At 54.8% G+C, this 126,105-nt stretch overlaps 28 protein-coding genes across 28 annotated transcripts; 12 read left to right on the top strand and 16 right to left on the bottom strand.

The window, feature by feature from the left end:
* Positions 1-8,547: 8,547 nt before the first annotated feature.
* Positions 8,548-10,537, top strand: EsH8_III_001236 (glutamyl-tRNA(Gln) amidotransferase subunit HER2; the record flags this gene model as incomplete). The annotated part of the gene is made up of 3 exons (XM_083262961.1): positions 8,548-8,573; positions 8,636-8,700; positions 9,132-10,537. 3 exons carry the CDS (start codon positions 8,548-8,550, stop codon positions 10,535-10,537), a joined length of 1,497 nt encoding a protein of 498 aa, XP_083123448.1.
* Positions 10,538-10,767: 230 nt separating this feature from the next.
* Positions 10,768-11,547, bottom strand: EsH8_III_001235 (PRP38 family-domain-containing protein; the record flags this gene model as incomplete). The annotated part of the gene is made up of 1 exon (XM_083262960.1): positions 10,768-11,547. The coding sequence occupies one exon, from the start codon at positions 11,545-11,547 to the stop codon at positions 10,768-10,770; it is 780 nt and encodes a 259-aa protein (XP_083123447.1).
* A 457-nt stretch (positions 11,548-12,004) lies between these two features.
* EsH8_III_001234 (uncharacterized protein) lies at positions 12,005-12,785 on the top strand (the record flags this gene model as incomplete). Its single annotated transcript, XM_083262959.1, has 2 exons — positions 12,005-12,056; positions 12,187-12,785. 2 exons carry the CDS (start codon positions 12,005-12,007, stop codon positions 12,783-12,785), a joined length of 651 nt encoding a protein of 216 aa, XP_083123446.1.
* Positions 12,786-13,219: 434 nt separating this feature from the next.
* On the bottom strand, positions 13,220-14,131 carry EsH8_III_001233 (negative cofactor 2 transcription regulator complex subunit NCB2; the record flags this gene model as incomplete). The annotated part of the gene is made up of 4 exons (XM_083262958.1): positions 13,220-13,327; positions 13,390-13,649; positions 13,751-13,777; positions 14,110-14,131. The coding sequence occupies 4 exons, from the start codon at positions 14,129-14,131 to the stop codon at positions 13,220-13,222; spliced, it is 417 nt and encodes a 138-aa protein (XP_083123445.1).
* Positions 14,132-15,349: 1,218 nt separating this feature from the next.
* Positions 15,350-16,290, bottom strand: EsH8_III_001232 (uncharacterized protein; the record flags this gene model as incomplete). The annotated part of the gene is made up of 4 exons (XM_083262957.1): positions 15,350-15,389; positions 15,444-15,814; positions 15,871-16,032; positions 16,102-16,290. 4 exons carry the CDS (start codon positions 16,288-16,290, stop codon positions 15,350-15,352), a joined length of 762 nt encoding a protein of 253 aa, XP_083123444.1.
* A 447-nt stretch (positions 16,291-16,737) lies between these two features.
* On the top strand, positions 16,738-18,056 carry EsH8_III_001231 (FAD dependent oxidoreductase; the record flags this gene model as incomplete). The annotated part of the gene is made up of 2 exons (XM_083262956.1): positions 16,738-17,207; positions 17,285-18,056. 2 exons carry the CDS (start codon positions 16,738-16,740, stop codon positions 18,054-18,056), a joined length of 1,242 nt encoding a protein of 413 aa, XP_083123443.1.
* Positions 18,057-23,066: 5,010 nt separating this feature from the next.
* EsH8_III_001230 (uncharacterized protein) lies at positions 23,067-23,834 on the bottom strand (the record flags this gene model as incomplete). The annotated part of the gene is made up of 1 exon (XM_083262955.1): positions 23,067-23,834. The coding sequence occupies one exon, from the start codon at positions 23,832-23,834 to the stop codon at positions 23,067-23,069; it is 768 nt and encodes a 255-aa protein (XP_083123442.1).
* Positions 23,835-30,498: 6,664 nt separating this feature from the next.
* On the bottom strand, positions 30,499-30,935 carry EsH8_III_001229 (cytochrome c oxidase assembly protein COX16-domain-containing protein; the record flags this gene model as incomplete). The annotated part of the gene is made up of 2 exons (XM_083262954.1): positions 30,499-30,582; positions 30,669-30,935. The coding sequence occupies 2 exons, from the start codon at positions 30,933-30,935 to the stop codon at positions 30,499-30,501; spliced, it is 351 nt and encodes a 116-aa protein (XP_083123441.1).
* A 2,081-nt stretch (positions 30,936-33,016) lies between these two features.
* EsH8_III_001228 (uncharacterized protein) lies at positions 33,017-33,363 on the top strand (the record flags this gene model as incomplete). Its single annotated transcript, XM_083262953.1, has 3 exons — positions 33,017-33,043; positions 33,102-33,161; positions 33,220-33,363. The coding sequence occupies 3 exons, from the start codon at positions 33,017-33,019 to the stop codon at positions 33,361-33,363; spliced, it is 231 nt and encodes a 76-aa protein (XP_083123440.1).
* A 1,920-nt stretch (positions 33,364-35,283) lies between these two features.
* Positions 35,284-38,342, bottom strand: EsH8_III_001227 (2OG-Fe(II) oxygenase; the record flags this gene model as incomplete). The annotated part of the gene is made up of 4 exons (XM_083262952.1): positions 35,284-36,244; positions 36,384-36,611; positions 36,710-37,095; positions 37,158-38,342. 4 exons carry the CDS (start codon positions 38,340-38,342, stop codon positions 35,284-35,286), a joined length of 2,760 nt encoding a protein of 919 aa, XP_083123439.1.
* A 1,756-nt stretch (positions 38,343-40,098) lies between these two features.
* EsH8_III_001226 (uncharacterized protein) lies at positions 40,099-41,577 on the bottom strand (the record flags this gene model as incomplete). Its single annotated transcript, XM_083262951.1, has 1 exon — positions 40,099-41,577. One exon carries the CDS (start codon positions 41,575-41,577, stop codon positions 40,099-40,101), a length of 1,479 nt encoding a protein of 492 aa, XP_083123438.1.
* Positions 41,578-44,092: 2,515 nt separating this feature from the next.
* Positions 44,093-45,982, top strand: EsH8_III_001225 (Metallo-dependent phosphatase-like protein; the record flags this gene model as incomplete). Its single annotated transcript, XM_083262950.1, has 1 exon — positions 44,093-45,982. The coding sequence occupies one exon, from the start codon at positions 44,093-44,095 to the stop codon at positions 45,980-45,982; it is 1,890 nt and encodes a 629-aa protein (XP_083123437.1).
* A 3,172-nt stretch (positions 45,983-49,154) lies between these two features.
* Positions 49,155-51,028, top strand: EsH8_III_001224 (uncharacterized protein; the record flags this gene model as incomplete). Its single annotated transcript, XM_083262949.1, has 2 exons — positions 49,155-49,198; positions 49,252-51,028. 2 exons carry the CDS (start codon positions 49,155-49,157, stop codon positions 51,026-51,028), a joined length of 1,821 nt encoding a protein of 606 aa, XP_083123436.1.
* Positions 51,029-53,294: 2,266 nt separating this feature from the next.
* On the top strand, positions 53,295-54,104 carry EsH8_III_001223 (uncharacterized protein; the record flags this gene model as incomplete). Its single annotated transcript, XM_083262948.1, has 2 exons — positions 53,295-53,355; positions 53,461-54,104. The coding sequence occupies 2 exons, from the start codon at positions 53,295-53,297 to the stop codon at positions 54,102-54,104; spliced, it is 705 nt and encodes a 234-aa protein (XP_083123435.1).
* Positions 54,105-56,434: 2,330 nt separating this feature from the next.
* EsH8_III_001222 (SDR family NAD(P)-dependent oxidoreductase) lies at positions 56,435-57,226 on the top strand (the record flags this gene model as incomplete). The annotated part of the gene is made up of 1 exon (XM_083262947.1): positions 56,435-57,226. The coding sequence occupies one exon, from the start codon at positions 56,435-56,437 to the stop codon at positions 57,224-57,226; it is 792 nt and encodes a 263-aa protein (XP_083123434.1).
* A 1,420-nt stretch (positions 57,227-58,646) lies between these two features.
* Positions 58,647-61,504, bottom strand: EsH8_III_001221 (uncharacterized protein; the record flags this gene model as incomplete). Its single annotated transcript, XM_083262946.1, has 2 exons — positions 58,647-61,286; positions 61,388-61,504. The coding sequence occupies 2 exons, from the start codon at positions 61,502-61,504 to the stop codon at positions 58,647-58,649; spliced, it is 2,757 nt and encodes a 918-aa protein (XP_083123433.1).
* Positions 61,505-63,120: 1,616 nt separating this feature from the next.
* Positions 63,121-67,307, bottom strand: EsH8_III_001220 (uncharacterized protein; the record flags this gene model as incomplete). Its single annotated transcript, XM_083262945.1, has 5 exons — positions 63,121-65,031; positions 65,086-65,852; positions 65,903-66,121; positions 66,172-66,243; positions 66,308-67,307. The coding sequence occupies 5 exons, from the start codon at positions 67,305-67,307 to the stop codon at positions 63,121-63,123; spliced, it is 3,969 nt and encodes a 1,322-aa protein (XP_083123432.1).
* Positions 67,308-75,078: 7,771 nt separating this feature from the next.
* EsH8_III_001219 (uncharacterized protein) lies at positions 75,079-76,107 on the top strand (the record flags this gene model as incomplete). The annotated part of the gene is made up of 2 exons (XM_083262944.1): positions 75,079-75,427; positions 75,569-76,107. 2 exons carry the CDS (start codon positions 75,079-75,081, stop codon positions 76,105-76,107), a joined length of 888 nt encoding a protein of 295 aa, XP_083123431.1.
* Positions 76,108-79,251: 3,144 nt separating this feature from the next.
* On the bottom strand, positions 79,252-80,932 carry EsH8_III_001218 (uncharacterized protein; the record flags this gene model as incomplete). The annotated part of the gene is made up of 4 exons (XM_083262943.1): positions 79,252-79,904; positions 80,130-80,363; positions 80,427-80,600; positions 80,722-80,932. The coding sequence occupies 4 exons, from the start codon at positions 80,930-80,932 to the stop codon at positions 79,252-79,254; spliced, it is 1,272 nt and encodes a 423-aa protein (XP_083123430.1).
* An 11,829-nt stretch (positions 80,933-92,761) lies between these two features.
* Positions 92,762-94,233, bottom strand: EsH8_III_001217 (major facilitator superfamily domain-containing protein; the record flags this gene model as incomplete). The annotated part of the gene is made up of 2 exons (XM_083262942.1): positions 92,762-94,057; positions 94,132-94,233. The coding sequence occupies 2 exons, from the start codon at positions 94,231-94,233 to the stop codon at positions 92,762-92,764; spliced, it is 1,398 nt and encodes a 465-aa protein (XP_083123429.1).
* Positions 94,234-95,369: 1,136 nt separating this feature from the next.
* Positions 95,370-97,332, bottom strand: EsH8_III_001216 (cytochrome P450; the record flags this gene model as incomplete). Its single annotated transcript, XM_083262941.1, has 7 exons — positions 95,370-95,423; positions 95,491-96,320; positions 96,374-96,514; positions 96,568-96,609; positions 96,662-96,865; positions 96,917-96,929; positions 96,982-97,332. 7 exons carry the CDS (start codon positions 97,330-97,332, stop codon positions 95,370-95,372), a joined length of 1,635 nt encoding a protein of 544 aa, XP_083123428.1.
* Positions 97,333-100,275: 2,943 nt separating this feature from the next.
* Positions 100,276-101,077, top strand: EsH8_III_001215 (uncharacterized protein; the record flags this gene model as incomplete). The annotated part of the gene is made up of 2 exons (XM_083262940.1): positions 100,276-100,558; positions 100,644-101,077. The coding sequence occupies 2 exons, from the start codon at positions 100,276-100,278 to the stop codon at positions 101,075-101,077; spliced, it is 717 nt and encodes a 238-aa protein (XP_083123427.1).
* A 943-nt stretch (positions 101,078-102,020) lies between these two features.
* Positions 102,021-102,233, bottom strand: EsH8_III_001214 (uncharacterized protein; the record flags this gene model as incomplete). The annotated part of the gene is made up of 1 exon (XM_083262939.1): positions 102,021-102,233. One exon carries the CDS (start codon positions 102,231-102,233, stop codon positions 102,021-102,023), a length of 213 nt encoding a protein of 70 aa, XP_083123426.1.
* A 1,975-nt stretch (positions 102,234-104,208) lies between these two features.
* Positions 104,209-104,817, bottom strand: EsH8_III_001213 (uncharacterized protein; the record flags this gene model as incomplete). The annotated part of the gene is made up of 1 exon (XM_083262938.1): positions 104,209-104,817. The coding sequence occupies one exon, from the start codon at positions 104,815-104,817 to the stop codon at positions 104,209-104,211; it is 609 nt and encodes a 202-aa protein (XP_083123425.1).
* A 692-nt stretch (positions 104,818-105,509) lies between these two features.
* EsH8_III_001212 (OPT oligopeptide transporter protein-domain-containing protein) lies at positions 105,510-108,213 on the bottom strand (the record flags this gene model as incomplete). Its single annotated transcript, XM_083262937.1, has 4 exons — positions 105,510-106,462; positions 106,517-107,414; positions 107,558-107,851; positions 107,962-108,213. 4 exons carry the CDS (start codon positions 108,211-108,213, stop codon positions 105,510-105,512), a joined length of 2,397 nt encoding a protein of 798 aa, XP_083123424.1.
* A 2,907-nt stretch (positions 108,214-111,120) lies between these two features.
* On the top strand, positions 111,121-113,025 carry EsH8_III_001211 (uncharacterized protein; the record flags this gene model as incomplete). Its single annotated transcript, XM_083262936.1, has 4 exons — positions 111,121-111,138; positions 111,216-111,454; positions 111,510-112,112; positions 112,161-113,025. 4 exons carry the CDS (start codon positions 111,121-111,123, stop codon positions 113,023-113,025), a joined length of 1,725 nt encoding a protein of 574 aa, XP_083123423.1.
* A 773-nt stretch (positions 113,026-113,798) lies between these two features.
* EsH8_III_001210 (ribonuclease P protein subunit RPR2) lies at positions 113,799-114,314 on the bottom strand (the record flags this gene model as incomplete). Its single annotated transcript, XM_083262935.1, has 1 exon — positions 113,799-114,314. One exon carries the CDS (start codon positions 114,312-114,314, stop codon positions 113,799-113,801), a length of 516 nt encoding a protein of 171 aa, XP_083123422.1.
* A 591-nt stretch (positions 114,315-114,905) lies between these two features.
* EsH8_III_001209 (ATP-dependent RNA helicase SUB2) lies at positions 114,906-116,853 on the top strand (the record flags this gene model as incomplete). Its single annotated transcript, XM_083262934.1, has 4 exons — positions 114,906-115,131; positions 115,673-116,083; positions 116,133-116,751; positions 116,805-116,853. 4 exons carry the CDS (start codon positions 114,906-114,908, stop codon positions 116,851-116,853), a joined length of 1,305 nt encoding a protein of 434 aa, XP_083123421.1.
* Between the last annotated feature and the right edge of the window lie 9,252 nt (positions 116,854-126,105).

Genomic DNA, 126,105 nt, shown 5'->3' with positions numbered 1-126,105 from the left:
TCGCTTCACCGAGTGGTCTTTTGGCATCCAGGTAGTCTAGACCGGAGGCGATGACGATGTTCTGCGTCTTGGTGATGCGGCAGTGAAGACAGGGAAACGTTGACACCGACGGGGCAGCTCTCAACCGACAAGGTCAATTTGACATCTACCCCTTGATAGCATTGTTGATTACGGATACATGGGTTTTTATGGTTGCCATGATTGATAATCTTTGGAGATCTTAGAAACAGTTGACAGGATTGCAGGATATTTACAGAGCGACCGGGTGTTCTCTACGAAAGTCATATTTGAAGCTCTCTTCATAGACATCTGTGGCGTTTTTAGGCTGAGCTGTTGTAAGCATCTGTTTATCAATGTGATGGAAAAGCAGATGGACTAGCATGTTGAAGTTCGCCTCACAGGCTGTCCTAGTGGTGTACAAAGCCGGGAATTACCACAGTGTTTTAAATTCACCGGTCACTAATCATCAGGTCACTGAGACAACTCCCATGCGATCGCCCTGTTAGCAGGCAGGTGAAAAGTCGAGAAAAAAAGTACCTTGCATGGCGGCTGCAGGGGCCACGGGCTGCGGGAGGCTAGATGGCGGGCTCCGGAAATAGCCTGCCTATAATCGTGCAGAAGTCTGGAAATTGCGATTACTGAATCTTTCACAGGCCAGGCGCGGGCTAGTTGATGGTGAAGCCAGGTAGGTGTTGGTGATGACCCTACTCCGTACATAGTCACAGACGAAGTTGCCAAGGCCATTAATGCCAGATCAGGGCGGAGACTGCTTCTTAAAGGAAACCCATCGATATGGCATGTCGTTGCGTGACGTCTGCTATAGCCCCGCTGGTTTGACTTTTCAAGTTGCTCTTGGTCAATTTAACCAGCTCAAAATTGGCCAATGGCATTGCGCATGACTCGGCCAGTGCCCACTCTGGGTTCCCTATTTACTAGCTCGTCGCAAAACATTGTCCGCCCGCTCCGGCACTTCGCTGCCCTTTTAACCCCAAGATCCTCTCCCTCAATGACAGGAAAATGGTCCCGAGTCCGAAACGAGACGGATACATCCATCCCTGCTCAATCGCGCGCGGAGCTGCCTCCACGCGCCATCTATACAAGATGAGTGCAGTGGCTTCGTCCTGTCACCGAAGGTTTAAACATTGGGGCTGAAGACTCAGCACAATATCGGAATGTGGCGATCGCCACTCCCGCTGGTTTGATGAATATCCTCTCCGATTATCTTCCAAGCAACATAGGCGAGGTGCAATTTTGATAGCCCTGCAGTAGTCTGTTTCTTTTCGACGCCAAATGTTTTCATTCGCTATATATTTTTCTCGACGGGTTGGTTCTCGCTGCCTTCGAGCAACAGGTCACATCTCATTCCGCGGGGGCCGTTTCCGCGGGCCGGCCCCCAGGAACATAAGAGGGGCAGTAGGAGCCTTTCAGGAAATCAGATGTCGCCGATGTTGTGCGGCCGGCCTTACGGAGGTGCGCTTGCAAGGGTCAATGCCTCAATAGACGGGGCGGCGCTGCGAGCTGTCAGGGGCTGAACAAGGGTTGGCTGCTTGTTTGTTGGAGCTACAAATTCCTCGCAGGGTTCAGAGCGCTCGTCTCCGCCAGCGCAGGCGTTCGACCGTAAGTTCCAGAATCCAGACATTGGAGTCATTCCTCACAACTGGGTCATTGTTTACACCAGCGAATTTACCCTTTTGAGAACCGTCACCGCTGGGTTGGCGCGTTATCGTGGCTGACACGCCTAAGCGTGACCTCTGTCTGAGATCTCGAAAGGCCTCTATCGATGATATTGCTTCTTGGAGTCGCTTGCCAGAGAGGGCTTACGGCAGACGCCAGCTGAGACATGATTTTCAATCTCATCACCGCGATAAACAAAAATACGATCCAACCGTCAGTCAATTCGCCCCTTTATGCTCGTCTTGCTTCTGTCCTCAGTAGCGTCATGCTCACTACCTTGGCGCATACACGAACTCACGTCAGAGTAAGTGGGGCCTGGTTACTGCGTGGACTGGGGAAAACCTGCTCTGTGCGCAAGTGGTCGCGCGCGTCTCCATGTTGGAGGCGGAGGGATTTCTCCCACGGACAAAAGTCGTGGTGGATCAGTCCGACTTAATTTCTCTCTCGGCGCACATGTTGTCTCTAGCGTCAGTGATCATTAACTTCTGCAGTGGGCAGCGTAAAAAGTCCAGGAACCTTGTTCGATCGCGCTATCGAAACTTACGGAAACTGCACTCAACTTTCCATCACTTCAAAAAGAGATCGATCAGCTTCGAAGACTAAAGTCTGTTGTGAGATATCAGTTCCAAAACATTATACTACGCAGTAGAGCCTTGTGAGGAGAGAAGGGCATTTCTGTTTCTCAATGTCGCATGCGTATAACGATCGAGCAGCATAATGAACATATATTTTCGATGTTCTCTATACTTTTAAACTAACTAGTCGCTTGACTTAATAAATTTGGAAGACTCTTAACTTTAACTTTAGTACGTCGTATTGGACCCATGCTCTTTTTCAGAGTCTTTCTAATGGCCAAATACGGATGTGCCGTTCGTACTTCTGATTGATGAGGGACTGGAAACCTTCCTATTGCAGTTGCTTCGTCCATAAAAGAACAGCCCATCTCTTAATAGCCCTGTCGCTGCTGTCGATCCTAGATTCTCATTTCTTGGCCGGCATGTGCCTCTCTCGAGTGAATATTGCCGAGATCGATGGTTTGCACTAACTTGGTTTACTTTCAGGAGTATGTCGGCCACGAATCCCGGGTGCACAAGCTCCATTTTTCTCGTTTTCTTTTTCTTTTTTTGTATCAAACGCAAATGCGTTGTCGTATTGTTTTTCGTTGATGTGCTAGAACTACTGCTGCACTAACTGCGTGCGAAGCTTCTTGGGGCCTGCGGCGCCTTGGAAACTTCGCTGCTACTTTTCTCGCTAGAGATCAGGTAATCAGGCGCCCGCCACACAACCATTGCTGACGTCGCAAGCCTTGTGCTATCCGGGATCCGCGGATCGACTAGCGGCCGCTCGACTTCCCACAACTCGCCTCTTGCCGAGCGTGAATACATCACATCCCTTGACACAATCGTTTCTGCCTCATTCGGATGGGTGTTGTACCGGCGCTCTTGTCATTCATTTGCCCGTGATAGGCTGCATGTTCTGATCCCGCGGGGCTGCTCCGACAGCCGCCACACTTGCCAAATGCCATGTGGGCAGCTTGACCGGCGACGTGTTGGGCATCGTTGCACGCCTTGCAAAAGGTCGCATGCCAAGGTTAGTCTTTCTCGGAAGTATCGGTCCTATAAGTAGTGGGTTTATGCTGATTCCGTTAGTGCAACGGCGACCGGCCGTGTTCGAACTGCGTCGCCCGTGGTTTGGAGTGCGCATCGTCTGGGACGTCCGCAGGCTCAAGTTTCCAGTTTGTACACCATGCGCCCTCGATTCCAAGGGCGTTGGTACAGGATTCTTGGCGGTACATTAGCACATACTTCCAGTCCATTGGGTCTCTGACACAAGCATCTGTACTGCGAAGCGCCGCCGTGACGGCGATGTCCCATGAAGATGAGAACGTCAGCCGCACGTTGTCTATACTGGGCGGATTATACGCTTCCCAGAACCCCCACGTGCTCCGTATCAGCGCCAAAGAGAGGCGAGGCATTCTAAACACATGGGTGAGGCAGAAGGCTATAATTTCAATGGAGCTAAAGAAGCCCGCTACCTCTAGCACTTCAAGTTTTAGCCCCATCTTGCTGAGTGCTCTACTACTCGCCGTAATTGAGGTATGCTCTGCTGTCCAGTTCTTTCTTCTCAATATAGCCTTGAGACAACGAGCTGACGGAAAGTAGTTAATCTTGGATCTCGAAGAAGGTGCTTTTCACAAGTGGCTCCCGAGAATATCGAGTTACATAACCACACACATGAAAATGAGAAATGCCACCCTTTTCACGCCACTTGAGAGGGCCCTACTTCGGTTCTTTGACTTTCTCAACATCCTCGCAGCTATTGCCCTCAAAGAAATACCTTTGGAGCCCCAAATATCGTCTGAATATTCATCCGTGTACCCAGCACCGTCCGAACCACTTTCAGATGACAACAAAGTGGATGAGATGCTGTCTATTTTGCTACAGTGGGCGAAGCTACAGCACAGGTGGGATTTTTTCCCTGCAAGTGTCTCAAATCCTGACTAATAGCATTAGAATGATTGCTTGGATTCTCAGCACGGAAGGACGGGACTTATCCTCGCAACCCGAGGGCAGTGATATATCACGAGAAGCCATTAACATAAAGGTCCAGGGTCTCGACATTATCTGCGAGGCATCCACACTGCAAGCCCGCATCATTTCGAATCTCGTCCAGCTATCCCAGGAACCCGGGAATCAGGTGTCTACCTGTATAACCCCATACTATCACTGGGCTCTCACTGGGCTGTCCCACCGTCTTAGATATGACGCGTGGAAGCTACTGATGTGTGAACTACCCATTATGCCTGCCAGTGTGCGTCATCAACAGGCACTGGTCGCCCTCGGTTGTGTAGAGACACTGGTGGGCCAGTCTGGGTTAGATGTTGCTCTATATCTCCCCTTTGCCGAATTTGTGGGACATGAAATGGAAACTGTAACAGAGCAGACTCGTATGTTGGCATTCCTTGACGTTGTCAAAGGGCGAGGGTTTGAGGTGGCTGTCGAGTATAGGAAACATTTGCTAGAGGCTTGGCAACCTAGGCAGGAGGACTGGTCTGGGGTACTATTCTGCGACCAGGTGAAATCCAAAGGAACACGTCCAGATCTAAACCTTGATATTTAATTAAATTCTTTTGGTTAAATATGTCTAGCCATACCCGTACACTGAATGATTTCAATTCACACTTCAAAGTTGCTGTTGGATTACTCAACCAGAATACATGGAGCCGGCCAGCAACAGCAGCCGGCCGCGGCAACGGCGGCAGCAGCGGAACCCGGAGATCCAACCTCCGGGCTGCCAACAGCGATATCTTCACTACTGCTGCTGCTGCCAACCTACCTACTTTCTCTTCTATACACAGATATACAACAACCAGAATACAGTACCAGTTTGGCCTCTCATTGCTTACGTTCGATTACCTCCCGTACGGATAACCTGTGATTCCAACAGTTGCTTTGAGATCCAGTGCTCATCATTGACCGCAATCTGTTATTTTGGCTATCTTCATGTTTACAGTTTGGTTTTGTACGCACGTAATACATATTGATTCAAACTAACTACAATTCAGAAAAGGTCTGTGGGGTGTATAGGCCAGCCCCAGCTCGTGTTGGTTGTGCGTCAACTCGCCTTTTTGAAAAGAAACAACGCAGTTGGTTTGGCACAGGGAACTATTGTTTCTCAATCCCAAGCCTCAAAGGTCTCAAGAGTATACTTTCCGACTCTCCGGAGGAATCAATTGGCGGTGCGAGGGTATTCGATAAACTTGAATTCATGCAATTTAACAAGAGGTTACGGATCCAGGACACAAACTTGTGGTGAAGAGGTTGATATGGCTTCGACCAAATCTCTTTTTCAAAAGCATGGTTATTTCTTCACTACAGAACACAATTGAGTAGCGTAGTAGTGCACTTGAGCCCTTGAGTGACAATGTGAGTTGGTCACCTCGACCATCTCGTCTTGGCGCCTGAGATCTTGGTCGTCGTATATATCCTGAACGTTGGTCATACTGATTGCGCATCAAATAACATCGATGATCTCAAAAAGAAAAAGAATAAAAGAAGAAGAAAAAAGGCTTCAACGCTCTCCAGTGATCCTCTTCTCCATAGATACCCGTATTGTATGAATGAACAAGCCGTTTGTTCAGGGTCACTACTTTGGATGACCAAACTCATCAATTCGTACGACAAAAGATTCTTAAACGCTCTCTTGGCCATGAACATCGATCGGAATAGATTGACTGCCCCACGTGTCTACGCGTGACGTAGTAGTTGAATGTTCAAAGCAAAGTACTAGCTTGCGTAGCGATGCTAGCATGAATATGTGCCAGAAGATGCTCTCTAAACTTGACCATAGTAGGTAGGGGTTAGCGCTTGCTGAGTCGTAAAACCCTGGTCAGATACCCAATGTACCATCTGCCTCAATGGTCACCCAGTTGACCAAATTATCAATGGTAGGGAAAATGGATATAAATATTCGGCCTTCTAATAATCAGCAATGCCATGAAATTTCTTGTATCGGCTTTCTAATAAAAAAAATAGTACGAAAGGCGTCGTCTTCCACCCTTTGACGTAAATAGCCGATGGCCTATGCATGCATCATCCGAGTCGCATCGCGAGGCTTTGGCCGTTTTAAGGTGTTCAATAATACACTAATTAGTTGTGACCAGTTGCTGAACGAGCCTAAGCCCCGCCAAAGTCCTTGCGGATTCCTTGAATTCTTTGTCGCCATCCTACAGTGGCAGATAAACAAAGTGATTGGCCCTCCTCGTACCAGCTTGTTATTGCCAACCCATCTGCGCAACGGCTTGAACCCGAGTTTACGGGCTATTCGGAGGATCCACCCGGCAGCAGTCCCACTCCGTGCTAGCGTCGCGATATTTTTTCCAAATGGGGAAAGCTTGGTCAGAATCTTGAACGTCAGACAGAGACCACAATTGCCGCCTCTCGGATTTCCGGGTGGCCATGCGGTCGCGGCGATCTACCACCGGGCTCTATGAAGTTTCCATTCAGTTTTTGTCTGCTCAGCCTTGAAGGGGAAGACCCTTGCTCAATTAGCCGGGCGGCCGTAGCCTTGATAAAGAGCGTAGCCACGTAGCTCTCCCATGTCATTTTCGGTGACGGAACTTCTGTTCGCGGCTCCGCGGGCCATTGAAATCCCACATCTGGGTGTACGCAGTCGGTCAGATTGCGGTTAGATAAGATAGCTCAGAGCGACTAGCGAGTGGGCCGCGTTGGAATGTGTCTAAGCCACCATCTGGCGCGATGCGGGTTGGCTGAATTTGTGCCCGGTCAATCCGGTGCGTCGGAAACCTATTTACCGATTCCTGCGGACCCGGGAGTTCGGCCTCGAACAAGTCACAACCATTGTGTCATTTTTTGGGTCCTTTTGAGCAGTAGGATGCTATAAGACATCTCTCCCGCCGACTTTTCAATATGCAAAAGCGATCACTAACTGTAAACCACACGAGTCTTGTTTCTGCGGAATTGTACTTTTGCTTTATTCTCACCGGCGCCAATTGAATGGTCTAAAATTGACTACCCTTCAGAATGTCTTTGCCCGACGGTCTCGTTGCATTTGGGCCTGACGCCAACTGCACACTCGAATTATGTCCGTTGGAATGGAGTATTCTCCGCTATCAACCTTCCATCCCTGCCAGCGGCACCTTCATCGCCTTGTTCTCCCTAGCACTGGTAATACACGCGATCCAGGGCATTCGAGCGAGGACATGGGGCTTCATGGGAAGTATGATGAGTGGTTGTGTATTGGAAATCGTCGGTTATGTGGGAAGGTTGATAATACACGATAATCCTTTCGACTTCCAAGGCTTCATGATGCAAATCAGTCAGTACTTTTTTCCTTTCTTTTCGGAGGCTCTCCAAGACACCCGGCCACAATTCCTTCGCCAAAGCAAGTTGACAAGAACTAACTCGTCTCGATAGTTTGCATCACGATCGCCCCAGTCTTCTTCTCCGCCGCCATATATGTCCTCCTCTCTCAGACGTGAGCATTTTCTGAGTATGATTTACAGAGACATACAGAGGCTAATCAACGCTACTATTCAGAATCAACTTACTTGACCGGTCAATATCACGTTTCTCGCCACGCCTCTACTACTGGGCCTTTATTCCACTCGATATCATCTCTCTCGTTTTACAAGCTGCGGGTGGTGCCATGTCGTCAGTTAGCAGCACCAAAGCGGACGTGGACCAAGGCGTAGACATTTCGCTCGGTGGCTTGGTGTTGCAGGTTGTGTCACTGTTGGCCTTCTGCGTGCTGTTTGCAGACTTCATCATCTCGTACGTTCGTTTGAAAGATCGTCCGGCGATGACCACAAGGCTCAAGGTATTTTTGATCTCCCTGAGCCTTGGTACGTTCTTCATCCTTCTTCGGTGCGTTTACCGTATCGTGGAGCTACACGAGGGTTACTTCAGCCACTGGTTTCGTGACGAAACGTTGTACATCGTCTTGGAGTCTGTGTAGGTCAAATCCATCTTCATTTCGCAGGATGAATACTAATTCTTATAGGGCTGTATGCTTGGCCATATTTTGTCTCACCGTTGGGCATCCCGGACGGGTGTTCAACAAGAGGGAGAGTGCGGAAACGTTTCGTAACCAAATCTCCAGCGAGGGAGGTATCCGGATGGAGAATGTGACCACGGAGGAAACTAATAAAGTTTGATCGCGTCGAGATTTGGAATGACAGCAGACCCTTTACATATACGTCACCTTGACTAAATAATCATAGAGCAGCAATTCTTAATTATATACCCACCTTGTACACATAGAATAACAAACTTATCATGACGTCGTATTCCAGAGAGTGGACCTCCTCACATCGGCTGAAGTGCCACCAAGCCGCTTCATTCTCACAAGTAGATGTTTAGCACCGTGCAGATTATGCAGTTAGTCAATCATAAGTGAGCACATATGCGCCATGCCCCACCAAGATCTAACAGTGCTACAGTACTGTAGGCGCGAATGGAAGTACCAGTAAAGTTCAGGTAGTAAAACCCGAAAACTTCCTTGGAGGTTTGACATCGCCGTTTAATGAAAGTAGGTCCGAAGCCAAGAAGCATCAATAAGTTGAAATGGCTCACTAAAGATGCTTGGCAGCGTAGTCCAAGTCCAAGTGAGAACAGGACGGTCACCTCGACGGTGGTGGGGCATATAATATTAGTCAGCTAGGCTTGTCGGTGAAGGATCCTAATATTCACCGAGCTTGGAGCTTCCCCAAAAAGTCCTTGAGCTGCAAGCACCACCGTCACTGGCTGGTAACGGCGGCCCCATGTCCTCCCATGTCAAACTCTCGCGCCTACACCTGCGGGTGCCGAGTTCAAAAGGAATTGCGCAGCTAGCTCGACAACAAAGGCGCGCGCATCATGAATTCAATCACTTCGTTCGGACAGGTACAAGAGCAGAGCTGCCCTCCAACTGCGCCAAAAGCTAACGGCCTCGCATAGATGTTGCCGAGGCGGCACCAATCCCACCTTCAACTGTTTCCGAAACGACAACAACATTCAAGCTAGCGGTCAAGGATAATATCGCGACTCGAGGCCTACCGACAACATGCTCCTCCGCCATCCTCTCCACGCACAAGAGCCCGTTCGAGGCCACGATCGTGCGACAGCTCCGAGAACGAGGGGCTCACATCATCGGGAAGACCAACATGGACGAATTTGGCATGGGCTCGCACTCTTTGAACTCGATACACGGACCGGTGCTCAACCCACTGGCTTCGACCCCTACCTCTGCTGGCGGAAGCTCTGGTGGCAGTGCGGTTGCAGTTCAGACTGGCGAGGCGGATGTCGCGCTGGGAACCGACACGGGCGGGTCGATCCGTCTCCCTGCGGCTTACTGCGGCGTTGTGGGCTATAAGCCCTCGTACGGAATGCTTTCGAGATTCGGGGTTGTGCCGTATGCTAACTCTCTGGATACCGTTGGGTTGCTCACGAGGGATGTGGGTGTCATTGAGAACCTGATGTTCAGCACCGGATTGAGCGCAGAGCACGACCCGCAGGACCCGACGTCCCTTTCAAAGAGCTTCAGGAAACGTGTACAGGATCAGAGAGAAGAGCGCCGTTCCCGTCTCAGAATCGGCATCCCCATCGAATACAACATCGAGGAGTTAGATCCCAAGATCAGGAACGCCTGGTCTGATGCTGCAGACCTCCTGCAGAAGTCAGGTATTGAAGTTGTGCCCGTCTCGCTGCCGTCAACCAAGCACGCCCTCTCGGCATACTATGTCATCGCACCGGCCGAGGCAGCCTCTAATCTCGCCAAGTACGACGGTGTCCGTTACGGCACGCGAGGCGACGAGAGCGACGGCGCGGGCGAGGTCCTCTACTCCAAAACCCGCGGACACGGCTTCGGTGACGAGGTTAAACGCCGCATCCTCCTGGGTTCCTATAGCTTGAGCTCGGAGGCGATGGACAACTACTTCCTGCAGGCGCAGCGAGTGCGCAAGCTCGTCCAGCGGGACTTTGACCGGGTTTTCAGGTCGGAGAACCATCTGTATGACCCTCAGCAGTTCGACCTGAGCGATATGAAGGACGAGGTTGAACTTCAGGACAAGCTTGGCCCTTCCCAGGTGGACTTTCTGCTGTGCCCTACGGCCCCGACGTTCCCGCCGCGGATCGAGGACATCAAGCGCCAGACGCCGGTACAGGTATACATGAATGACGTGTTTACGGTGCCGGCTAGTCTCGCTGGCTTGCCAGCTATCAGCATCCCGGCAAAGATACAGTCACACGATGCTGATGCCGACGAGAGTCGGAAGGTGGCTGGCCTTCAGCTGATCGGCCAGTACTGGGACGACAAACGTCTGCTTGGCGTGGCTAAGGATCTCCTCCGTCAGCTATCTGCCTAATGTAAATCCACTTGCAGTCCGCGAGCAAGCGTCGTCTTGCTTGGAACACAGTTGTAACACTTCACGTAGCCGGTTTCAAGACGGACTACTTGTAACCTGTAAAATAGGATAATATACCCATGACGTTCACAAGGATAAATCGTGAACTGCACTCAAATGGTGCTTCAATTTGTGCCTCCGCCTTCTTCAGAGCAAGAGGTTGGGTATCATCTTCCACTAACGCCGTCGGCTCAGGGAGACCGGTCTCTGCTTCTCGACCTTGACCTTGATTTTGACCTCCTCTCCACATCCATCGGCTCGCCGTTGTCGCTCCTCTCTTCCACAATCTCCCCTTCCGACCCCTCCGCACCCTCCTCTCTTGCGTTGGCTTCTTTCTCTTCCTCTTCGTCCAGCAACTCGTCAATGTCGCCCAGCGGACTAATCCTCTCCTCCAGCTCGCCCAGATCCACCAGGTCCACCCTCTTCGGCAGCTCCCTGAAACTCGTCGCGCAAACTCTCGTCTTGGTCAAGAGGTCGTCCACAAAGTCGTCCATGTACGTCAAGCTTGCCCCCTGTCGCCCCTTCCTCCTCAGCTTCCTCCTATCCTCCAAAAACGGCTCGAGGCGGATGTACACGTCCTTGGCCTTCCTCGTCATGCGGATGTAGAAGCACGCCAGCGCGCGCAGGTACTTGAACTTCTCGCCGCCGAACCTCAGGTACGTGTCGAGCACCTCGTCCGAGGGCGCGAGCTGCAGGAGCTTGAACGCCAGGCACAGAAACGGCGTGGGCTTCTGCGTAACGCCGTAGGTGCCGCCGATGAAGCTGACGTGCTCGACGACGCGGTCGACGATGTCGGCCTCGTTGACGGCGAAGCACTGCTCCTTGTAGAAATACGAGTCGATGATGCGCTCGCGGACGGCCTTTTCCATGATCGTCGCCGGGTTCTCGCCGTTCGGGGCCAGGGACGCCGAGGAGCCGCGCTCGTCGAGGAAGCGCCGCTCGTCGGCGTAGATTCTGTCGGGTTTGCTCATCGTCGCGACGTTTGCTCGGGTGCGAGGGGATAGGTTGGTTGGAAGGTTCAATGGAGACAATGGATGGTCGTTGTCTCGGTGTACAAAAAGCTTCGGTGGGGATGCGGCTCGCTTCTCGAGATCCGCGCCTCGCAATCAATTGCTTTTCGGGTAGTGGGGTGGTAGTGATGCGACAGGAGCTGCCTTTAGACGAAAGGTGTGACGCAGGGGAAAAGTTGGAGGTGCGGCAGCTGGCGTTCCTTATCGATAGTCGCCGCGCCAACAAAGTAAACAGCCCACTTCCAAGTTCACACCTCAGCCGCGTCAGATCTGGCGGCTGCGACATTGAATAAGGGGGAAAGCGATAGTATCGACGGACTCGAATCAAGCAAATTCATTCAAAACCATCTACAGGACCTATTGCGATTTTTTCAAGCCCAATTTCTGCCCGAAAAATCCGCCAGATTCCACAACTGCCATGGTGCTCCTCACCTCGTCTCAAGTCTCGATCCTTCTGTCCTCGGCCATCGGTAACACCCGCCCCCGTTCCCGCATTCCACTCCGTGACCCTGGACGAACAAACGGCTAACCTCAGATGCGTCCCGCGCGACTGCGAGCGCGTTTTCGTGTCTCGTCCTGCGCAGACGCAAACAATCGTAGTGGCCTCTTGTACCGCAGCCCTCTTCCTCAGCGGATATGTGATCCAGCAACGCACGCTCGGCCAGCTACGCGAGGCTATCAAGCCCGACTCACGACCGTCCCCCAAGGCTTCGTACTACGTCCCCGACCATCTCAAAAATATTGCGGGCGACGGTAAGAATGTGCCGTTGTACGGCGGTAACGGGGCAGACAAGCAGGAGCAGATCATCATCGAGGTGAACCCCACGGTGCCCGAGCAGGAGCAGAAGCAGCAACAACCACAACAGCAGAAGCAGCAGCAACAGCAACAAAAACAACAAAAACAGAAGAACAAGGCCGGAGAAAAGGGTGCAGGATGGACCTCCGGCATGTGGCAAAAGATGACATCTCAATCCGAGAAGGAGGAAAAGGGAGGTGTCAGCAGGGAGGAGTTGGAGAAGATGGACGAGAGGGATAGGAACATCCATGGCTGGAAGGTCAAGGACCAGAAGAACCCTGACCCGGACGCGTCTAATCAGAAACCCATCAGTCGTGCCGAGAGGCGGAGGCTGATCAAGGAGGAGCTGAAGCGTCTGTCGGAAGGGGAGCAGCCCGTGTACTACCAGCGACGACTCTGGTAAGGATATTTCGGGCGCTTGGGTATGGATCGGGAGCAGGGCTTACGAGATCCCTGACTATATACGTGGGATCTATGGCGTTTTTTACTTGAAAAGACTGACGACGAAGGATGTTTACGATATCAATATGGTTGTTCATCATATATGTACTTGTGTAGATAGGCGGCCCCGGGCCGGAGCAAACGGATGGCTGTGAAACGCTGGACTAAACCCACACGAGATTTTTATTGATGTGCAAGACCGTTCGGCGCGCATATTCCGAAGATGGATGTCGTAAAGACCCTGCTATCAAACCGCCCCCACGGCCCGCAAGCCGGAATCATGCATTCGTCAGCGTGGTGAAATTCGTAAAGTTTCCGTCCCAGTGTGCCTCAAACGCCGCTTCCATGCCGAATCAAAGAAACAAACAAGCAAACTCCTTCGCCGAGTATCCCAATCTAAGCGTGGCGGTTCGCGGCATCCTCGAATGCCTCTCTCTGCATCCTCTCCAGCTCCTCGAGGGGGATTTGGCTGTTGGCGAACTTGTTTGCCTTCTTCTCGCGTCCCTGCATCACGCGTTAGCTGCCTTTGTCCAATGAGCAGAATGATTATCGGAACTCGTCTGTACCTTCTGCACTTCCTTGTGCTCCGCCGCCGCTTCGAGCACGGCGGGTACGTAGTCTGCAAAGCCCAGCTGCTCAAGAGCCTTGGTGATGTGATCGCAGGCGATGGTCTTCTTGGCCTCCTTTTCCGAGATCTCGTTGGCTTCGGATGAGATGAGGGTGATGAACTCGACACAGCACTCAATAAGCAAGTCACGGGCCTCCTTGGAGAATGCGACGCCAGCAGAGGGTGGCAGAATCTCGGTTACGATCTTCTGGACGGTGGCTGCATGAAGGATTAGCATTCGCTCGTTCCGAGATAGGATGAGCGATGAGTGGTTGAGAAAGACCTTCATCTGCAACATCATCAGGGGGAAGAACACATACCCTTGGGCAATGACAGGTCATCGTTGCCTGTGATATCAAGTCAGCAACCGAGCGTAGAATTGAGCTGCGAGAGTAAAGGAACTACCCAGACGGTCCTGGGATTTCCAGTGCGTGCCCATGTTGTTGACCATGGTGGCTGCAATATTTGCATAATCAAACGGTACATGGCGCAGGCACAGGTGCAGCGCAGAGCGCCTTATACATGATGGCTCACATGAGATTTTGGGGTGAAGCCTGGAAACCATGCACAGGTGGTGATGTGCACCAGTGGTGAATGCCTAGCAGGCAGACACTGGGAATAGCGCGGAGGTCACCTGGTGGAAAGCAAGGTGACTGAAAAAAAGGTAGAGTTTACTTACCAGCAAGATCGTGATCCGACATGACTGTGATTTGAGATGAGAGGGCAGGTTCTACAGTAGATGAGATGAAAGTCGGCCTCAATCAGGCTGAAACTTGAGACGCTTGCTGGGTCGCTCGACGGAGTCTATATCTGTTCTATCGGGTCGGTAACGAGTCGTGGTTTGGCCGGGAGGCGGCTGGTTTAAAGACTTATACGGAGACGGCTGGCGGTGAAAAACGCGATAGCGGAGTGGGCATATGAAGCATCGCGGACTGTGGCTCGCTCTGGTTCGCGCTGGTGTTTGGTGGGGTCTTTTTATGCTGTTTTGGATGCGGGACATGAACTGCATTTGAACCCCCGCGGCCAGCAGAAGCCACAGGCGCAGCCCGCTCAGTCATTCGGCCCGCCACAGCGGGGCGCAAGCCGCAGCCGGCGAAAGTTGTTTCCGTTGTTCCGCACCGCACGGACCAGCGTCCCCAATCACTCCAAAAACTTTTCGTGCCATAAAAGAGAAAATATTCGACGATGCTCCTACTTCCTTCTTTCAATATCACCAAGCAGCAGAGTCGAAAACGCAATGCGCTCTTACTTCAGAGCAGCGGGCGGCTCTACTCTTGGTCTTGATTGACTATGGTATGTTATTTCCTCTACTCACCCCTCACTTCACTCCGAAATGATGAGCCTTGTTGTCGCCCCAAACTTACGAGGAATAACTCCCCTCAAAGTGGTGAATGACCGTCCAAGCCAAACGGACTTCTCTGATCAAACACCATGAACTATTGTTTTCTCTTCTGCTCAATTGGCCTGACCAATGCTAACGAGAACTCAAGACAGGATGTATGCGCTTGCCAGCAAATCACACTCCAGGTCTGGACACCTAGGAGTCCCCGACGGTGTCCATTACCTTCCTTTCAGGAAAGAGACGTTTCGAGACTGAGCATATCTGCCTCGCCGCACATATGTTTGTCGGATGGGATACTCAAACCCGAGGTCGATTGCTCTGGCTCGACGGCTTCATTTGCTTACGATCCACGCCCACAGATCTTTTGTTCAAGGTAGGTCGCATCGCGCAAATTTTCTTACCTCACCTTAAATGGTTGCCAGTGATGATGAAACATATTCCATGCTAATCCTGAATAAACTATGTGGAATCAAATATGAGCTTTTCATCTTTCATCTGAGGCATCGTCCATTTAATGTTTTCTATTTGCAGCTTTTAGCTATAGCATTTTGCTAACATTGGACATCACAGTGAACATCTACGCGTCTTGATACGCCGCAAGCTCTGCGGCTTGCCACCTGAAATGTGTTAGCTTCGTTCCTTCGTCGAGGAGGTGTGGCGTCGCAACATACTTGATGAACTTCCCAGACAGGTCGTGTTGTGGCTTGACCACAAACCTGGCCATGACATTACCGGGCTGCTCCGGCTTGAAGAGCTCTCCCTTGTCAAAGGCTGAGACGAAAGAGGCGTGGTCCTTGTCGGCCATGTGGCCGCTGCCGGTGTCGCGGATGACCTTTTGCATGTCTGTGTCGACACGGCCGGGGCTGAAGGCGATACTCGTGATCTCGGGCTCCTCGACTGCCAAGTGTGCAGAGAGGTGGTTCACGGCGGCCTTGGAGGTGCCGTAGGCTCCCCAAGCGGCGTAGGCTCCAGTGGCGGCTCCGGAGGAGACCCAGAGGACGCAGCCCTTGGACTTGCGCAGCTCGACTAGCGATGCTTGCACCTTTATTTGCGTAGTTGGTCAGAATTGACCTGAATAAAATCAGAGTTTTCACTCACCAAAGCGAGCCCACTAAACACATTGATGTCGTATGCCTTCCTCCATTCCTCGACTGATGAGTCTGCCAGGCGGGTGACGGGCTCGAGAACGCCGTGGTTGATCACAACTCCATCAATCCTGCCAAAGGCCTTGATGGCAACTTCGGCGATGTTAGGGATAGCCTGAGGTTGAGATTGGGTCAGTCAACCAAGTGCCCCCTTGCAGGGAGGAGACGCCATGATGAGCCTCACCTTAAGGTCAGCCAAGTCGCCCGCAACATACTCGACCTGTCCAGGGTGAGCAGCCTTCAAGGCCTCCAACTGGTCCTTGGACCTGGCCGCCAAGACAACCTTGTGGGAGTCCTTGAGCAGGTACTGCGCGATGGTCAGGCCGATGCCTCGGGTGGCGCCGGTGACGATGATCACCTTGGAAGAGGCCATTGTGGGATGGTGTGTATGCACGGCTCTGTTGTTTGTGAGACAAGGTTGACTGTGTGCGAGTTTGTTTCCGAAACTAATATCCGGTGGGACAGAAGATGTGCAACGCGAAGAAAAAAAGACTTTGCAGAGATGGAGCCCAGCGGGAGGCTTGCGCCATCATCCCAATGCAGTGGACTGGCGTGCTGTGTGCGCTGTGGAGCGGGGGGCCAGGTGCAGCAAAAGTCCTTATCTTATCAATTTGGCGGGGTTCGTTCAGCTAGGTATTTCTCCAATAGCTCTCCCCTTCAACCCCCCATCCCATAACGTCATCGTTCAAGATTATGCTCCCCTCATTGATTGCGTCTGCGAAGATAGATTCACTCACTGATGGACGTTTTTACATTTTTGATGTCTGACATTTTGAAATTCTGAAATTTTCAAAAATCTTTGAATCTTTGACATTCGAAAATGAGCGTAACGATAATCATCGGGTCTGGAATCATAGGCCTGTCAACGGCGTACTACCTCGCGGACCACCAGCCCGGCTCGACGATCCACCTCGTCGAGCCCTCGCCGGAGCTGTTCGCCTCGGCCTCGGGCCACGCGGGGGGCTTCCTCGCGCGGGACTGGTTCCCGCCCGAATCCGCCGCGCTCGGGGCCCTGAGCTTCGACGAGCACCGGAGGCTCGCCGAGGAGAACAGCGGCAGGGAGGGCTGGGGGTGGTCGGCGAGCACGGCGTTCAGCCACGCAGCGGCGCCCGTGAAGAGGCCCGCCGCGCGAGATGCCGACTGGTTGGGGGACGACGGCAGCCGGGCCGAAGCCGCTGTCGAAGCCGCCGCCGTCGCCGCCGCCGTGCCGGCCGACGGCCCGCCGTGGCTGCGCAGAGAGCGCGGCGACGACGTGCAGGTGATGGGAGACCCGGGGTCCACTGCCCAAGTGTGCGTGTCCGCGTGAACACCAAAATATGTCCTGCCGCGAAAAGCCTGACACGGGGTTTCCCCTTCCACCCCCCCAGTGACCCCCTCCGTCTCTGCCGCTTCCTCCTGGGGCAGTGCAAATCGGCCGGCGTCCGCCTCCACCACCCGGCCACCATCCTCTCCGTCGCCACGGACCTCCGCGGCGACCTCTCGTCGGTCCGCATCGGCGACGCCGCCTCGTCCACCGAGACCGACGTGCCGTGCGCCCGCGTCCTCGTCGCCGCGGGCGCCTGGTCGCCCCGCGTCTTCTCCGGGCTCTTCCCCGGCGCCCCGCTCGAGGTGCCCGTCGCCAGCCTGGCGGGCCACTCGCTCGTCGTCAGGCCCCCGGGCGCGGCCGCGGCGCGCGCGGGCGGCTGCCACGCGGTCTTCAGCACCGACGGCGCCGGGTTCTCGCCGGAGCTGTTCTCGCGCGTCGGCGGGCACGTGTACATCGCCGGCGTCAACTCCGCCGCCGCACCCCTCCCGCCCCTGCCCGGCCAGGCGCCCGTCTCCGCCGACGCCATCTCCAGTCTCAGGGACACGGCGGAGCGCCTCGTCGACGGCGGCGACGGCGAGGCGCGGCTGGAGGTCGTCCGGCAGGGGCTGTGCTTCCGGCCCGTCACGGCGTCGGGCGCGCCCATCCTGGCCCGGATCCCGGACGGGCTGCTCGGCGGGGTCTCGACGCGCGCCGGCGCCGAGGGCGGGGTGTTCCTCGCGGCCGGGCATGGGCCTTGGGGCATCAGCCTGAGCCTCGGGACCGGCAAGGTGATGGCGGAGCTGATGCAGGGGCGGATCCTGAGCGCCGACATATCTGGGCTTGGCCTACCGTGAGGTCCCGTCGAGCCAGCCCGCTCGGTAGCCTCAGCTAGTGTAGACTTCTCCCAAAACCCTGAACCGTTCCATGACCACCATGTCCCTGTCTGCCTGTCTGTCCGTCTGTCGTCCTTACCTGCCGTCCAGCACGATTCGACGAAACCGTCTCCCCTGCCCCCTTAAGAGATTTCACATCCCCTCCCTACCGGATCCCATGGGCACGCCGATATCACGATCAGCACCACATCCACATCGCCCACTGCGGCATCCCGAGCCAGAACTCGTGCCGGCCGGGTGCTGTGGCAGGTACCTCCGCTCTCTGCCATCGCGACGGTGCCCAGCACCGGACCAGCTCAAAGCGAGAGCTTTGCGAAGTAAGATAAAACGAAGAAGTGCATATAAAAAAAATTGAAATAAAAGCCATCACTCGTATTCAGCCTCTCTCGTGCCGGGGTGACCCCGACCGCGTTCCCATAGTTCACTTTTTTGGCGCGCGTTGAAACGTTCACATTGGAAGCCCAGAAATAGCCGCCTGGAGCTCCGTGCCCCTACACCCGACACGGGCTAGCAAAAGGGTGACAGGATCAGGGGAGTGGAATGGTAGGGAGGATACGAAAGAAGAAGGAAGACAAAAGAGGGCGGGGCGGGACAGAGATGAGAAAAAAAAAAGAGGGAACAAAAGAAATTTTCTGCTTCTCTGCACCTTAATGGGTCAGCAGTGCGAAGAAACAGCGTAGTTTAATTACTGGAGAACCCGTGATGCGCGCTCGCTCTCGCGCGCAGAACCCAGAGTCCTGGACGACGGCGGTGGGGGCGTGAGGGCTGGTCAGCCTCAGGACGGAGCAGCCTCACCGAAACTCCGGGTCTCTGGTCCCTTCCGGCCGGAGTGCGTTGCCGTGTCTCTCCACCGCCGTCTCCGTATATATCCCACCTTTTCCTCATCGCCCCTTGTCCCTGGACCACGCCGGCCAAGGGTTGGTCTCCTCCACCCCCCCGGGATCGTTGACTGGTTAATCAGACGAAAAAAAGAAAAAAATGGAAGAAAAAAAAGACATGCGTCGGTGAAACCGATAGTTTGGACTCGGCTTACACCACACCCGTCGCCCACCCCATCGTTAGCGGTTTCCCAATCCGTATCCCCTGTCCGGTTTCCCTTCCCGGGGGGGTCAGGTCAGCCCGGGTCTCTCATTCTTCACGGGGAAGAACCGAGAACAAGAGCCAGAAGCTCCTTGCAGCGCCTGCCGCGAGCAGCACCCGTTCGTCGAAGCCGTTTCGTTGCTTCTTTCCTCTCTGCAGGTCGCATCAATCACCCGCGGGACCTCCAATTTGCCACACGTCAAGCAAGGGGACGGGGAGGAGCGGGACGCATGTCTGGCAACTCAGCCTCGCAATGTCTCATCCCCTGCATTCGTGTCTCTGCGGTCCCGGAACCCAATCTTGTGCTTGCCCTTTTTTTTTTTTTTTTGATGATGTGGACGTTGCCGCCGCCGCCGCCAATTCGAGGTTCCCACGGCACCGTCGTCCATGGAGACGGCGACGCTGGCTTTCCTTCCATTTCTTCTTTTTATTCTTCTTTTTTATTTTTATTTTATTTTATGTGTACTCCTCGCCCCGCGCCTCTACCTCAGACTTTGGGGGCGGCCCGGCAGTCGTTTGCCGTTTCAACGCGCATCGGGCGGCCGTTGGTTGATGGGTGCGTAGCGTAGCGCGTTGCAAAGCCCGACGACCAAGCACAGGCCCCCGGTTCCTGGGCGAGAGAAGCTGCCGCGACTCATGAACAACCCGCGACGCTGTCATCCATTCATCACTTTGTCGTCGTCCGATGTGTGACCAGTGGGGGGAAGGGGGGGCAGTTTAAGATAGGGCCCCGGCGCGCTGGAATGAGATGAAGTCATCCGCAATTGGACGGCAGGCGAGCTTGGTGGTGTTCCAAGGCTCTGGGTGACCCTAAAACGAGCATCACTACCCACACCGGACCCATTCGCGGCTCGGTTCCTTGCATGCGTGCCAGAGCCCACCATGGGCACTTCACTCGAAAGTGAAGCTGCGAAGCTGTGGTGCGCCCCATCCATCCTGAGAGGAAGACGAAGAAGAAAATGGAAAGGAAAATTCAGGCCGCGTCCTCTCATCCCCCCTCCCCTGTCCATCATCTAATTACCCCTTGCAGCATCTCTACAGCGAAGTGTGCACCGGCGGCTCGGGTCCGTCCCAGGCAGCGTCAGCAACTTGCCGACGCTGACGTTGACGCGCTGCGCCGTCCACTAGTCCGCTGCCCCCCTCCCGGGCCACGACAACTTCCGAAACTGAATGTCCCAAAGATTAGCCCCTCTTGGTTTTCCTCTTTTCGGAAGCCGCCGCCGCAAGTGTGCCTCTGCGGGCACGCGGCTTACGGTCACGATGAACAGGATGAGGAGCTTTGACCCTTTTCCCAATAAGCCTCCGCCCCCCCCTGTTCCTCGAAACTTTCTTTCCTCTCGACCTAGCAACCTTGGCTCCCTGCGAGCTCTTTAAGTTGATTGACGTCGTATTCCCCTCGAGCTCCCCAAAGATAGTTCGTGCCGGCGTTCTTCTCTACACGAACTGCCACGCTACATGGCAGGAAGAAGCACAGCCTTCCCAGCGCATCCGCAGCGTCGCACCCGGCTCGGGGGGGAAGGGGCCCACGCCCGCGTAGTGTGTGATTTGCGTGAACCGGAAGATTTAACACGAAAAAAAAGAGGTCATGCGCGTGTGCGCGTGCCCACGTGGGCAACATCAGGCATGCAGCAGCCTCCACCCTCCGCGGACAAGCAAGGCCGGCCCACTTTACGGCGTTGGAAGAGCAACTGCCTCTGGCCTGCACTACCGGTCGTAAACCAGCGAGCTGGTGCGTGTGATTCCGTGGAATACGTCCGCCAATGGATCCGGGCGTCGCGGAACGGTGAGCGCCGAGCGAGCCCTCTCTCCCCTCCTGTTGAGCTGAAAATGCGCGGTGGGTGGGTTGGAGAGGGTTGGAGGGGCGGTGGGAAACGTCCAGTCCAATTGGGCCCGGCGGCCCAGCTTTTCTTCGAAGAAGAGCGCCGGGCTTGGCCGGCAACCTTTTTTTTTCTTCCTTTTTTTCTCTTTAATGAAATTTCTTCTTTTTGCCCGCCCGCCCGCACTACCCTCCCTTGCCCCTTGCACATGACCGCTTCTCTCGGGACAGCACGCGCGTGTGTGTGGTAGAGATAGGGTGTTCGTCTCGGCTCATGTCCGTCTTCCGACGGGGCCGATTGGGGGAGGGCTGGAGAGATTCGGGCCTACCTGGGTGACCCTCTGTCCAGCTAGCGCTAGCTCGCCACCTGTCTTCTATCGTTGCCTTGATGAGAAGAGAGGCATTACCCGGCGGGAAGGTCATCAAAAGATGCATTCGCAGCCCATGTTCGGGAGGAGAACCGTGATTTGGAGGGGAGGGCATTCGGAAGAGACACGTAAAGTGAGTGGCCAAGTCCTGTCACTGGCTGACATATCCGTACCTGCCGCGGTGGCATGCATGCTTCGGATCCGGCCATTCCAGGGCGGACGGTATTAGGCACCGCTTGCTGGGTGTGGGGAGGCTGAGCAGAGACCTCCTCCACTGTCGTTGGACGGGTACCTTGCAGCAGCGCGGCAAGGCAAGGGGAACGGCAGGCCGCGCAGACCGCTTTGGGACCGAAGACGACGACGAAAGATAAAACGAAAAAAGTTATTTCGTGATGGGACGATTTAGTGTAGAGGCGCACAAACTCCCAACAGGGGGGTTCGGGGTTCGGTGGGTTTGGTGGAGGTCTACCTAGAGCAGCTCCTCTCTCCGCAGAACTCCGTCGAACAAGCCACGATGATTCGATGGTTCTTCTTCCGCATCACTCTTGCGTCCTCGAATCATCATGACTATTCTTCCCCTCCACCCCCCCGTTCCTTTCTTCGCTGGGCCGGAAGCTTGGCATTGGCTCGGCGTGAGGCGAGATCACCGTCCGACGTGGTGTCAACGTTGGGGAAATATTGGGCAACGCGACCCACGCGAAGTCAGTCAGGCGGCATCCATTCTTGGTTCAAGCTTTTATTTGCATTTTTTATTTTTATATTTTCATCCCACCGGAACCTGTTGTCGTCCCTCACCACCCATGGGTGGTGCGTGGCAGGGTAGGCGCCTTTCTCCAATTTCCCGGTTCATTCCATGACAAGTTCATTCACATGATCGGTACCAGACAAAACAATCCGAGTTTGGAAGGGGAGAGAAAAAAAGCGCCGGCAGGATAAAGGTACCTGCCAGGTTTTTCTTTCTGAATAAAATTACAATACGAAGATGATGATGATGTTATATGGTAATGTGTGCTGTGCCGCCGCTCGAACCTCTCCGGTTCGCGTTCGCGACGCCCCCCCCCCCTTCCCTTGCCACACCCCCCGGTTGACAGTTGCCTGTGCGTAAAAAGGATCCCCTTTTTTTTTTTGTATAAACCCCGAAAAACCGCTTTCCCGTAAAGAAATGACGTCAATTGCACAAACTCCCGCTCCGGGACCTGTCCCTCTCCCTTGCACCACCGGTGCCCGAAACGAAACATCCTAGTCTTACAACCGAAAGGAACCTGAGTGTGTGAGAATCCGGAGGGATTCGGAAGATTCAAATGAAAGAATCTTTGAATAATAAAAAATTGAAAATTGAAAATTGAAAAAAGGCAATAAGGCTTGCTGAACAGAGGAAAGGGTCCATAAGGCCAACAGATAATAAAAAAGTAATAAAAAAAAAGACAAGAGGAAAAAAACAATTCGCCCGCTGTTTGCGTTGTCGTAAAGCCGTAAACCCCCCTCAGAAGAGACCTCGGTGTCTTCCGCCGTAGTTTGTTGTTTGCCGCTTCCGTAGTTGGTGACTGGATAAGCATAAAATGAAAAAAGGGAAGAGATAAGAATGTTCGAGTAGTGAACGTTGTTGCTGGCCCAAAGGGTGACGGGGTCCCGAATAGTGAGTTGATAAGAGAGAGTGATAAAAAGAATAAAGTGAGGTGGTGGGTAAGTGCTAAGTTGGTCTGTCCCTTAGAACAGTGTATTGGAGGACCGGCTGCCCTCCTGCTCAAAGACGATGCCGCGTCTCTTCCATCCGCCTCGCTTGATAAAGTCTTCGACGCTGTCCAGGGACTTCATCTGCGGCCGCTTTTGCGGCGTGTTGCGCTTGTGCGAGAAGTTCTGCCAGTGCGACTCCCGTACGGGCCGCTCCTCGTCGACGATGCTGCTGTCCTCGTCGTCGTCCTCGTCGTCGTCCTGGTCCGACGTCACGGTCTGGATCGTCGACTCGGACCAGTGCGAACGCGGCAGCTGCGGCCGCGTGGCGGCGATGTGTTGCTGCACCTTGAATAAAAAGTAATCGTCGCCCTCGGCGGCGTGTTCGCGGGACCTCTCCTGCTCTGTCGGTGTCCGGGGGGAGTCGGCGGGCGGCGTCGGCATGCTGGGGACGGAGGCGGCGAAGGAGGCCTTTGCCTTCTCGGCGGCGGCGGCCTCCTGGCTGGAGAAGTAAGAGCTCAAGACGTCGTCTTCGATGGATTGGGAGTTGTGGATGAATGGCCGTTCAAAGAGCCTTGGCGGCGGGTGGAAGGTTGGGTGCAGCGACAGAGGGTCGAAGTCGAGGACTCGAGTGTGGCGGGCTGTTCCCGAGGAGCGGGTCGATTGTGTTGATGAAGAGTCGTTGCTGGAGACGGAGTTGCTGAGGGAGGGCTTGCGGGTGTGGAGGGCTTCGGGGTGGCGCTTGCCCTTGCACGAGGATGGCGAGGACTGGTGGCCCTGGGGCCATGGTGTTACTCCCAGCATGGTGAAAGTCGTGTGATGATGATATACTCTTGGCCGAGTCGGAAGGTGGCTGTTGGCCGGATGTTGTTGGCGACTCGTGGCGGTCGTTTAGATATAGATGTTAAAGTCTTCTGTTCGGTTCCTTGTCGTCCGTATGTTCCCTTTCCTTGTAACCCGGGTTGTCGGGGATGTGATGTATCGTAATATATGAGATACAGACGGGGGAGCTGGATGAAAGAGAGGGGAAACGTAAGGGTTGGCTGGGTAGGACGTTGTAGAAGTCGTACGTGGGTGTAGATATGATATGTTTCCACGAAAGGATTACCACACAGGCGTGTAATGGAAAGTCTTCAAGGAGTGTGGTTTGTGTGGGACATGGATGTTGAGTGGTTTGATGGGAGATCAGATGGCCGGGACAGGGTCGTGTGGTGGGAAACGAAAGCGGGCATGGGCGTATTATAAAACTTCCATGACGGCCGAAAAACCAGGATTTCCATCGGAAGGGGGGGGACGGACCACAGCTGCCTGCCAAGCGTGGGGATGGATGAGCAATCGGCAGCAAAAGCAGGCATGCAGGCATGCAGGCAGGGCTGGCGGAGAGGCGAGCGAGCTGCAGAGAGAGACAAGACGATACAGGTACAGACACACGGGCGGAGTGGACTGGCACAGCACGCGGGCCAAGGTCCCTGACGATCGAGGCTGAATGAGGGATAGCCGAGAAGATGTGAACAGAGCAGGGGAGACTGCACTAGTGAGTTGACTCTTGAGCCACTCGCTAGCTTACTGGGGGTGGGGAGGGGGGCTTTGAGGAATGGGATGGTGCCTTGCAGGCGCTGCATGTCAAGAGGAATCTTGGGGACAGTAGGGATGGATGACGGGTGTGCACTAAGAGTGTGAGGGGGGCAGCACCAAGAGGATCAGGCGCATGCCGATGGAGGATGAAGGAGGGTGGTATACGTATCCGCGGAGCGTGTGTAGAATGTAGATGCCGTAAGTGCGTGCTGAAGAGACGGAGAGAGAGAGAGATACGGAGGCACGAAGAGAGAGAGAGAAAGAGATAGCGAGACGTAGAGCAAGACGCCGCCTGTCTGCGCCATGCCTCACCGGCCGGCGTATGTCTCTTGTCACTCACCGCCGCAACACGAGTTGAATCCCAAAATGCAAAAGCCGCGCTTGTGTCGCGCTACCCTGCCTACTTACACGTAACCCGTGCCTTACGTACCCGGCGTGACGGCGGGGGCCCTAGAATGAGGCCGCAAAAGCCAATAGTCGTCATCTCGTCATCCCAATTCCAACTGGGCAGCCAGCGTCGACGGTCGGACACGCCGTCTGATTTCCCAAGTGCGTGCTGCAGCAGCACACGAGAAACGAACAAAACGTCAAATGTGCAGCCGGACGAGGCGGCACTAGCGCCCCCCCATCTAAGGGCATCTTAGCCTCCCTCGTAATTGAAGACTGCGAATGCAGAAAAACGAAGCACATGAGTAATCAGCAACTCACATCAGCGGAAGAGGGTGCGGGTGAGTGAGAATTTATGGGGGGAGGAAAAAGAACGAATAATGAAATAAAATGGTTGGCCAGGCTGACTGACCTATAGACACGCAGGGACATGGGGCCGAGCAGGGCAGTGGTGGCCCAGTCAAGCAGCTCTTTTTGGGGCCCTTGGGCAAGCTTGTGTGTCTTTCAGGTCCGCCCGACAAGAACTCTTCTTCCCTCCGGCCCGTGGAAGTCGAATAGGTCGCTTCCCTCAGGGCTCACCAAGATTTCCTAAGGCTCTCCAAGGCCTTCCAAGGCTTCCCAAGACCTCTGCCAATTCACGCCGGCCCGGGGGGATTAGAGGACAGTGATAAACGCTACGTAACCCCCCCAAAGATATTAGAAGGTACGTACCGTCGTCGCCCAGGGTCCTCTCGTGCTCTTCACTTCAAGCGGGCGGCCACCCAAACGGGCGTCGACGTTACGTCATCCGGCCGGTCGCCCGTCCGAACAAGCACCAAATGTCATAACCACGTCCGATGTCCGTCTTCCCCAAAGGCCAGCCTTCACATGCACCTCACCTCTGTAAGGAAGACAGAAAGAGAAAAAGAGAGATATGGAGTGAGAAAAACTACCGCCGGCAAATCAACACAACCGCGGCATGCCACGGCTTCAGACACACGTTCCACAGGCGCGAGGCCGTGTGTTTCACGCTTTCCCTGCAACGGACGCTGATCGCGATATGCCTTCTCTCGTCGTCCCGTTTTCGTCGCCCTCGTCGCCCGTCGCAGGTACCGTGAGACAGGAGCCCAAGAGACAAGGAGTGACTTACTTGGAGGGGGTAGCTCCGTTATGGGCTGCGTCGTCCTTTTCGCCATCAACTAATTGCTGCGTGTGTATCCGTATTTCTCCCCCCGTACGGTTGGTTACACATGATAAGCAGGTAGTGGGAGCATTACCGGCTCTCCCGTGTCTCACCGTCCACCTGTTGAGCTGTAAACACCTGATTTACTGCCGTCCCTGCCGGAGGGGCATCCAACCAATTAGCCGCCAGCAATCCAATGTCGATATCTCGACCCCAGACAATGACGGGAGGGGGGAGGGGGCGTGGGCTGCTTTGCTTCTTCTCCAGCTGCCTCTGCAACACAGCTCACTCGCTTGCACGAGTTGTAGGGACGGCCCAAAGAGCACATTTCGACAATGATTGACGTCCAATCGGCTGGGCATCACCGATTAGGGCCACCCCGCCACCCTAGCCATCGCCTGGGTGCGTTGTCGCTGATCACCAATGCAGCGCTGCTCATGATCGCCCTCGATCACTCCTTGATTTCTCTCTGCTCGTTACTTGATAATTTTTTTTTTAGCTTTTTTCTCCTACCATGGCCCGCTTGCTGCCAGGCTCTCCTCCGCATTTCCATCGCTGACCGGTGCTTGGCCGGTCAGTCCCATGCCTCTTCCCCGGCGGTGATCAATGCATCGTGTCCCTCAGAGAAGGAGAATCGGACGGGGACAGGGCACGCCGCCTTTTTCAAACCCCCCCGGTCACTCCTTGCCTCGGAGACATTCCCGTCTCTCGGAATTGTTGCTCGCAGCCGGCAATCCCTCCCCCAGCCCCCAGGACTTGATCCTACCTGACCTTTGCCTGAAAGGCGCAAAGAAGAAGAAAAGAATGACTACCCTAAATAAAAAGGATGTTGCCTGTCTAGCGCGAACGGGGGGGTGGAAAAAGGCGGACTGGTGAAGAGGAGGGGAAAGAGGGAAAAGCCACTGCCGCAGCTGCTGAGTGGCTGACGATGTTCGAACGGGATGTACACCAATCTCAGCCTCTTTGGGATTGGCGTGCTGCGGATGGCGACAGGACACAACGCCACGAATCCCAAGAAATCCGCCGTTCACGAAATGCCACCTTTTTGGCCGCCCCCTCTCTCCCCCCCGTCCGCTTCGCTGCGGGCCCATCGTCTGATGGTTCCTGAGACGGAGGCGGAGCTAGGCTCCTAACGGCAGGCTCTCAAAGACGTCTGTCTATATACTACATGCGCGGGTTCCTGGAGCCTGCAGCTTTCGACGTGAGAAAAAAACAAAAACGGGCAGGCGCCAGCTAATCCTCTTTAGTTTGTTGCGAACGGTCGAGGTTCACTTCCTGGACCAGAAGAAGCGGTCAGATGTCGGAAAAGTCCACAAAGAACGGCTCGGGATGGCCCAGCCGTTCGCATGATGTGAGGGGGCCCGGAGAGATGCCATACGTTCTCCAAGTCGCTGACACGACACCACCCAAGTTGCCAGCCGGCCGTCTGCCATCGCATATTCTGCATGCACCTCTGGACAAGGTCGGTTTCGATCCTCTCTGACTGCAGTGTGTTCCCCCCTCCTGCATCCCTCTTCCCGTGCACAGTCCAGTCTATTGTTGGAGCCTCCTCAACCGTCCCCCCCCTCCTTCTCCCCCGCTCCCGTCGGGGTTCCAAGTCTGCGTATTTCCATACACCTTCCGGCCTCGGTAGAATTTCCCCACGCCGGCCGCGCATCCGACGCCATGCGTTCTCCCGCTCCTCGTTTCCCCTCTTCCACCGCCCAAGTGGTCCACCCGTTGAGGAGCTATTTCCTGGCGGGATCGTGGGTTTGGCTGTCAAAACCAACGTCCCGATTGGATCGCACCAATACGGCACACCGGGGGATGCCAAACAGACACCTCGCAGCGCTCAGCTGATATTCCCCTCCTCTCTCACCCTCTCATGACGAATCCTAGAGTTCAATAGGCTCACTTTACTATCGTATACTTGGTGAGGGGGCCCCAGCACACACCCACACACCCCCATCTCGATCCCAGATCTCGTCGTCACGCTCGTTGGGCGCGAAACCTCGTCAAGAATCCAGGGGGGGTTTTCGTCCTGATCGTGTGATACCTCATGGATCTCTCTCTCTCTCTCTCTCTCTCAATTTTTTTTTTGTTGGGCTCATGAACAAGAAAGTCCGTCCGTCGTCGACTATTGGAAGTGCCAACACCACCAAGTCTGCCATCCGTCTCATCGCGCACACCCTCTTCTTTCTTGTCTACTGGTCCAGCATTCCCCCTCATCACCGAATCTCTCTCTCTCCCCACCCCATCCCCCCTCTCTCCCTCACAATTCCTGAAGCCGGCGGGCGTCTTGGGATTCTGTGCTTTCTTGCCAGGTCCCACTTAGCGATGCTTTTAGATCCAGATTTCACCGATGGATCGGGGGAGGGAACGCTTCGAAAGGGGACGACATGTTGTAAACCGCCCACCACCTACACGTGCGAGTAGGCGTGGAGGGAACACTGCCTACGCACACATTGAGTGTAAAGTGCCCGAGCTCTCTTGGCCGGCGGGTTCGAGACGAGACATCTCCAGCGGAGCCCGGCTCCTCCTCGTCGCGTCGTCCAAAATAGAGACCAAGGCTACGAGGCGCAGGCCTCGCCAAGGCACAGCCTTGCGTCAGCGGTCACGTAGCGAATCGTCAGCGTTGCCAGTAGTCTTGTCATTCAGACAAGACGAAACGAGGGGGAGGGAAGAACCAAGAAAAGAAATAGAAGCGGCCTTGCGCCACAACAGGCCCCATCGGCCAAACGAAATCCATTGCAATGGGTTCGCACCCAAGAATACTATTAGACTACCGTGACTAAAGGAAGAAACGAACACGAGCTCCGAGCGGTTCGAAAGCTGTCAACCCCCGGTAGACGAGACTGGGCTCGTCCGTAACACACACCACGGACGCGGCGCTCTTCCACGCCCAGCCATGTAATCCACCCCCCGTCGCAGCTCGTCTCGTCCCATCAGAGCCGTCCTGCTGGGCTCTCCTACGGCGGGGTGACGGCATTCCGTCGATCCCGATCGACAATCTGGTCCACCCGCGGCAGGCCGTCCTGACTCCTGAGACCGCCTCCTGGGTCCCGTACGTGACTCCTCCTCCATGTAATTCGCCACTGCTGGCTGCTGGGTGGCGCCCGCGGGACTTCTTTTCCTGCCCGGCTCGTGTTACTCAAATCGGCCGATGAGTGAAGACAGCATCGAAACAAAAACGGCCGCTCTTCCTCTCAATCCTAGATGGGAGGGAGAGGATTAGCAGGACCGTTCGGGCAGGGCTGATGTCTCCGACAAGGAACCGTTGCCCTTTCCCGCTAAAACCAGGCGAGCTGGTGCCGCTCGATCACGATGCGCCCTATCGACACTTCATTGTCGTCAGATCAAAGCCGCGCCTTTCGATTGCCAAAACAGGTAGGTCTGTCACCATTGTCTCGCTCTTTAGCTCGGGGTCACCTAGTGATCTGCCGAAAGACGTTTGATTCAAACGAGAAAAAAAAAATTGTCTCTCTTATTGTCGCCCGATGTCAACAGCCAAATCGCTGCTATGCTTTGAGTGTTGACATCGGGGGTATTCAGCCATCGTGTGGAATGCTGTGCCCGCGTCGTGGCGCGTCGCGAGGCAGTTCTGCTGAAAGGGCCATCCAAGGGAGCCGACGACCGTGGCACGCGGGACATCAGACCCTGCGTCAAGGCGTCTGTGGCTTCTTGCCTTCCGAACAACAAAACGTGACTCCTTTGTATCCCAAACCTCGATGTATACAAGGCGTATGGCCATGCCCCGTAGACATGTGTTTCAACACTCAGTGAGGTCAATCCCGGATCGACCCCGCGATGCGTCATCCCGCGTTACAACCGCCCAGAATAGCCGCCCTGATGTTGTATATATCACCAATAACGACCGTCAAACACCTCCTCCCCCAAAAGGGATCATCCCGCGCATGCCTCCCGTCCCCCCCCATGCAGCTATGGCTGCATCCTGAGACCTGCCAGATAACGATTGACAACGGGCTCAGAAGTGACGTCGACGGCAAGGTGGTCGCGAACCATCGGTGGCTTGAGGGACCGGGGGCAAGAGGCTTGCGCATTGATCAATGTCGGACGCTCCCGAGATTGAGATGTGCAATTCTTGCGTCAATAACCCCAACCCTGACAAGCGCCTTGCCGCGTTCGCGTTCGACAGAGAAACTTTAAGGGGCGAGAGAGGTCGTTAATGAGCGCGATGGCGGTCGAAGAAAAGGACATTGAATTCCTCACTTGAACCCCGACGCGTCTGCATCCCATCCTGATGTCATCTTGTTGTTTGTAAATAGGCGGCCGCCGGCTCGAGGTCGAACTATTGAATTGTAATTGCGCTAATCGATTGACATGCAAGATGCGTCGCGATGACCTCTACTCGATGATGCCGTCGTGTTCGCCCGCAAGTCGCTTGACACGCTTCTGCTCCCAGTTATCGATATCCTTGGCCGCAAGTCGCTGCCGTCCACCGTCAGTATTTCTTCTTCCCGCATTCTTCTTCCCTTGCACATCTCTCGTCGAAAGTGCGGGATGGCAGCACTCACGTAGTATTCCTCCTTCATGTCGACCTTGCGCGCCGAGCGTCGCAAGTTAAGTTCCTCGTCCCTCGTCACCTGCCGCACTCGTCTGTCGTACTTCTCGTACCGGATTGCCGTGGCAGGCGTCAAGACGAAGGAGCCGGCGACCATGATGGCGATGAAGGGCAGACCGAACAGCAGGAACGGCCGCTTGGCCATGTGAGCCCGGTACTTGGCGGCGAATGTGTTGGTATCCGCCGCGGATTTGAACTTCTTGCTGTCGAAGACGGCCATGTTGGGCAATTTCTACCAAGAACGGTGGCGACAACACCAGTACAGATAGTTCAAGGGATATTGACTGGCGTCACTTGGTATGTCTGCTTGGTGCCGAGGCTTCTTCGGATGCGGAAACAGCACCTCCTTGTTAGTCGCTATCGTGGGACCTTGAGCGATCTCAATTGTCTGCGGTAGCTGCAAAGCACAGAGTGGTCTGATCTTGGTGGTGCGGTCTTGGTGGTGCGAAAAGAACCAGGAGATGGGACTTGGCCCAAAAGCTGACAGTTTCCCGGAGCTCCCAGGAAAGTTTGAGCTCGGGTTCAGGGGCCCCACAAAGCCTCAGCTAGCTTCTGCGCACGTGCCGCCCAGCGTCGAGCCCCTGTGCCGTGCCACGCCGAGCTTGCCTTACCTAATCACATCACCGCTGTCTTCTCACCAACGTACCGTACGTAGGGCAGTAGCTTGGGTCTCACAAGTCAGTCACTATTTCCTCCATTGCGAAGCCTCGGTTTCTTTTCTTCCTCTCTTTCTTTCTCTCTCGACCTTTTCTCTCAATACTCACAATCACGGCTTAAGCCGCCACTACAAGGTGCCGCAGCGGCCCGTCTCGGTCTACGTGATATGTCAGTTAGGGCAAGGTACCCGTGGCATCTTGCACATGATGGACGCTTCCGGAACTCCCTTCCGGCCCGCATAGTTTTCATGTCTCCATCCTATGCGAACACAAACAAGATGAGATCGTCATATCACAGTTTGTTGGCCCGTCGGGGAGCTTGGGGCTTTCTTGGCTCAACATTCGCCCTGTGCTGACGTGTAAACCTTCGAACGGCCTCGACCATCCCCATCTGCATAAACCGTCGCCGGGGAGAGGGTCCCCCGTTCTCCATCAGCTCCAAGCAAACCGTTCTCCGTCCATAGAACACCTTCAGACACCACCACAAATAGCATACTCACGTACACTACACGGGACCCGCTCTCCCCAGAGGCGCACACGTACACACTCCAGCCACTCCGTCCGCACTTTGTGTGCGCCGTATTACTCTGCACACCTCGTTCTCATCTGAAACCCGGCACGCCCAGGAAACGCCCTTGGCCCCCAAATACCACCTGGCCACGCCCAGCGATGTTCCCCGCAAACTCCCCCAGCCGTGGTACGTCTTGTGTCTTGGTGCTGCCCGTCCTCTCTGCTTCTCCCCCTCTCAAGTCGCCACTGTTCAAACGTCGCGAGTCGAGTCGGCGCCCGCCGCGGCGATGAGGCCCACGGACTGCTGCGAACACAAACAAACGCTATCTCGCTCAGACAAGAGCTCGGCAGCGCTGGCCAAGCACCCTGGACACAGCCCAGTGACAAAGGGGCCAAGGAGGGGGACAAGGGGGCACGCTGAGCTCCCGGGAAGCTGGAAACCGTGCCGGACAAGCACTGGGGATAGAGAAACTTTGGCCCGATGCCCAGCAAAGCGTAGTAGCACTTGGTCCGCTGGGGCTTAATGCCGTCCCCTCTTTTCGGCTTTGCTACACGTCCCGTCCAAAGCAGCGTGTGCCGCCAGTTCCAAAGACGGCCGCCCCACCACCCTCTTGTACCGTACAGTGAAAGCTACTTCGTCGGATGATTTTTAGGCTCAGTCACGCTTGCTTGTCGGACTACAAGCCGACTGGGGAGCTCCTGAAAGGGGAGCCCTGGACAGGTGTCACGGTCTCCGAGGCTTGTTTCGTTTCGTTGAGGCGGACGGCGCAAAGCGAGCCAAGTGGCAGTAGTCTGCTACTCTGCTGCCACAAGGAAACTTGCCGAGCTCTCCAAAAGTGTGTGTGTTTATTAATGGTATCTCTCCAGTGCCGCGTCTGGGCGGTCGTGGCGTCCGGGCATGGTATAAGTTTCTCCCAAGTCCTGCTCCATTCCAAGTGTCCATAGCGACTTGGCATTCTTTGACATCCCGCGAACATCGAAAAAAGACATCTACCCCAACTCCCTCATCTACCCCAGGCTGGCCCATCCCTTCCGACTTTTACCATCGTCTCCGCTTCCTCAACACACATTCATCCATCTCGACATCCGTCTGACATCTTTGTTCATCTGAATCTCTACACCAACAATCATCACCATGGGTTACTACTGCTCCAACTACTACGTGAGCCTCCCTTACTGCGCACTTCGACTCTGATCTTCCGGCTCACGTGACCACACAGGGCTCCATCCACTGCCACAACACCGTGTCCCGCTTCGGCGACAGATGCCATCTTTGCGCTGTATGTGCTTCCTCGACTGCGGATTCGTCCCCTCCATATCTAACTTGTCGCGTCATAGGCATCAAAACGGGGCGCGTCCATTAAGGAGGGTCTCCTCTCCGAAGCCGAGCGATGGGGGTCATCCTCCCCCCGGCCCACCCATGGCGATCGCCGGGCCGAGCGGATTGTCCGGCCAGTCCGGGATTCGAGGGTGAAGAACTAAAGACGCGAATACATGGACGGCAAAATATGTCGACGACGAGAAAGAAATTTTACAAAAAGACGGGCTGTAAGCAAGCAAGCAAGCAATCGGCGCAGAATGGAGCGAGGAGCATATCCACAGGTTGAGGACGGGTGTGCGATACAGGCGTTCAAAAAACAAAATTCGGACCCCGCGATGCAAGGCGGTCCAAGCATTGTTCTATCATTGGGAGACAAACCGGGGGGAGTCAGGCCTACCAACAAATATGCCTATCATTCAAACATTAGATAACGACACAAACAATACCAATCAGTTAATTATACAAAGCAAATCTTGTGCGAGTGTGGAAAGAACGAAAGTGCACTGGACGAGACCATGCAGTGTTCCACCAATGACTTCATCTCCCGATGCCGTGCTTTGGCCATGTCTGAGCACGCTGCATCAGCGCCGCTTGACTCGCCGAGACATCAAGCAAAGCCCGAAGGATCATATAGCTGCCTCCTCTGAAGATGAGAATTCGTGTTGAAAATAGCGGCTGCCAATTGCGGCTCTGGGATGCGAGTGTTCACGTCCATTCAGACCAGCTTTCGACCAAGTCCCGATAGAGAGACAATTACCTGGGAGAACCAAGCCAGTGTACCCGAACCGCATAACCAAGCAGGCCCGTATTTCCGAATCGAGAGGCCCGGAACGATGGCAAGGTTGCGTCGTGCACCCGCCCGAAACAAGACAAGATCAAACCACCAAACTCATCTGAGCTTCTTGTAAGAGCACCGCCTCCATGGATCGGCCCAAGTTCCCTGCCCGCCCGCTGTGTTGGGCCACAAAATTGCCTCTCTAGCCGGGAAGCTGGGTATGACCTCCTTGTTTGCACAGTGGGAACTCTGTACGACGGTAACCTTTCCTATCCGATCATGGCAAAAGAAAAGTTCAAACGATGATAGATGGGCCTACAAGAGGGTTTGTTTCAGAACATGCGGCAGATCCACGAACGATACACGGCTGTCCTCGCACAATTCACGTGATTCTGGAACATAGGGCTGTCAGAAAGCTATCCTAAGCAGTGGGTAACCTTCATTTCATCCTACCGAGGCAGGGAAGATGATTGGCGCCAGGTCAAGTTGAGATGATCACGTCACGGCTGAATCACTCCGAGCCATCCAAGGTACTGGGCACCCTTTTCCTCCCTGATACTTTGGATGGTTTTTATAACCCATGTCAAACTGAAGATCGCTGCCGCAGACGTGTTCGGGGAGCCTGAAGAGAGTGTGCACAGGGGGCCAAAGGTTGATAAGCTTCAACAGCTTGCATGGTGAGATCTGACATATGATATTTGCTAGGACTAGCAGACTACTCCATCAGCCCACAAAAAGCAGGATCTACTAAACTTGTAAGAAAAAACCGCTCACTACCACATACAACTGTCAATGTCAAGATCTGGCAGCTTATGATGACGGACCGGAGCTACCTTGCCAGCAAGAGCGTAGCAAAAGCATAAGCGACGAGTTTCTTTACGCTCCGGAAGTCACACGCTGAAGCTGCCGGAAAGCGCATAAAAAAAGGCGAACATTGAGTGGTCTTGACTCGGCTATCGGTTGATAGGGCAAGTCGATAATCTCTTTAGACAGTTTGCATGTGAATCTCCTGCTCCTATTCATCATCCCATCTCAGTTTACCGCCCGCAGGGCCACGTGGCAGAGTCGACCCTGGAACACAGACTGTTCGCCTCTCGCGAATTCCAGTATCTGTCATTTACATAGTATCCACACCTTACTAGACGTTGAACGTCGCAGAGGTCTCCGCTTCATGTTTCGCTCTCTGTGAACTCATTACATCCCAAATATAGATCTTTGGAGCCTACATTCGCCTGTCAAAGGCGGATATATCCACATCTATTGTACAAAGCTCCGTGTCCAAAGAGCGCTTTTGCTGCCGAAAAGCCTAGAACATCCGTCTACGCGTGCTATCCGGCCCCTCCTCGGCGGGCCCATCCGCCGGACGTTTCACCCCTGTCCCGTTCGCGGAAGCTTCCAACTGATGAAAAGCCTCGAGGAGGATCATCTCCCGGTATCCTTCCTCACCAAGAATACCCTGCACGAAGCTGTTATTCAGTGGCGCGAGAGATGACTCGAGAGCCCGGACGCTTTTGCTCCATTTCCTAACCTCGGCCTCATACTCTCCACCAATCTTTTGTACGACGAGGGTGTGAGGTGTTCCTATGCGGTCTGTACTTGTCTGGAAAAAGTTGCGACATCCATGAATCAGGTCTTCAATGTGGCTGCGGCGAGCCATCACTGCGGGAAACCTCCAGATTTGCTGATCGGGAGCGGCCAGAAAGGTATTGAAGGCTTCGCAGTCGGCGCAGTAACTTGTCTGTCCGGTGGTGCATCTACGCGGTTTGTACTGCCAGCCTACGGGTCTCCGCGGGTAAGGCATGACTTGATGATGAAGCCCGTCCCTCAGAATGGTCACAAAGAGGTCCTTGATTGGCTGTGTGGCCTGGATGCCATGCTTTTGCATGATGGTGGTCAGAGGATACAGCAGTACGTTGACTACGTCCACGCCGACATTTTTGGGCTTCCATTCCGTTTTCGTCCAGACGAGGTTGTTGCAGCAGGCTTCCAGTAGCTGGATCCCAAGCTCATCTAGTCCAAGCAGAAGACTCTCGTTGACCAGATACACAAAGTCAGTAAGAGGCCCAGCACAGGTAGTTGAAACCCTTGCTGTGGTAGGAATCAAATCTTCTCCCTGGAGCAGCAGGTTTGCCAAGCAGTGATCGAGAAGAGATTGAAATATGGCTTTTGCGTTGCTGAATTCGCGCTGTTCCCGCTTCAGGCATAAAGTATGGAGAACCTTGTAGAGGAGATCGCGGGTACCACGAGATGCTAGGGCGGGGATCAAACTAGGAGCTAGCAGTCAGCGGTATATTCAATGAAGCAAAGTCAATTTGACGTAGGGGAAGAGGGGAGAGGGGAGAGGGGAGAGGTGTCAATGTGAGTTGAATTTCGGTTAGCAGCATAAGAATAAGAGGCTCGTCGTACCGGGACATGATCCAATCCTGACTGTCATGTCGCAGTTCTATGGCCTTGGAAAAGAAGGAAAGATCTCTGCTATCCAGTTGGGGCTGTGTCTCTAGTTTCCAAGCCAGCCTTGAGTCTCCCCACTTGACGAAAAAGTCTCTGATAACTTCGGACTTAAAATAGGAATTGAAATGCTGTATGGTATTTTGTACACCCGAAAGAGTGCCCTTACTTGTCGTGTCGCCCATCCTATAGAATGTTAGTATTATACTTGAGTAACTGATTGTCATGTTGTGCGTATGTAAGATGTTCCGCGTAACAAAATGCAACAAAACATGATAACCCACCATTTATCCCAATCAATATCCTCGGGGTTGTTAGCGAAGCGCTCTTCAACGTAACTGCAGGTTACTTTCAGTGCCTCTTGGTACGTTCCTTGCGAAGTACTTGATGCTGCGGCTGCCATCGCCTTCTGGAAGAGCTCGCCATCATCCAACTGTAGAGCCCAGTAAACGACGATGCAGGCTGTGTTCAGGTTGGAGCCCCTTTGCGTTGCAATTGCTTTTCTCATGAACTCAATGGCATAGGCTCTTGTGAATGCATCTTCGCGGTGTTGCTCAAGGTCTTTGGTGACCAATGCCAGGAGATTTTTCGCTTCTTTGTCTGATCCGTAACTATGGTTGCTGCTTTCCACAAACTGGTGAAGGTTTTGCTTCTTGATGAGAACCGCAACCTGTTCAAATGATTAGCCCAATCCCAATTTTTAGAAATGAGTGGTCATGGTTGGATTCATACCGTGTTGTGATATCGGTACGTATTTGAGGCACCCTCGTTTCCAGTGAACTCGCCTTCTGACTCGCTGTCAGGGTTCCTTCCCCGGAACATCTCCGGCGCCAAAAGTTCAGTATCATCAACACTGATGCTCTCTGCAACCTGCCTGCCTTCGGGTGTAGAGACAGTTTTCAAGAACGTGCCCTTTTCTTCGTCTTCATCATCGTAGCCGTAGTCTTCTACCCCATTTGACTCGACGCGTGTCATATGAGCCAACAGAAAGAAGACGCCGCTCTGTGGTGCTACGTCGTTTAAAGCTTGACATACGGCTTTATCGCGACCTTTCATAACCTGAAGTGCCATGCTGGACTGAGAATACTTATGGTCAAGGGGGTATACAAGCATTTTCGCCTTGGATGATTTGCTATTCCAATCAAGCAGCACCTTCCTGACATGCTGCATTTGCTCCCCAAAAAACCTGGCAGATTGCTTGTGCTTCCTGTTCTGAATGATGTTGTAGGTCAAAGCTAGGCGATAACCTGAAGTTATCTCCTTGATCTCGTGCGTTACATCGGAGAACCAAGCAAGAGCAGTCACGTCAAAGGTAGACGTCGGGGCGGTTGAAAAGACGCGTTCATCAGAGCCGAATGAGAGATGGACATCTCCTCCCTGGTGCTCCGAGGGAAGACATATGACTAGCGTCCCCACCATGCCAGGCTCTTTTTCCGAGTCCTTGTGGCGTTTGAAGAAGGACCCCTTCTCGTAGAGCAGTAGCTTGTGGGACTTCACAGTGACATCCATAAGGCCGAGGCCGCTTGCAGCCGTCAGGGCTACTTTCTGGAGAAAGCCCTCCCATTCTGGGTTCAATAGCTTGTAGTTCGTATGATCCAGCTCCCAAGTCTTCCGTACTGAGGTGTCGACGATGGTTTCCTCGCCCTTTCCGAATGGCGCCTCTCTGCAGGCGCTCTTAATCACCTCGGCATCTTGAGGTGTGAGTGGAAGCGGGATGGTGGGATGACCCTCAATCTTCAGGCCAGGAATGGCAAATGTGGCATACCGCGTGAAATTGGCGATGTCGCCGACTGATTTGATTCCGTCCAAGCGCAGGCGCAGACTTCTCTGCCAAACCCGATATTGCTGATCGGTCTGGACGGCGGGAGCAGATTCGCTCTCTTCCGAATCAATTAACTCAGGCGATGAATAACTCATGTCTGCCAGGCCTGATGATGTGCGTGACAATAAGAGACGGTGTGAAACAGTGGGAGACAGCGAAACTTTACCATTCCTCGGCAGGTTGGGGGGTTATCAATTTGTCTTTTAGGCTTTGAAGATGCTATTGGCCTAATACGTCCTATCCGATTTGTACCTTGTTCGACGCGTCGCGACGCGTTTTCCGCGTTCATATACCTCCACAGTAAAGTCGTGTGTCTTGGCGCATCCCTCTCGTCATGTTGGTTCTCATGAAAAATGACCGAATGTTGTAGAATTTTCCAGAGCAAGTATTCAAATAGATGATTTTGTGAAACCCAAAAAAATTTAGGAACCGAACTAGTTCGCTTTTTAGTATCAAATCTACAGGAATCACAAGTCAGTCACTTACACAGTTTAAATCTTATAGTCACCATCGAGAACAAGAGTACAAAACCAAATGCCGAAATGATATCAAAGTATCAGGGGAGGAAGTTCAGCTAGATCGACATAGCCTGTTACGACTTGCTATTGCAGCGAACAAAAATGCACGGACGTTGAGATGCCAATGGAATCAAAATGATGTGGTAACAACGTTGGCTTAGCTTCTATTGCTCCACAAAACAATAAAAAGAGATTCTGTTGTATTTCAATTCTCCAAACTCGTGTAGAATGAATCGGGTTTCCTTTTTTTGGCGCGAGCACAAGTCTTTGATTATCGTAGCACAAGGTTGCTGTATCAAAACACCTCTACGTTATTCTTCGCGGCCCTATTCAGTTTCATTAACAATAGGCAGAATACACGCCAAAAGACGTTGACTACGTCATTGATATCTCGGCACAAATCACACAGGTCAATCTTATGTGTCACGGCGTGGCTAGACGCATATGGAAAACCGACAACGCGGAGATTGGTGCAAAACATTCAAACCCCTGAAGTCCGGAACCACCATCGAAAGCTGACGTCAATCGGGGTTAAGACGAGTGTGTAGTTGGCCGGCCAGCTGCAATTAAGTGTTATATCCTCTAAGTCTGGATGGACTGGTCAACTAGAAAATCACTAACCATACGCCTGTTGGCCAATATATATCCTGGGCAAGACATTAAAACCTCGATTAATCCAAAAGGGTTGATCGGCCCTATGCCAGAACACACCAGATGAGATGGTTCAGTTGGATTCCTTGTTATGGGAAGTTGCTGATAAAGATGTGATTGAATAGATTACATTGCTTGAGACTAGATAGAATTGCGCTACGAATGGGCTACCATACCGGTGTGAATAGTTTACTATCGATCTATAACGTAGTAACAAGCCAATCATTCGATTTCAGAAGCAAATATCTTCTCCATTTCTAGCAATCCAAGTTCTAGCATTTAGCCCAATGCGATTATCTAGAAGTCAGGGGCTGGAGATGATTAGATGGTGAAAAGCTGTTTATGTTGGTGTCACAGGATACCCGTACGGGTGGTAAATCGAACGAAGAGCAAAATTGGTACTGTATTCTGTAGATGTGTGTGTAAGGAAGAAAAGAGAGGCAGCCGGCGGAAGCAGCAGTTGTGACGATATCGCCGTTGGCGGCCCGGAGGTAGAATCTCCGGGCCCGATTGCTGCCGCTTCCCGCGGGCTGACCGCCTGCCCGTATTCTGGCTGGGTAATCCAACAGTTTTGCTTCAGACTATCGTGCTTTATAGTATTCGTAACGCACGACATTTTTTACACTTGGGGTATTTTGCAATATAAAGAAAGTCCTGATGAGGGTTCCGCAACATAATCGCTCTAAAGAAACCCAAATTCCTCGTCTAGATCCTTTGACAATGCAACCGACTTCTCCAAAATCCATTGATCCTCCTCTGACAACTTTTTCCCTGCATGTCCGACCATGCAGCTCATCTCTTTTCTGTCCGCCCCCTTCTCCCAAGTCCCGTCAACCATGGTGTGCGTTGGAACACCAAACTCCCTCGGGTCGACCTTTTTGTTTTTCAACAATCCTCCGTTGTACCAAAGAAGATTGTCCCTCTCATCCACATGTCCAATAACAAAACTGCAAATTCTCTCCAGGTCTTGGTCCTTGTCCCGGAACCAACCCACCATCGCTCCGTAGTGGTCTTCAAATGCATAAGCAGAACCGGCAAGCTCGAAGCCGAACCACCACGTTTCCTTATCACCGTAGGTAATTTTGTATGTGACCTCCTCGCGCACGTCATAGGTGTTTTGCCAGGCGACATGCAGAAGGCCCATCAGTACATCCAGGCGTGATTTGTTGATGACAACGACACCGGAATCACCCTCCTCTGCGTAGTCTTCCGTCCAGACAAGTGATTTGTTCAATGTTGCGCTAGGTTTGTGGATTTGCGATTTCCACCACTCATGTCGGTCAGGATAGGCGTGTTTCCATAACAAACGGTCGTGAAAAAGAAGGGCGCCCGTCGAAGAGTAGGATGGGTTGATATGCATCATCTCAGGCACCTGAACAAATACTGAATCCGCATCCAAGAGGATTACTTCTTCAAACTGGGAATAAAGTGCCGCAAATGCTTTGATCGCCCACCCTCCGGTTGCCAGCTTCACGGTCGAGTCGTCAAGCACGGTCAGAATATTCAAAAACTCGACCTCCTTAAATCGCGAGTGAAGTCTCTCACGATCCGCTGCTGGGAAGTCCTCGTCTCCAGCGAAGACGATTTGGATGGTGAGATTGGTATGCAACACTTCTTGGAGAGACCCTATGAGATGGGAAGCATACCTCATGGTCGCTTTTCCCGTTGGAATGACGATGCCACGGGACCCGGGGACAAAAGACGAGCGGAGATCGGAGAGCGGCGTCTTGCTATCTGGGCGTTTTGGGGAATGTTTGATGAATGGAAACAGAGACCCGATGGCCTCTTCAACGGTCTCGAGAAGTGCGACGTTATCCACTGCCTTGGGAGTATCATCGAGGAACTTGACCCATTCCCGAGCAGCCCGGGTTCTTCGGCCAAGCTCATAGAACTTGTCCTTGAACGGAGATCGAATAGGGGTTTCGATGAAGGACTTCGCTTCGTCTATGATAGGTTCGGCCCCCTTTTGCCATTTCGTAAAATCAACGCTGGGCTTTGGCGTCGTTTGAGGACGACTCGGGGGAGGGCGCAGGGGCGGGGCCGTAGCTGTAGACCATGATGAATTGGATAGTGAAAAAGAGTAGATGAAAAGTAGCAATACGCAAGCAGAAATGATAGTTGTTGTCGCCCTCGCGGATGGCAGAGGTAGAGTAGCCGCCATTCCGAGCCGGCGAAACAAAGCGACCCAGACTAGGGGATATTGGAGCTCTTCCGGATCAGTGTGGCAACCATGCCCGTCGTAATCTTCCAACTAAACGAAGCAACAGGATGCTTATCGCGGTCGAAACGTATGTCGCCTTGTTGGAAAAACTGCTGCAGCTTGTTCAATATCGTAAGCCTCGGTATCCTTTTTGCTGTCCAGAACAAAGAAGGCCAGGTCGCGTGAGGAACCGTGTGAGTACCGTTGAAGAAACCTTAGTCTCCCGCTTACGTGTACTGCAGGGTGTGGCACCGCGGGTTGATGAAGATGTCCTAGACTAACAGAGCGACAGGGGTCCCAGCGGCTAATAATGCTCCTGCTGGTTCTAAGACAGCGTCAAAAACCATCAGGCACCCATTTTCCTCTTCTCTTCTATTTTATTACTGCTCCTTTCCTTGTATTATTCTCCTTCTCAATCCTCATTTATTTAATCAATCGGCGCCTCGCGGCTATAAGTAACTTTAACAATGATGTTCGGGCCGGCCCGGACGAGCTTGGTCCTGCTTGCTATAAGTCTAATGGCTTTTTCTACAGCACAGAAACAGACAATTACCTGCTATAGCGTCAATGGCTTGGCGTATAGGAACCAGGTGCAGTGCTCCGGATCAAACGCTTGCTGTGGCACCGGTGCGGAGTGTCTGCCAAACAAGCTTTGCAAGAATCCAGACGACAACGACTATACATTTGTTCGAGGACCTTGTCTTGCCCAGCCGTTTGATGAGAGCTGCGCCAAAATTTGCGTTTACAGTCAGTCGTTCCGTACTTTGGTTCTTAATAAGCTCCAGTTTGCATACTGAATGTTCCGAATTCGATAGACGAGACAGTTGAAGACAACTACTTTCCAAGAGTTACCCGATGTTCCGATGGAAGTATGTGTTGCAGCAACGACCCGCAGTGTTGCAACAACAAGAGAGGACGATTTCTCGATGATGAGGGCAACTTGCTCGCGTCGGCACCTACCACGACATCAACACAAAGTACGACATCGGTTACGAGCACCAGCCCGACAGAGCCATCCTTCGAACTCACAACTTCAACTGAACGTCCATCATCGCCGCTCTCTTCGGCTGTAGCCGCAAGCGTCACACCCATACCGACCGATAGTTCCTCGTCCAAGGATGAATCAGACCCTGAGAATGGGGAAGCACTTGCACTCAAAGTTGGACTCGGGCTTGGCATTCCTCTTATTGCAGTTACTGTGGCTGGCGCAATGTTTATATTGATCCGGAAACGACTGAACAAAGCGGACAACCACTACGAACAACAAATCCACGAAAATTACCAGCTACCTCCAATCTGGTCGGGATATCCCAAGGGCGTGGAGCCTCACTATCGTGCAACCGAATTAGAGCAGAGGGACACTACACATGAGCTGCAAGGCATGTCTATGAACCGCGGGTATGACGGAGAGCCAGGAGAACTAATGGGGAGCACGGTGCACAATGAGCCAAAAAATAGACGCTTTTAAAAAAAAATCCACGACCATAGACCGGACTTGTGTCCACGAATGCAGCCAGTTGGCAACATTGAGCTGCTGCTATAGCATGATTAGGGGGATAATTGGCTTCGAGGTGTTGCCATCGGCGCTACGAATGTTTGACGATGCACGTCGAGTTGGTTGTCAGTGTTACTGTAATGATAATCAAAACTGTCAGATTATGGAGATAGTCAAGTGAAAGGGGCTCGAAAGGATTGCGCATTCCATCCTTCCTGGCAAGCCTAGCACCTTCCACTTTCGGTAGTAATTCGTAAATGCTGTAACATTCAGAGGTGGCGGAGTTGATACAAAAGATCCTTTGCATGTCGTTATCCAAGTCTGCCCTTCCCGTGCATCATCTCCTGGTCAGTCATTCTGTCTCCATCTGGAACCATCGTGCCGCGTCGAGCCGAGTAGCCGCCTACGCGCCAGGGCTAAACAAGAGAAACCAATAGCTATTACTTGAAAATGGGCCAGTGGCCCGCGGTCTAGGAGACGTCGACACGAAACGGGCGACTCATGCATGCGCGTGTACATCGTGTCCAATAATGTTCTCTCCTGCGTCAACGGACATTGGCAGGATTATTCCCGGGCAGGGCAAGTTATTCGGTTGAACAATGGGGCGGATGGCGGCACTGCAGCAACCAACTGCCCCACGTGGTGCTTGTCCGAGCTCAGGCACACTCCCGACACCGTGACCCACCCGCATCAGCTTGCGCCATCGGAGTTTCAAGCACTGTTGGAGAGTTAGTCAGCTACATTGTGCTGGTCCACATATCGAAGGCTACAGGGCGTATAGTCCGTACACTCCTAACAAGTACCTTGAGGGATCATCGCTGACGTAGCGGGTTGTCCGGGGCATCGGCCATAGCTTCAGGGAGCTCCATCTAAGGCACCCGTGACCGTGACTCGCCAACCTAGCCCAGCATTCACATTCCTCTCTCAGAGGCATAGGGCCAAGCTCCCCTCTGTTCCTCCCCATACCGAACATCTACAATCATGGCGAGATCCTCCTCATCACCATCATCAGCAAAGATGCTCCGACCATCCTCCCTCCTCGCGGCAGCTGCCCTCTGCCTGCCCTTCACCTCCGCTTCCCAACCAGGCGCCGCCGCCCCCATCCCCGCACCCATGCGCGATCTAACCTGGGGCAAGCTCAACTTCCTCCACACGACCGACACTCACGGCTGGCTTGGTGGCCATCTCCTCGAGCCGCAATATGCGGCCGATTGGGGCGATTATGTCTCCTTCGCTGAGCACATGCGCCGCAAAGCCGACGAACAAGGCGTCGATCTGCTCGTCGTCGACACAGGCGATCGCGTCGAGGGGAACGGCTTATACGACAGCTCGAGCCCCAAGGGCCTGTTCACGTACGACATCTTCCGTGAGCAACATGTCGACGTGATCTGCACGGGCAACCACGAACTTTACCAGGCCGACGCAGCGCAGCGCGAGCACGACATCACCGTCCCCAACTACAAAGAAAACTACATCGCGAGCAACCTCGATTACATTGACCCCAAGACCGGCGATCGCGTTCCGCAGGCGCAGCGATATCGCAAGTTCAAAACCAAGAACCTGGGCCTTGAGATCGTCTCTCTGGGCTTCCTGTTTGACTTTACCGGAAATGCGAACAACACCGTGGTGCAGCCCGTCGAGGACACCATCAAGGAGGAGTGGTTCAAGAAGATGCTCCGCGAGGAGAAGCCCGATCTCTTCGTTGTCATCGGTCACGTCGGCCTGCGCATGCCCGAGTTCAAGGCCATCTTTACCGCGATACGCAAGGAGAACTGGTTCGCGCCTATTGCCTTCTTCGGCGGCCATGCACACGTGCGGGATGCTCTCAGCTTCGACAAGGGTGCCTTTGCCATTGCCAGCGGTCGATACGGCGAGACTATTGGGTGGCTGTCAATCGACAATATCAAGAAGGCCGAGTCAGACGATGTTTCCGCCGAGGCTTCCGTTTCGTTCTCGAGAAAGTACATCGACAACAATCTGTTTGGCCTGTACCACCACACTGGCCTCAACGAGACAACATTCCCGACTGAGCATGGAAAGAACGTCAGCAAGTTGATCGAGAAGGCTCGCAAGGCTCTAGACCTGGACTACACATACGGCTGCGCACCAAAGGATCTGTGGGTGAATCGCGCAAAATACCCCAGCGAAGACAGCATCTTCACCTGGCTCGAGACGGAAGTGCTCCCGGAAGTCATTCACAAGGAGGATAGGAAGGACGTACCCCGCTTGGCCATCGTCAATACCGGCGGCCTCCGCTTCGACATCTTCAAGGGTGCCTTTACCAAGGACAGCACTTACATCGTTTCTCCCTTCACCAGCACGTTCAAGTACATCCCCGACATTCCATACGGCGTGGCCAAGCGGGTTATTGATCTGCTCAACAAGGCTGGCAAGATCCTCGAGGTGACGCACGACACCCGGTTCATGAACATCCCCGAGATGATGTACCCCAAGGACAACATTGTCATGGCGAAGGCAGACAACAGCGGCGAGCCACGCCACCTCGAACTCCGCCAAGAGTCTGGGCAACACCGGCTGGCGGGTGATGATGGCAAGTCCCAGAAGCCGGACCTCATTGGTGGGTACACCACCAAGGATGATATCGGCACCGACGGCGACGACACGGAGCGCTCGCCCATCAACTTTTACGAAGTCCCCAACTGCATCCAGACCGAAATCGGATTCCCCAAAGAAGGCGAGCCGGAGAAGGTGGACCTCGTCTTCATCGACTTCATCCTGCAGTGGATCATCGTCGCACTCAAGTTCAGCGGTGGCGACTACAGCGAGAACGACGTGTTGACATGGTCGGATGAGACGCTGACGTACAAGATGGGCGAGTGGATCCAGGCGAACTGGAAGGGAGACTGCTGAGCGAAACAGCAAGGCAGAATGTCTCCTTTGGCTCAGATTATTGCTTAGTTAGATTGGGTTAGCCTCGGTTGCATAGGTTTCGGCAGGAGTTTTCTGGGTCGATCTGGATCTGTTTTGCTTTTTTATCGGATCACTTACATGATCTGCTCTACCTAGACCAGACATACATTAGGTTGGGAATTTCGGCACAAGATGTGGATGGATATGGAATCGTTTAGGAGCCATGGAACAATGCAGAAGACTGCAATCAACCCTCGACTATAGTTTAAATTACATCTGAAAGTCCGGCTTTGCACGGTGCCAAGCCCGGGTTCGTAGTTGACACCGGAGCTTATTTGCTTGGATGCATGGCACTTGGTTCATTACTGCACATTCTGCTAGTGGACGGACACGTCAAGGTCCCATATTCTCTGCTGTGGGGGGCTGATTTCCTCCGTGGCGTCCCCCTTTACATCCGTGGCGCACGGCAGAGGTCGAGAGATGGACTAGGCACACCAAGGAGAACCAGCTGAGTAGTAGATTGACAAGACCAGGAGGTGGCATCCGGATGAACATGGTTACGAATTTGTGGGGGGGGGGATGCCTTTTTTCCCCCCCTCCCCTCCCCTCGGCAGCATACCTATCTCCCGAATAACATGTAATATAGGACGCCCGAGCGGGAGCGGTAGACTTGGCGCGGATCAGTTTTGGCGTGACATCGGGGCGGTGACACTATTGACAAGCTGTCTGTCCAGCTGAAGCCGGCGCGATCTCCCCCCCTCCCCTCCCCCCGAGACTCGAGCCAGTGGTTTCTTCAGAGATGCCAAGGTGCAAAGGGGAGGAGGGAAGGGGGGGCGGTGAGCACCACAGTCTTTCCGTGCTTCTCCCTCAGCCCCCTCCCCGGCGGTCTTTTTTTCGGACGTCGGGTTAGGGCCGGAACCAACAGAGAGTGCCCTGGGAAATGTGACGGCTGCCGCGTAAAGGCAATTGGCGATCCGGCGGAGGTTTTCCTGTGATGACGGAGTACGGAGTGCCCACGGGTTCACTGCAAAATACGAGGGGGGTTTGTAGATCTTCATTGAAGGTCGGACACGTTTTGACGTCTTCTGCTCCACCTGCACGGAGAACTCTGATGTCAACAGCCGCGATGCATGGCCTTCCCGCATCGGCATCGAATGTGCCTGCCGCCCTCAGTTGCCTAGGGCTCCCCTCCACCCGCGAATCGGGCCCCATTCGCTTGAATGGACCACGGCACGCCTCGGTGGCTTTCCCAAGTTTCAAGGTCCCTCGTTGCTCGGGTAGACCAACCGGCCCAAGAAACATGTCAAGCTAAAAGTCTTTAGCCAGGAACACGGCCCAGGATCCCCCTTTTCTGACGGTACGTACCGTCCTTTGGCGTTTCGTTTCTTTTCGATCGGCTAAGCTAAGCTCCCCCCTTGCCTGTTCTTCCACCCCCCGAATTGGCTCTAGACTAGTTGGTGTACGTGGTGGTCAGGTAGGTGAGTAATGTACCCTTCAGTTGACCTGACTCTCTAGAAGGCAGTCGGATTGGAAAACATCGGTCAAGGATAGGTGAGCAGGCCTTTTTCGATCAGAAAACGCAGTGGAAACTCAAAGGAGATGAGCCTACGGGCGTGAATCTCACACAACCCTTGATCCCGGAAATCCCGTTCAGGTGGTATTTTCCGGGGTTGACTTCGTCCTTATCGGTCGGCGTCACGAGGCCCTTCTCCCCCCAGCGGCCAGGGGTCATTCATCGCGTAAGGCTCGCTGTGCTTTTAATTTTTTTTCAGGGGTCCTCCGCCGTCCCGTTGGCTGGCTCCCTTTTCAGCAGGCTATCCGAGCTTCGTCACAACTCGCGCCGGGCTTGGTGTACACTATTATGTATGTGTGCGTATGTGTGCGTATGTGCGCGCGCGCACCCACCGACCGACCGTCTCCTTGCAGATGCAGCAGAAGGAGGATTCGATTCGGTCCCCTCCCCCTTCCCCTGGCCCTCGCGTCCGTTCCCCCCCACTTAAACTGCTGATGTGCGCGTGGTGACCCTGTCTGACGACGTGAGTCTACGTCAAAGGGGGAAAAGGCTGAAATTGCACGCACTGTTGCCAATTCGACCACCAGTCGGGGTGAGGGACGTGTCGTGGTGTCGCGCTCTCACCGGGCTGCCGTTTCATTAAACACCAGTCCCAAGAGGGAAAATATGCCTGGGAGGAGGCCTGTTCTTCATCTCCACACTGCACTCGGTCGTGGGCCACCCCTCTTTTGTTGGCGACAGCGGCGACGTCGCAATAGCTCGGCCTGCTCCGGACGAGGTCCCCATCAGAGGCCCGTTTCCATTGACTTTTGTTTGCCGTCCTCCTCGCCCGACGAGTTGACGATCTTTCCGCCCGTCTCTCGCCACAGCTATCTATCTCTCGCCCTCGCTCTCTCGACTCCTTGCCGGCCGCTCCTCTGAGCTTGTTTCCAAAGGGATCAAATATCAGTCTCACCACTCTTTATTGCAGACAACCCTCGTAAGACGGGACTCACCACTTGTTGCTTTTCCACCCGAAAAGACCCAACCCTCGCTCAACCTTGTCTTGACCCAGGACACACCCCACACCAGACCTCTGCCCTGTCCACTGATCTGGGCAGCTGCGTCCTTTCTGGGCTCCCTCTTTGGGACGACGTTGCTGCTCTGCCCCCTGAACCTGCAACGGATCAACTGTCTTGGGACCGCGAATAAGGATCGTCGCCCTTGTCCATCGCCCAGCGCATCCCCCACACACCTCGAGCACTGTCAACCCGGGAAAAAAAGACGCGACATGGCCCTTTACCAATAACCACCGCCGCCGCCCTTCCTCTTCCCACGACACCTCTGCTCCTGCTCGGTCGCATTTCACGCTCCCGGCTGCTCGACGTCGGAGTCGTTGGCCGCTCCATTCATTCATTCCTTCATTCCTTCCTTCTTTGAGCCTTTCCGAGCCGGCCCCAAAATCTCTTCGTCCTGTCGTATCGTTTCCGTTTATTCCATCGTTGACCTGGCCGTCCGTTTCCCGGGTCTGGGCCCCATTATCTGTGCATAGCTCACAGCCATTTATGCCCCTTCATTTGTCCTGTATGCCCCTCACCTCGCCGACCCCTCCAACGCCCATCTCGTCGAGTAGTATAACTGACCAACACGCAAGTTTCTTGATACCCTCTTAACACAACCATGGTGTCCTTTTTCGGGTTGAGGCTCGGTGCCGATAAGAAGAAGTGTGTCTTGTGCCCTCACTGCGTTGTCCAGCCGTGATGCTGACCTTGTCCAGGAAAACCGACAAGGCACCCGAGCAAAAGCCTCAATGGAAGAGGGCTGACCAAAACCTCATGGGAGAAGGCCAGTTCTTCGGGAACAACCTCGATGCACCCATTCGCATCAATGGATCCCGTCCCGGTACCGCCATGTCGAACAAGAGCTTCGCCACCAGCTTCCGCCACCCGAATGCGCCGTACCTGAACGTCGGCTCATCTTCCCTGGTTGACCTCGGGGCCCCCGGCGGCAAGGGCGGTATCCGGCCAGTCGGGTCCGAGGCTAATCTAAACATGCGCTTCAACAACGGTTCCATGGCGAGCCTAAACAACTTCGCGAGCCCGCCCATCATTACCGGCGGCAGCAGACCGAACAGCAGGCCAGGAACACCCAACTCGCCCACTCGGAAGGCCTGGGTTAACCCCCTTGACGTCCACTTTGTCCGTGACGGTACCGGTTCGAGGAGTGACGGCACTCTCAGCCCGGCCCCGAGTGCCGCACCCAGCGGCTATCACTCCCCGAGTCTCTCCCCACTTCCTACGCCGACAGTCGCCAACGCACCCCGCAGCCCGCTTGGCCAGTTCGAGTTCAACCTGAACCCTTCAGACTCGTCGAAAGACGATTCGCTGACCCCTGCTCCGTTATCGCCGACCAAGGCCTACCCTTCTCCTCCCCAGTCTATCAACGGCTCCCTTCCGCTGTTGAAGACTGATTTCAAACCAAAGACGTCTGTCAGCACCGTCCGTGACGCTCACAGGCCTGGGCCGGCCTCACTTCCTTCTCCAACCACGTCCACGGGACGCTCCAGCGACGAGGAACGCTTTTTCCCTAGACCAATCATCCAGAACGTCGCAGCAAAGCGGGACACGCTCACCATCACCACGCCGAGGAGGCAGAGCTTCTCGATGAACATTCACGAAGACCCCACCGGACTCGACTTCGGCATGGCAGACCAGCCAAGCCCCACGATACCGGCGAGTCCGCCGCCGAGGAGCGCTCTGCGGCCGTCTCCGCCAGAAATGAAGATCCTGCCGCAGCCGCCCCTGAGTTCTGCTGCTCCGCCCCCGAGGCCGCCACAGGTGCCTTACGAAGGGCCGTTGCGGAGCCCTGCCCGACCTCCCGACGATTGGATCAGCGCCAGAGAACGCATGGGCTCGGACGCGCGGGAGAGGCCGAACTTTGAACCCAGAGGGCGGCTGAACTCCGACGCCCGCGAACGCACCAACTATGATCCCCGGGAGAGACAAGAGCCGGATACCAGGGAAAGGAAAGGCTCCGATGCCCAATATCGCGGGGACCGCGCTCTGCCACCAGGATACCTCGGCCCCCCGCCCACCTCGAGACGGGTGGCACCAGGTGAGGGCGAACGCAGCTACGGCATCACACCGGCGAACCGACGACCGCCTCCGCCTCCCGTGGAGCTCCAGCGCAAGGCGTCGAACCCGCAGTTCCGGCCTCCCGGGTGGGACGACAGAGACGTTCAGCAAGGGAACTTTGCCATGATCTCACCTCGCATGCAGCCGCCGCCAACGCCGAACACCTTGGTACCCGAGGCCTCGATGGATGCGAACTGGCCGCTGCCGAGCCCGTTGGCGAGCCCAACGTTCGGGATGGGGAGGGCGCCGCAGTCGCCGGGCGAGAAGCCCGAGGGCCAGCGTGCCCCGGGGCCAACGATGCCCGTGACGCCCGTGACACCGGTGGCGCCCGTGATGGCCGGGCGGGATGCAAGGCGGCCCGACTTCGGGCTCAGGGCCCCGACAGGGATTGCCGACGAGTTTCGAGTAGGGTTCATTTAGGGCTGCGACGCGGAAGCGGGCCTGGAAGATTGCCAGAAACAACTAGAGTTGTGACGGAGGAGGCTGGGTAGTATTTGTAGCATTCTGGGCAAGACGGTGGAACATACCTTTGGGGAGGACATACGGGGCTCGGCGCGATCCAGGAGGTGGACGCGAACATACGCAAGTTTGCCTTGGGATGGGTTTGGTGTCGGCCAGGGAAAGAGACTGCCGAACGGGCAGGTGTATTGCACATTTGGTGTTCGGTTCCCACTTCATAATTATCCAATGATAATGTAATCAAATCATATCTGATCTCACAAAAGGTTTATTTCACTTGGTTCTTTTTCTTTCCTCTTTGCGCCGTCCATGCATGACTGACTGACTGACGGACTGCAAGGCAATTGCTGCAAACTCTAAACCTGTCTGCGATGTATGACGTACGTTCCCCATCGGCATGGCTGGCTCACTGGGATATGGAGCTTCGATCTTCACGTCTGAACTCGAGTTAGCAGCGAAGAGAGGACTCAACAACCCCCCACCCCCCCCAATGGACCAGATGAGCTCTTCGACTTCGAAGCAGGCGGTCTCATAAAAGATGGGGATAATTGTTCGAGATCCTCCTCAGGGCCAGTCGTCGAAGCGAGCCGAGTCCCGGGGGTTTTGTATGTTGACTACCGATGGCTATTAAAGGGGCTAACAGGCCCGTGGTTGCTGGTAAGTTTGGTTGTACTAAGCAGGGGGTGCCTGCTCAACCCGTCCGTCGACCTGAATCCATCACTACCGGTACCATCGCAGGCGGGGCGCCTGCGGCAGAGGTACCGGTAGCGACAGCGGGATCCTTATTCTCTCGGTAACTCACCGAACTCGGTGAGGCTCAGGTGAACCGAGGCCCCACTTCCAGGTCGCATAAGGTAACCTGTCCAGGGCTTGCGCCCTGAATTTGCCTCGCAATATGAGTCGTCTTTTTTCGGCTGCTTTACAACAGCGGCGGACATAGCTCAGTTGGGAGAGCGTCAGACTGAAGTCAACTTCAATCACTTAATCTGAAGGTCGTGTGTTCAATCCACACTGGCCGCATGTTTCCTTTTGCAAAATTGGCTCTCGCCTTTTTTGTGCAGGTATCAACAACCACCAACGAACCTTTTGCTTCTATTTATATACTACTACAACCAACCTCGTTCACCAGCACCGACTCAATCAGACGTCAAAGACAATAAAATTACCATACATATATTCCGCTTCGAGGCATGATGATCCGTTTTAACACAGGGGCGACAACTAACCAAGCACCCACAAGTTCCAGACGTTTGAAATCCTCCTTCGTTCCCTGTGCATTGTTTTCCTTTCTTTCTCGTTTTGCAGCATCTTCGTTCGCAAAAGGAAGCAGAACGCTCCAGCAAACGCCAGGATGTACCGAACTCGAACACCAAAACCCCCCCGGGACTACCCACATTACATGAAGATCGACCGCGCAAAGGCGGCTCAGCCGTCACAGCTCAGTCGAAACAGGGGGGAGAAATGCGGGGGGCCAAGGAACGAGGTAACATCAGAGGCAACTTCCCCCAACACATCCGTGATTCAGCACCTTGCTCCAGTCGCCGCCGCCTGTGATTTCCCCCCGAGTCTGGGCTGGGCAGGGCAGGGTTCCCAAAACATCTCCCGCGGCAAGGCGGCGCTGCTACACGCCGGGTCCCCTTCGCTCCCCTTTCCCCAGTTTGGGAGGGGGAAAATAGCCATGAATTGAAGCTTAGTGTAGCGATGCCCCGGCAGTAAGAGTGGTGGGTATGCCAGGGGAAAGGTTGTGACCTGGATTGGCCCGACTGTTTGCTCGTCCAAGTTCAGGTTCCTCGATCGTCCGATTGAGGCAGGCCGGCCCCAATGCCCCCACCGGGCACACGGCCAAGCCTGTTTGATGTCTCCGGACGACAGCATGCCATCTAAACTTCCAGTGTTGCAAAATGTCCGCTATGGTGTAAGCCAAGATCCGACGCCGAACGCCCAGCCGTCTGGTCTCTCGATATTGCCATGGTTTGTGGCGGCTATCCCCCCTTCCCTCCCCTTCCTATAAAGATCCGGATATCCTCAAGGCAATGGGACTTACAATCACGCACCTCCAGTCGCCATTTGTTCTTTCTTTCTTGTCTGTAACCTTCTTCCTAGTGCTGCGCGCTATTCACTTCATTCAAGCTTACGCTTTCTTTACGATACATTTCGCCTGACCTGTCTGCCGTAATTTCCATCCTACCACATCCGCAGGCCGTATCAACCCTTCAAAAACACCAACATGCGTTACACAGCTCTCTCGTTGCTTGTTCTTGGCCTGCTTACGGGCAATGCCTTGTCAGGTTAGTAGATACTCACTCCTCACTTCCTTTCCCAGGTCCAGAGACCCCTTGACAGGGTCCAATACCGATAAATCTACGGGTGCTAACTCGACTCGCTCCATATAGCACCTCAGGGAGGCTTCGGAGGTGGCTTCGGCGGTGGCGGCTTCGGCGGCGGCGGCTTTGGCGGCGGCGGTGCTGTAGGGGGCGCGGGCGGCTTCGGAGGTGGAGGAGGAGGCTTCGGTGGTGCAGGCGGCTTTGGCGGCGGCCAGAACGGAGGCGGCGCGAATAATGGCAACAACGCTGGCGGAAACAACAACAATAACGGCAACAACGCTGGTGGAAACAACAATAACAACGGCAACAACGCTGGCAATAACGCTGGCAACGATGCTGGCAACAACGCTGGTGGAAACAACAACAATAACGGCAACAACAATGCAAACAACGGAAACAACAACGGAAACAACAACGGTAACAACAACGGTAACAACAACGGTAACAACAACAATAACAACGGCAACAACGACAACAACGGCAACAACAACGGCAACAACAACGGCAACAACAATGCAAACAACGGAAACAACAACAATGACAATGGAAACAACAATAACGGCAACAATAACGGCGCCGGTGACGCAGCTGCGGCGGCCGACTTTGTGGGCCTGGCTTGCACCGATGGAACTGGCGCTGGATCCTGCCAAGCAGACGGACAGTGTGATGTCAACGGCGACGTCAAGGTTGTCGAAGGCCAGTGTGGCCAGTAAACGGGAGACTGCCCTCGGCAAAGCTAGTATCTGGCTGGCTCCTATAATGAAGTTGAATAAAGACGTCTACTGTGGACCTTCGGTTCATTTCAGGTCTTCTCCGTTGTGTTGATTGTGGTCTAGGACAAGACAACTCTCTTAAGGCGGTTTTGTGACAATCAGCCTGTAGTCCTCGCAAAAATCCAAGTCCGTGCCTTACTTAGTCTGAAAGCTTGAACTTGTATACATTGATTGGCTGAGCTGTAGGTGTTGAGTCTAAGAGATAGTTGTTCTGAACAGACTGAACTTGTGACGGATAATGTTCAAGAACTTCCTAATTCACCATGTCGAAACAAAACACCTATTCAACCACAAAGGTCTTGTTAGGGGATGCAAACCCCACTCTATTTAAGGCCTTCTCTTCGAATACATCAATGAAGGCAGCCATCATACCATTTCAAAAGCAACTTGACAACGTAAAGACCCTCTTTACTCACCACCCAGGCTCATATTACACAATATGTGCTTCATCATCCGATACAATGACGTTTGCCAGGATTGCCAGGACGTCATACACAGCGAGGACAAGCCTAAATGGTGCTCGGAAAAGACATGGGTCCGGCAAGGCCCCTTTAGACCCCCAATGCCGTACTGTCCCAAGGGCGTCACGCTAGAGCCCGTCAACAAGTATCTAAACCGTTGCCACGCTTGCTGGGTGAAGTCGCATGTCATTACGCGGGGATTGAATATGCCATGCAATCAGCCGCCCGGGCGCCAACAATCGCAGTCACATAAGCAGCAGGGGGAGCAAAACACTCGGGATGGGAACCTGCCAGGTAGCCCAAGTAGCTGCCAAAGCGACCAAGCCGCCCTGGACCGAGAGACACCTGAACCCTCAGAAGAGGCTCAGGGCTTCCTCGCACGCGGTGCTGGGCTATTGAAGAACATCCTTGGTGGGTATGCACCGTCCTTCTTTAGAGGGGGTTCGAGTCGTCGGCGTTCGCCAGCCTGGCCGGAGCTTGACGAATGGGAGGATATTTGTGACGATGACAAGACCGCGTAAACGAGAATGGCAAATCATGTCCCAAAGCCCCAAATAGCCTTACTAAATGGAAATGTATGCCTTCCAGGGGTTGTCCCAACACGAGAAAAGAGTAGGAAAAGAGCATGAACTACACAAATATGCGCAAAGGGGGTCGTGCATCTTTCAAAGAAGCGCCTCGGGTTGTGTCCTGGCTCTCCAATAGAACCTTATCCGAACCCCCGTGCACATGGTCCATGACAAAAGCCGAGACTCGACAGGTTTTGGCCCGCAATCAAGCTCAACCATACACACTTTCGAAACCACCCGCCAATCGGTAGCTCCTAATTCCGAACAGCTTAGTTCATCCCACTCTGGCGGTCAACTCGAAGACATCGTGGAGAGGTAGATAAATAAAACCCCCGGGGGATGGATGCGAACCCGAGTACCAAGCCGGGGTGTCGGGCCATCGTATTCGCATGCACCTGTATCCCACCTGGGCCGCTGAAGACTCGCTAGCAGCAACTGACAGGCCTGTGAAGAGATCGCCCCGGTCACTACCCCAGAAAATAGACACGATGGAAGTAGTGGCAGCCAGCCTGGGGCGGAGTTCTGAAAAAGTTCAATCTCCGTCCAGGTAACATGTAAAGCAGTATTCACATCGATAGCCCGTTGCGATTTTGTATATGCCCAATGTATGAACGCATACTCAACCAAGAATCTGCAGTCGGCCCTGTATCCCGAGCACGCAAGTTACCTACCTACCTAATCCGTCCATCCTCACCCCTGACGGACCAACCAACCATCCCCCCCTCCCTCCCCAAATGCCGGCCCAATGCCGTCCAAGCCAGATCCCCGGGCCCAAAAGGTGGGCACAGCGTACCGTGAGGGTGGTAACCGAAGGAGGGGGGGGGAAGAACGCCTGGGGCGAAAGCGTCGGAATTTCAGAAACACACGAACCCAGAATCAAAACCGAATACGATTAAGACACACACTATGGGAGACGAAGACCGACTCCACGAGCACGTCAGGCAGCGCGCCCAATTGAGTTGGACAGACGCCCCGCAGAACCGCCCCGCAACCGCCCCTCCGCCGACGATGCTGAGCTCTACATAAACTTGTCGGGGAGCTCTTCCAGTGGCTCTTACGTAGTGGCTAGCTCCCTCGCTGTGTCGAACTTTCACCCATCTCCTCAGCTGTTCACCCGCCCACCCCCAAGCCCTAAACTCAAATATATACATACATCGGGGAATATTCCGCCAGCCTCAACCTTTAACTTTATCCGCGGCCTACCAGAAGACGTCTCCCTCTTTTACACACCACCACCACAATGCCCACCTTTCCCGGCACAACGGTCATCGTGACCGGCTCCGGCGGCGGCCTCGGCAAGTCCATCGCCGAGGCCTACCTCGCTACCGGCGCCAATGTCGTCATCGCCGACCTCAACGAGGCCCGCGTTGCCGCCGTCGCCGCCGAGCACCGTGACACATACGCCGGCCGCCTGCACACCATCGTCGTCGACGTCACCTCCGAGGCCTCGGTCGAGGCCCTCATCAAGGGCACCGTCCAGCGCTTCGGCCGCCTCGACGTCCTCGTCAACAACGCCGGCGTCATGGACAGGTTCGACCCCGCCGGGGAGTGCTCCAAGCAGACCTGGGACCAGGTCCTCGCCGTCAACCTCACGGGGCCCTTCCTGACGACAAAGCTCGCCGTGAACCAGTTCCTCGCCCAGGCCGGCAACCACGGCGGGCTGATCATCAACATCGGCTCCAACGCCAGCTACCGCGGCCTGTCGTCGGGCGTGGCCTACACGGCCTCCAAGCACGGCCTCATCGCCGTCACCAAGAACACGGCCGGCTTCTACGGCGAGAAGGGCATCAACTCGGTCGCCCTGCTGCTGGGAGGCATGGACACCACCAACATCATGGACGCCTTCGCGCAGGGCGTGAACCAGGCCGGCATGATGAAGATCACGGCCGTGCAGCCCGAGTACAAGCGCGGCGAGACGGGCGTGGACCCGGCTTCCGTGGGCAAGTACTGCGTGTTTTTGACCGACAAGGACATCGCGGCCGCCTCGAACGGGAGCTGCATCGTCTTCAACAAGAACTGGCCGTACGCCTAAGTTGAGGGGGCTCGAGGGGCTCGAGGGGCTCGTTTGGGCGGAGGGAAAAGACGTGCTTGGCCGACAGGTTGGGGGGGCATGTTATCAGGCGCAGGGTTTAAACATCAGGGAATGAATGGCGTGAACCAAAAAGCGGGTGGAAGTAATCCGGAGTGCCCAGAGAAGTATATCATTTATGAACATTTACGATTGTATGCCATTACACCCGTCATGACTTTTCCACGCGAGGCGTTGCCGGTACCGGAGACGATGCCAATCACAGCACGGCCCAAATGCGACACGGAGGGCCTGGCTTTCCAAACCGGCACCAACAGTGTATGTAGTCTCCATGCTACCTTGACGAGGGAGGGCAAGGGGTAACCGTAGAGACGATGAGTCAAGGACTGCATGAGGGCGGGTGGTATGCCTCGTTGCAATACAATAAATAATTGGACAGGGGAAACACCCGCGTGGTCACTGAAGGGAATTTGGGGAAGAAGCGCTGCACATCGGAAGATGCACCGTCAGAACCAGGAAGATGAAGTTAAAAAGTTGCTGTTCTTCTCTCAGGCCGTAATCCTCTACTAGCTGCACACTTGGCAAAAAAAATTTAGACGAACGAATAAGCATCCATTGACAAGGTAGATAGATAGATAGACAGAAGAAGCTCAAGCAAAAGGTCTCTTCTGCCTGTCTCTATCTAGGTGAGAAAAAAAATGCAAAAATAGAAGATGCGGCCAGTGTGGATTGAACACACGACCTTCAGATTAAGTGATTGAAGTTGACTTCAGTCTGACGCTCTCCCAACTGAGCTATGTCCGCCACGATCTTCGATAACCAGATCCAAAATTGGGGTCTATATAGCGTGGGAATTGAGCGGGGCCTCCCTCTTCAACTCGCACGAACACACCAACACCACTGCGATCCTATCGTTCAACTGAAATGTAATTACACCGTGGGCTACAAAATGCCGCCAAAGAGAACATAACGCCGTATCATTCTACTTCTATTTGTCACATCTACAGCAGTTACTGCATTATTATTCGTGCATTTCTTCCCTCCTGATTTGAACAGAAATCACGTACTCAAAATATTCACATTAGATGAGAGTGTTCGGGATCGCTAGTTTAAACCACCACCTCGGCCTTGAAAAGAATTAAAAAGAATTGTAATGATAATTGGAAAATATGTCTTTGCAGAGGATCTGTTCATAATTTTCGGCAAAATTCCCAACTGAACTGTGAAAAGGGACGCATCTTCGTGGTAAACTGTTCCTTCACACATCCAATAGTACACCCTGATACTGTTTCAAGGCTGAAAAGCGAGCCGCCAGAAGCCGTCGTGGCCGCCACCCAAATGCCTATAAACATATCCTCTCGCGCTGCCGAATCTAACCCTGTGGCTGTATCACTATATTAACATCAGAAACTATTCCGGCAAGTTAGTCGTCATCTCGCACGATGCCGACCATCCTATCTCGTTCCTCCCTCAGGTGCTTGTCCTCGCCCCCCAACAACATCTTCTCCTCGACGAAGGCAGGATCATTAGTCCGGAACTTTTCCGTCATTGCCATTCCCAAGTTTAATGTCCGAGGCACCGAAACCTGTGTCGAGAGCACTGGCGGCGGTGGCGACTCTGGCCAGAGTATGCGCTGCGCCTCTTCATCGCTCAGCACCGACAGCGATGGAGCTGTAGAGGAGGAGGCAGCTTCAGGCGTGCGTAGTTGTAGAGTGGCATTAGGCTGGGTACCATTGGGCACATCCTGCTTCTGCTGAACCGTTTGCGTCTCCATGTCTCCGTCTCGCTCATCGTCTCCGTCCCTGTCAGAGGCATCGTAAACATCGTGCGAAACCTGCTCTTCCACCTTGAGGACATCCCTCTCTTCCTTGGGTACCTTGTCTTCGCCCAACGCGACAATATCCAGCGAAGTCAACTTGATCAGTGTAGTTCGTCGATGAGTTTTCACGAGCTCACGCACAAGCATTAGCTCGTTCTCCTTAAATATCTCATAAAACCCCCGATTAACCAAAGCCGCAGCATGCAAGTCGCACACACTGTGAATGCTTTGCAAGATCTTTAACCGAACCGCACTTGGTAGCTCGAGCATCTGTTTTTGCTTCCGCTCTCTACCGGGTCGCATCAAGCCTTTTTGAAGAACAGCCTGTGGTTGCCCCGATCGATGCCTGGACAGGCCCCAGCCGTGAGCGCGCCTGCTAATATCATGCAACGTTAGTCCGGATACGCTATTGTAGATATCGTTGATAGCCGCACGGAACTGCGGTGCCGGGTCGCAGACACCGCCCTTGTGAAGTGCCTGCGGAGGACTTGCCGTCGTCCGAAGCAAGTCAACAACCTGTGCAAGACTTCTGCGAGGTGACTGGTAGGGATTGGCCAGGTGCCCGAGAACCTCCGGCTTCATAATTGTAGGCAAGAGCTGGAGTTCTCCATATATGAGCATAAGCCATCCAAGGTTCGTCGCATCACACCAATGACTGCCTTTGGGGCATCTCGGACTGCTGCTGAGTATAAATGTCGATTTGGTAGCCAATGGTTCTGGGGATGAACTCGGGCTGGGCGAGCTGTTCGTAGCATGTGGCGGCTTCAACCCGCTTGGCGAGTTTGTTATACGAACTTCCCCGCCAGCCTTCGAAGGAGGCGGCAGATATTCCCGTATCGTGTTTACACAGCAAGCATGGACCTGCGCCATCTTTGCTCCTCTCACAGCCCATATTTTATCCTTGATCTTCTGCGGCCACGGCTTGCTCTGTAACTCATCCTCTCCTACGAGGTTGAGGATGGCGGTTTTCGACATTCGCGTGAACAATTGTCGAATCCCAAAGGCGTAGCTGATGAGGAGCAAGCCATCTGGCATGTCCTCGCTACCTTTATGTATCCATTGGGGCAACCATCTGTGCTCGACAAACAGCTCAAGTGGCGAAGTACAGCGATATCGTAAACACACTTCAGCGATGGCCACGAATTGCTCGAAAGACACTTCCCGCGGAACCTTATCATTCTTCATATGCGCTGCATAGAGGAGAATTGTCAGCGCCTGCTCGCGGTCATGTTCCAGCTGCGGCATACGGTACAGCATCGCCTCGGTGCCGTCGTTGCAGATGTATGGCGTTTGCGGAGGGGGCAGTTGGTCTACCAAGTCCTCATCGTCGTATATATCCATGTGCGCATGGCTGGTAAACATTCTTTCAAATATCGGTGACGTTTCCGCCAGCATGAATGAAGAAACCCGAAATCTGAGCACCGGCGTCGGCTCAGCTCCGACGTTCGCAAACTCGAGTATGGCGTCGCCGTGGGGCGAAATATAGTGCTCCTTTACTGGCCTCTCGTCCGAGACGCCAGACTCTCCCAGTTGCAGAATGCGAGCGATGTCAACAAGTTCTTGCTTGACTCGGTCATAATTCCTGAATCGTATATCGTATCGTGGGAAGAAATCAGGGCTTGCCGAAAAGGTCTTATCAATGCTGGTTTTCCTCATTTGCTGGATCGCAGCCGCGCGGAAGTCTCTGTCCTGGAAGAGGGACTTGACCATACTCGCCGTGGCGTCAGGCTCATAGCTTCTGTATGTCTCGGAGAGCGAGAGCTCAAGCGCTCTCAGAAGAGACTCGATACATTGTTTCCAATCACGGATAGCCGACAAGAAGGCCTCGTTGCCGGGCCCAGTTCGTTGCTGGCAACTCTGCCCGGTCGAAACCTCCGTGAGACTCTTCCCACTGAACGACGACCGGGTATTAATGGTCGTGGGACTTTGGGGCACATCGAGGGAGGATTCTCGCGACGTTCCGCTGTCTTCCGTCCATATCCTGGGTGTTTGTAAATGACTTGACCGTGCAGTTATTGAAGATCGCAGCAATGACCGACATAATGCAGCGTGGTCTTTGACCTTGGCATATTCTCGGTAAGCAGCATCGGCGTCCTTTCCAGAGAGTGTCAAGACGACGCGGTGCGTGAGCTGCTGAATTTGCCGGTAACTGATCTCCAAATCGTTCAGGTTAATGGCTGAGTTGGAGTCGCGGAATAAAGCTACGTCAGATGACTCGCCAGACTCGAAGTCGCTACCTTGTCTCTGTCCTCGCGATGTAAGCCTCGAGCGAGCCGGACAGTCCATCGCCATAGCAGTATATTTGTGGACGAGACCGATAGTGGGACTTGGGGTGGGATTCTTACCAAATGCCGGTCATCCCTCGCTGAACTAATTGATGAAATCTTGCGCAGCGCGTGGCTGAACCGTCTGATCTTGGGCGATGTCGGGGAGACATCACTCCGGCTGCGTTGCCTTCCCATTACACCAGCTGCGAGCCAGATACCAGGCAGGGGCAGCGTTCAAAACGAGACTTGGGACACCAGGGTCAATCATCTCCGTCAGTCATCAATCGGGGGACAGCACGAGCGTGGGTTGGCTAGGAGCACCGATTGAATTGTTCGCACAAGTCTAGACCTCGTGGAAGCTAGCGGGATGCCTTTAAGTAACCGAAAAGTTAGGTGCGGATACTTGTGACGAACAGAACGGATATCAGGGCGTGGGACATGGTTGCAGGCGATGGACTGTTTCTGCCTGGAGGTGCTCCAGCCGCATTATACTCGGCAGGAAGATTACGAGACGTTTGGGGGCCAAGTGGGAAATTGGGGTTCTGGCAAGCAAGGGCCTCCATTGGAGACCGACAGCTCGAATAAGGCTGAATGCGGGGTCGGGAAAAGGCGATGATGACGTAATCTTGGCGACTTTTGGGTGATCCTGGAGGAGACCCTTGGAGTCAGTCCATCAACTTCGCGGCGCCAATGCCAGTGACTGCAAGACGGCGTCCATTAATGATATTACAGTCATTATTCGCAGATGACGACTGGAGGCGAGTCCAAGTCCAGGGGACTCCTCGCATTTAACCATGTCTTCTCACAGCAGCTTGCCCTACAGAGATGGGGTTTCGTTTCCTTTTCAAATCATATCTTTTTAACGCTTCCCGTCTATTTGCTTACACTGACAATAGTCGTTGATGTCTTTTCCGCCTCCTATAATGCGGTCATGTCGGCTTCTTCTTCTTCTTCTTCTTCTGCTCTCTCTTCAGAGACAGATGCGTAGCCCTTCTCTCCACCGGGGTATTTCGTGACAGTTTTCAGCCATCTTAAATACAGCCTTTCAGCTATCATCATCCACACACTGTCTCTCTCCTTCACCTCCATGTACTTTCTCTCCCCATGGTATGATTCTGTTAACAAAAGGAAACTTGATGACGCATGCCCGAACCGTAACCCATACCGAAGACCGTTGCCGCAGATGCAATGAGACAAATAATAGACCCTGCCGCCCGATGTACGCAACACACCCCCTCCTGCGACCTTTGTCGACGGGAAAAAAAAACAAGATGACTGATCCATGGGAATGGCCTCTCCGACTTTTAATGCTCGAGCCAACACCTCCAAGCCAAACTCTCCCGTCCGTAATTCGTCGATATGCCATTGCTCGCTGAACCTCGTACGCTTTTGCTGGTCCCATTTTCTGACCGTCTTTGATTGTCGTAGCCGCTATTGGGCAACACAATTCGCTGACAACCGAGGCTGCGGAAGGTGCTTTTCACAGCACCAACTCCGCTCTCGGGACTCGTTCATCGCCGCCAGCCGTGCCCGAATCTCTTCCCTCGAGGAGTCAACCCCAAAGCCAGGGAACGCATTGTGACCCCATTGCCCACAATCGCCCGCCACGAATTTTTTTTCTTTCCTTTTTGACTCTCAATCCAGAATGCGAGTGTCCAAATATCGTCCATGACCAAAGTCGGCGGTTGGATGTCGGCAGCTTGTGTAACTGTCATCGCTCGTCTCTCTGCCATATCCAACAAAGCATTACTAGCTTTTCTGTCATGCCGCTACGCATCCGCGGCGATAGGTTGTCGGCTCATTCCGTCTCCTTAGCCGCCTTTTCGATCCGCCTCGTGTTTGGGCGGCTGCTCGCTTTGGAAGATCCCGTTGCCCTGTGTCTTGGTGTCCACGCCCTTCTTGCGTCCCTTGGTAGCCTTTTGCCACGTACCTTCGGAGCCGTGGCTTTCGCTCTTGACGCCCCTGGTATGGCCATTCTCGCGGATACCGTTTACTCTGGGGGATTGAACTTGGGTCTGGCCTGAGCCTTGCGACTGATGTTGCGCGGCTGCTTGAGCTGGGCGCTGTGTGGCTGCCGGTTGTCGCTTCGGTGATTGACCTGATGACTGGACTTGCTTGTTCTCCTTCGCGGCCAAACCTTTGTTTTCGCTCCCTTTCTGCCCTGGAACTATAGACTCGGTCCGGACCTTCTGCGTCGAATTCTGTGCATTGGACGGTTGCTGGTCAGCCTTCAGCGGGTATTCACCCTTCCTCACAACAGTCGGCGAAGGAGACCTGGTCTCGTTGATTGGCGAGAGGTGTTGAGCATCAATGCTTAACTGATGTCCATTCATCCTGTTGTCTCGGGTTGCAAGATCGAGTGGTGCTATTACTCCGCTTTGCTGCCTGGACATGGCCCTCTGGCGAAGAGACATGTGGGTGCCGTTGGCGGCGTCTGGCTGCATCTGTCCTTGTTGCGGGGACCATGCATACTGGTTCATCGACATGAGAGCGATTCTGTCACGGAACGAGGGGTCGTCGACGGGCCGGGGCGCCGAGACAGGGGACGTAGAGGCAGCCACGTTTGTGCCAGACGATGGAGTGGTGGTGCCGTTTACAATCACTGGAGTCCGCTCGGAGACCGGAGTCTGGGCCGGTTCAGGCTTGGGGACTGACTGGCCATCTCCCCCCTGGTCCGCGGCATAACAGCTAATCCCGAGCCCTTGAATCTGCGATGAACTTTCTTGAGGCAACCTGGTCGAATCATCGGCAATGTTTGCATCTGCAGGCACTCCTGCGGGTGCGTGGCGTTGCGACGGGGTCGAACTTGTTCGCAAGGACGAACCAGTACCGTTTACCACTAGTGGCCGCGATGCTCCCCGTTGTCCATTGGCATTAGCCGGAGCTGCTGCTTGAGCCGGCGCAGCTTGGTTGCCAGTGGAGAAGGCGCGGGTGTGGCCCAAAGGTGACGGGGAGCGCGAGGTTCTTCGCATCCTACGGTCGAGAATGGTCTGTGGGACCTCGGTGGACAACCTCCGGCGTCCTTGACTGGGCTGGGCCAAGTCTCCGAGGGCAAGGGCGTTGGGAGTCACTTGCGGGCGGGCCGGGCTGGATGTATCTGAGACATAGTAGCCCAGGTAGGAGGCCCCCTCGTCAGAAGCTGGCGAGTTGCTCGCTGGACGCTGGGGGGGCTCATCGTAATCGGCATCATCTGGGGTAAAATTTGGAATCGGAACTCCATTCACTTGTCGTGCAGGGTTCGAGCTGCCGTTCATCGGCGTGCTGGTGCCAGAATAGCCTTGGTTCTGTTGTCCCGTCGGACCAGACCGTGAAGCGGGTTGTGACTGCGACCTCAGCGAGCTGCCGGAAGTCGATGCGCCCGACTCTGCCGCCGCAGATGACCTCTGAAGCCCTCTCCGATACTCTGGCGCCGTAGCAGTGGTGGTGGTGGTGGTGGTGGCGGTACTAGCCGTTGTCGTGGCCGTCGTGGCCGGCGACGAGGGATAGGCAAACCCGGATTGGCTGTAGAAGGCGGCAGTGGGCACAGGAACCCCGTACATGTTGTACCAATCTTGAGGGCCAGCAATGGGGGCGCTGAGCGGCGGGTTGTCGAACGAGTTGGTCCTAGGTCGTTCCGAGCCCTGCTGCGAGGTCGAGGAGGAACCCTGCATTCTCTGCGCGGCGTGCATTTGAGCAGCCATCTGCACTTGGACCTGCTGATAAACCTGGGATTGACTGTAGAGCTGGAGGCGAATGTTATTTTCTTGCTGTAATTGGGCGGCCATGGCTGCACTCACTAGCGCGGGATACTGGAGCTGCGGATGGGATTGGGCCTGTTGCGTGTACCACGCAAGCTCCTGCGGAGTCATGGCTACGGAAGGCATGTACATTGTGTTAGTATCGTAGGCCACACTCGAAGACGCTCTTCGATTCGAGTTCGTATTTCGGTGGAAGTTGTTTGAGTGGCGTCCGCCTCGGTAGTTCCCACGGCCTCCTCTGCCAGAGTGCTGCTGGGAGGAACTGCGAATCATGACGGGCCTTGCTTGTGTCGGCGGTCGTTGAAAAGTGGGCGGTTCTTCCTTCGGGTAGACGTACTGCTCACAGCATTCGTCCAACTTCCCTTCCGAGATCAGGTCAAACGCTCGCCGCAACTCCAGATGAAGCCCGCGGAACGAATACTCGTCTGCCGTGTTGCCCAGGTTGCGAATGGTGTTGAACGGCTCCTCCACACACAAGTGGTTGTTTATGCCAATATGCCATCCTTTCTCCTGCTTCGACACCTTTCTCCCAAGACGAATCGAGATGCATTGCTTGTCGTAGTCGAACTCGTGTGCATAAAACCTGAAGAACTGGAAGAGGAGCTCGCCTAGAGATGCCTTGTTTTTGTCGCCGAACCCACGCAGCTGGTCCAAGTCGTCGGCAAACGCGCTCTCTGGCCCGCCTCTCTTAGGGAGCCTTTGATGCTGTCGTTGGTGGAGCGAGGGAAGGACCGGCGGGTCGCGAAGTTGCAGGAATCCGATGATCAAGCAGATCCAGGTGTAGGAACTGAGGGTGCCACCAAAGGCTGGTTCGGTTAGCAAAGGTTGCCACGTAAAAGCAGGCGATAGGCCATACCGGCATCGTTCATGATCCTCCTCCGCGTCCAGTACTTAAGGATCATGGCCAATGGCCTCACCCGCGGATCAATTTCCACATATGTTCGGACCATCCTCGTGTTCTCCAACGCCAAGGTATTGTTGACGTTCATGTCGCAAGCGAGGCCGAGTTCGGGATCCCAAATCTTAACGATGGGGACTTTCGCGGCGGAGATGCAGACAACCTTCTTCATACCCTCTGTATTGTTCATTAGCGAATATTGGGAAACCAGCGAGCGTCGAACCTACTTCGCGCCAACAGGCCTGCAATCATGCAGACACCCTCCAGATCCTTCCACGGCGTCGTTATACAAATGTCGACTGTCCAGGAAAGTCAGCACTCGATTCTGCAGCAGGTTTTGAATGGTATCATATGTCCACGAACCGTCCGAGTCGTCCGAGCAGAGCAGGTTGCCCGAAGAGCCAAAGAGATGCACGCGGATGTCATTGCCGGGCCACTCCTCGTTGAATATCTTTTCCAGCTTGACAACAAGCTTTTGGCGGTTCTGCTCGACCTGTTCGGTCGGCACTAACCGATCGTACAGTTCGCGCATGTCTGTGGTCAACTTTCTCTCCTCATCTTCCGACAGCTTGCTCTTGATCTTGTCAATATTAGACCTCTCCAGCTTGTCGCTCCCCAAGCTGTAGGGCATTCTCCTTCTCGAGTTCACCTGTGACGTCTCATACTGGCATCCGCCCATGAGCCGCGGGGGGAGAGGCCGGAGGGAGGGAAGGTTGCTGTTCGTCTCGGAGTAGGCCGAGCGAGGAGAATGGTTATTTGTGGCGGTTGGCGAAGGCTCTCGCGACTCGAAAGAGAAGTTTCTAGCATGTTGCTGGGGAGTGGAGGGCATCGAGTTGGAATGGGACTGTCCATTGCCGGTGCGGGCCGCAGGGCGAGCAGGGAGAGGATGTGAAAGCTCCGGCTGCTGAGATGGCTGCTGCATCTTGGGCGGAGCGTCCTTGCCTGTTATGACAGCGCGATCGCCTTTGTCTTTGTTCTGCACGGCTCTATTCCCATGGCCTCCTTGGGTGCCCTTGGTCACGGGGTTGTCCTTGTTCGACACCTTGGAGGAGGATCTTGACCGAGGGGCCGCTTGGATCTGTGGGGTGGCCACCGTCGCCTGAGGAAGCGCTTGGGATTGTTGCAAGCCGCCTCCTCGTCCCGGAGAGACGAGGTTGGTGTAGTGCAGCAACTGCGCCTGGTAGACAGACGCTTGCTGGGGGAAGAGAAGGGGCCAGAAGTCTAGCTGGGCGGGGACGCGGGAGGAGGCGTCGGCGAAGTAGGAGCTGAGAGCCGAGTTCGACGATGCTATCGTGGGAGTCTGGATCCAGGGAGTCGGTGGATAAGTATGCTTGGATTCTGCGGTGGTCGCCCGACTTTCCATGGAGCGAGTCCTGGCTCAGACTCCGTGACGACGGCGAGCGGCAAAGGGCAGGTGCGGGCGCAGGGCGGCGAGATCGAGCAGATCCAGGTGCAACCAAGTCGTCGCGAGAAGTGGAGCAGAGCAGGGCTGGTGTCGGGAGGGAATCGAGGACAGCGAAGGGGCAAAAGTGTGATCAGAACACGGTCGCGGGAGGTAGATACTGTTCCTAGTGTTCGAATCTCTCTCGCCCGAGTGTGCACCGGGTGGGTGGGCGAGGGGGTGAGCGGGTGAGGGAGTCGGGAATTGGGGGGGAGTCGTCGCTGACACGGGTAGAGTGCTGCTAGAGAGGTGCAAACGAGTCGAAAGAATTCATGAGAGTGCAGACGCGATGTGGTCGGGCTCAGGGAATTTTGTGGCAGAGAGCACTCTCCTCGCGTTGCGGCGCTGTGCTCTGGGGAGAGAGAGAATGTCGTCGACGGCAGGAGGCGAAAGAAAGGGTGTGGAGTTTAGATCGGGGACGTTGGCCCAAAAGCGACAGGACTGGACGGGGGGCCCTCGGGCGGTGGACCGTGAAATAACGATGGGGGGAAGGGTCTAAAGGGGGTGCACCGCGTTGCCGACACGGTTTCTGTGAGGAATTGTGATGCTGCTGTCTGTGATCTGCCCAGTTGACAAAGAGCAAAAATAAAATAAAAGAGGATAGAGAGAAGCCTGGGTTTCTCGGAAAAGTGAGAGAGAGAATTGAACGATGTCCCGGAAGAGAGGTGGAAGTGAAGGGGAGCGTTTCGTTTGGGGGGTGCAAGGAAGGTACCTCCCTTCAGGGAAGGCAAGGGTGGATGAAGTAGATTGAGTACTTTAGCGAAGAGTGCGGCGCTGGGTAAGAAAGGTACCTACCCAAGAGAGGCAGAGAGAGGTAGGGAAGGTAGGGAAGAAGGCAAGGTAGGGGGGGCAGGTCGCGCGTATGGATGGTTGGCCTACGGTGCTTGTGCTTGTGCCTGTCGAGGACGGACTCGTTCGCCGAGAGGTTGTCGCAGAGAGGCGCACACAGTGACTAGCGACTTGAAGCAGGCCAGGCCGGCAGGCGCAAGGAAATGCAACAGCGGCAGCGGCAGCGGCAGCAACAGCGGCCCCGAGTAAGCAAGCAGGGCCAGGTGGGCAGGTACCTTGCCAATTAGCAAAATGGTCGGTAATGTGAAGCGATGGAGGCCAGGCACGGTGCAGTACGACGTGACGCAGCGCAGTTGGCGGCACAATTGCATAGTAATTACTGTCCGAACTGGCTGCTGGTCTGGTGTGGTCCTGGTGCGGTTGAAGAGAGGGCATGTACGTACCTGTAATAAAGCAGGTACGTCGAACCCATGTACCCCGGCCAAGTACCTGCGTACCGTGCAATCGGAACTCGATGGGAAATACGGATGGATAGGAGAGAGCACCAATGGGGAAGGGCGTGGCAGGGCGGCAGCAACTGCAGCGATCTAGCGCAGCAATAGCCAACTCGGCGGACTGAGGTTCGGAGACCACACCGACCGTTGATTTTATTTTGATATCAGTAAGCCCAGCGAACAGCCTTGGGATGATGGCATAGCCGCGAGAAGAAGTTGGCTCGAGGAACCGGCAGGTGGAAAACGTGGCCGCGGTGCATGGCAATCCGTCTCCAACGTTGACCCGGTCAAGAAAGGGAAGCCAAGGGGAGGCAAGGCACTCACACCCTCACCGGAGTCCAGTTAAAGCCAAGGAACACACCAAACCGTGAGGCCGCAACGGGTATCTGGATCTAAGTGGTTTGTCGATTGAGTCTCTGATTCCCTCCTCCCAAATACAGTTTGCTTTCTCTCCCGCCGACACACACGCGCACACGCACACACACACACACAACACACATCTTGCCATGCCCCTCCTCCCGCTACAATCCAATGTACCGGTAGGCAAAGGCTGATGAGTCAGGTCGCGTCAGGGCAGTTCAGGTACCTTGAGGAGCTGACTGCATCAGCATGTCTTCTTTTACCCCTTCTCGGCGGTAGGCAATCTTGATAATATGGGAATTACATTACCGAGTAAGGAGGTACTTTGGCCACATCCCTCTGCAGCGAGGAAGCTACGGCCAACCCGTGTACCTCTCTATACCCACAGTGTATGCACGGAGCGCGCGGGCAAGAGCAGCAGCCAAAGTGGGGAGGCGACACGCCCTGGGCACATTTGGGGGAAAAGAAGAGGGGAGGGGTTATTTCTGAGTCCCCGTCCATGTCCCGTCGCGGTCCTGGCGGAGTCTGGCCGCTCGATTCTCATTCCCACCACGCCTTGTCATTGTCTGCCCGCGACCCTTTGCCCATGTGCCGGTACGTATCTTTACGAAGTAAACGACTTGCGAGAAATGTACCTACGCCGTGCTGTACAATGGGCTGCAGGGGTTAAGGGGCCAGACAGGCGCCACATTCCCCTCCGACCACTGGTTGTCACTTGTCTCCGGACGGCCCTTCCTCTGTTGGGATATGACGTCGAAGAGCCGGACGGCCTGTCTTGGATTTGGTGTATGCAGTGCTGAATTGCCCTCCCTAATCAGGTGGCAGGGCGTTTCCATCGCTTGTGTTTTTGGCAAGCCGAGGCAACAGCCTCTGAGGGAAACATGAAAAGAAAGTAGCCTTTATGCGTCCTCCGTGGCTCGGCAGGCTTATCCCGCAGTGGGGGAACTACTTTGCCCTGATGTATCGCCCCGATAGGGCCATGCTCTCTCTAGTAAGCATCAGTGCCCCACCTACATCACTTAAGCCCATATTCCAAGTGAGGCATTTGCCATGTGGGCCCTGTCTTCCTCATGCCCCCCGCCTCCCCGTGGAAGGAAGATGGAAGAATTGGGCCTGGGACCGGATGGAGCATGTGCAATGCATCTCGCCTCGCCTCACCATGCCATGCACGTACCGCGACCGCGACCGCGACCACGGACTTTGCTTGCTTGGACAAGACGGAGAATTGTGGTATTCGAATCCCCATGGCTGAAGACTGATGCCGAGAGTCCTCCTCGACGTCCACCGTTTCTCTCGGGGGTTGTTTTGTTATCTCATCATTTCCGTAGGGACCTTCCTTACCTGACCGCCTCGCCCTGTGCTGTGTGGCCTGTCACCTTTTTCCCTCTTATTTTATTTCCACACGGATGTTTCCATTTCCCATTGCTCCCGCATCCCCTGCCAACATCATCTATTTCCACCACCTTGAAATTAACAGGGTCCCGATACTGTGGCCACCTGAATGTCTTTCCAGAGCCCAGGAGACAGCGGGGACTGATCATACACACCCCGGCCACAAAAAGAAGAAGAAGAAAAAGGGAGACACAGCAATACGGCTAACTCGAGACTCGAGGGCCTGGGGGCCTGGGGGCCTGTCCGGCAAGCCATTTCGACGACCCCCGATGGCCCCAAAATGTCCAAAGCCGGGCCAACAACGGACGAGGTTCACCAACGCGCTTCCCAAAGCCTGGTCGTTTTTTCGCGTTACCGCTCTCCGCAGTCACCCCGTCTTTCTCGACCGCCTTCTTGTCCCCCGTCAAATTCGTCTTGGAGACTCGCTCTTCCCGGTCACCCCCTTCTCCGTACCTCTCGCCCATGGCCTGCAATCTGTACTGTACAATGCAGTATGAGGGAGGCTCACCCTATCCGATATCCCTTTGCCGACCCAGTCAGACGCCGCAACCCCCAGATGACCACGCCACAATCCCATCCATCTACTCCAGCACTTCTCGTCTTCATGTCCGTGTGTGGGGTCGGCCAACTATAGTAACCTTGCTATGCCGACGCCGCCGACGCCGCCGCAGCGGCAACAAAACAGCAGTGCTGTCAACACAGCACAGCACCGGTAACAGCACGCTGAGGCGTTGATAGCCTAAGATAGACACAGCCAGCTGGGAGGAGCCGGCTCCATTCTCGCATCCTCCAGTGACTTGGACTCGGAACTCTAGCCATATTCCCCCATGCAGCCGAGCCGTCAGTTGCTCGCTCGTTTCCGCTTCCCCTCTTCAGGGGTCTGGTACAGTGGTATAGGCGCCTCGCTCGGGGGTCGTCACCTCTTTCTCCCTTAGATTAGATTGCCAATCTATGAACAACGGATAGAGCTGCGAGACGTGCCACGCTGCATGCGCCCAGCTGCCCTGGCGATTCGACAGCTGACAGCATTGACCGGTGTTCCACCAAACCAAGACACTTACTTCACCTCAGCCCCGAAGCTACAAGCCCGCCAACCAGCAAAGTTACCAACAGCACTGCCGATAGCCGAAAGTATATCACGATGATTGCGAATTCGACCTGCCACCAACCCTAATTCTATCCATCCCAAGCAGTGGACCTCTTTGGAGAAGTCCTAATGTCTGCTGGAACTGGTCGGGACGGCCCTTTTTAGCCTTCCGGCTGGCTGGCTGGCTGGCAAGCCACCTTCATACGACCGCTCCCATGTGGTTCTAGGCTAGAGTAGGGCTGATGAGCTACAATATCTCCCGGGAACAGACAAGTAAGAATTGCAAAGTGTCTAGAAAACCAGCCGTGAAGCCACCAGGCTTGGCGGCTCGGCTGCTCGTCACTCTGTCTTCGTCCTGTCTTCCCACCTGAACTCAAGCATTACCCTCCTCCATCGCACAACAGAAACTTTCAGCCAATCTTTTGTTCAAATCTTAGGTCACGCTTGTTGCGTACGAGAGGGCACAGCCCGTGGCAGCCTACCTCACGCCAACCAGCATACAGTATTACCAAACCAAGGAAACAATCAGACTTCGTATACCATTGCCACTGCTGACTTGAGACGAATGAGGGGGCTAGTTGTATTGGTGCAACCGCAACCGCAACCAGTTGAGGATCTTTGGTCGCAACTTGGCGTCTGACGACATTGTTAGCGGATTCCCACATTCACATAAGACCAGCCACAGTCCTTCCTGCTTCGTCGGGTACTCCCTGCACTAACATACGACGACGATGCTAGTATGCTGAGGCTCGAAGCTGGCACTCCCGTTTTCAACAAGGATTCGAGACAACACTTATCTGTCGCTCGAGGTGCCTAATTCAGCAAACTAGGCTCGGATGGTTGGTCACATAGCCAGGCGAACCAGATGTCGCAATGCTAGACTCGCGGAAGAACCCTTGCGGCTGACTTGCGCATAATTGTTGCTGCGCATCCCACAAGGGTGTCTAGCTGTATGCCATCGCCGACGTCATGGCTTTGACTCAGACGGCCTCCAGCGCACATTTGATGCAGTCTCTCAAGCTTTACATCGGTCACCAATTGAGACCAAACAGGCTTAACGTGCGCTCGTCACTGATCGCGAGCTTCAAGAAGAAGGCTTGGTGATTCAGAACACCCCCACATCGCGGGTGTCTCCTCCTTTTTCGGGTCTTTGGTATCCTCTTCTCAAGTGCAGCCAAGCCAGTCTTGTGTGATGAATAAAGAAGGTGCGCTTACAGCAACTCGCCCCAGGATGCAATGCAACCCTCCATTATTCTCCCATAGCTGAGTCCGGGAGACGCACGGGTTCTGACAGCGAACCATAAACTGGACCTGGCCTGATCCGTTATGCGCCTCAAGCTGGCGCGGCGCGAACGACCCGTGTGTCCAACTACTACGCATTAGTTCCGTATTCTGCTCGTTCCTCAGAGCAGCGGCGGCGGCGGGGGTGCCGTGTCAGACTCCGCCTTTCAGGTCTGGATACCTTTTTTCTCTCATGGGCACTAACAAGAGTCAAATCCACTGCGCTGTCGTTCAGCTCCCGAGCGAGGGCAGTTGGTCAAACAGCAGGAACGGCCACGTTTCTAGAGGCGTATCTGACATGATGCGCGAAGACTGCCCCATCTGGCCTGGACTATTCGGAAGGGACCTTAACAGTCTAGGCCTCAACGCCACCCGTACCGCTATGCCGCTCGTCATTGAGTTTGTCGACTGAGACCTCCTTCTCCCCAACCGCCGTACCAAATAGATCCGCAATCAAATATACGGCGGGAGATGATCCGTGAACGCTTCCCGCTCTCCACATTCCCGGCCCCAGTCTCCCTAGATTCTAGGGGCGCGTGAAGTCGACATCTGTTCCACCAATCTGCTGCTAGAACATATATTGGAAGAGTAAAGCCTCCTTTTTAGTCGAGGCCAGTTTCAAATGCTCCGATTCATCCAAACAATCACGCCCCCGGATCTTGGCACGTTTCTCGGCATCGGCTCGCCGGCGATCCAATACCGAATCATTCACTCGAAATGAAGCGACCAACGACTTGCACAACGGAGCTGGCGAGCGAATGCTGCTTTGGTCGCGATCAAATTCGCAAAGCGGTCCGATGTGGTGAAGGCAGATAGAGACGGCCACTTTTCTACATGTCTGTTCCTTGTTGTACAACTGGACCGTTACGGCAGGGCAGGACAATGTCATGTTTCAATTTCCGGTCTCTCTCTGTGTGTGCGTCTCCCTCTCTCTGGCTCATACTCCCTCGACCCGCCAAAAGCTACCAATGTCATTGAAGCAAAATTCTATGACATCGTCGATGACGAGGGAGACCTTGTGCCATCTCCAGACAAGCATTTGCCCGCATTCCGCCTTGATCGTCAGCGCACAGGCTGGCCACCTGCGGCGCCATTGCCTTGTGAAATGGCCAAGCGCTGTTGGGAGTCTGGACGGCGCGTTCATCATTTGGAGTCGTGCCTCGATAAACATTCATGCGTTTCGACAGGTAGTGGCCGTCCGAAGAATGTGACGGTACGTTCCAGTGCGCGCTCAAATATGCTTGAAGCCCATAGTTCGGTTCTCGGTGAACATAGATTTCACATAAATTGCCATCTTTTTTATTTTAAGGGGGTTTCCCCTCCAGTTTTCCCGTTGACGGAATAATTGTCTCGGCGCAGAAGCTGTCCAACAGCAACTAGGATTGGTAAGAATGAGACGAAAATGAAGAGTGAAATAGCAATAATAATAACCCACCCCACCCTTCCCAAGGTGTTTCTCGAGGGGCAGAACATGCCGAGGCTATCCGATCTGAAAGTGCTTCATCGCCTTGTTTAAGACAGGCTCCCGCATCTTTAATTACAAGCGAAACGGAAGTCTGTTCTTTTTTTTTTTTTTGGTTTCTCCTGTTATTCTCCAGGGTTTTCTACGCAGGCCAAGAGGCACAGAGCGCGGAACCGGCATCCTGGAATTGCGGTAAACATCTGCAACACCACCACACGCCAGGCTGAGAACTGGCCGGTTCAAACCCTCAGCAGACATGTCGCCCAACCGGAGAAAGAAGGTTCCTCGAGCTCAGGGGCCTGCAGGAAGGAGTTAGGATGACTGATAAGACCATCTGGGCTTCAGCCTCGCGGGCGCGGTTTCTCCCCCTGGGATCGTCCAGGAGCTCAGAGCGCTCGCTAACAAAACATGCGACGTGCCGGGTATCAAAAGTTTCAGGAGCTCGCCAGAGCTTCTCTCCCCGCCCCCCTTCCCCCCCTCACTTCTGGCGGGAGCCAGGTCGCCATAAGCATGTTGGCCACGTTTTTCCTTTCCTCTGTCTTGCCTCCTTTCTTCTCTCCTAGCTGTCAATTCTGAACCCAATCTTGCATCTGCATCTGCATCTTGCCGTGCCTGTACGACGTCCTGAACACGCTTGATCCTTGCTGCTCGTTGCTTCTTGCGCCGCTTGTACCTGCAAGTCGTTTCTTCTCTTGAGACGGCCTCTTTCTAGTCTTTGCGGGAGGAGCCCTCTTTGCATACTACCCGCACGCATTGCCATACATCCCCTCCCCACATAACACGCTTTTTTTTACTTCTTGTTTGCAACAGTGATCGTCATCGCCCATCATGCTGGCAAGCCTGACGACCAAGATCGCCATGAGGAAGGTGGGCCTCAACGCCAAGAGCTTCGACTTTGGCGGCGGGTCGACCGACTCCAAAAGCAGCAAGAGCGGCTCGAACCCGGGGCTGGATGACGCCGCGGCGGACGAGGGCTCGGGCGGCTGGCCGGCGTGGATGTCGATGAAGTCGCTGCCCATCACCGTCGCGCCGTGGTTTTCCCCGCCGCCGCCCCCGGTGCCGGTGGCCGAGGCCCCCAAGGTCGGCGACCTGGCCCCCTTGGACCGCGATAGGAAGCTCGAGTTCGGCCGGGGCCGGCCCGTCCTCGTCGTCTTCCTCCGCTGCGTCGGTTGCGCTTGTATGTCTTAACCACCACAACCCCCCTTTTCGCCCCTATCACAAAGCCCCTTACCTTACCGACCCCGGTCTTGACCGCGGCCGTTGTAGACTTGCACTTCTAAACCTTCATGGCTATCGACTAACACTCACGGCTGCGTAGTCGCCCAAAAGACCTTCCTCGCCCTGCGGGCCCTGGCAAACAAGCACGCCAACTCCCTCACCTGCATAGCCGTCTCCCACTCCTCGCCTGCCGCTACGCAGAAGTGGATCGACATGTTGGGAGGCGCGTGGAACGTCCAGGTCGTCGTCGACGAGGACCGTGCCATCTACGCGGCCTGGGGCCTGGGGTTGGGGTCCGTATGGTACGTCTTCAACCCCACGAGCCAGGTGCAGGGGTGGAAGGAGAAGGGGTGGCTTGGGGAGAAGGTCGCTGGTGCCATCCAGAAGGGCGGCGGCCCATCATCGTCGTCGTCGACCCCTGCACCGATCCAGAGGAAGGGGACGGGTAGCGGCGGTGTCGCGGCGGAGGCCCCGGTGGCGGAAGAGATCGAGGGGCCCAGTACGGTCATGGGGAACAAGTGGCAGACTGCGGGTGCGTTTGCGGTCGACGGGCGCGGCACGGTCGTCTGGGGCGGGCAGGCGTTGAGGGCCGATGACCCAATGGACTTGGAGACTGGCGTGAAGATCCTGGGCGTGTAGTGTTCTTTTTTTCTTCTTCTGTTTCTTGGGCGTAGAAGGGGGGCGGGGGCGGGTTGGATTGGTCGGCGTTGGTGATGTTTGGTTCAAAAACGCATCGTTGGGTTGGTAGCGGGTTTCAATATCAAAGTCCCTATTTTGAAATGGCTCTGAGCAGGGGTGGTCTTTACTTTTCAACCCTTCCTTTTCCCACCTTCTTCTCTCCCCGTCAAGTCGGTTGGCCAGTTGGTACTTTCCGTGTGTTTCAATTTCCGTAGAAGCCTCCCGCGGGCGGCGGAGGGAGGATGGCCACATCGGCGAGCGTCACATTCGGAAAGGGGCGGGGTCGGGGCTTGGTTTTTTGGCCCTCTTGGAAGCGCAACCAACCGCGGGCCCCAAATCTCGCCGCAACGAGTCCCGTACCGGCTTCCCGGAGAGGAACTGGCCGCCGATCCTGACCAACACGACATCTCGCGAAGGGTTGGGAGGCGGCCAGGAACAGCCGCCTGTGGTGCGGTGCCTTGCCGCTTGGCTGTTGTATCATGTTCAGGTGTGGCCCGCCCAACACACACACACGACGAACGACGCCACCGCGTGCCAACACGCCCCTCGTCCAACGAGCCAACTGGGCACGCCGCGAGCCCCTCCTCTCCTCCCTTGGGACCCAAAAATGAAATCATAAAAAGTAGAAGAAGAACGAGTTACCTTTGCCAGGCCTCGTCCGCTGCGACCAGCTCGTCCCACTGATCTGGTCCCAAACATCCCCCTTGCAGTTCCATCTGCAACGCCATGCGATGTAAAAATGGCGCTGCCACTATCCCAACCAACCCCCCCAAGGGCGTTCCAACAGAGTAGATACCTCTTCTCTGCATTTCCAACACTTTTTTTTGAGAAAGGAGATCCCTTTGCCCCTCCAAAGTCACGACGTATTGGCTACAACACGAGGAAACGGGCTTCCGATATAATGCCGACATTCTCATAACCGGACGTGACCAACAAATGAGGCACGTGCGAGACAGGACTTCATACACGCAGAGAGAGGGGAGGGAGGGGGAGGGGTTGGAGATGTGTAGTCCGAAAGAAGAAAAAGAAAATTCCAAGCTGAATCGAGATTGGGAACCCGGTCCGAAACAGACCAATCTCGTCGTCGGAGTCTGTCATGACATGAGGCCATACAAAAAAAAACGCCAACGTCGTCACGAAAAAAACGGGCAAATGAAATGTGACTCAGGGGATCGGTTCGTGTCTTGCCCAGGGGGGTTGGTACAACCAAACAAAGTTGGCATACCTCGAGACAAGATCCAATTATGGCTATGACGAGAGTAAAAATAAGACTTTTGCAACCCTCCGGAAGGAGAAGAGGGAAAAAGAAGTAAAATTAAGAAAAAAACCAGGGTAGGAAGAAAAGGGGGGGGGGGGGGGGGGGGTTCCCGCCGAGGAAAAAAAAATGAACTAAAAAAAAAAAAGGAAAAAAGAAACCCTTCCCGCGCTGAACTGGACCGGCTCATGTTGAATATGACGTTGTGGAAGGTCTTGACAAAACATCTTAAAACACATATTATTCCAGACCGAAACGCAGCCATCAAAACGGACCGGGGGGAGGGAAGGTGGTAAGAGACGGGATAGGGTCCAAAACGAACGGAACCTCCCGTGGCCTAAGCCAAAGGGCCGCTTCTCGCCCGACCGCGCCGCGACTGGCCCGAGATCCCCCCACCCGGGTGATGGTCAGTGAGGTGTGTGCCCGGTTCGCATCGAGGCCAGTGTCTGCATTATCCCGTCCCCCATCCCAATCGTCCGTGTGCACCATCGCATCACATCACCGTCCGAGCGGTTGGCCGCGGGGTCTTGAAATTTGGCCGCATCTCCTGCCTACCGGTACACTGTTGGAGATAACAAGAAAAGAGGCAAGCTAAATTACACCCCCACGTACGCTAGGCGTTCCCGTTGGCCCGCCCGACCATCCGTCACCGACGCAACCCATGTTGATATACATGATCCAACGCAACGGCCAGAGTTTAAGCATCGCCAAACCAACCTTGTAGACCACGTACACATCCACACCTTGCTTGGTTCATTAATCTTGTCGTGATTGCAAGCTTGGGTCAACGTTGGGACGTGCGAAATACACCAACTTGGGGGGACCAAAAGCATGTGTTTTTCATTAAGTTGCTGCTCCTTCCTGAGCAAGCGTGCAAAAGAGCAAGCATCCCATCCCATCTGTTCCGTCTCCAACGCAACCCATGATTGATGATCTATCCGCATCCCCTAACAAACCCCGTCTTGATGTAGTCAAGTCCCCTTCATTCCCAGATCAAAAAGGCACGAGAACCCATTATTACCCGATGCTCCGGTGTTCCCAGAGCCATCAAGAGCTGAAAAGGCAGAAAAACTCCCATGACGCGACTTCCGGTAGAAACACCTAAAGCACAAAGCAAGGAAAAGCCCCCCCCGAATGAGACCCATAACACCCCGAATCCCAAACCCCTGTTTTTGTGATTTTGTCGCCGTGTGAAAAGAGAGTCGTCTTGCGTGCTTGTGCCAACTCCCCGGATGTTTCCCAGTCCCAACCCATTCGAGTCAAACCAGTTGTCGGAATCCATGCCCACGCCAATGTATGCTCGCGAATCGAATCATAGGTTGCCCTCCGACGCTTTTTGGCACCCGAATCATTCCATGCCCAGCTCCGAAGGACAACTGTCCAAAAAAGATATAAAAAATTTGTCGCCCTGCTCCGTGCTCACCGTCGCCAGAAATCCCAGATCATCCGAAACAATCCCAGACGCTGTGATATCCCGCCGCAGCTTGTGGCCAAAACCGAGGCAACTGTTAACCCCCCTCCACGCCCTTTTGACATGCATCTCTTTTTCCCTTAGCAATACTGTCAGACTCCAAGATTGCAGAATGCGGTCCCTGCTGATGGTGTGAAAAGAAAACTCCTCAAAGATGCCGAAAGACACCCTCACTCCGAGTACCGTGTCGAACCCGAGGTATATATCAAGTTTTCCGTGACCGGGGCAAAAGTCAATCGAGGCCAAAATCAAACTGAAAATCCACACACACACACACACACACAAACAACCTGTTAATCAAGCCCCTCCTCGTTCAATCCTTAGTTGCGCCGCGTTGTGATTTCGATAGGGGAGATGTGGGATTGGGCATCGAGGTCTTCTAGCCCCAAACGCTAGCCGGAGGCTGGCTCAGGCCGGAAGACTGAGGACCCCAAACCCCGCTTCCGCGACCCCAGCCGCCGGGAGAGGCCAGAGGGGTGGTGGACCTCTTCGAGTTCGAGGTTGACGCTCCGGTCGGGGTTCCCGAAGGTCGGGTGCCGATAGGGGCGACCGTCGTGTTCATCTGCGCCGGCTTGGATCCGGCGGGAAGCTCCTGACGCGGCGGGGAGCCGCCAGGGGACGAGTTGTTGGTACGGGCCGCAGCCTGGCTCACTGCCGACTCGAACGCGCTCTTGTTGCTGTTGGACGTGTTGGGCTGAGGGCTCGCGGTGCTGCCGGGGCGGGAGCCCTGCTCGCCCGCAGGCCCGACGAAGGGGCCGGGGGTAGCATCGGTGGCAGAGACGGGCGTGTGGGCGTCACCATGAGGAGGCGGGCCGCGGGCCGCGTCGTAGGTCAAGGGAGACTGCCCGCGCAGGCTGGACGGGCCGCTGTGGGTCGGGGCACCGGGGCGCACCACGCCGTTCTCATCAACGTAGCCTCCCTTCTCGGCAAACGGGCCCTCGCCGTACAAGGCGCTCCGCTGACGAGCGATCAGCTCACGAGTCTCCTCTTCGGACATGGCCTTGGCGCCGTAGGTAATGTCCGAGACGACAGCTGCGCGCACAGTTGATTAGCATGGCTTCCACCGAAATCTCGAGATATTACGGGGAAGGGGTGGGCAGGAAGATCTTTCAGGGAGACATCTCTCGACAGTAACATGACGGGGCAGCAGGATGTGCATGATGGTGAAACCCCTCGGCCTGAATTATCTATTTTCTTCTTTGCTGGTTCCCCCTTGGAATACGGAGTTTGTGTGCTATACAGAAGAGGGCGGCCTACTTCGTTGGTATTGCTGCTCAGTGTGCAGGTTTCGCAGCTCCCGCTCCCGTTGAGCGGCCATCCTTCTCTTGGCCTGCATCATCTGTTCCGCATCGTTGGATCCTCGGGAGGGCTGGTGGCGCTGAGAGGCGTAAAAGTTCTGAAGGTTCGAGTTGGGGTGGCCTCGGGCATCATCGAACTGGTTCATCGAGTGCGGTCGGGGACCGGGACCGGCTCCGGCTCCCATGCGTCCGGCTGCGCATTCGAGGTTAGCACGGCAAGGCAGCGGTGATGCCCGCCAGTTGCGAGCAGACTTACTGAAGTCGAGGGATTTTCTGGCGGGACCAGGACCAGCGGGGCCCATCTTGGGGCCGCCGGGGGTTGGGTACTCACGACGACCGCCCATTCCGCCGTATGACTTCCCGCTCTTGGCGAGATTCTCGTATGCACGATCAACCTCTGTAGGCCTAGCAGTCAGTGTCCGTACCACATCTATAATATCATCTTGTCAGTACGGCCTTCCTGCGGGCGACGCATGCCAGGCGAGAGTCCCCCAAGAGACCCTGATCGGGCCTTTCGCCTGCTGCGCGCCAGAGATTTCGGTGAGACCTACCCTCAAATTGGTAGAAGAATGCGAAGTCGTCCTGAGGCGTGGGGCCGCTGGCACCTGTTGGCGAGAACCTCGGGTCAATTCCGGCGTCTGGCTTTGCGATTTGGTGTTGCGACAACTGGGACGACTCACCAGCACGGACAGGAGGCGCCTGGTGTTCCCAGTTGTTTTGGCCCGGGTTGGACCATTGCGGGTTGTTCTCGTAGTAGGACATGGTGATGATTGTGTTTGACCGAGGTGAAACCGGGTGAAGACAGTTCTTGTCTGAGAGATCGGGAACGAGGGTGCCAAAGAGGTCGCCGGGTTTTCTGCGTCTTTGCGAAAAGGTCGGATTAGTTTGATGTCTTCTCACAGATGCGTTCGTGACCAAAGGCGCGGATGAGTAGCCTTGGGGGAACGGTGTCGCAAAGGGATGGTTTGGAAGGCGCCGTGGTGTCAGGGGAGAGGCCAACGGGAGGGACAGGGAAAATAATTTTTTTTGGGTATGGGCGGCGCCGCGCTTAAATGTCTCGCGGCTTTTTTTGCGCCGGGGTTACAGCGAACAGACAGGGAAGCCAACCACTCACCGAAATGGAAAAGAGGGCCGGGGTTTGTTTCTCGAAGTCGTTGCGCAAACTCGGGTCAACGGCCAACGTTGGATTTGCAGAGGAAAAGAAACAAAGAGTTCGATTTTCAGACGTGCGAGAGTCGTCTACAGTGTTTGGAGGGCACACTTGGTCGAATGTGGCGGCGGCGTTGACGTGTGCGTTTTGGAAGGGGGACGGGAAATCGGGCAAATAGAGTGATGGGGAAGCGACGGCGGCGGCGAGCCTGAACCTGACGGGTCGAGTCGGATATGCCTATATCAAGACGGTGCGGCCAGGGTAGACTGAGCGGTGTATCAGGATATGCTTCGCTGAAGGGTATGGTATGGATGGGTCTTTGCCCGACTTTGGACCGTGGCAAGAGATGGCGGAGAAGCAGCGAGGAGGGTAGGGCAGGGAGGACAGCCACAAAGAGAGTGATGATGATGGCCTTATTTTTTTATTATTTTTCTTGGTTTGCTAGCGCAACCGGTCCCGGGTGGCAGGAGTAAAAGAGGCGAGAGGTGAAAAATAAAAATAAAAAAGAGTGGGAGAGCGATCGAGGGAAGGCAACCAACGCGGGCACCGGAAGGTCAGAGAAGGGTAAATCGCTGTCGACGGAGCAGGCTTGCGTGCTGCAATTGGGGAGTTCGGCAGCGACGAGTCTCCAGCCAAGGAAAGAGTGGAGGAGGAGGAGGTGGAGGAGGGGGGGGAATACCAATGTGAGGTGAGGTAAGGTAGGGGCAGGGCAACAGGAGAAGGTAGGGGGAAAGGAAGGTGCCAACCGGGAAGGTACCTGAAGGAACACTAGCACCGTGAGGAAAAAAGACGCTGGGGCAGGCAGGCAAGGCCAAGCACATACGCTCACACATACACCACACGCACACGCACACGCCCATGCCCACGTCCAACTCCCACACGTCGAACCCCCCTCCTCCAAGGGCAGGGCAGGGCAGGTAATAGGTATTGGTACCACAATACCTGTATGGGGGTACCTGCCTGCCTACCACCTGCCTACTACCTACACTGGTCCTTGGAAAGAAAGTGGAAGCCGCAGATGGGCAAGGGGGAAGGAAGGGGGTGTGCACCATCAAAACTGCTGCGGGAAAGAGCGGCCTGGTACTGGGACATCAACTGGGAATCTGGGACGGGGGGGAGGGGGGGCAGGGGATGACAACTGGACTCTGAACGGCACGCTAAGGTAAGAACGTGGACTGGCGTTGGGAAGGGGGGTGGGGGTGGCCGAACGGGAGTCGAGAGGAAAGGTACAGACGGATACAGATGCAGATACAGATACAAGATACCTCTTGCGTGTTGTAATTGCTCCTTCTCTCTCCAACTTGCTTGTTTCTACGGCGTCTCGAACTCTGGACCACGCCCGATGCATGATTGATTGTTTGATTGATTGCACCCAACCGGTCAAGGGACGGGCTGCAGGCGCGGCCGGGAGTGCAGGTGGAAGATACCCGTGCCTGCGACCGCGAATTCCTCCATGGCAGTTCTCCCTTTCACTCCGTGTCCAGGAATTCTCAAGTGTCCAGTGATTACTCGCCGGCATCCAGTCCTGAGCGAGGGAGCCTGCCGCGACACGACACAAAGCTGGCAAGGCGAGGCGAGGCGACATGAGACGAGACACTTTAGAGGCACGTACCATACCATATCATACCATACCGTACCGTACCGAACCATAGTCGTGGCCGGATTTGTAGAGACGAGGTGAATCCTTCCCTCGTGCTCTCTGGACTGCGGCCAGGTTGACCTCGGAGATATTCCTCACCAAGTGCGCCCTGCTTGCCACCACTAGACCTGGCTTGCCCAACCCATCACACTCACCACACAGGCCCCTTCAGCGAGGTATCCGTACTGCAGATGGCAGCAGAAAACATGCGAGTAGCTACGGATATGATGCATATGGAGAGTAAGGCAGGCAGCCCGGTGGAGCGGAGAAGAGGGCGGGCACAGGGGCGTGTCGGAAGGAAAAAACCGCCGAAGGAGCTGACGGACGGGGATGGGGATGGGCGATGGGCTGGCAACTTGTAAGTGACCTGCTCCCTGCCCACCCAGCACTTGCGAATGAAAATCCATGTCGTCTGTCGCACCTCGCCTGCCGTCTGCGGTCTCGGGGATAATTAGGATTTTGATATCGCGTGGGCTAGACGCAATCAGTTGAACAGATGTATCCGTAATCTCTGAGTGATCCATCAGCAAACCTCAGGGGGTGAAGTCAATGTCGATAAAAACCGATCCACCGGGGAAGCATGACAGTGAGATTGGGATGGAGATGAAAAAGAGGACATGCACCCTCGTCTGTTTATCACTCTCCTCTTTTGCCACACGCCTTGCAATGCTCCAGCCCTACTTGCTGCAGGTGTGTCGCTGTTTGCTGACCGTGAGATTTATGTCTTTGACGAGGCACACACCGTTCGAGTCGTTCATGGCGGGAAAACGAGACGAGGACAAACACGTCGACTCCAGCACCCCATCATCCATTTCAGGAGGGAAACCACACCCCCGTGTACAGGGACAGAGGAGGATACGTACCCCGGGCAAGGTCGTTCCCATCAGAACCTCCATCCTTGCGCTAGCGCCGTTTCGACTTCACTGTGTTGGTACCTCCATGTGTCTTGAGTTCCCGTCTGCACCGTCCTTCTTCCCGGACAATTCCATCCCGATCTTCATCTTCCATTCCGCCTTGTCCCTTGCCCTCCACCCATTGATTCCTCGTCTCTGCCTCCTCGGGGCCCGACGGTGGCAGCAATAGACACGGAACCATCACCATCCCCTCAGTAAGGTAGTGAATGGGCAGGACGTACGTAGACTGCAGTAGATGGGCACGATCCACCTCGTTCTTCGGCGGACTGCCCAGCAACACTGACTGAAGATAATCTCGACGACCCGAAATAACGACTGGGCCGTTCGTGGACCAATGCGTGGAGTACACCCCTGTCAACCACTTAAACCTCTGGTAGCCCACCGGCGCCAAGGAGAAAGAAGTCTCCACGTACATGGCGTTCCGCGGTCGCCATACATGCGTACACTACATACACTACGGAGTGCACTCCTACACCACGCTCGTAGCCATGTCGGGTACGTACCTTGTCCGTACTTTTTTTTTTTTTTGCCCTCCAGGTTGTCCTCTGAGCATGTACGGATAATTGCTGCCAGAGCAGTTGGACTGAGGTCCGGTCCGACACCCCACGCACGCACGCAACGCACGTACGCTCTCGTCTCGTCGTGTCTGGCTGCTGGCTGCGCTTACATTGCAGGACGGATTGCCTGGAAAACCATTTGCGGTTTCCAGAAGGCATGGCCATTGCAGGGCATGCGCATCTACACGTGCAGATGCGGACGGATATGGGCGCAGGGGAACATGTTTCCAGCTGGACTCCAATGGCCAGCACATACGACACCTCCCTCATGTAGCTGCCACACACTCCCTCCCGACACACATTCGACGACACACACCCTCAGCTCAGTGACGACAAAATGCTTTTTGCAGTTGGACAAACCCACGATCCCAAATGCTTTCCCCGCGGATTGCCATTGTGTCCCTTCATCACTCCTCAATCTCTCTGACTCCCGCCACCCATTCTCCAACCCCCATCCCCCCAAATCACTCAAACATGTCACCAGCTCACACCGAAATCGACAAGCTGTTGCTGCCATTCACATACGAGACCACTCAGTATCCCCGTGCCGCCATCTCACATGCTGCTCATCTTATATCTCTGCCCGACTGTGGACCGACCAAACATCCCAGCCAGTTGAGCAGTCAGCCATCGTCATCATCGATGCTGTACGGCTGGTACCAGGTAGGCACTACATACCGATGCCCATCCAAAGAGCAAACCCCAAACAACCCCGACCTCAAGGCCGAGCCGTTTCCTCATCAATTGCACCCCGGCATCAAAGTGGACCGCAAATCTGCCCTCTGCATGTTCTACCATACATAGCGGTAGGGTACTTCTCCGCCTGGGGGGTTCTCTTCTGCGAGCCTGCAGGCAACCCCCTTTTCCTGATATTGCAACCGCCGCTAATCTTGTCCCAACTCTCAGAGCCTGTACACTACACTACGTACAGTGCCTGCGAGACCCCAACTTAGAAGCATCGTGTCGGTAATTAGCCTCTGTGTCCATCTCTCTTTGGGTGCATCTAGCCCCGGCGGCTACGCGCAGCTTCGGACCCAGTAGTTACGTCAGTCAGCTAAGACCGCAGCCCGCTCCTGTTGATGCGATTTGGTCGGTTAACGTCTCAAATGGGATGGGCTCTCTTCGTCTTTTGGCTACGCTCCTTCACATCCGGAAGTCGTCTTAGGTTGGCTTGCCTTACCCGCTAACCACCCACCAGGTACCGACCCCGTGTTCGACAACCCTGCCTTGCCTCGCTCCGTGCTTCGACCAGCTCAGGCTTGTCGACAAGGATGCATCGGCTTTGGCCGGCAACCCTTTTGGCCGCCTGCCAATACACGTTACGCAGCTGTCGAGTCGGAGTGTAGGTGCGACACCCATTCGCAGCAACTCTCTGTCACCAAGCCCACCACCACCACTACCTTGCCAGCCCCAGCCATCTTCTTTGCTTTCCAGATGCTGAGGTATGTTCTGGATGACTGACAGGAAATACAAATCGCCCCCGCAGAGTGTTGCAGCGCCACGCCTGATCCCCGAGAGCCGTTGGGTATTCAAGTCCTGCTCTCCTTCTAGTAGACGGAACTTCCGCCGTGTCCCCCTCCGTTACCCACAGGTCATGCACAGGAAGGACCTCACGGACGGCGGGACTCCGTCGGCAACGGAACGCGGCAACATGTTTACTGGCAACAATCGCCATTGGGTAGACCCAAAACTTCAAATTGGCCATTTCCAGAGCATCCGCATTCTTGAGAGGAGGACGGCAAATATTCAATGGCTAATCGTAATATTGACTGCCCGGCACGAGTTTGATCTCCGCCATCGCCGCTCGGCTACGCGCTCCACACCGCAAATCGCCAGTGTTCTAGAAGTACGGCCATTTGTCCCCCATGGCCCCGGTAGCGGCCGCCAATACCACAACTTTCGGATTGCCCCCCCTCTTCAGGTTCGCGCTGCGGCCCCGGTCCGTCCTCAGGCAGTCAGCGTCCCAAGCTCTGGCGGCCAGGTCCCCCAATCTCTGCGTGATCCACTCGTCCTTCTCCCCTGATCCCGGGTCTCTCAAGCTTTTACGATTCAAGTCATTGCAGGTTGGCAGCTGCGCCGTCGAGAATCAACTAAAACCGTGCGATGTGATCAGACCATCATCGCCGACACGAGATACAATGTCCGCGGCGTACGCTCGCCGTTGGTTCCGCTCGGTTGCTCCAAAGTACAATATCGAAACGGTTATGGGCATGGTTGATCTCGATTCGGACCAACGTCTCCAGCGAATGGGCAGCCGCGTAACAAACCGAGGAGGAGAAGGGAGAGAGAAAGAAAGAGGGAAAGAAGCACACAATGGGATGCTGGGTGATTGGGTATGCAGTCTGGGCATCTCCGGATCGGAAACGATTATGACCAAGGCTAGACGGCCAAGCTGATGGGGCAAATCATCTTTGGAATGCGAGCTGCAAAAACATTGTCTTGAAGCACCTGTTGCTGCCAGAGACACAGCGGACTACCCCCCGTGCCGTCATATCTGCAACATGTGCAGTCTGCAGCAGGTCATCCCACGTCGACATCAAGTCACATACTGCCAGGCGCTTGTTCGCCATGCTCGCTGAACGGGGCCGGCGGATGGTGGATAGCCACTACTGCACGGCAAAATTTCGGCATCAATGGCGACGCAGTTGGACAACTTGTCGCTTGCCGACGCTTCTTGGAACTCTGTCGGCTACTGGAGCCCTCCTTGGTGGATGGAAGATGCGCCTCTGCTTCTTGAAACTTCAATGGAACAGTTTCTAACTCTGTTCTCTGTCGAGTCGGGAAGTGGATCCTAGGAGACATCCCTGAACCTGCTCCTTTGGCAGCGGCTAGTCTTCGCTTTTGACCAAATTGAACCCTTGGGTTAAAAGGAGCAGAGCACTCAATTGCCCGGGTTGCCAAGCCCATTGTATGACCATGGGACATAAAAAAACACTCTCAGAGATGATGCATAGGTTTGTCTCTGTCTCGACTAGCAAAGAACAACCCGGCGATCTGGGTAGCCTGGCGACGGCCTGCCGCTCAAGGAGCCTGGTTCCCATGTCGTTTCGTCAAACCTGCCATGTTTCCTTTCGAAGAACGACGAGAGGTTCGCCAGGCTGAATGCTACTCCTGGGCGGAGCGGATAGCTGGCCGATACCCGCCACGGTGAAATGGCCGACATAGAGCGACAGTGGAGAGGTGGCAGGAGTCCTCCCACCGTGTCAGCTCTGATCACTCGCACGGGGAACCCTACTTTCTTGGGGCTGGCGCCACAGGCGCGTTTTTCGATCATGTGCAGTGTGTCATGGACCAGAAGGGTTGGACACTCTCAAGCATGCCACCTCCTCGAGCGCTGGCTCGGCTGATGTGGATTGGCTAAAGAGCCTTTGACCTCTTGGTGGGCGATTGTCCCGACAATGCCGAGCGAAACTGCGCCGTTGATTGATGCCGCCTAGCTAGGAATCTGCAAGATCTCGCAACATAGTTCAAGCACTCTCATTGACGACGAGAGCGACCCAGCCAGGCCTTTGCGGCCAACTTGACCATCCTAGTTTCCACATACGGCAGTCTCGGCCAACGAGTATAAATACAAGATACCTAAGTCAATTGGGTACCACGCGGGGTGCCGCAGGGTACTGAGCATCTCCCCGAGTTCGCGCCGCTGCCCCTCAGCTATTCGTCGATGAAGGACATACACGCGTTGCAACTTTACGGCAGTCCATTTGCGTTTTCGAGAGTAACCGTTGACAAGTGACCAACGGTCATCAAGACCCTTGCGCACAGTTGGTTGACACGAAGAAGAATTTGAGCAAAAGGACGACAGCGGCTCCGCCTTGGCTACAAAGAGCAAAGGGCAACAGCCCGGCAAGGAGAGGATGACAAACACGAAGCCGAATCTGGGATGAATTCCGGCGCAACGCTCCAACGGCCCATCACCTCCCAAAGTCGCTGACGAAATCCTGGTGCTGGGCCGGCGGGAACAAGGGTCTAATCCCGCTTGGCTGCTCTTGGACTCGCCGCCCAGAGACGACTTAAACAAAGCACTAACGCTGCATGTCACCAATTGCACCCGGGCTAATTTTCTGGAAGCGCCGTGGTCCCTCGTTGTATTAGGACGCGACTCGTACGACGCGCTGATCGAAATGACGGGGCGTGATCGTCAGCTTCGGACCTGGGCTCTTCGATTTCTGACTGTCTAGATTACGAATTTATCGTAAAGGCGAACCACGATTTCCCCGGTCCATTGTGGTCTACCAAGGGCAGCCTCGACTCCCGACTAGACATTGCTCACCGGTTCGGATGGGGGCCCCCCCAGATCCGGCCGGGCAGTGAGGCAGTGCCGGTGACGCGGACAATGATAACCCGATCTGGTTGCCCGGACGTCACCCGCAACGTCGTACGCAAGTGCGGACCGAATATACGGCCTGCACTCGCGCTCGACTTCTTACAGCCCCCAACTCGTTCGCCTTCAGAGTGCGGACTACCAGGACTTGTATTCCAGCCTGTCTTTAGTCGCTACCGAGGTTGCCACACCACTCGCGCGCACGCCGTAGAGCAGATGGTCGGGACCAGCCTTACCGGTGATGGCCGTCGCATGGATAGGCAGCTCCCAAGGTTGCAAACCCCGCATGCGCCGACATGCAGGTTCTTTCTACATGGTACTTTGGCATCACAGTTGGATGGCCAGTCAGAGCTGACTAGATATGCTGCCGGAACGGGCTCATCCCATCCGTAACGGCGCTTGTGGTGTCCTGCGAGCTTGAGCAGGTTGGCACATTTGCCCGTTCAAGCTTCTCTCGGACGAGTTTCCCCCAACTGGAGTCTGGCATAGGGGCCCAATGAACCCACACGGCCCAACATCAAGCCTCAATTGTGCTATCTGCGAAAACTCAAAAGGTGGGGTGCGGCCAACGCATCACCTCGCGGTAGATGCACGCACTTCCTCTACTTCGGATGAACCCGGCTGATGGCATGCTTCCTGTCAAAGAACATTCTGGTTGGCGGCATCCCCGCATCAATTATTGCGAGCATTAGCACCCAACAAGTGACCTGCATTGGTTTGTGTGTGCCCCATGCATGGTGCAGTCAAGTGCTGATGATATGCCACTCGGGAGTTTGACAGAGACTAAAGGTCGGCGCAGGTATGTTCGCAGTTTCCGGACACGAGCATAACATGTCACTGTAAGCCCGGCCTCAAAGAAGGTTGATTGCATCGGGCATTCGCAACATCGAGCATTATGCTCGATGTTGCTTACGCACGAGAAGACGAGACCTCGAGCGGTCTGGCAGTCGGGCAAGCCACAGCAAAGCCGAAAAGCTGTGCAGCGCTACAATGGCACTGGATGATGCTGTCGAGACTCTGAGAGCTGGTGAATATATTGTTTTCTCTCTTGGTACGGCTGAGAGCGTAGTGTACCGGCAAATTCACCCATTGTTTCAACCGCATCTCGTGTACTCCTGGCCTACCTATGGACTGCGGCGCCAAGTCAGCCCAGGAGGCCAGTGGCCTAGAGAGTGGTGATGTGTCAACTTTGGTTCCTTTGGTCTCATCCATGGTTCTGCATGTGTTTATATTTCGCTTCCAACTCTGGTGCCCGTCGAGACTTTGTCGAATCCCCACGAGGGCTTCGCGCACCCCTGTTTGAGCAACCCCCTCGGGCCTTCTCACGTCCGGACGGACTTCTCGAGTAGCTCATCTGTGTTCGCACGCCTTCTTCCAAGCGTCTTCTTCCTATTGCATGCTTCTAATGGGCATTGGCTCGGGACGGGTGCCCAATTCCATCTTTGGGTACTCGCCTTCAACCCGCGTCGACTTGCGATGCCCTGTTCATTAACGTGAGGCACTCGTCCCGTAGCTGGGGCGCTGCCTGATATAAGTGACGACATCCAACACCGACTCGAAGACGATTGTCTAATGTTGGAGATATTAAATATGTTCGGAGTGCCTTTTGGGCGTTCGTCTACCTCGTCTCAAATCAGTCTTGTTCGACTTTTCCTTTGGGGCCTCGAGCAAACTACCAAAAAAAAAAAAAAAAACCAAGCGTAGTTCATAAACGTCCCCAGATGCTTCTCTTTTCTTCCAGTCTCTACCCCCTTGCGCGGGGTCATGTTCCCGTCAAGCATCCTCTAGATTCCGTCAATGTCCGTCACACGAGCGCGAATATACGCGGGGGTATAAGTCAAGACCAACCGATTACAACACTTCATAGTAGCTTCTATGTAATGTAAAGAAGAACGTGTAAGGTGCCATCGTCACCTCAAAGATCTAGGGAATCACATGCTCCCTCCTCCGACTCCTCAGAGAACCAAGCAGCACAGGGAAACCTAGCAGAGAACCTCGGTACTAGTTATAAGAAAAGGAAACATATTCCCCCCTCCGAAGAGGAAAAAGAAAAACAGAGTAGCGACTGGATCTACGATCCCCGTCAAGTTAAGACGCTCTCTCTGTCTCTCTCGGGTGGCTGCATGCCCGCTTGCTTTGCCTCTCAGCCTCCTTCGCCTCGGTATGCACATAGCCACCAATAGAAGAGGCCGAGACACGGCAGAGCAGCGTTGGGATCATGTCGTACAAGGGGGGGGGGCCTCCCCATTTTGTTACGCGGCCGCGATTAGCATTTATAATTTTAAAAACAAGAACAACTGCATGATGAGGATAGGTGGAAGAAGTCGGGCAAAAGACACACGCACGCACATCCCTGCACGAAATGAAAGAAAGGGATAGGGACGGAGAGGAGGCGGCAAACGTAATACAAAATAAAATAAAAAAAAGAAGAAGAAAAAAGTGTACTGACGACGGGACTTGCACCCGCAACCTTTGGATGAGGGAGCCTCCCCTTTTTCAGAAGTAGGAGTCCAATGCGCTACTATTGCGCCACGCCAGCGAGTTTTAACCATTAGACCACCTGGCCCTCTTCTGGCTCGTCGTTGTTTGTTGAATGGAAGGGACGGGCAGGTGCTTCAAGAAGGGAAGGCGCGAGCCGGGAGAGGGCATGCAGGTGAGTTGGCGGGGGAGATGTGTGTGCGTTTCGTTTGTGGAAGACAACCGCTTAGGGGGGAAGACGTGGATGGATGGGAAGGCACGACAATGTTCATGGAGACGTTATCCCCCCCCCCTCAAGGCAACGATGGAAATCAAAAGCAGGGGAGAGGCCCGGGGTACCGTCAAGAGCAACGCGTCAACAACGAAAGACTGTATGTACCACAGCCTGGATGGAAGATCTAGATGGGGCTCTCCTGTGGGCTTTTCCCTAGTGGGACATATTCAGGAGACGGTATAAGAGCGAGAGGCATCCCCAGAGCCCGCAAGACGGACATATACCCCATGCTCGAAGAAAAACAACGTGCTGGCGTCGCTTCGGAAGCTGTGGGTTCATGGGACGGCGAGTTGTGCGGACACGGTGTTGGCCAACGCTCACGTGGCGGAGCCGCATCTTTGCTCCGCTCCGGGGGGTTTAGTTTTTTGCCGGGTTACATGTCACAGGGCCCTCGACGATGTTGAGCCTTTTAATTTATGTATTGAGGCATCGGCTCCTTATCACGCGGTGGTGTTTGCCGGCAGCATCGTCAGATACTGCCCTGCACGGGCAGTCTCCTACTTGATATCGCTGGCCCCCCCCAGGCGACGAACCCCTGGGTCAGTTACTAGGTAGAGTGGGCTCCTTGCTCCCTCCCCGCCTCATCAACGTCTCGGGCCGGCGCTTCACGTCCCCGATCAGGGTCCTCCAAGACTTGGCTGCGAGGAGGTGAGGGAATCATCTCGGCAATAGGGGGCGGCGGGGGGGCGGCGGGGGGCGAGGCTTGGTTCCATCCCTGCCCGCGGACAATGTTTGATCCAAACGGAGAGGGGGGGGTAAAGGGTCGGGACTACGAACCGGCAGGAAAAGAAGGAAAGAAAGGACCCAATGGAGAAGACGCACCCTGCCGAGCCCGGAGCACGCAGGTAGTGCAGTCGCCGCGGGGAAGAGGTGTGCGAGAGCTCGGACGGCTTGTCTCCTTGCTTCTCGCTCCAAACATCTAGGCATTTGGTGAAGTAATAGATTGAAGCAGCCTACATCCCAGACCAAAACACTACGCACTCGGACGAGCCTAGCTCGTGTCTGTGTGGAATATGAAGGGGGGGAGGGGGCAGAAAGGTCTCACGGAATCGTCAACGTGAACCAACGAAATGTTTCATGTACAATTACATTCGTTTGAGTTATCATACATCCCACCCGGACCATACTCCTAGATAAAGCCCACTCCGCCAAGTTAGATGTACAGTGTATAAAATATCAACAGAAACCCCCACTCTCCACTCAACAACATTGGCTGCGATGGCAACCACACACCTGTGTATATATAGATACGCTTCTACGCCGTCTTCTTCTCGGTGGCGGCGGCCTTCTTCTTCAACGAGCCGGGCGGCGTCTTCAGGCCGGCAAACACCACCGCCGTAACGACGGCCATGCCCGTGGCGCCCATGGTGTACGCGGCCTCGCGGCCAGCCCACCAGTAGACGCTCGTGAACAGGATAGGTCCCAACCCGCGACCAAGCTGGCCCCAGCTGCGGAGGATGCCGAGCTTGCCTCCGCGCTCGCCCTCGGCCGCCTCGAAGCTGCTCAGCGCGTTCAGGCCCGTGACCACCGTCGCGGACGTGACGGCCAAGCACGTCGCCGCGGCGTACAGTCCCGAGGTGGTGGTGATGCGGCCCAGCAGGATGAAAGACGCCAGGCAGGCGACGACGCCAATGCGCATCGACAGCAGCGGCGGGAGACGGCGCGTGACGCCGCCCTGCAGGATCGAGGCGACGAGACCGACGAAGCCGAGCAGGCGGCCGTTCTTGGCGGCGCCGAAGGCGAAGAGCTCGTAGGTCATGAAGGAGAGGGACGACTCCATGCCGGAGAAGAAGAGGAGGAAGACGAAGTGGACGGCGTTGAGGATGAAGTGGGAGTTTGTTCGCTGGATAGGGGCCGGCGCCGAGGCCTTGTTCTTCCCGTCCTTCTTGCCAGCGCCGCGGCCCTTGCCCGTCAGCGCGGGGAGGGTCTCGGGGAGGCAGAAGTAGAGGTATATCGTCTCGGTCAGGATGAGGAAAAGGCTGAAGCCGGCGGCGGTGGCGAAGGGGTTCTCCTTGACGGTGCTGATGCTGCTCAGCCACGCGCCCAGCCCGGGGCCAAAGGTGAAGGCGATGGAGAAGCACGCGCCGATGAGAGCCATGGTGGACCCTCTGCTCTGCTCGTCGGAGATGTCGGTGGCCATGGCGGTCGCGAGCTGAACGTTGCCTTCGGACAGACCGCCGACGATGCGCGAGGCGACAAAGGTGCGGAAGTCGACGGCGACAACCCACAGAAGAACGGAGACGACGTTGCCGCACATGGAGGCGAGGAGGGCGGTACGACGGCCGTGACGGTCCGAGAGGTGGCCGATGAGCGGGGAGGCGATGGCCTGCAGCAGGCTGAAGAGGGAGCCGAGGGCGCCGCCGAGGAGGACGATATCATAGCGCGAGTCGATGGGGCGGGCAAAGGCGGCCTTGTAGCGGTTCAGGCCGGAGAGGACGGACTGGAGGAGGGTCGCGGGCCCGGTTGCGTTCGCGGTGTCGGGGCTGGCTTCGCGGTCGCGGTAGAACTCGAGGAGCTGCGGGAAGAGGGGGAGGATGAAGGTGAAGGAGATCTAGCGGGGTGGGAGGCTTCAGTCAGCGATCAGGCCCGGTGGCGAGGGGTCGTATGAGGGAGAGGTTGGAATACCAGATCAAGGAGGAGAGAGATGGCAATGACTCTGAGGACGCGTTTGCGCGTCGAGGGGTCGACTGCCGCCGCGGGCGACGGCGCTGTCGTTGCTGTTGCCATGGTTGCGGGCCTGCCCTGGGTTTATCGTAGACGAGGATCGTGAGGAAAGTTCGGAGTCGCAAAAGGAGAACAACACAAGTTTGGCCGTAAAGAAGTAGGGCGGAACAAGAAAGTATAGAGGCAGAGAAGGAGAGGGTCAATTACAAAAGGAAAGACCGCGATAGCGTCAGTGAGGAAAAAAAAAGTAATGTAGATGGGAGAACGAAAACGAGGGCAAAGCATAAGAAATTGACGGAACAAGGACGTGGTTGTGTGACGACGCGGGACGACAGGTGACAACGGAGGGGGACAGCGTGGAACATCCAAGCTCCATCCATCGATCCATTCCTTCATTCATTCATCCACCTCACCACCTCACTGCCGCTCTAGCTGCCGTCACCGTACATTGCAGAGCATGGAAACATGCTCTCTGGCTGGAGCCACTGCGGAAGCTGCAGTGGCCCCTTGCCCCCTGAACTGTACTATGTATCCAGTCGGTCCAGTCCGATGTTTCAGGGTCAGGGGCGCACTGCGAGGCCCCACCGAGCACCTTGAAAGCCCTCTGGAGGTGACGCTAACATCGGACGGCACCAAGTCCGAACCCAGCGCCCAAAGACGCGGGGCCGGGCCTTCGGGGCCTGCTGGCCTCCCCGAGCCCGGAGAATTGTAAGCTGCATTTTGGCCGCGTTTTATTGGCCGCGCCGAGGTGCGCTCCACATCCCTACCCTCTTTCTCTCACTCACTGTCTGTGTAACGCGCTCATCTCACAAATTATGCATGTACGAGTGAGAAAGAGAGAGAGAGAGACCTGATCCGATCATGTTTCTGTTTATATCTAGCGCAGTAATACGACTAGCTTTTGCTGCCATCCGAATGGACCGGTCCATTCATCCTCTCCGTCTCACCACATCGGATCGACAATAAGCAGTGCTCTCTGCTGTCAGCAATTTAAGCCCTTTTTCAAGCCAAGCCCGCCGGAGGTCAATGCAGTTTGTCCGTAGCCGGCCAAGCTTGTCCTTTTGTCCCCCTCCCCTCTCCCAAACGACGCCAAACCTCAGACTATCGCAAACCTAAAGCCATCCTGACAAAGGCAGGCACTGCCCAATTTTCATGCACCGCCCAATGGCAGACCAGCGCTCCGGTTAGCGCACATCTGTTTAACCAGCACCGCTGCTGCCACTGTCAAACACGATGCGGATCCCCCTGGAGTTCTGGGTTCGCGCGTTACGTTAGCTACGCGGGCTCCCAAGCTCGCAGCCCTCCCCTCTGAGAACGTACCTTGTAGGGAATGGGGATGAAGTAATCCGCCGCCATCTCGCAGTCCCTTACCGTCGTCTCAAACATCTTGAGAACCCCCACGTCGCCTTGCCGTCGGTCGCCCATCTGCGGCCCGCCCACGATGCCACCTCCGCCCCATCGTCGGAAGAGCTTCGCCAGCATGAGATACAACTCGGCCTGCGCTAGCTCCATCCCCAGACAGACGCGCGTACCGCCGCAGAAGACGGTCAGGTACTTCTCCAGCCGCTCGCCGCCCTCGGCCCACCGTTCTGGGTGGAAGCCGAAGGGGTCATGGTAGATCTTTGGGTCCGTCTGCGTCTTGTACGTGCTCATGCCGATGACGGTCCCCGGGGGAAGGTGAAAGGCCTCGCCGCTCTCCTTGTCACGGTAGACCAGCGTCTCCTCCGGACAGACACGCGCCAGCCGCGAGCTCGTGCCGAAGCCGAGTCTGAGGGACTCTTTGACGACTCCCCTCAAATACGGCAGGTTTTGCAGCTCGGCCAGGGGAATGACGGCGTCGCGGTCCGGGATCGCGACGAAGAGCTCGTCGCGGAGCTTGCGCAGTGCCGACGGCCGGTTGAGGAGGTGGAATGTCGCCAGGGACAGCGTCCAGGACGTCGTGAGCGTGCCTCCCTGCACGAGTATCTGGCCGTCCTGCGCGAGACGCGATACGGTCTTTTCCTGCGGGGGCAGAAGCTTCGAAGAGAGCATATCGTGGAAGATTGTAGAGTGGCTCACGTCGAGCTGCCACTTGTCTGTGTTCTCCGTTGTTTTGATCTCAGCGATCTGGTCCTTGATGTCGTTCTTCATCTTCAAGAACCCTCCCCAACCTGGGTCTGGTAAGCCAAGGTGTGCCGGATGCTCTCCAGTAATTTCTTCCTACCTGGGACAAAACGCCCCGAGAATGACTCGGGCAATGCGTTGACCAACGTCAGAGCCCAGTTCATGTGCTTGATCATCGGACCTAGGTGAGTCCCCACGAGTAAGTTATCGGTGACCTCCTTTCCAAACGTCTCGTCCTCAACTTGGAGTCTGGTTAGCTTCGTTGACATGGGCCGTTGCTCGGGTTGGACGCACTAAGATGGTCGCTTCGGGCAAAGCTGTACTCGTTGATCACATCTAATAATGTTCGTTACCAAGGTCCACGATAAGCTTCACGGGGCTCTCCTACCGTTGGTGAAGGCCGAAAACGGGTACATGACGTTCAACGGCTCCTGTGACTGCTGGCTACGCTCGAGTAAACGGTTAAGCAGCGCATCAACTCTCTCCTCGATGACTGGCTGTAACTTCCGAACCGATTGTGTAGAGAAGAACGGGTTCAACGCCGAGCGCCTCAGTTTGTGATGCTCGTGGCCTATAGTCGCCAAAGCACTCTCTTCGGTTTGTCAGCCCTCCACACAGGCGTTCAAGTCCACCAGAGGCTTACCGGGTGATCCAAACTGCGATGTGAATCAGCCACGAACTTGTCTCCCACACATTACAAGGACGCACCTGCTTGGCATAGAACGGCCACTTCTCTCGAAGTCGGCCTGGGCCCGTGTACAGCTCCGGGAAGAAGTCGGGGTCGCCGACGTGGACCTCCCACGGGTTGATGCGGATGACGGGCCCATACCGCCGGTGTAGCTCGATGATCTTGAATGTGTATTGGCCCCCAAGGATGATGTCGTAGTAGAACTCGTAGTACTGTGTAAGTGCCGCCAGTCTGGGGCCCGGGATATGGGCAATAGGGCTGAAGTACAGCCGCCGGAGTCCGAGCTGAGCGGCGTAGATTAGCCAGACGCCAAATAGGAAGCCTGCGAGCTGCGTAGCAGTCAGGTCTGTACATAGGTATTGCATCGCCATCTTTCTTTGGGGATCGACCGAGGCGAACAGAAACGTGCCCGGAGAAGCAAACCGCATTCCAAGCATTCCCCGCGAGGAACGGCGCCCGCCCGCCGGCGGACGGGAACTCGAGATATATCAGAACCCATCTATCCCCACTTCATGGCGCCGGGATGCATCGATACGTGCTTAAGGGGAGGAGGTGGCGTGGCGTCTAGCCATGACGAGGCGCACAGCGAAGCTATTTGGAACGGCCTAGCGTTCTCAACCTGTAGTCTAGCACGGGCGACAGAACTAGCCTGCCCGGAGCTTTTAGTTGGCTTCCTTGACCTGGTTGCTAAGGACTCAATAACCAGGTACTGCACCGGGGGGAACAAACCCACCCCTGTTGGATGGTGTCGTAGATGGCGCAATTGCCAACGAGGCCACCTTGAGTTGCGGCTGATCTTGCAGGACGCTATTCCCGTGTCGGGGCAAACGCCCAGACATGTCTAAACGGTGACGATTGCGGTTCGGGGCACAAGTGTGGCAACGGGTCCTGGGTGAATCGGGGGGCGCTGAAAAAGTCGCAGAATGTTCGGTCTACTCTGGATTTTGGCATGAGACGATACACATGACCCAGGGTGCCATGCGACAACCTCGTCTTCGGGCGCTGGACTTGGAGGACTTGATTTGCCTTTTGCGGGATATCTTTTTTGGGGCCGGCCATGTGTTTGATCATTTGTGTGGCAACATCCGCACATCAATATGTGTGCCGGGTAGTTAGTTAGCTGCGGTGGAAAGTCCCGTTGACGCGGGACGCTTAGCGGCGAAGGTTGCTTTAATCTACGGCCGTCTCGCCTCCTCTTCTCCGGAAGGGACCAAGGCGGAACTCTTGCTTCTTGGATCTCGTGGGGTTGGACCACATCGACACTTGGCGTGATTGGGGGTGTAGGAGAGAAAGTTCGTCTCCAACCCCGAGCGGACGGAGATCTGGGGATGGATGTGGAAGGACGGTTGTCAACCATGGGTGTCAGACTCAAGGCCAGGTCACGCAAGAAGAGGCTCAATCCAAGTCGACGTTGGGAAGCGAATGTCTCGCTGGGAATCCCAGCACGGCCACGGCCAATATGGCCATGCACCTTTTCCCTGAACGAGATGAGGTCGATATTGACTTCCAAGGCAACCAACCAGGCTGCCTTGAAGAGAGGGGGGGGGGATTATAAGTCTGACCCAAACATGCCGCCAAAAACAGGAACACCCCCTCAGACCCTGTTGCATGAAGGCAGCCAGGAACGGCCGACGACGTCGAGGAAATGCAGGGTTCTGTTTCGAGAGCGGCGACTGTCTCAATTTCCCCCAAACAGTCCATACCATTTGGGAAAGAAGCTTAGGAAAGGCATGTCTTAGAGGCGGCCGGCCCAGTACGACGGCCCCAAGGCAGTAAGTGCCAGCAGCAGCACCACCAGCAGCAGCAGCAGCTATGCCGCAAGGATAATGGCGACTTTCATTCTGACCTTGGCCTGAAAAGTCCCTGGATCGGCCGCTGTACAAAGTTAACACAACCAGCTCTCGGGGACCAATTGTGGGGACATGGATGGCCATTTCGGGGCTCCGACAACAGACAAACTAAAGTTGTCAAATCTGGCTGCCTAGAAGTGGAATTAATAACAGACGACGGTCTCGATACCAGTGATGAAATGGCTCCTCCGGCAACAGCATCGAGAGCGGAGCCGGGCAATGCCTCGTCGTTCCTTGGCAGCCAGGCAGCTCTTGGGATAAGAATTAAGCTTCCACGCGACACCCGCAGGGAGATGTGTGCTGCTGGGACCGACCTGTCTGCCGGGACCAGGTCCCCTGGAAGATAACCTCTGGAGGGGAAACACTTGCCTCGTCACAGCCCTCCGGTTCCCTCCAAAGAGGGTACTCATGATGAGCGGTAAGGCTGATTGGAGCTCCCCAACTGGGTCCTCTCAGAAGGGGTGATCCCTCCAAGTGCGCTAGAAGGCACCGCCTACCCCCGATTCCCAAAGGGGAATCTGCACGTTTTTCGACTTTTTGGCCAAACCACCCACCCCTCAGGGATGGGCGACGATAGGGAGGGATTACCACCACCATCACAACCACCACCGCCAACACTGTTAACCACCAACCACTACCCCAATCTTCCCTCCCCAGCCATTCCACATCTCTGGGCAGTGATAGGACGTCGCATTGCCGTCGTGCGCAAACGGACGAATGAGCTTCGTCTACGGCTGAGCTCTGCCAAGACATCCGTCTTACAATTTTCTCGACGCAACTCCTCTCTACTTACCACTCTATGCAGCGCTCGAAATCCTTCTGCCCACTTTGGGCACTCGGATCGCACCAATATCCAGCGCCGTCGAACTGATGATCTTGGCTTTTTCCCCCCTCCCCCCCCCCGGCGCCAAGCATCTGTTCTCATTTCCCATTTTGAAGGGCTGAGGTGCGCCGCAAGCCAACAAAGTCAAGCCAGAATGCAGGGAAGGAGGCACGGCGCACAGCACACACTTTCCCTTCCCCTGTTTCCCAGACTAAAGGAACTAGGCAGCTCAGCCAACGACAGGGCTGTCTCGACCGACGACATGGGCTAAAAACTCGCCGAATGCATGCTGCACGCATGTAAGATGGCGTTTTGGCTTCTGGTATTTAAAAAGGGTCCTTGGCGGCATCCCTTCCGCCCTGAGGACAAAACTCTCTCGTGTGTCTTACCTACTCGTATACTACTTACACTACACCACCAAACAAAACAACACCTCGCTCGCCGCCTGGCGTCAGTGTTCTACCCACAGAACAAACCCGGTCCTACGAATAGCAGAAACAAACATCACTCTTTCTTGGTCAACTGAACAACTACTCGGCCGGGGTTTTTATTTTTTATTTTTCCTTCCCCTTCCCGATAAGTCTTGGTCGCGAAAAGAAACGCATAAAAAGTACCAACAGCAAAAAGAGAGAAAAAAGTCAATGGACTTCATCCTCGAATCCCGTGTCCCCAAGGGCGGTGGTGGCAGCTCCGGCGGTGGCGGCGGCAGAGGCGGCGGCGGCAGCAAATCCTCAAAATCCAAGTCAAAGTCGAAATCAAAGCCGTACAAGAGCAAGGGAGGCGCCGTCGTCCCAACCGGCGGTGGAGGAGGCGGCAACGGAGGCGGCTTCAGCACCCTACCCCTCTGGGCCCGGATCCTCATCATTGTCCTCATCGTCTGGTTCATCATCTTTCTTATTGCCTTCACCTATTATCTTATCCAGGGTAAGCCCCCCCTCCCCGGTCTATTTTCCTTTCCAATAGCCATGTTTCTCCCAATGTTCCCGCTGACTTACACTGTAACCCGCAGAATTCAAGCGCAAGAAGGAAGGCAAGCCATTCCGCCTCGGTCGCGTCTTCGGCTACGCCCTCCTCGCCTCAACAGGTCTCTGGCTCCCTTTCTTCCTCTACAAGAAATTCGTCACGGACAGGAAGGGCAAAGACAAGGGCAGCGGCAGCAGCCGCTCGGGCGGCGTCTACGCCAAGATCGAGGAGGGCAGGGCCGCCGACGACGGCAACGGGGATTCCTGGTACGCCGGTGCCGGCGCGAAGGCCGCCGAATCCAAGTACGAGCCCATGGGCTACGCGCCCCACCGCCCGCAGACCCCCGTCCCGCCCTACGCTCCTCCGGCGACGGCTGCGGAAGGGGGGGCGGCGCCAATGACCGGCGCCGCGGCGGATTATTACATGCCGCAGCCCCCTTCGAATACTGCGCATGCGCAGCACCCTCCCCAGTACAGTTGAAGGCGGGGGGTTGATCAGTGATGAGTGATGGGACCTCGGCATAGGGACCACCCTCGGAGTTGGGATGATACCATGTCATGTTTTACGTTTTCTTTTACATTTAAACCAGTGCGATACCCCTTTTTCCCCCTTCTCGCTGTCTTACTTAGCGGGCAATTTATTTTTATTCTTCGACATGGACGTTTGTTTTCGCGGTCCCTAGAAACTGTTTATGGACTGGAGGATCTCTCTCTGTCTTGTATGTATGTATCAAAGATGATGCTAATCCTCATGACCCATGTCTTGTCATAAAACTCCTCCTCCCGACCTGCCGTCCCCCGTCTTTGTGTCAGTTTGTATGCCAAAGTTGGCGCGTCGACAAAAAATGCCTCCCCTCCCCTCGCCATGTCGTGGGATGACTGGGCGGCCCGGCTCCATGAGCCGCTGTCCGCCCGCCACGGGGAGCGATTCCCACCCTTCGCGAATCGGCAATTCGTGGTTCTCTCATTGGGTGATTGTGGCGTGGATTCTCGTTTCGTAGTGGTGACGACTGAATCCCTCCCAGGGGCATCGCCATCGGTTAGGCTCAACGGGGCCAGACGCAACGTATGTCGCCTTGCTGACACCCTTGCTCGCTTGCTCTGGTTACCAGAATATGTTAGTCTGCGATCTCGCGTTTCTTGAAGGGGGAGGGTACACTCACATCCTCTAGTCCAGTTCTAGGAATTTCCCCCTCGAATCGAACCAAACCACTAATCCAATGGATCTCAACTTCGTAAGCTGTCAGTACATCGCCCACAATGTGTGTGTATGTGTGTATGTGTGTGTGTGTGTGTGTGTGTGTGTGTGTCTGTCTGTCTGTGTTCGCGGCGGACCAGTGCGACATACCTCTGCATGACGTTGCCGCTGCCCCTATCAGGGCGCGAGAACGGTACCCGTTCTCCAGAGCGCGCCAGTGGCATCGTCACTTCTTCGGCTGGGCCGCGCTTCCCCCCCGGCTCGCACCCGACATGGAGGCGGAGCCCCCGTTGCCCGCACCCGCCTGTGTCTGGCGGGGCTTCTCTGCCCCGGACGCACCGGCGGCCTTGTTGGCCCCGGACTTGTTGCCCCCCGCGGATCGCGGGCTGGGCCGGCCGAATACACCCAGATCGGTGGTGTCGTAGCCGCTTCGACCCATCTTTTTTCGGCCGATGCGGTGCGGCGTGGTGCGGTGCGGCGGCCTTTGCGCGCGGTCTTTGTAAACTATGGTAATGGGGACCGGTTTCCTGCTCGCAGCTCGCAGCTCGTACTCCGGCCGTTGATAGTAAGACTTGAGTGAGAGGGTAGAAAATGAAGAAAGGGGGGAGGTGGGAGGGGGAAAAGGTCAGCGGATGATTAAAAGGCTGATGAGATAAAAAGAGAGGTGAGAATTCGTCAGCGCGGCCGCGGCAGGAGAAATGCTGGTCTATTGTAATCTAAAATCGTCTGGTTGAATCTTCCGTTTGTGCTACTTTCTCTTGCGAATGACATGATATGAGTGAGTGAGTTGAGCCGCTTGTTGTCTCCGATGAATTTGGTGTGTGCGTGTGTGCGTGCGCGCGTGTGTGAGAAGAGTTGGTGGACGATGTTTGTTTCGTTTTCCTTCCCCCAAATAGAAAAACCGCGAGTAGTTGTGTCAAAAAAGAGGAGGGTGCAAGCGGTTTTGGTATCTCGGGTTGGTGCTTCTTCCCCCTTCGCTTTTATACACAAGACAAGAATCAGACCTGCGGCGGCGGCGGCGGTGGTGTTGCTGCTTGGCCCGAAAGAGACTTAGATTGCGAGGTTTGTCCCAGAACTCTCGTTTGCCTGCTCCAACTGACTCGGCCGCTGTCTTAGGGATTTGGGACACTCCTTCAAAAGGGCTTGCAGAAAGGGATACCTATGGAGGGGTATTTTGATTATTGTTTTGCTTTTTTATTAATTTTTATTTTTTGTCCAGTTCCTTTCTTTCTTAGTCGCTTCCGACTGCTATGTCGTTTCTGTGTGACCATATCTTAGACTGAGACACCAACTAAAATGACGCTGGTATGTGTTGAGCAAGGGAGCTCTGCAATCCTGACTGCAGGTCTTAATTATCCCATTGTCTGCCGGAAATTTGTGTCAGTCCGGACAATAGGTGCTCATGGGAGTCAAATAATCTAAATCTCGGGGGGACTACGGAGACGAACCCGGCTGGCCAGGCCGCTGGGACTGGACCAGGCTGGGACCCGTTCTGCCATGACGTCCAGAGGCTGATCTTAGACACCCTCGTTCCCTAGATTGATGAGGGAGGCTCTCGACGAGTCAGCCGGATGACCTGGAGGAGTGGCACCTTTATAAATGGGCTTCTGGACCCCGTCGGGTAGGGGGCCGCCATTAAAGTTGTTGTCTCGACCGGGCTTGAAAGGGAGTGGCCTATATCTTCCATCATAAGATTTGCCCTCTGTGTCTGGAAGCCGGTCTGTCCTTCCAAGATGGCGCCTCTGATCTCGGTGTCCATTAATTAGCCCTCGAGAATTGTCGAAATTGCAATCCACGGCCGAGGCCTCCGGCATTCTTAGCTACGAGAGCATGGTAGGTCTGTCTTCTATGTCATGATCTCGATCTCAGGAACCCTGTCTTGCATTTCGAGACTTAGCCCTTGGGACCTACCAGACTGCCGTGGACCCCGATGCTGAGTTGGAAGAGAGAACTTTTTCACTGGGGCTCGAGTTTTGGATGAGCATGATTGTGAGTTGCAAATCTCCATTTTGGTCGATCCGATGAAAGGTGCGAAATCAAAAAGGGTATCTGTATTTAGGATTGGATCAAAGCCGCCAGGAAGGCACCGCTACCCATACCGTACCGATTCAGTCCACATTCTGCAAGACTAACATGCTGGCACGCCTTCTCCGTGCATGCCTCTTCCTTCCCGCGAGTGCGTCTTATAGGTTGCGAATCAGCTCTTGGCTGAACACCCCTCCATGTCTCGCCACTTGGCTACATTCTTCTGGGGACAGCCAATTCGCTTCGTATTCTTGAAAAAGAATTCCCATCTCTTGCTTCAAGACTAATCTATGCCACGTCCGTCACTGCCGGGTGATGTCAGCCAACAGCCCAAGGTTCGTAGGGTTTGAGGACGCCTACTATGTCTTGGCCGTCGTTGTAAGACCTGATCAAAGCTTCATTTCGGATGATGTCTCGTCCTTTGGGAGATTGACGCTGGTGCGAGGCGAGGGCTCTTTCGGCGTAGGATCCTCGGATTCGGCCAGATCAAGAGATTGCCGAGCCTGATTCTTCGCATTTTCCTGTCTTTGCGGCTCTTTAGGCTGACGATGGCCATATGGCCTGGTGGGGTTAGCCTCAGTCTTGTCATTCCGAAAGAGAATCCGTCGAAGCTTGGCACGAATGCCCCGTTTTCTCTCGATTCTGGCTTCAGTATTGGGTTCCGGCGTCCGTTCTTGTCTACGCTTCAAGATTCGATTTGCCTTCCGCGAAGCCTTGTGCTCGGGTGGATGTTCGGGTGGCCGGGACAGGGGCGGCGAAGGATCCCACTTGTCCGCCAATATGCCGGGAGGAAGCTCCACGTGGAAGTCTAAATCCTCGTTGGACGAGAATGGTCCTCGGGACTCGATCGACGCTCGCGACGCCCGAGTTGCCCGCGAGCCTTGACGGGAAGCTAATCTAGACCGAGCCTTCAAGGATTCCTTGCTGCGATGCAGGTCGTCGGCTTGGGCCATGCTGGCGTTGTAAATTGGCCCGGGGGCGGCGCCTTGCGCGTTCATCTTGTTCTTTTCTTCAGCGGTTCGAAGCCGGCCCTTCTTATCACTTACGAAACCGACTGATATGTTTCCTAAGATCAAACTGATAGTGAATGCTCGGAAGGCTCTGTAGGGGGAGAAAACGTGCAGGGTCAAGATGTGCAAGACTGAGAGAGGATGTTGCTGGCCCTGTCAGGTAGATGGCCGACTTGGTCCACTTAGGGAAATGCTGACGATCATGAGAACCTGCTGGAGAAGATTCTGAACATCGATTCGTGCAAGAGCTACCATACATGCCGCTCCTGGCAATAGACAGTATGTTGCCGACATTGCCTTAGGGAAATAACGTTTAAGACTTGGCCCATTTGCGGAAGGCGCACAAGACCCAAATGTCAGCAAGGGAAGGTTCTTGGAATGAGGAGCAGAAAGACACTTTTTTTTAGAAAGCCACATCGCTCAAACCAACTAACACAGACGAAGGGTTCATGAAGTGTCGTTGATTCATACTTATATTTAGCAGTGCAAGCAGTATCGCGCCGAGGTATCATCAGCCGTACAAGTAATCCTCGTGTCAAAGCCAAAACATCCAAAAGACTCCTACCCTATGGGGCCGTGAGACCATAATACGTACATCCAAGAAACCACCAAACTCCTATATCCCTGTCAAATCGGACATCATTAATGTTCTTCTCCGTTCTTCACAGCTCCTCATTCTTTCAAGGCCAAGTGCTGGGTCCGATGATCTCACCCGGTGCTACATGCGTCTTAATAGCCGTACCCTGCCAGTCCATCGTCTGGAAGACGTCAACGTTGCCCCACCATTGAGGTGGCCTAGCTGACGTAAGGTACAGGGTGAAGAAGATAATGAGCGTGGCTACGATGAGACCGCAGTCAAGGGCTGCAGAGGTAATGTAGTTGTACTGCAGCCACCATCCGGTGTAGCGACGCTTGATGAAAAAGTTGAAGATGGTGCCAACGAGAGCCCAGCAGAGGTAGATGTAGACGCTGGCAGGCGGCAGCCAGCCCGAGCCACCGTACAGAAGCGGGGTGTTGACATAGCGCCAGATGCTCTTGGGCCACTTGCGGGCGAGGAACCAGGTGATGACTGGTGTGATGGCACCAACAAGCCAGAACCATTGGAGGGATGCATACAGAGCCTGTCCAGAGAAAATGCGAGCGGGGCCGATGGCACCCCAGATGATGGACGCGGTGAAGAAGACGCGGCCGCCAGGGCAAGTATAGCTATTAGGCTGGTCCGGCTGGCAAACATCAGGGATGTGACCGAGAGCCCAGTTCATCACGGCAATCTGGACGACGGCAGACCACAGCGAGGCGACTAGTTGAGAGGCGAACATGGTACGGGGGGGCACCTTCATATAGTGGCCGAGCTTCAGGTCCTGCGCGAAATAGAGCGCCTGCGACATGCAAATGTAGCCGTAGTTCTTGAACATCATCATGGCAAGGGGGCGGCCGGGCACCATGTAACCAATGATGAATTCAGTCAGAACGTTGAGGCCGAGCTGAATGTTGGTGATGGCCTGGACGATGCCGATGGGGATGAGCCAGACGACGGGGATCAGGATGCAGACGACGTAGGCCCAAGCAGGGAAGCCAGTGGGCCAGCCAGCAACGACACCAAAGGAGATGCCGACCATGACAACGAAGAGCGCTGGACACTATTGTCAGTTCAGGCCAAGGGGTAAGGGTTGGGGAATTAGCCTACCAAGATACCACCAATCCTCAGCATCACGGTATTTTTTCATCAAACGCATGTGCACATCATCCTCTTGGTGGCGTGCGAGCTTGAACTGGCCCCAAATTTCGGTGCCATGGTAGAGAACAACATGGACAACTACCGCGGCCACAGCAGCAAAAGACAAGGCGTAGGCAAGGGCGAATTGAGTCGGCAGGTAGAGCGGCGAGTAGTCGTTGTATGCCGTCTCGTTAAACTGTAAGTTGGCGTCGAGGATTCGGCTGACATTGTAGACGGCACCAGTGTTGTCGAATGACTCCGAGCTCTGGACAGGGAAGTACTCGGAATACCAAGTGCCGGAGAAGTGGATACCCGAAGAAACGACGATGAAGAAGATGATGATGCCTGCAATCACGTTGGCGATGGCGTGGAAGGGCGGGATCAGTGGCGACGTCAGATAGCCCGAGATGACGGTCCAGTCGAACGAGATGGGCATGAGACCGTAACCCGACAGCCCGCCAAAGACCTTATTGACAACCTCGTTCTTTGGCGCAACCCAGCAGATCCACGTAAAGTACGAGAGACCCTGGAAAATCCAGCCAGGAAACCAGTACCAAATGAAAGCGCCGCTGCTGACGATCAGAAACCAGCGGTAGCGACCGATTTTCCAACCGTTGGTCTTGGTCGGGTCTGAACCAGAGTGGTCATGGAGGGTGTAGAAAAGGGCACAGTTAACCAGGTTCGAGGGCCAAATCATGGCAGAAGGCCAGACGAGGAAACGTCGCGCCAAACCAGCGAGGCCGTATCCAGTGCAGAGAGTGGTGATGCCGAAGAGCAACTGGAAGGCCCAGCCAAAGTGCTGCTTATAAAAAAGCTGCTGGGCGAGTAAAACATCGGTCGCATACAAGACACCGCCTCCGTACGCAGCCTAAAGGCGTTGTTAGTCTCATCGTTGTTTGCTTCCCACCACTGGGCCACCTGCTTGGCGCCGCGTCCTTAAGATCTTGGCTGCTGCAGTCCCCCGATCTAGATTTCCCAGAAACCCCACCGGATGTCATTCATTAAACTCACATTGGACATAGCAACGATGATGACGTGCTCCTTGTAGTTGAAACGGCCGGGCTTGAGGTTGAATTTGATGCCGAACACGTTCTGCTCCTTGTCTGGCATGACCAAATCCCAACCCAGGCCGATGGGATAGGCGATGAGCTGGACGACGTAGGTTGTGATGGTGACGCTAGGATTGCGCAGTGAGAAAAGCATGTTGACACCGGAACCGACTGTGCAGAGCAACATGCCGATGACCCAGGCGCGAATCGTGTTTGCTGGTAAATCGACGTCGTAATTCCGTACTACAGCGCGAACCTTTATTGCGACGCATAGTGTCAGCTCTGTGGACGGATTTCCAGCTTGGAACCTCTATCTATTCGTCCGTCTCTGCTCTCCCGGACGGATGCGGATGCTTCGCGACATACCTCTGGATAGGGGGAGTTGTCCTCCATCAACGCCTGCTCGATCTCGAGTCCCTTCTCGGCGTTACCAGTGGCGAGCGCCGTATCGACATCGTTAAGGTCATCAATTGGCATGTTGGGGTCGAGCTTGTGCGCCTTCTCGAACTGAGCCAGAGCCTTCAACGGCTCGATGCCCGTGGCCTCGGCATCGTCGTCGAGGGCGGGGTAAGGCGTGATCTCCTCAGGCTCGCCGCGTTTGCGAAAAATGGACGGCATCGCGATGACTGTTGAGGGCTTCGTTTCCCTCTCTCCTTCACTCTACTGTCGGCCGAGTAGATTGAAAGGTGAGAGAATGGAGCGCCGATTGCGGATGGGCTGAAGAGCGACCGAATAGATAAGGCGGAAGGACGAAAAAGAAGGCCCCAAGGCCACAACAGGGGACTGGGAACCGCGGGCGCCAAGGGCTTTTCAATTAAATCAAGCGAAAAGATGGCGGCGACGGTGGTGCCGGTCGGCAGTCTGCAGGCTAACAAGACAAAGTGACAAGGTAGTCAGCCCAGTCAAAATCCCACTTCCCGCAGATCACCACGAGCGCGACGGGACGGTCTCTGGGCTCTATTTGCTGGTCCCTGGGGTATCTGCAGGTAGGTAGGTATGCGTGTGTGCTCGAGTCGAGAGTTGATGGTCGTGGAGTCCAAAGAAACAGCGCGACCAACAATGTGAGGCGACTTTTTTACCCTCATCACCCGTATCTATCCCCCCATATCACCGCGGCGGGTGGGTTCTTCTTTGGGCCCTTCGAGCGGCGGCGCTGGAGGGGAGGGCCCGGGGACCAGAAGAATTCGGTCCCTCTAGCGTGCTATCACGACACAAACGCCGCGCTGACAGCCCGCAGGTCCAGCGGCCGTTTGTCGACCTTCCTAAATTGGGGTAGTGACATCCGAGTGGCTGTGGAGGAGGCGAGGGGGGGAGAAGAAGGGTTTGCCGGGGTGATGGTGACATGGAAGGACAATGGCAACCACCTCTGGTCCACACAAAGTAGACGCTCTCGGTGGCCCGATTCTCGATTTGGCGGGCTGAAAGGTCTTTTGGTAGCCCGGCTGTTCCTGTTTTGCTTCCCACCCTTTGTCAAGGAAACATGGGGAGCAGCAGGCTGACCACAAAGCCCCGTCGCATTTGTCCCTGTCACCGATCCGGGAGTTGCTGTAGCTAATGGCCCAAGATGATTGATGATTGAAGAAGACGCATGGTGAATTAGCGAATCAAATGCAAACAGCGTAGGGTCTTTTTTCGTCCGAAGTGTTGCTCCTGTCATCGCCTCAGTCCGGCCTAAGCCGCCGGGATGTCGTAACTGCCAATCCCCGCGACATCCAAAGTACACTACACTATCGGACTCGAAGGCCCTGAAGGGAAAGCTGCTACTATCAATGCCACTGTAGCCTTCCATCGGCCCGGCCACGGCCATTGCGTGAGACTTGGCGAGTCACTGCAATGGGACTTCAGTAGAATTGCTCCCTATCGGCCAATCAACAGTCATTTTTTTTGTATAGGGAGAGCTGGATGTCCTGGGTGGCCCTGCCTTATCTTTGATGGGCGAATGAAAGGACCTGAGTGGCTGCTGGGACATCCCCGTCGTTGCTGACGCCTCCAAATCTTATTTCCTATGGGCGGCTTGTTTTCTCCGCGGCGTCCCTGCTCGAGCAAATATCCGTTAGAACCTGTTGTAGGCATCTCACCATCCAGGAGGTTGTTGACAAACTCCAAAGAAGTGACCAATAGTTGGTGCATCTTCTTGCAGGATTCCCCTAGGCTGGTGTCGACGGCCCCCAAGGCAGAGTTGTGACAGCACAAGCGACTGTGGGATGTTGCCCGCCCAAGCTTCGAGCAGAGTTGTCACAATATGAGACGGCAGGTGCCCATCGAAGGCCATGGTCGACCAAGATAGAGAGGCGAATGATCTACCGGTATCGAGAAGGGTTCTATCATGCAAAAGAAATGATCGGCTTTCGAGACCCCCTGTTTCCCTGATGCCGGACCAGGTCGCAGCTCAGGGACCTAGAGCATTCGCAAATGCCATCACAACCAACACCTGCACATGCCGACGGCTTGTCTGCATTGAAGTTTCAAGGATCGCTCTTCCGATTTCAGTCTTTTCTTTCAGATCCAACCGATTTCTCGATTCTCGTAGATATATCTTGTGGATAACCGATCTTGCTTTGCTTTGTGTTGCCATGGCGGTTTGGTGAATTGGTCTCCTGGCGAATATTCTTCCTGGAGCGTGTACGGTGAAATCAGTGGGCCTTGGCATCATCGAAAAGTATCAGTGACGAGCCCGCCGAGCCATGTATCGTAAGTCGATAAATGGAAAATACAGTTGATGAGATCACCAATAAATGCCACGGGGAGATGTGTTACCATCTATTGTGTGCCGGTGCCACTACTGCGTAACTACTGTGCCAAGACGGACACGGGACCCCACCCGTCACTAAAGGGAAGGCGGAAGGAGCCCCCGGCTTTGCAAGTCCCGAATCCAGGTCGCAGGCATCCCAATGCCGTCACCCATCATCCACATTGCAATGCGAGACCGTCTGAGCATCGGTGACGGTTCATGGCGCTTATGCATTCACTCCAGCAGGTCAGAGCTCGTAATGGAAACCACAGTCATCATAGTCAAAAACTCACCATCAGCAGTCCATTGTCTGCAAAACGGAAACTCCACCGGCAAAATCGGCATCGCATCGGCTCCAGTCCCTTCTCCACGAACCCCCAAGAGATTCATCACAACTGACCATGGCCTTGGCAGAGAACCCTGGAAAAACTTGCGCTAGAAGTCTAGAGGCATCATTTTCATCTAGCTGCAATCGCAGCGCCCCTTCGGCAGCTCGGAAGCTATCGTTTTGGGGCTGATGTGTCTTTCATGCAGTTAGAGCTCGACGATTTGACCAAGCGCTCCGCTCGGTCTGTCCTATGTCGTCATTCATTCCTCATCTTCGGCAGAACAGCCGCCCTGAGGCGGTCCAACTATTTTCGTGACCTGCTACTGTATTTAAGCCTCAAATGATGATCCCCCAGCCTTGGCAATCCTGATCTAGACATCAATCCATCTCATTTCCCATTATTGAATGAGATCCAAACCCCAAATCGTGATACCATCCCTAGCACTTCTATAAACCAAACTTCACGATGCCTCTTGCAAGTCACGTAAGTCGCCCACTCATCACTCGTGCTTCTACGTTGAATGTTGCAATGAGAGCCTGGCCAACTTACATGTATCACAGGTCAACCCAGAGGACATCGTCCAACGACTCCAGGCAACTCACATCACGGCTGCTGGACACACCAATCTCCTCAACAGTGCTACTTCGGCTCATATTCAACCCTACGACAGCCGCTACACCAGCCAAACGAACATCCCAAAGTACAAGATCCCCAGCGAAGGCGCTCCCGGGGACACCGTCTTCCAGATGATCAGGGACGAGCTGGATCTTGACGGAAAACCCAATCTTAACCTGGCGAGGTAGGCACTGTCGGTCCCCCAAATTCCTACATCTCATTGACATGAAGATTGCAAGTTTTGTCGGAACATGGATGGAGCCCAACGCCACCCAGCTTATGCAGGAGAACCTATCCAAGAATCTTTCTGATGCGGATGAGTACCCCGCCATGATGGAAATGCATCAGCGCTGCATTAGCATCATCTCCCACCTCTGGGGCGTCCAACCTGGTGAGAAGGCTATCGGCTCGGCAACCACTGGTTCATCCGAGGCCATCCACCTTGGCGGTCTCGCTATGAAACGGAGATGGCAGCAGAGGCGCAAGGACCAGGGCAAAGACACTCTGAAGCCCAATATTATCATGGGCTCTAATGCACAGGTTGCACTCGAGAAGTTCGCCCGCTACTTTGATGTCGAGGCCCGTATACTACCCGTCAGCAAGAAGAGCCACTATCGGCTGGACCCGGCTCTTGTGAGAGAAAATATTGATGAAAACACCATAGGTGTCTTTGTGATTCTCGGCAGCACATATACCGGACATTACGAGCCTGTTGAAGAGATCTCTCAGATCCTAGACAAGTATCAGGAAGAGACCGGTATCGACATTCCCATTCATTTGGATGCTGCTTCCGGCGGTTTCATTGCCCCTTTCACCCATGCTGGCGCTGGTGGCCCTAAATGGTACGTTGTTCCTTTGACTAAAAGTTTCTCGCATGCTAATGGTACCAGGAATTTTGAGCTCCCTCGTGTCAAGTCCATCAACACATCCGGCCATAAGTACGGCCTTGTCTATGCCGGCCTCGGCTGGATCATCTGGCGCGACCAGTCCTACCTGCCAGAGGACCTTATTTTCGAGCTGCACTACCTCGGCGGTACCGAAAAGTCCTTCACACTGAACTTTTCTCGCCCGGGCGCCCAGGTCATCGTCCAATACTACAACCTCATCCACTTGGGCTTTGACGGCTACCGTTCCATCATGGAAAACTGTCTTTCAAATGCCCGTTTGCTCGCCCAGAGTCTCGAGGCTACGGGGTGGTATACCGTTGTGTCCGACATCCACCGCCGTGCCCCTCACAAAGCTGCCGCCGGCGCCGTCAAGTCGGTCGTCAACCAGGCAGCCAGCGCTGTCGGAAGTGAGGAAGCAGGACTCGGCGAGACATCTGCCGACTATGTTGCCGGTCTGCCCGTCGTTTCTTTCCGTCTGACGGACGAGTTCTTGAAAAAGTATGCGCATATCAAGCAGGAGACGATATCGCTCATGCTCCGCGCCCGCGGCTGGATCATTCCCAACTACCCGCTACCACCTAATGAGGAGAAGATTGAGATCCTTCGAGTTGTGATACGCGAGACTATGACGTTTGACCTGCTCGAGCGCCTGCTCACAGATATCGTGGAAGTTACTGAGTCGCTGATCGAGAACGATCAGATTGACCTGCAGGTGCTTAAGAAGCATCACAGCCGCAGACGGGTGCGCGTCAAAGGTGACGAGGAGGAGGAGAAGAAGAAGAGAAAGGAACACAAAGAGGGTGCTTCCAAGGAGCTCGGCCAGGAAGTTAAGACGATGGAGGATGGCATTCACCGAGCTGTGTGTTAAAACGCAAGTTGGGGCTTGGTGTGCCGAGAAAGACCTTGTTTGAATGTATGATAGCAATAGCGAGAAAAGTCATGTTTTGTTTACTTCCAAATTAGCATTATGAGGCCAGTTTGCATGGATCATATCAAGACTGCACTTCCACAAAAGCTATTGACTGGTTTCTACCATTTTGATAATTTTGTGATGTATTCCATGGTTGAAATTTTGCATGTCGAGGAGTTGTTATAGCCTATGCCGCTCAGTTTCCCACCTCGAGGCTTCCACAAGTGTCGCGCATGCAAACTTACGATTCGATCGTATTCCTGGCCAGTTCTCAAAGTATGGGCCGGTCAAAATAATAACACTGCGTGGGGAATGCGACCTTGTCTTCCTTAACTCTGTTGTCAACACTCCATGGCAACAACCTAAAGTTTTCGACTGCCTTGGTAGTTCGATAGGCCGTCCTCTTGATCTTCCTACCCCGTTCTCAGTGACTCAGAACGATAAGTGCCCTCAAGGCCACCTTCGTCTGCAAGCCATGGGCTCTTTGCCGTGGTAAACCAAGCCACTTACAACGGGGCGGTGCCTATGGCCTACCATTAGGGCTCATGCTCGCTACCTCATCTGACGAAAACGCACCACGTAGCCCTGTTGGAGATGTATGGCTCTTGATCCCATGCCAACAGCCTCTTGCGCGCAGCTCGTATTTGGGGATCTTGAATTGTTCGAGCTGGCTGTGCTCAGTTTTGCAGACTCGAATTAGATATTTTCGCAACGGTCTCAGTCTGACTGCCTCATTCCCCTCCGATAGGCTGTCCAGAAACTGTAGGTGTCGGTTCCTGCGAATCAACAGCCGGGGTGTCTCGAAACGGTCGCCGCTTTTGCCTAGGAGCGCAGACGGGGAAACGCTTGACGTTGCCGCAGACTTTGCACTTCGTGACCATGACATCCGCCCAGGGCTTCTTGCCGCCCTTGCTTGCATTTTCTACTGTCGTAGAACATGTCTTCCCTTCTACGAGAAGCGAGTCGCAGTACTTGCACATCATCTGCTTGACCAATGGGCTTGGACGGATCTGAGCTTTGAGTGACACGGCTCGAATGTCAGAAACAAACCGCCGAGCAACCGTCTCACTCGTTGAGCGTTTCTCATGATCGATAGAGTAAGCATCGTCGTGGGCCCGTGATGAGTTGGGGCTTGAGTCGGATTTTGGTGACTGAGCCGTTGCCAAGTATGAGGCAGCCTGGTACAAGTAGGATACCCGCGTGTAGGCGTGCCTGTTTGGCAAACTTTCACTTTTGGGTTTTGCCATTTTCGTCTGTCTGCGGATTGCCAAATGTTTAAAAAAAAAAAAATTTGAGATTGAAGCTTGGGTTGCAAAAGAGTCAACCGCTCTCAAAAACTTCTGCAGGGGTGGATAACTAACTAACATGAATGTTTTCTCCGAAGCAACTGTTAAGGTTATTGTACTGTGTGTATTTGATATTGACACGGTCTTAGCTAAGCGACTCCCAGTCACATGACGTCGCCGGACTCAGCCTTCCACGCGAAAGCTTTTGACCTGCGCTGCCCGCCTCACCTCGCTTCCACGTCGTCCTTGGATCTTCCACCTCAACCACGGCGCATCCCCATCTCGCCTTCCCAACCTGCGACCCATTGCCAATTGCATTTAATCCCCGCCTGCCGTGTATTCAACGACTCGGCAACGCTTTTTTTATTCCTGCGATTCAACTATAATCCTTCGACCTTTTTTTCCTCATCCGCGAGCAGCAACCGCGCTGATCGCCAACCTCTCCTGACTACCTAAGCTTCGCATCGACAGCCTTGGGGATTTTCTTCGCGTCAGCCTTCACGGCCGATTCTTTCCGACACCTAAGAACCGACTCCCCTAACAACCGACAACATGTCTGCTGAGGAGGATCTCATCGACTACTCCGACGAGGAGCTTCAGACCAACGAGACGGCGGCCGCCTCGAATGGAAAGAAGGCTGACGCTGCCGGTACCGGTAACAACGTCGACAAGAAGGGCAGCTATGTCGGCATTCACTCGACTGGTTTCCGCGACTTCCTCTTGAAGCCCGAGCTTCTCCGCGCTATTGGCGATTGCGGTTTCGAGCATCCTTCGGAGGGTCAGTCATGAGTTTATAATACCCTAACCCATCATCATCCCCTCCCCCATCAGCAAGCGTCCGTCCATCTCGCAAGTCAAACAAGCCATCGAAATCGCCATCGAGGAAGTACCGAGAAGCGGAAGTCAGCTGGACATCCAAGTTTTGTACGGGCAATGCTCGCGAATCCACCGGTGACAGGTGGAATCACACTGCGGTAATCGGGGGTACGCGTAACAGCACCCTCGGCCGCGCGGACACTGCGGTGTTCTCGAGTACATTTCAGTCGGACTGGCGCTGCGAGAGCTTCGCCTCTCCAGCGGCCGACTACTTCTGTATCACGGTCGCGAGCTACGATGGCGCGTGTGGCCATGGCAGCCATGCCCGCGACTCGTGCTCTGCCCGGTCATCGTCACTTTTGGTCGATTGGCGGTTTTGTTTGTGGAGGAAACGTTCGACTTGGCAAATGGCTTCTTTGCGCAGATGGACGGGCCCTTTGCACGCCCTTTACGTCGTTCTTCTGCTCTTGGAACACATATCTAACATCGGCGCGATCGAACAGTCCAACAAACCTGTATCCCCCAGGCTCTCCTCGGTGGAGACATCATCTGCCAGGCCAAGTCCGGTCTGGGAAAGACGGCTGTCTTCGTTTTGACGACTCTGCAACAAGTTGAGCCCGTTCAGGGTGAAGTTTCCGTGTTGGTTATGTGCCACACTCGTGAGCTCGCCTTCCAGATTCGCAACGAGTACAACCGTTTCAGCAAGTACATGCCCGACATCAAGACCGGCGTCTTCTACGGCGGTACTCCCATCCAGAAGGATGTTGAGACTATCAAGAACAAGGAGACCTGCCCGCACGTCATCGTGGGCACCCCCGGCCGACTTAACGCGTTGGTCCGCGACAAGGTGCTCCGTCTCGGCAGCGTCCGCATCTTCGTTCTTGACGAGTGCGACAAGATGCTCGACCAGATCGGTGAGTCACGGCTTCGTCCCTATCGACAACGCTCCCTAACACGAATCAGATATGCGACGTGACGTCCAGGAGATCTTCCGCGCCACTCCTACCCAGAAGCAGGTTATGATGTTCTCAGCCACCCTCTCTGACGAAATCAAGCCCATCTGCCGGAAGTTCATGCAGAACCCTACTGAGCACTACGTCGATGAGGACACCAAGCTCACCCTGCACGGTCTCCAGCAATACTACATCAAGCTCGAGGAGAGGGAGAAGAACCGCAAGCTCAACGAGCTTCTGGACGACCTTCAGTTTAACCAGGTCATTATCTTCGTCAAGAGCACGCTGCGTGCGACTGAGCTGGACAAGTTGCTGAGAGAGTGCAACTTCCCCTCCATCGCCGTCCACTCCGGCGTCAGCCAGGAGGAGCGTATTCGCCGCTACAAGGAGTTCAAGGAGTTCAACAAGCGTATCTGCGTTGCCACCGATGTCTTCGGCAGAGGTATCGACATTGAGCGTATCAACTTGGCTATCAACTACGACCTGCCCGCGGACGCCGACTCTTACCTGCACAGAGTCGGTCGTGCCGGCCGTTTCGGTACCAAGGGTCTTGCCATTTCCTTCGTGAGCACCGACGGGGACCAGGAGGTTCTTAAGGCCATTGAGAAGCGCTTCGAGGTTGCTCTTCCGTAAGTAACCCTTTCACACCGTCATAACATGGCATATCTAACATTTACGACAGTGAGTTCCCGAAGGAGGGTATCGATGCCAGCACCTACATGGCTTCTTAAGTGGGGTTATGCCATGGTTCGGCAGGATGATCCTGCCGGTGTGTTTTCTTCACTGGTTCTGGTTTCGGGAATTTGCAAATTGGGACGTTGGTGACGCAAAAGGAAAGCGGCCACGAAAAAGAGAAATGAAACTGCTTTGCTCCGTGCAAATGAGAAAAGTCTATTAGTCTCTTGCTATTTGTACAGAGTAGTTATCACAGGGAATCAAGACTGGATCACCACGCTCAAACACAACGGTCGCTCGCATGTTGTATTCGCGAAGGGCTTGATGCTCTACGCCAGTCGTGATGTTCCTTGACATTATAAACCAACAATTGTGCCATCTTGACGGCATTGACTGACTCGGACAGAGATGCTCAGAGGACCAACATCTGATGCGCATACAGGCGTGCTCTACGATCATTCCAACAGATACACCATACCTAATAAGACAGAAAATTTTGGATCCCTTAGGGTTGTAGTTCTGGCTTTGCTGATGAATATTCAAACTTACCCTTCTCTCAAAGATGGATTCGTTCAACGAGATGCATGTCTGGCTGTGCAAGTGTTCAACGTTTGAGCTGGTAATGGTCTCAGTACTTATCCCTCTTCGTTTCGCGAGGGAAAACAGGCATCGAACTTGAGGTTTGCTTGCCTCCCTTGCATACTCATCACTGCCCGTCGCCCCTTTCTCCCTTTCCCTGCGAGCGTAGTCCAACATCGTCCACGAGAGAACGCGACGAGCTGCGGCTAGGTTTCATAAACTGCGTCCGAGGCGATGCGTCAATGCAGCTGGCAACCTGCCTTTACGACTGCCTCATATTCGTTCAGCCACGTGGTGTTCTCTGGTCAAATCTGCGAGGTACTGATGACAGTGGCCGTGGTCATTTCTCGGTATGCCTCTCGTTAGATATTCCTCCTCTCGATAGCGTTTGGCCTGACCATGCTGCAGAGTATGAATTGGTAGAGTGATGTCCCGAAGTCCTCCGATCATAAGCTCTCTACCGAACAGCCCCAGAACCGATCGACTGGAAGGCCACCTCCAAGTTGGGCAAGCTAAGCAACGAGGTCAAGCTAATAACACCCAAAAGCAACCTTTATGTTTCCTCTCCAGCCCAAATAGCTAGGGAGAGTCCAAGTATCCTCGTTTTCAACAGCGAAACAAGGCAACAACGAGCACAACCTACCGTCCTGTCTCTGCTCTCCCTATGCCTTCATATTCGTTTATCAGGGCGTTTGGAGGATGGCGCGCCATCCCTGATGAACGAGCCAGCTCTCGATAAGAAAATTATTGTCGCGTTCTCCCTCAGTGACCACATTGTCCGCGGAACGAGTTCGAGAGTGATACTCTCAGGTGTAATTTAATTCCCTTTGCGTTAGGAAGGGTTTCACTTCAGTAACAAGAACGACGAATATAGTACTATCACGAGAGAACTGTTTGAGGTTTGCATGTGTCTGGTTGAGGGACTAAAGATCGGATGGCGTTGACAATAGAACCTAATGCCGACGACGTCCGTCCGTCCGCCTTCGTTTTACTTGACAAGACTATATGCCTTGCTTAATATTTTATCCACGGGACACTTGAAAAGGAACAGACTTGACGCAGTGACGCTCTATTCCAATGTCCATCTTACAGCACTAATAGCTAGGCCTCATAATCAGACCCTATCCGTTACAAGCATCAGGCGCAGGGCATTTTGTATAACAGGGGAAGAGAAGAGTTGTAGATCCCCGTCCATGACAGCAGAACCGAGGCGAGGCATCTGGAGTATTTTATCACGAGTAGAAAATACAAACTTAATCTTCCTCCCTTCGAGACTTTATATAGCTTAGTGACACTCTCTCCCTTGGTACTGAGATGAGGCGAGCGTGTAGCGTCATGATCAGAAACAGCGCAGCACGCTCATCGTACATCACACTTGGCGGAGGATACAGAAAGGTGGCACACAACGGACAACGCGGCGTCTTCAGGTTGGACCGCACATCCACCTCTAGACCTTGAGGTCATTGTTGACGAACGAACTAGGGTAGAGTTACGAGCATAGTTTGTCACGTTCTTCTGTCGACCCCCAACTACCTGCCATTGTTGCCAGACGCGGTCATCTTGTTTAACAGCCGCCCGGCCTGGCACCTTTTTTTTCTGGGCAGTGGCAAGTGCCTTTTCACCATCCAGCTGAAGCTCCTGCGAGCATAGAAGCAGCCCATGCTGTGCTCTCTGTCCAAGCTCGCGGAACTGCCACTCTGTCCTTCGCGGGTGCTGTCTTCTATGCTGCGGCAGAGCAGCCCGAGACGACCAAGTAAAAGAACAGCTTGCCTAGAGAGTTCTACTGCGCCGGCTATCGTGATTACACATCTGCCACCAGGCACCAACCGACTACTGCTCGTATATTTCCACGCAGTCAGCCGGGAGGCGAGCTGACTCCATCCACCCTGACATGAGACCAACGACACTCCCTCTCCCCGCCGGCATGTGAGTCCAAGAGACGATGAAAACATCCCGGCCGAACCGAGTCATCCAGGTGTTGCCCCGGTGCTTTTTTCACGGCCCTGGCGTGTCCTCATCAGCAGGTTGCCCCCCAAGTGCTGGCTGCCCGGGGTGGATATGGCCGAAGTCATGACGCTGAAGTCGTTAGGTGATATCTTGATTTGGGCAAAGAGCCCGAGGAAGACAAGTTATGACACACCATCTGACGAAGTCGTTGCGGCAGGCGGCAACTTGTGCGTCCTTTCCGGATCGTGTAATCCTATTTTGTCACCATGAATCATTTTTTTGGTTGTGCGCTGCCGTCCAGGACTGGGGCATCAACCCAGCTCACGCAACAAAACACTCCTCCCCTATGACCAAATGACCACCTCGCGATTTCGGGTTTACCCCCGGCGCCCGCATGACCTGGAAAGCGTGCTCTCATGTGCCAGGGAACGCTTGCGTACCGAGGCCGCCGGCGATGAGAGGCGCCGAACTCGCCTCCGGGTCTAGGCAGGCACTTCCACGAGGCTGCCGCCACGATGATTCATTTCTCACATATCCTGGTTCATTCGATTTCTGGCATCGCAGCCTTGGGATTGAGTCCACCTCGCAGCCTGCATACCAGCCTACTGCCTACTGCTTACTACATACCGGCCTGGCTATTCACCCCGTCTCCGCATCACGTCGCCGGCCAACCCAAACCCAGCATGCCGTGTGTGACCCATCGTGGACAAGCAGGCAGCCTCGCGAACACATTGGCAGGGCAATCTCTTGTTGGGAGAGCGAGTGACAGGCCCACATTGCCAGCCTGCCCGTCGATAATGCCTTACAGCCTGAGTTATACAGCCTAGCCTGCCGATATCTTATTATGGTGGCCCATCGAGCACGCATGCCTAGAAGGCGCAAAACAGCCTCGTCGCCATGGTGTCGAGTCGTCCTCGCGGGGCTGTTTCTGGGTGGTTTCCATGCCCAGGTTTGTTGTTACAACAGACCTGTCAATCTGCCTCAATACCCATACTTTGTCTGTGGGCTTGCATCTATCTACGTCTGTGTCTCGTCGTCATTGTCGTCGCAGCCAACACAGCCACACCGAAAAAAGGAGGCTGAAGAAAGCCCGACCGTTGGCAGCGTGCATGCTGCGCCAACCTACAGTGCCTCGGTCTACGAATCGTGTAATATACTCTAAATTGCAGAACCCCCCAGAAGCTCCTCGCCTTGGGAGGTCCTGTACGAGTCGCGCAAAGCTCCATCCAAGATCTGGGGCATCTGGGGCGAGCACCTGTCACGCGGGAACAGGTTGGCGGTGGATTGCGCAAAAGCAGCCCGTCCCACCTCCATCCGCCCACTCGGGGTCGCTTCAAAAAAGGTTAAGAGAGATTGTGTTCATATTACCTTTTTTTTTGGGGGGGGGGGGGGGGGGGGGGGGAGATAGTTTCTCCACGCCCCTTGGGCGATAAGGACAGACAGGCATAAGAGTCATTCTTGATGATGGTTAGATAGTTGTTGATAATCGTGACCGGTGACTAAAACCTGTGGCCCCTCACTATCGCCGAGACCGGTCTCGCCATCGCGTCAATCTCTGCCCGAGGCCATGAAAGAATTGCGTGCGCGCGTTGCTACCTGATGTGTTGACAAGGGCGTGTATCGCGAAGAGAACGTGTCTCGACACGATGCCAGGTCACGACTCCGATCCACCAAAAGTCCCCCATACGACCGATGGTTGTTGCCAAAGGGGTGCGCCTGCACACTTGACGACCCATGTAGTCCATGGGGGCGTTCATGACTTCCAGGATTAATAAAGCCAAGTGTGAGCTGGGGTGGTTTTTGAATGGGATCTGAGATGAGATGAGATTCACGACAGAGACGCATGCAAGGCTACGCTCAGCTGCCTGCGCGTGAAGAAGTGAACGAGCGAAGGATGGCTGGGTAGCCTGGCGCGAACACCTGCTGTTGGACTGCTTCGATAGGGTCGCCTAGCCAAAGGACCAATAGCCCCCTCCTGCTCCTTGGTGGTTCTTTCGCGATGCCTGTCGGTGAAGCTGGGGTCGCAGGCGGGCCATCCGTGGATGACATCCAATCCATGCTGCTGCCTACGCCAGGATTCGGGAGGGGCACTCCGAGGCTTGGTGATCCCTCGCCTGTGGGAAGTGGGCGTGAGCGGTCACCAGGAATAGAAGAGGGGGTCCATCGAGACCCTTCGCACCACTTGGGTGATTTGCCTGCTAGGTCCTCAGCCCCATCAGCCATGCAGGCATGTCTCATCACAAAAAAACGGTGCTCGGCTGACAATGGCTAAGGCTGGGATGGGAGTCTTGATCTTTCGGAAAGGCCTCCGAACCCCATCTTTTGACACGAGCCTCGCTGCATGACGACGATGGTTGTCGGACTCACTGCGTGCAGAGCTGAATGGTTCTGCGAGGCGCCGCTGTCGCGTCTGGTCATCTCAGCTCGCGGACAGCTGTGAAACCCGGTCTAACCGCTGCGCCGCCAGCGCCAATCTGTCTTGATGATGACCTTGAACTCGGAGGGGGCCAAAGACGCTAGCTTGCTACTCAAGATGGTTCATGCTTCCTCACTGCCGAGACCGCCCCCCATCACCGACACTTCCGGGGAGTAGACGGCTCTCCACCTTGGATTACTTGGATGCGCCGGGGTTGCCTCGTCTCCAGCGCAAAGGAACTCGCCGCGCTCCTCAAGTTGTGCGGAGGGAGGCGAAGTGAGGGGTTTCCCGTCTGCTGGTAGTAGTTCGGCCAACGTCACGGCCACTGAAGCTTACCCGCTAACCCGCTCGGTTGACAAAGATGGCAGAAATAAGTCACTGGCCACGTTGCGTACTTGCAGCCTCTCTGGGAGATTCGCCTCCCCGCAGTCAGTGATTATAGTTGATTTACCCTCGACGAATAACAGCCACTCGATTTGATAGGCAATGCTCTGTGGGGTCACTGTGACGGAAATGTCGCCAGACGTCTCCCCACTATGTCGAAGCCTTTGGAACGGACCACACTGTTGATTGTGTGATTATGTCGCTGCGAAAGGTGCCGAATCTCAAATCACGTTTGCTTTACGCATCTACTAGGTAATCAACTCGCGGATTCACTTGCGTGGACCCCGTGTGTCTCCCGGTGTGCCGTCGTACCTTAGTCACGCTGAAGTGAGAAATGTGGTCACTGGCGCAGGATTTCGTGTGCTTTTGACCCTCGGGCGGTGCTGAAACCCAACGTATTTCCCGTGAGGGGGGATCATCGTCCTTCTCATACGGGGGTGCCAGTCGAGCTAGAAATGCGCGATCTTCTCGAAGCCTGCCTCTTTAGAACGCTCGAGGCGCTCGGTTGGTCTGGAACTGCCGATTTCCGCCCAATAAGCAACTAAAAAGGCGTCTCGGGGATGCCTTTGGTGTGTCACACTCACACCAATATGATAATTGGGGTCACTAGAAATTTCTTCACCGGTCAAATATTGGAACGAATCGCGCGATGCCAATCTGCTGTAGTGTTTAAGCTGAGTGCCAGGTTGCGTACGATGGTTCCGGAAATATTTCGTGACCCGTTTACTCGTGTCGTGTACCCCAGCCGCGCGGCAAACTACGGCCGCGGCTTCTTTCAACTCTCAATGCCAGTCGACCCTTGACGGTTATCTATGACCGATTTACCTTGTCAACGACTACATTAGAGGAGTGATACCGCTCTAGCACGGACCTTCCAACAGCCTCACCCGTCTCTGTGGATAATCAGATCTGAGCAAGTCCGACGAGCGGCGGACGTTTCCCTCCTTCAAAGATTGCTGCTATCACTCGGTGACTAAAGGATACCGGAGGCAACCCTCCATGGTTCGTTTCCCCAAGGATTGGGCTTGGTTTCTGTTGCTGTGGCACTATCGTGAGCCCCGCGTTCTCTGCCGGGAGGGCTGAGGGCCTGGCCGTTCAGAGTTGAGTCATCGCGGTGATCAGTTGGCCACAGGCTGGCGTTCATTGGCCCCGGGGCGATCACGCATCGGAGGCTAAAGACAACGAGAGTCCACTAGCTGTGAGTTGGACAATATTGCTGGTCGGGATGTCCTCGGAATAAAGCCCTCGGGCGAATCAGTCTTCGGACTGAAAACTAGGAGACAACCCAACTGATGGCCAGCTGGCTGTTCTGGCTGCCCCCCAACTCTTCCCGTGATAGACAATACCCCTGGCACTGAATGGCAATCTGAGTTCGTTCGCCTGCACGAAAGACGGTGATGCTGGCTGGGTCAAGGCTATCCATCCAATAACGGTGTGCCGCGGGGGCGGAGCGGGGAAGGCTGCGACAGAGGTGTGTGACATGGCAACACCCAGATGAAGTTGCAGAGCCTGCAGGTTCGGAGTGATGCCTGCGAACTACCACAGTACACAGGGGGGCGGTGGCCAGATGACGGCATGATTTCTTGGAAGCCAGGCAGGCAGGCGACAGGCGCTGTTTCCCCCCTCCATCTCGAAGACAAACTTGATGCCATTCCCAGCCCCCAGCTTCTAGAAATTTCCCGCCCCTCGAGGAATCCGTGGTGGGGAGAGAGTTGAGCGGTGCTGGCCAAGGTTTGACGCACCCCTTGGCCATGTCCTGCGTAAGCGACAAGGTGCTCTTTCGCCATGCTAGGGTCCATGGAAATGCTCGACATCTGCTGGGTAATGATGCCAGATGCCAAAGTTTGCAAGGCATACAAGGCAGGATCGGTACGAATCGGAACAAACCTTGTGCTCGACGGGGTCTAAACTGGCGGTCGGTCTCCTGCGTGTCCACTCGCCAGCTGTCCATTGCCAGTGCCATTGCACAAGCGCAGTCCGGCGGGCGGGATAGACCGGTACGTGCAGTCCGTGTATCAAACTCGACAAGGCTATGAGGATCAAGCGAATGGCCATCTAAGGACAGGAGCCCGAAGGGGGTTTGCAGGGAGGCCAGTCTTCGCACCAAAAGTATAATACCAACAGTAGACACGGGCCCAATCATTGCCACGCTCTCTCGTGCTATCGCTGTGGTGTTATCGGCTATCATTATGGGGAGGGAGTACCTTCTCTGGGGCGCTTGGGCTCCTTGTGCATAGTGTGCACTGCAACGGGATGGGGATATGCAGTGTGTGGAGGTTAACACGTAAGTACTGTCTCGGCGTGTTCCAACATGATTGACCTCACGAGGTGTATCAGAGCTGCTGCTCGTGATGTTTTGAAGTGTCTATTTGGAGACCAAGCGACATGTCGCCCATCTAAGGCCAGGGCAACCCGTTCACCGAAATGGATTCGCGGTTATGTGGAATTCAAGTCTGGTTCCAATGACCCTCTTGAAGCCAGGAAAGCCTACGGACACGCGCCGAATGGCTGTGTTCCGGTCGATGATGCATCGTACACACGCGGATGCACTGTGACCAGGTGAGGAGACCGAGACGGGACCCTCGGGTCGTGGGTGGGAGATAGCGACCAGATCCAGAGGGACAATCATTGAATAGTGAGGCTTCCCCCTGTGGAGCCCCTTCCAAAGACGATACGTAAGATGTGTACTCCGTACAAGGAAGTCACTGTCGTCGTGACGGTGTGGCTGAACCCGGTCGGATGTGACCTTTCCCATTGTCCCCGAGACGTCAATGTTTTGCAGAGGCAACAATGTAGTGTATTTTTGATGGCTGACAAAGAAGGCGAGCGGCTGAGCAATCGCCTCTGTCGGGAGAAGCGCGGAGACGCGCACAGCGAGTGCGATGCCGTAAGCGTTCCGTCAAGCTCTCGTTTGCTCCCTTCGATCGCTCTCAAATCTAGTAGGCCTTACGAACATCAAGCGGGGTCGTGGCGGAATTTAGGGGGCGCATTCGGTGTTTCGGGGGCTGCGAATACCCACTGACGGAAGGCCGCGTTCGCCGGAGAGGTCCCAACTCGTGTGCGGCAGCGAGACCTCGGAAGTTTGGAGAGGGAGCCCTTTAGGGTGGCGGGCCCCTGGTTTGGAGAGAAGGGACTTTCAGCCACTAGATGCTGGGCAGTGACTTTACAATCACGGCCGCTGCCCGGGACGGAGTCTTGAGATTCCCAGGGCCCGTCCAGAAAGTACACTAACATGACCCATCAATCTGTATGGGGACTAGAGCCCACCTCGGCAGAGAGAGTGCCGTATTCAACAGTCTGACAGCGAAATTAGAGTGATATCACCGCCAACGCGTTTGATGGACCCTGGAGGAAGCGAACGAGATGCCTTGCAACATCCGGCACCGATGTTTGCCTGGGCCCGTCAGCCCCGTGAAGCGAGGGGAAAAATAAATAAATAAAAATGTGGCCGAGTCAAGTTGGCCCAGCAGGTCATCGAGATTCTTCTGCAGCACCTATTGGCCCAAAAAGGTGTGTGTAATGGCAAAGGTACATGCGTATCGGCATCTCTGGTAGGCGGTTTCTTGCTGTAGCTAATCGGGGGCGTCGCGGTTGGCTGACCCAAAATATTGAGGGTGTGGTGGTATGATGGGGGCAGAAGGACAAGCAGAATTTTCCTGTCTCTGGAAATGAAGCTTGTCCAGCTTTGTGGCGAGACTTTGGGCGAGACAACAGCTGTTGTCGGTCGATTCTGCTACTACCCCGTGTCATGACGACCGTATGTAAGACTGCTTGCAACACGCCGGATGAAATAATATGGCTGCTGACGGCCGGGCCCGTGATACCTTCATCGGCTTGGCCCTACGTAGTAGTATGCTCGTCACATACGGGGAACACGGCGCACTTCACCCAGGAGTGCCAAGAGGCGGCATTTCCTTTGCCTACTGCGTGTGTACTTAATGCCCAGCGATTGCTATTACAATCAAACCAAGTGGCGCAATGG

The sequence above is a fragment of the Colletotrichum jinshuiense genome, chromosome 3 (genome assembly GCF_051148585.1).
Source record: "Colletotrichum jinshuiense chromosome 3, complete sequence".
Lineage (NCBI taxonomy): Eukaryota > Fungi > Ascomycota > Sordariomycetes > Glomerellales > Glomerellaceae > Colletotrichum > Colletotrichum jinshuiense.
This window is presented reverse-complemented; position numbering and strand designations above follow the sequence as displayed.